This window comes from Rhyacophila brunnea, unplaced genomic scaffold (assembly GCF_057557595.1).
Source record: "Rhyacophila brunnea isolate RB1 unplaced genomic scaffold, BYU_Rbru_1.0 scaffold_1, whole genome shotgun sequence".
Taxonomy (NCBI): domain Eukaryota; kingdom Metazoa; phylum Arthropoda; class Insecta; order Trichoptera; family Rhyacophilidae; genus Rhyacophila; species Rhyacophila brunnea.
The window spans coordinates 12,410,338-12,554,516 of record NW_028232751.1 but is presented as its reverse complement, the minus strand read 5'-3'; the positions used below and the strand labels follow the sequence as shown (position 1 = coordinate 12,554,516).

Genomic DNA, 144,179 nt, shown 5'->3' with positions numbered 1-144,179 from the left:
AAGAAGTTGTTTATTGTAATAAAGTGCTGAGCCACCACCGGCGCTGGTAGGTACTTACTGACTTTACAAAGCTTGGATTTTTTACATGCAATTTCAACCATATGCGTGGATAATTTTTCAATGTTGTCGGAGAAAACACCAATTAGACACTTAACTAGTGTCATACACGTAATCCGATCCAGGCGGCGTCGGTCTAGTTAACTTCCCGATCGGATTTTATTGCTTAGGGTAGAAAATGTTGTTTTTAAACGATCGCCACATTAACAATTTTGTTCGGTATAACCGAGAAGTAGCTCGTTATAAAAGTGTTTAAATGTATGGAGAAAATCATAAACTATAATATCAACGAATTTTTCCTCATTACATCCGAGATCTCGCTATTTCCGTGATTGTAATAACCAAGTTTGACTATAAATCTAAAATTATGTATGGCTTAATGGCATAATTTTCGATGATTTATTTATAAATGATTTTTTTTTTACTATTATCTACTTTGACTTGACTATCAAACACTATCTGAAATTTGTAGCCTTAGTTCAATGAAAACAATTACGTAGGTATGACTGACAAAATTTTATGTGCACTATTTATGTTGGATCTTATCAGGCTACCTCCACCATTTGCTACTGTAATATTATGTCAATTTATAAGTATTATTATAAGAGTATGCATTCAAGTAAAAAAAAAACTATGTCAGGTCATGTGTTATATATTTCTGTCAAAATCGACTTTCGAGAGCAGAAGTCGACAACCGAACGTGACAACTCTCTGGAGAGATAATATTTTAAAGAGGCGGTCATTCATTGAATTCATCCTATTTGCAGCACTTCCTATACAACAAACATCTCAAAGGCATCAATAATGTACGTGTTTCTTTTTTATATCAACACCATAAAGCTAGATAGAGAAGATCAGAAACTTGATCAGCCACTGCTTTTAATTGTTTATTCAAGCCTGTCAAGAGATACTTATTATGTTATCAATATCCTTTTCAATCTTCCGTAGTTGTAAAATATTTGAAAAATATATAAATAAAATCATTAACCATAGCCCTTGATATTTCATATTTATAATAGAAAATTCGCAACTTAGAACAATAGTTTCGATCGAGTAATACTTGGAATCACAGCTTTCACTTTCGAATCATGCGAATTATTTCTAATAACAACGTTTTATCTTAAGCAGGCGCGGCTCTACCTTAAGGGTTCGTAGGGACCATCCCCACACGTCCGATATTTTTATAATTGTCATAATATACTTACTTAATTACATGATTAAATGAACCATTTAATTTATTTTATCTATCTAAACACGACTCAATTTTATAGATATATTTATTATTATTATACAAATAAATAAAACAATGATTGTAAAGTATGTATGACCGGGCTCAACCCGTTACCGCGGTACAAATCTCGTTCTGCAAAGGATGTGAATGCATTAGCGTTAGTACACGCATACTGGAGAAAGAATGAAATAACCCTTAGGCTAGTAAAACGCTCGCTGTATGTCGTTGTTCAAAACTGACAATGTATTGATCATTTACATTAAGTGTCAAAACATTTTAAATTATTTTTTGAAGTGCAATATAATCTTTCAATTAATCATTTACACTTATTATTTTATAGTTATGTTTAAATGAGTTAACTCATTTAGTGCTAACACTGTGATTGGCGCGTTTGGAGTCGTTGGCCATTAGATATAATTAACGTGTTATTTAAATGTGGTAATTAAAAGGTTAGCAGTGATTGTATTAATATAATGTTCTCTCGAAAGTCATGAAGAGATTAATTAATACTTTATAATTTGGATGTAGATATTTTATATTTAATTAAAAAAATAAAAATGTCCTAACTTAAAATATTCGGTTGAACATGTTATGTCATTTTTAAGCGATGATATATCCAATAATTCCTTTTTTATGGTGAGATTATCTACATGGAATTATAATGGCATATACCTACATATTTACTTCAAAGTCTACAGATTGAGACTCAGCTGCGAAATGTATCAAAATTCTTAATTTTCGACTTGCCCACTTAAGCAGTTAAACAAATCGTTTGAATTACTTCAGTGTTATTTGAAAAGTATTTCGCGCGCAATCTCCGCTGTGTCAATACGGCGCGAAACAACAATAACGCGCGAAAATTTTTGCGGCGGATTAACGCTCCCGCGGTTTCGAAACTTAAACAATTTCTTTTTGCACGCAGCCAGCCGTCAAACTTTGCGGAAAATGCGAGGCTTTTCTCTGCCCGCCTTTCCTCTCCCGCCTCCGCTTAACCCGTCTATTGCCCGAGCGGAAAATCTTTCCTGCGCGGGATCTATCTGCACCCTTTCATCTTTTCAGCCACTCAAATTTCATAAGGCAGGAACTTAGCGTCGGAAAGCAGTGCGACAATGCCACATGACAACGAGCGACGCGGTGAACTTATAATCTATAGAAACAAACTCCAAACATCTATGTCTGAACATGAGACGTAAACTGGTGACAACAATAAAATAGTATTCACTTGTATTATATCTCAATACTCTCTCGATCAGTGGCGAAGACTTCATACTAGGCGATTATTTAAAGCCAACCTTCTTAAGAAAAATAATTTTTATTTTCATATTGACGTATTTATATAATCACAAATAATAATATATTCAATATGCCCAAAGACATCTATCGTATAATTGTCATAATTTTAGGATCTTTTCCTATATTTCAATAAGCACCATCTATGGCATCTCTCGGAAGTTTAAAAAAATAAAACACACCCCGTTTCGCTTCACATATTGTATAGGATTATTTTGGCGTGAATCGTCGGGTTTTTCAATATGAAGTTTTTTTCTCATAATTTCAAAATGTCTGGCGTCCCGCATACAAATCTACAAGTTGTTTCGTTAGCGCTTACATCGCTAGAGCACATTTATTCAAAACAATTAATAAGAAGATAATTTAAAAATAATTTCTATGGGATTCAATCACATAAATGTGTATTGATTGTTGTTAAAAATATAAAATAATTTATCTCGTGATTTTTATTTATCTATTAGTTCCCTCATTAGACAATTTATATATCTGATATTGTACCCACCTAAGTCTGTGTTTTAAATATAGAAGTATTTTAAAATGTCTAGTTTGACGGGTTAAATTATAAATGGTTATGGAACATAATATATACACAAAACGGCTATTTTCAAAGATGATAGGTAATATATTTTGAGCGTATGTTACGTTTATAAATGTTCAGGAAAATGCATAAGTAATTCAAACCAATTGCTTATTTTTATAAACTAATTATTACAAACCAATTAAGCTTTTGAAATTTCATCGATTTAGCGTACCTATTCATCAGTAATATTGGGTTATCTTCTTAATTTCCGTAAATATATCTGATAAGCATGGTTACATCTCTTTCGAAAAGTCACCCTTCGCCACTGCTTTCGATTATTGTGCGGCTGATTTCGACATAATTGATTCGGCATAATTCGTTAGTTTCGTCACACTATATTATTTCGCATGAAAACTACATTTTACTGGTAGATTAACGTGCGGTGTGTCTCGTCGCGAATTTCCGGCAGTATTTGTAGTGATTTTTCCGTCGATATTCGAGAGTCGTTATTTTTTAGGCGACACATCAACGGCATTCACTCTATGATGAGTTCACTATAAGAGTTTCACTTTAATTATAAGAGATTTTTAAAACATTAATATTATGAAGGAACCAGAGCGAGAGAAAATAGATAGGTACATGTTGAACTAAAAGTAACTATTGCTCACTGAATTAATAGATTAAGCGAACTCCAGACTCAGAACATAAAATGTATTGTTTTCCATCTGCCTCGTGTAATAAACATCCAAGGTCAATTTTATCATAACATATTATTAAAAGTTCGTAAATGTTCAGATGGGAAGATTGGGAAACAATTTTTATACAACTTTTGAACAGTTTGTGTTTGAATACAATGTTCAATATGTTGAATAAACCAGTGTCGAATTAATATAATATATGATTGTAGTATTTTTATTTGTATTTTAATTTTTAAATTCTAAAATGAGAAAGTGCAGATCGATATCATCATCATGGACCCCGCAAGGAGGGGGGGTGGGCAACCGGACTCCAGCCTGGGGGCGAAAATAGTAGGACAACTAGATAAGGGAGGTTAAATACACATTAGAAATTTTCTCTAGTAGTAAAAAAAGTCGCAGGCGGCGCAATTTTACTTTAAGTGTATTAAGTAACATTTTAAAATATGTGATTGTGGGATACAATTTTTACTTATTTTTTGTCAATGCCAGGGCTCGGAATGGATCGGAGCGCACCGGAGCGCCGTCCGGTTCATAAAATCGCCAAAATTATCGCTCTGTCTCGTGGAAATATTAATTTGACCATCTGAACTAGATATGCTATATAACAAAAAATTGAACATACTTATTTTTATAAAATACACCTACAAGTTAAACGACTTTGTAAATATGTTCATAAAATTTGTGCTGCTGTTCGATACTCAAGAACTAATTATTTCTAACCTGACTAACCTTAATTAACTCTAACCTAATAAACTCTAACCGTAATTTATTTAAGTGGATGTATTGAAAATTACACATTGAATACCATTAATTTTACCTCCAACACCATTTGGAAAACGCTAGTATAGAGTATCACACTGTCTTTAACCTTTGCGATAGGTAGGGGAGCCCGCCAAAGATCTTGTCCTGGGGGCCCGCTTCAGGATATTGGAGCTATAATCATCATTAACAAAAAGGTTAATATATTCGAAATAACGTGATACCGACCTTCATATGGAAACCTTATTGGTTTAGAGTAGCTGTCCGTCTCAAAATTTTAACAAAATATATTGTTACTGTAGCGGCCAATGACTTTGGACCTCGTCAGCGTTATTTCGACAGTGTAAAAATTAGCAAGTCATTTAAACTATTGCACAATCGTCGCATCTAACGTCAGCATATTCTACACGCGTGATATTCTTCGATGGGGTCGAAACGCTCGAAGTGCAGTGCTGCGGAGCCCAGCAGATTTCCCAATTGCAAGCTTCATCAGCAATGACTCGCAATTTACCGAATATGCATGTACATATTGATAAATAGTAGGTCAGTTAGTCAGTCTAAATCTTAGTGTCAATTTTAATCTCAGTCCGATCAATAATCTTCGTGTCAGTCGCTCCGCACAGCATTCCACCGAGCCTCGGACCTCGGAACAGTATCATAACTTTTCCCTGCCATTTTACCATTGTACTTATTTACTAGTCAACGATAAATTCGCTCCTGTATTCATTCGTGGTGAATATTTCCAATTATTCTATAACTATTGATCCAACGTTGATAGTACATCCAACAAACGTTGAATTTCAGAGAGATTTTTCTGTACCTGGACTTTACTGGGTTATGTTGCTATAAAATAGTGTTTGAAATAAATTGTAATTATTATATTTATTGATTGTACTTCTTTGTTTCTATAATAGGTACCTAATATATTTTAACGAAAACTGGTATTGATATATTCATTCAGTATTGCAATCCCTACCTACGAGTATAATATTATAACAATAATTTACCGAACATTTTGATGGTATAATAAAATCTCTTATCTACCTAAGATGATATTTTTATTTACAACGTTTTTCTTAGCTCGTATTCTTATTTTTCCGGTGGTTCTTTGTCCGATACAAATCTTGCAATCAATGTTTAACTAACTTCCCGACTAGCTAGATATTTGAAACTTTTAGAATGTATCAGAACATGATGCCAATGCATTTTTAATACTTTTAGCCATCTTTAAGAAGAATTGAATTCATTTTCAGTTAATTCTGTTTTGTATGAAAAGTTATTTCGACACCATTATTGGTTGCTAGGGGTCTGGGTCCTAGCAGCTAAATTATTAATATATAAGTGCATTACACAATATGACATGTCAAAATGACATTTCAGTATTATTTCTATCAAGTACATTTTTTTTTGATCGTTTAAGCTAGTCAAGTCAAGTTTATATGATTCAACAGAAAATTTAAAAACGTTGTATATAAAAAGTTCGTTTTATCTTGTAGTTATTCTTTCTTTTTTTCGACAAATTTAAGCTACTAACCTCCTCATTGTCGGGGGCATTGACAAGCAAAAAAGCGTTGAAAAATTGTCGTCTTAACATTTTTCAAGCAAATACTTGATACCAGCATAAGAGGAGTAGCAAAAGTTCTGGTTTGCATAAACAGACCACATTATTGTTATCCTAAATAGTGGGATTTGATAAGGGAAAAAATCCATGTCCGTCATATTATTGAGAAAAGTTGAATGTGGTATTTAGTGCAGTCATGATGTTACAAATGCACTTACCACTATGATTCTGGCCACGGCTTGGCCCAATGCCGACTATATACACATTACGATGGTATTGCTAGTTATTGATTATCTTCGAATGCAATGCGGAAGGAAATCTGTTAGCAATTAATCGTTCAAATTATTACCGTTTATTTCAAAATGCAACAATCATCATTTATTTACAAGCAGTAAAGTTTACCATATCGTATTAACTAGCACTACCATCGAGGTTTACAGTTTCGTATCACGGCCTAATTATACCAGCATATTCCTCGAAATATCATGTTTATTTTTTAATCGCACGGAATAAAACAAAAAATATGTAGGTACGAAAAAAACAATCACACTGACCCATTGCAGATTGTACATAGTAAGGCCGTTTCACACGAGACACCGGTGTCCAGACACAGGACGTGTCTCGAGGGACCGCATTTACATATAAATTAATGGGCGCGTTCACGCGTGTGTCGCGGTCATTTATATGTATATGCAGTGTCCAGAGATACCGGTTACCAGACACCAGTGTTTCCTGTTAAAAGGTCCTAAGGTCTTCAGTCTAAGGTTTTAACCTATTAATAATTGCTATGTAAACTTATGTCGTTATGATTTCCGAACACATTTAAGTCGTGAGTGATATTGTTGATCGTTGCGTGCATGATTCCATGGTAAATGATAAACATTTCTGGCCGCAATGACCTGTTCGTTGTCGTGGTCGCACTAATACTATATTATTTTAAATAAGTTTTGATAGATTTAAGCAAGTTATTAATAAATATTAACTTCAATATTGAAGGTTTGAACAAACCAACAGCATTTATTAGGCGATTCATATCATAAGTTATTATTTTTAATTGTACTAATTTGATTAGTGATAATAAAAAATCTAGTGTGGTTATGAACAATTTCATTATTTCATTTTAGTTTTATTCAAAAAAGTTTCAGGAACTATGCTCTATAGAAATACGTATGACACCCTTTCTTCAAAACTTTTTATCAACACGGTTGGCTAAACTATATCACCGTGAACTTTTGTATACAATGTAAACACAGGCTAAAGTGGAAGAGATCAACATACATACTACAAGAATATTTTAACTGTGTATTGATGATATTTTTGAGCTATATATAAGTATATAATATATATCTTAACTTTCTCAGCTCCGTTCAATTCATTTTACAATTACACTCATAATTGACTATCAACTGATATCGAACATACATTAAGTTGAACAACAAAAATCTACACATGTGAGCATGGCATTACGTGTTTAAAAATGTGTACGTGTACACTTGGCTGTATCTCAATAATTATTCATCGTAAGATGCTGTATCGGAAATAGATGGTACTTACGAAATGTGTAATAAAAATCATCAGAATACAAGGGAAATACTGAAGAAATTAGGTAAGTAAGTTATTGTAAATACAATCATAATTAGGGCCCGGATTTGTATGCAACAAAAAACATGGCTATATGCATGCACGTATGCACTTAAAATCAATAAAATATGCACTAAAAATTGACATTTTTTTGGGGGAAAAAATTGTAAATACCCACTTTACCCAATATTACTGACAAAAAATCGAATAACTAGTTAATAATTTTTCAACATAATACGATATCAGAACAAAAAACACAAACAAAGAATATAAAGTTAATCAATTACAATTTTCAAAATAGTTTTTTCACAAGTACCTACAAATAATTGAATAATAAATGCAATGTAAGCCAAACATAACTTAAAAAACAAAAACGACACACTTAACCATTCCTAAATACTATTTTCTGTTTTTTGCTAGAAAAAAAACACATTATTTTTTTCAATATTATGCTCTGGCATTAAATTTTTCCGCATAGGTATCTGTCAGTATTTGGTTATATGCGGAAAACTACCTCTCAACGTCCACTTGAGCAAACTTTAAATAATAGTGCCCGTGTTGACTTCACTTTTTCCACTGATAAATCCACAGCTCGGAGATGGCATTAAAAATGCAAGTGCATCTAAACTATCTTTCTTCCTAACTTAGTTATATTTCGATAAAATAATTTAAAAAAAAAACTAAAATTATACATTCAAAAGCTCTAAAATATGCATTTATTTATGAAATATGCACTAATGTCTCAAATATGCTCTAACGTCTCAAATATGCATTTATATGCACAATAAATTTTTATTTTTGGATTCTGCGTCTTTCAAAACAGATTTCTGTGCAACTCTCATAGCTGTGCATACACCCTAACAAAACATGCACTAGCATATAAATCCGGGCCCTAATCATAATCTATAATTTAAACATATAAAATTCTGCTATGTGCTCATCAGTATAAGTCGTACCGTACAGTGTTATTATCAGATATTTGATACATCATTACTCTGAGTTTGATTCTAATATCAAATAAAACGTTCTTATTAATTCTAACAAAATTTGAACATTACTGTCTGCATTGCTCCATGAACAAAGCGTGTTTTTTCTCACGGAGAAATGTGCTTCGGCGAAATGTAATACATATAATTTACATGTAACCATGGCATTAGTGACACGCGTGTCATAGATTCACCGTCCCTGCCATAGATATTCTTCTATTTATGACGAATTCATGTGACAAAGAGATGTTATTGTAAAAAAATACACTAAAACATACGTGTTTTATGTAAAGGTAATACATTAGTGAAATGGCATTCATAGTCATTTGTATATTAACTCGAGTTTGTGAAAAATTGTCCGCACGCGTTTCCTTTGCAGCTGTTATTCGAAAAGCCACCGAGAGATGGCAGTGCGCGCTTCCGTTCACTTATTCAGATTGGATTGTCGCTTTTTTATTCGAATATTTTTGTTGTACGACACTTTATTATCGCGACACTATTTGTTATATTCGCTTGGGGATAGGGGGTGGAAGTGCGCGTGTCGAGGCAAGTGTACAAGATAAGATGATACGAGAATGTATGGGAGATATTCAAGAATGTGCGTCGGGAATAACATGAATCGTTGGAATGATGTTGAAATGGGACGAACTTTACACACGTTTATTACTATAGGGTCAACTATATGAGCACACCAGGCATATCCAACGCGTCGATTGCGGGATGGATTTTGGTCAATCACATAATAGGCCCACAGAAATGGAGCTGTAGGGGTTATTATCCTACCATTTGCACGACTCAATTTATAATTACAAGTAACTTGTAACATAATATCGTAAGACAGCAAAACAAGCGATTTGTGTGAATAAATCAAAAAGCTAATTTAGCAAAATAATTATATTAAATAATTATTTATAATTTACAAAACACATGATACGCACAAAATTGTTTATATGAAAATCAATCTTGCTAATTATTAAAACTGCTTAATTGACAATTTACAAACAAGCCATGCATTGCAAAATAAACCTAGTAAGCAAGATATCACAATATGCAAATAGTGACAACAGCATTTTCTATTGTATCGAATCTGTATAAAACACTCAATTACATGACATCAATATGTCAGTCAGTTATCAAAGATTTAACCGTAAGGTTATCGTTCCACTCCGCCCGATCGACTTAGCAATTTCTCATAACGCATAAACTGCTTTCATTCTGCTAAATTATAATCGGTAAATTTATCTGTAATAATTAAATTGATATTAATTTGGAAGGAGATAATAAAACCAGGGTTCATTTCATTCACGCATCACTCTTCTTATTATTGGAGTCAAACAAACCTACCCTGCCTGTTCCTTATTCCATCTCACTTCCGATAGAGCCGAGAAAATGAAAAAAACATGTAGGTACATTCAGTAAGTTGTTATATAGAGATTTTGAAGAATAAGCATTGAATCTTCCAATAATTTTAATTCCCTTAGCCAGCTTACTGCGTCATATAGTCGTTTTCAAATTAACCACGTAGAATTCCGCGTGTCACTCAATTCGTATTGCATCAGTTACGGCTTTCCGCAGGAGTGAGAGAAACAGTAGATGTGAACTCTGCACTTTAAACAGAGACGTAGAGTCTGTATTCTATAAACTGGCGTACACGTCACACGGAAAGCATTGTGCCATCGCGTTCAACTGTTGCGAGTTTTCAATGGGAGGGAACGAGATGGATGCTGAAGCGGGGGGTAAACCGGCACGCCAGCTTATTATAGAAGACAGACTCTAGTCTCCATTTACTTGTGAGCTCTTTGTATAATAGTTTGAAGATGACCGCAATGGGTACTTATACAAAAGAGTACCAAAACGTGTCATTTTCACGTTTAATGAGAAATTGAGTAGGTATCAAGGAAATTCTTTGTGATTGTGAAAGACAACCTATTGTATAATTTTTAAGTTGAAGAATGATAATTTTATGTTGTAGATCACTGCCAGTTTTGATTCTGAGTAGTAGATCACAGCCTACCTAACTAAGTTGTGCATGCCTGGAGTACACTGTCATATAGACCTGTGATTCCCAATGTGAGCTTTAAGACTCATGGGAGGCGCTGAAGGCAAGGCATGGTAAGGAGGCATTATAAGACTGCAAGGGACACTGACTTTACTCAAAACTACCGAAAAGTGGGAAAATATATCTATTACCTTCACCTGTATAAATCATTATACCTATTTCGGAATCATCAGGAGTTGTGAGATTTTATTTTTTCATCAGCATTTGTAAACGGTCGTCATTCGAGTAAAGGAACAAACATCGATTTTGAGTGATTATTTCGGTCAAATGTAATTTTTACGTAAGCATACTTATATATAAATACATTTTGACAAAAAAACCTTTTTTACTTAATGCAGATATTAAAAAAGTTTCGAGACCGTGTTACACATTCTTCCAGTAATAATATTTCATCTGAAAAAATAACCATATCAAAATAATATTAAAAACATTTAAGGGCGATTCCACAATGTTTTAGTGGGACTTAATAGTCATAAAAAATATCCTTTATAATTGGTGCATTGGAATATGGTGACTATAAATTCATAGTGATAATACTGATAATCAACGGCGTTTTTCTTTGACACAAATGTAAATGCAACAAATTCGTCATAAAATTTAGAATGGTGTCTCCAAACAGTCATATTTCTTTTAAATTATATCTATAGACAAAATCTATACATATACGTATTTATTATATTGATGTTTTTAACAAACGCTCAACTATCATTCAAAAATGTTAAAATCAATTACGTTCTGTGAGAGTAGGTAGATCATGCGTTGCTAAGAGATAAAAAAGTAAAGCAGAAATTGTTATTATCAACATTATTCGACAGTAGATATAGTGGATATGAAATTATTACTTTTTTTATCATAGGGTGGCTCAGTCAGTGAGTCAGGCCTTTACGTTGCTAAATGCGCCACTGGTTATAATTTAATAATGTAGTTACATATTACGTGAGGCATAATGTGATTTTTGAGAGCATTTAATATAATCGACAACATAAACCAGAATACACTCCGACAGTCGTACAAGCAGTTAACTTTCAACATAAAAGATAATTAACTTTATAAAGGATACAAAACATCGTATAAACAATATATTTTTTTAATATATTATGTAGAGACTATCGCACAATATTCCTCAATGGTAAAGAACACCAAAAAATTAAATTAGTTTTATGTAAACTTTTTTACTTTATCAGCATATTGGGGATCACTGATCTAAAACATCAAAATGTGATAAATCAGATAATTTGTTACAAAAAAACATAAAGTTATTTTAGAATTTAGGTTCTGCCTTTACACTACATCATACTACGTGTTAAATTTAGTGTAGAAATAAATTTAATAATTATTGATATTTGACTTGATAACGATTTTTGAGTATTTTTTCTAACGAAGTGTCTGCCAATATGTATGCCGTCAGAGTTTCCAGATGTGCCGTGAAAAAAGAAGTCTATGAATCATTAAACATTTCCTCAAACAAATAATAAATTGTATCAGAAGTACAAGACAATAGAAAACCTCTCATCGAAAAGAATTATTTTCTAATTATTTCCTATAATTTGATTATAAAAATATATAAAACTAGGTCAGTAATCCTTTCGCAAGATAAGACGGTACACACTTTAGTGAAAGAAAATTTAATAGACTTGAAAAACGATCTTATTCAAAAAGCCTCATTTTCTGAGCTAGAGTCTCAGTATTTTGGATTTCAGTTTGGAGTCAATATCCCCGATTATAGATCTACCAGTATAAGTTGTCCGCTGATTGAGGTTGCCATATGCTAACATTTTACATATTATCATTTAATATTTTTAATATTGTAATGGCCTTAGTTCTAAATTCGAACACCTGACGATTAATGACGGTTTATCTATAGGTACGATGGCGAGTTATGTGTTTGTTTATCTAATTGAGAGTCGCATTTTGATACAAACCTTTATAAAAATTATTTACTTACATCGTTCTCATTAATAAAATCATTACCTTCAAAACGATTACATTTTTTTTTTTCATATTTATTAAGTATATTATTTTAATATCTCGAGGGCTCTCTACCAGTGTGCCGTAATGTAAAAAAGTTTGGCAGACACCGCTGAGTCTAACGTGAGCACATGGGCACACACACACACGTGCAAATTTGAATTCCAATTTTGAATTTTGAATGTGAACGATTATTTAGTCAAATGAAGTAAGTATATTAAAACGCAATCATGAAACAGAAAGAATATCATTTAGAATGTTTATTACAAATAATGTACTACATACTATCTTGGCGAAATGTTGACTTAAATATTGGGTAGACAGGAAGGAAAAACGAGAAAAAAATGTTCTACTGGTATTGTTAATAGCCAGATAATTGATTTAAATGCATAGTATATTTACTTTTCGTCTTATTTATATGGTAAACAAAGTCATTAATAATGTATACTAAATTTAATGAGCATACATAATTTGAAAATCCCTTTAGATATAATATTATACCGACCAGAAAAAATCTCTTTTGAAAAAAATACGACGCCCGATGGGACATCCAAAAAATAACGCAATTAAATAAGCATTTCATACAAAAAAAAAACTTCTAGTCAATTACGTCGTAATTTGATAGGACGCCCGTAGCTTAATTGGTACAACATAATAGCGTGATCAAATACAGATTCAAGTCCCACATCTTACTTTTTCAAAAAATATTTTTTCCAGTAGATAAATCTGAGGTATTTCCAAATTATGTTCAATATGAAATGTTACATTCTCGAATCTTGTGAACTATTCGTTAAATAAAAGAAATAATATACTTTTTTTTCTTTACCGTGTCCGATCCTAAGAAGATCTTTACATAATGGAGATTTGTATTACTTTTTTGTTTTTACGAGAAATGAATATTAGCCACTTGCTCAACCTATTAGGTCAATATTCTAACTCCAAACACACATTGAAAACAATATGTGTATTTACAGACCTAGAATTCGAACTTGGGACTCACGACATTACAAAAGCAGACAAGTCGCTTGGCCATCGCTGGATAATGATATATAAATATACCACGGTGGCCGCGCGGCTTAAGCGTTGGACTATCACGCCGTGGATCTCAGGTTCGAATCCTGGGTCTGGCAAGTACACATATTGTTTTTCAATTTGTGTGTGAGTCAGGGTATGGACCTAATAGGTTGAGCAAGTGGCTAACATCCATTTCTCGTAAAAAACAAAATCTGTTAATACAAACCTCTACTCTGTGGAGGCCCATGTGATCCTATTAGGATCGGACATGGTCGGGAAAAAAAAATATATAGGTATTACCGATTAATGATTTTTTTCCAAGTGTACATACCTACTTAAAATATAAATTTCAATTATTATTGCTATTTGAGTTTCGAATAAAAATAAATTTGACAGTAACGGTGTTTCAAAGAACAGTGTACCTAAATACAAAATAGTAAAAAAAAATGCTGTCAAATTATGATATTCGTCATCAGCTGGAGTCGATCTGCTGCTATATAAAGGACTCTCCCAGCTCCTTACACTATTTAGGTTTCGGTACCTAGTGATATGCTGCGACGTACATCAACTAAAGTTTGTGAGTTTGTCAACCCAACGGGTTTTAGTTCACCCCTGCGATGAATGCTCTTTGGCAGTGTTGCCAACTGTCATTCATAAAAATATGCCAGGTGGGGTAAGAAAATAAGCTAGTTAGCAGAAAAAAGGCTAGATTTTCACAAAATTAAAAAGTAACTAGCATTTTGAAAAATAGTTATAATTATGGACATTTTTTCTCGATTCCAAAGATATTGAAGAACTTATTTTTTCGCAACTAACAAATAATCCAAACAACTCAAAATTAATGGAAGTACCAAATTCGGAAATCACTAAAACATCGTATGTCACACTTATTTTATTGCTAAATTAGGTCAGCATGTTGATTTTAATGCAAATATGGTGTAATAATCCAGCAGTATATAAGGATTTTAAATCTTGTTATATTGTCGAAAATGCTAGGTTTAACGCCATATGCCAGATGCGTATTTTGCAAGCTAGATGCCTAATGCTAAATACCTAAAGATGCTAGATCGCTACGTTGGCGTAAGAAAAACGTCAAGTTGGCAACGCTGCTCTTTGGATACCACTGTATGACACTCGATTTGCCTACCAGTTCACTCAGACCATTATTATTATATCAAATTGGCGACCTTTATCGCATCGATTTATATATCAATTCTGTATCTGTAAAATCTGCATAGAAAAACTATCTGTATGAAGAAGTAGGTAAGTCTTGTGGTTAGATTAGGTAAGTCCTAAATAAGTTATTTAAGGGGGGACATGCTCAGTGTAGGTCAAAATGGAGCTTTTGTTCTATTTTCAAAGCATGATCCTGGACATACCTTAAACGTTGTAGATAATCTATTTATATTATTTTGAAGAATTATTATCCTTTATATTTATTTTAAACATTTGATGACTGCATAAAGTATTTTTATTAGATAAAATAGTATTCTTTTAAACCTCTCGCTCTAATGTTTTAGAATATAGTCATATTTCAGTACATGAATGATGTTCGTGGTGTTAAGATTTTTTACATTTATTAATTTTTAAACGCATTTATAAAACCATCAGTATAATTTATATCGACATTATTATAGTACGATAAAAAATTACATTGATAATCTCCGTGGTCCCAAATTTGACAAGAATTAGGCATTTTATTATTCAAAAAATGGGCAAGATTAACACATTTGAAGATAATTCTAAAGATACTCATTATAAGCTATGTTTTTGACCATTCAAGTGTGATAAACATCCTACGAATAATGATCGCTTTATAATAATTATTGACCTAAGAATAAGGTAGTGTTTTTTTGAAATAAGCCATTTCTTTTGGCATTCCCCAGTAGTTAAGCTACAACATACGGCCGTAGCCATAAATTGACAAACTAAAATTGAAGTAGGGAGTAAAATTATGTTAACGCGCGTGTTTGAACATGTACCTAACCGTTTAAAAAAAAATCGGTAAAACCGAAATAGCTATCGACAAACTTTTTAAAAACCTGTAGAATTTAATATTAATTATATTTTCATTTCTTGTAACAATAATAGCGTTTAAAATGGTTCCATTGACATGTTGTTTCTCGTGTAGTCACGTTCTTCTTCCCAGTTAACGCTTTCGCTGCTGAATAGATAATGAGATTTTAATTGCCCCCTTTAAAATGCACGTTAATTACATCGATCGGCCGCCTGGTCATTACGCACCGTGTGCGTCTTCCGCGTCCAAAGTATTAATATATTTTTTCCGACCATGTCCGACCCTAATATGATAGGCCCATAATATGGAGGCCCTCCACAGAGTAGAGGTTTGTGTTAACAGATTTTGTTTTATACGAGAAATGGATGTCAGCCACTTGCTCAACCTATTAGGTCCATATCCTGACTCACACATAAATTGAAAAACAATATGCTACTTGCCAGACCCAGGATTCGTACCTGAGACCCACGGCGTGATAGTCCTACGCTTAAGCCGCGCGGCCACCGTGGGTGTCGATATAATTAATACATATATATAATCGTTTGGCATACTGGACTCCAATGGAATAAAGCACCAAAAAATATTTTGCAATTTACAACAAAAATATTCATTTATTTTTTATGTTAGCGCGACTTTGTACTGGCGCTATGCCACAATAAAAATTATAATAGTTAATTTACCTATGCAAAAAAAATGGTGAATAGTTCGCATTTGTTTTTTAACTAAATTTTCATCCGCACCAGGGAACACAAAAATAAGCGATGAAGGTTGCCTTCTGGGTGAGGTTGTAAGAAGGATTAATTCTTGAGTGTGGATAAACAAGAGATAAACTTTAAACACATGTTAAAGAATGTTATTTTCAAGTTTACATAAAGTTTAAACGTAAATAAAACGAACATTCAATTTTCGTAATATTTTAAGAAATTGTATTTCTTGGGTTTTTTGCCTGATCGTCATAAACCGATTCCGGGTTCAAAACTTTGATGACCATGACAATTGGCTTTCGCATTTTTGTCTTATTAATTTGTTCAGTGATCCGCGCATACATTGAAAAAGTTATAGAGAACTTTGTGTGCAGCAATAGTAAAAAGTATTATGTAGTTATTTGTATATTGCTTGTAATTTATGTAGTGTACATAATAATTATTATATCAGTGGCGAGGAGTGGAAGTAGGCAGTTAAGATTCGACATAAATAGTGCACACTAAACATTGTCAGTCATACTTATTTGTTTTTATTGAACTTAGAATACAATAAATTTGCATATGGTGTTGCAAACCATAAAAGCTTAGGTATGCCATGGGCGATCTGGTAAAAGTAGTGCACACTTTTTCAGACATTATTATTTGTTTTCGTTGAAATAAAAATACATTAATTTTTTGATTAATTTTTAAAATTCAGTAAGCCCTACCAAACCATGATTTCTGAAAAATATTCTTTTCTATTTATGTATGGCTTAACGGCATAATTTTAGATATTTTATAGATAAACAAATATTTTTTAATTATTATCTAATATGGATTGGATTGGGCAGGGTTTAATTGAATTTTAAAAACTAACACACACACACACTATCTGCTTATTGTAGCTTAGTTCAATGAAAACAAATACGTTTGACTGATAAATTTTAGAACAAATGCACTATTTATATCGGATCTTAACAGCCTACCTCCACCTTTCACCACTAATATATTTATGTATCAGTGTATATTCATAATAATACTAGATAGCACAAGTCCCAACATACAATTGCCACGTTACTATATAAAAACAAACCGAATGATAAATCCATCCAACTCCTCTGTCTATTGGCTACTATGCAAACTTTCAAACATTTTCTATACATGAGTACTTTTATACACAGAGTGTCTCTAAAATAATCTAAAAATTATTCGAATATAAAAAAATCGTCGCTGAAAAATTGAATTGGCTTTTTGTGAACAAATTTAAATAGATCAATCCAACATATAAAATAAAATGAATCTAGTACCTACTACATAATATTATTTCAATGTAATGAATATAATACACATCGCATTTCCACGAAATAAATTAAAATCTTATTAAGATAGTGTTTGATAGATTGTAAGGAATCATTCAAACATACATGTATGCGAAAGGAAAAGGGTGATAAATTAATTTAAAATCCCTACATTTCAGGAGAGCTAAAATAAGAGCAAATTTTTTACCATCTTGTATTGGAACTCCAATATGTCGATCCTTTTTATCATGTACGCATATTATACAAGTGTTGCACATACGGACATGCAATATATTTGCACACCGTGGACAAAAACTATCTATCGACATAATAATTTAATGAATTTGACAAACTCGTATTCAACTATTTTTTCAATTTTTAACCCTATCTCTATTTTACTTACGCACACAGAAATTTGTCTCATTCCAATTCCTAACCTAACCTAACCTTATCATTTTTTCTTCTTTATTTGGCCGTATTTCCCGAATAAAGGATATTAATCTGGAAACTGGTGACAATTGATCAGGTCGAAGGTCGGAGAGAACGTGGAAAAACTTTCTAAGGTGTTCCAACCAAATCAAGAATGCCACGGATTTCCAATGAAACAGGCCCTGTGTTGTGTTGAATGCCGAGAGGGTAGAGTTATGCCAACAAGATGACTGTCGACAAGGTTTTCGTTTGACGTCCGGTTTACCGAATGTCCGTTTTTTTGTCATGCGTGACGTATTCATCCTATATAGTATATGGCCCTATAAGGTGGCCTAGTGTGATGGACTACGATGTGCGGGGTCCCACAACAAAGCGCACAGGTTGTAATTGCTTGAATTTGGATTCAGAGCAAGTCAACATTCTATTTTACCACGATTTTATTAGCTCATATTCTTGTTTGTCCACGTGTTTAAGTTTATTCCGGCTTATTCCTTACTCGAGATCTGTTACCTGCTATTCCTTACCCGTTAGGAATTTCAGTTCCCATTATTTATGAGATCCCTGATACGTAATAATTGAATTTAAATAATTCGTACGTTTATAATATTTCAAATTGATTATGTATTAAACATCCTGTCTGCAGAATACTACGAGAGACACGCACACAGACATACACTCTGGGTGCATAAGAAGAGGACGAGCGCAAATATTTAGATTGAAAATAAGGTTTTAATTCGATTATGTGCGCGGTGATGGAGGAGGCGGGGAGAGGACGCAGATTTTCCATAATGAAATGAAAGTTGTAACAGGATTTCGGAATTTTCTCAATTCCCAACTTCAAATATCTTGTAGTTTTGCGGCAGTTCAAGTTTTAAAAAGGGGAAAAGCCACGGAAAATAGTAAGAATGCTTCGCGAGTCTACCTCGGATGCCTGGCACATTTTTACTAGATACTTTTAGAGTATACACGTCAAGGATATTCAAGTAATTTTTTTTTTAATGCGATGTTTATAAAATTTAAAAAATCGGTGTATGTACTTATGTACGCGCGTTAGTTATACTTCTTTAACGTAATAAAACAAAATAAGCCGTTACCTGAGTCTATTAATATTACAGTGGATTAGGTTGATAAAAACGTACGTGATTAATCTGTGTCTTATATACCACATGATAATTGTAATTTAATTATTGTATTAAATCAAAACTCATCTTTGCCATACAGCGGTTATAATTGATTCAGAAGTGTCCATGACGAATTAATTAAAGCAAATTTTAATATATTTTTTGAATTATTTACCAACACAAAATTTATTTATTTATTGATATATAATTTTACCCATAAATAATACTTACATAAACATAGCCTCAAATCTTGATACACAATCTTTACAATGAAAAATAAATATAAACTCCAATACAAATAAAGTTTTATGAATATGAATTGAATAAAAACATTGTAAAATGTTAGTCTCCAGACATTTGTTTATAAACATATATATTTATTATGACACAATATTGGTTATATTTACAACACGTGTTATTTACTTAGTTCTATTGAACGATTAACTAAATGACACTATTCGCATGCGCATGTACCCCTGAGACCGAAATGAATATAATCATAATAATAAATTATGTGTTGCATTGGCGCGCGCAACTTGCATCACACGCTAAAAATACACTCTGATATGTTTTCCCAAATGCGCCAAAAGAAGTATAACTTCAATAATTAAATTTTTTTAAATTGAAATCTAAGCTTGCAGTTATAAAAGAACATTATATTATTATAATGTACATTCGTACAAGAGTTTCGGATTTTTTAAATTCATATATTTTATTATTGAACAAAGGCTCATCGTCAGCTGAAACACTGATGGTAAACGAGAAATAGTGAGGTCTTCTACCTACATGATGATCCAACAAAGTTAAGGATCTATACAGCTGGCGGAATGCTGGAATTAATGGACAGACATGAATATGAAATTTAATTATTCACTATCTTCAACAATGAGGGTCACGAAATATTTAAGAACAATATTCAAACTAATTCACTCTAATTGGCACACCTGTCTTAAAATAAACGTTTTATATTTAGCTTAAATGGTAGGTACATGTTTTTTAAATTCTTTAAAATTTCACCGCGAGTGAAATTCTTATCGAAAAACATGTAATTCTGTCTTTAAGCTTTTCGGCCAACTACAATGCTTAAATGTTTTTGGTCAAAACACATTAGTACAAATTACACATAACCGTTAGCAAAGCCAAGAATAGGACTTTTAGAATAGGAGTAGACGGTCACTGTCACAAGGATGGACGAAATGTTGTCGCACAAAGATATTTTTTTGAATTATTAATAACCATGTCCCTGCTTTTTCGTACAAGGTGGTTGTTAGTAATTTTGAACAATCACAAACACCCAGGCTTTGAGAAAAACACATAAATATTGTGTCCTCACCGGGAATCGAACCCAGAACTCTCGGGCGGAAGGCCAGCGCCTTACCCACTGCACCACGAAAGCCGCCTCGCACACAGATAATGACGGCGAACCCGGAAGGGCAAAGCAAAATTTGAACAACTAAATCGAAATTCATCGTCTAGGGCCGTGAAAACTAGAGCCTTACCTCCATTTATATTTTATTTTACTAAATTTTTAAATGAATTAACATAACGTCATTATAGGAACGATGTTGATAAATCAATCAGAATTTAACATTGTAGTTAGAGGAAGAATAGATTCTTATGGCATTGCGACTATGAAGAAATCACTTTGGAACAGTGTAGGTGTCATTTGGAACTTTTGGAAGTAACGACACTTAAATGAGTCACCTACACTGCCACAAGAAACTGACACCATTCTACATACTACTATCACAGTAATAAACTAATAAGACTGTCAAATAACAGAAATTTACAATACGCGTAGTATTGCAAGCCGGGGTTTTCGTCGAACCGTTATTTTTTTCGTTTCGATTCCATTTCATTCCGATTGAAGCAGAAAAATATAATATATCGGTTCGGTTCCAGTTTTCGTTCTGAGAAAAATAACGGTTTTTTCGATTTTTGATGATTAATTATTATTTGTATTTATTGTTAAAATATATTTTTTAACATAATTTAGAATATTTTATGGTACTTACTTGTATGATAGCCAGGTTCCACGCTCCGAAACCAATGGCTATGCTGCACCGCATGGCCGTAACCATTAGCTATACATTTTTAAAATAATATATTATAAATTATGATAATTCTGTCAAGATGCGTTACACGATCGTTATTGATTTATTTGTATCTTGAATTAGACACACATTTGCCCTGAATATATATATGCCCATACGACAACTGAACGACAACTAAAGTGGGGAGTGAGATCATATTAACTCTCGTGTTTGAACAAGTATCAAACGGAAAAAAAAGATTTTTTCGGTTCGATTCTGGTATTTGTTCCGATAAAAATAACGGTTTTTTCTGGTTTTCGATTCAGTTCCGGTTCGAAGCCCTGTTGCAAACTCTTTTCATGTTGATTGTTTCCTGCTTGGCGACGTTAAAAGTACATATACGTGGAAATGACTTTAGTCTAATTTAAATTTCACTTATAACCACAAACCTTCGAAAGCGGATGTAGATTTTCGTATTCTTTTAAGTAAAAAAATCTGTCTGACTTACTTCATAGTTTGATTGAACTACAAAATAATTATGTTACCAAAATGAAAAAAAATACGTAAACACGTCGTGTGTGATAAGTATGTAGTAAGTATACAATAAAATATTTAATTAAGTTGTATAGATTGTTTATTCAGTTGCTATTGGTGATGGTCGTTTGTAATATAATAATCAGAACGGTGACTGGGTATGGTAAAGTTTGCCCTTATATTTTATTTACCAACGAAAATTATAATGTCACCATAGTCCTATTGGCTTTTTCATCATTGGAAATCCACAAATACACAAGAAAAGAGTACACAGAGTAAAGAAAGCCCCTAAATAGAAACATGATCTCATTTGATATTAAAATATCCTCGTGAGAATCTTCCTTCCCTATGAATAAATAACTTCAAAAAGAAGCGATATATAAATTTTGGTTAACTCACATGAGCGGTGATTCCCTCTCTGTGATTTTTCGTGTAGTCATTTTTGATGTCAGAAATATTGCACTTTTTTTTTTAAATAACTTCCCGAAATTCGAAACGATGTCTAAAAATGCGTGTTGCCCGATTCAATTCGAAATCAGAGTGTCAAAAAATCGTGAAAAATTAATTATTCTGTGGTGCTAAAAACAGTTTTTTGTCTGTTACTAAAACGTACAAATTAGCTTTCATTATTCTGATGTTATTAACAAGTTAAAAATGTTGAAAACAATACTGATGCGCGAGTTCTGCAATCAATCTTAAGTCGATTTATAACAAAATATACGTATTTTTATGGGTGATTTTTGACAATAAATCAATATTTCCTTAATAAATTTCGATGTGCTCTATCGTCACCTTACTATTAAAACCTCATAAGTCCGATATTATGGAAAAATGAAGTTTATTTGACAAAATTAAAAAAAAAAAAAATCATATCAAAGCCTCAGTTCTCTAGACTAGTATGCGGTCCATATATCTACAAAATTCAAAAACTCGTAGGTTTCGTGGTTTCAAAAATGGAATTAAAACCTCGTATTTCACAACCAGTGTTAGCAGATTAATCGATTAGAAAGGTGTTGAAAATATTGTTTTTATTACGTTTTTTTCGTTCCCCTCAACATTCCTCTCAAACAGACTTACAAGGTTTTAATATTTAGGTGACGGTATACTAATGTCATCATTATCGATTATCTATTTACTACAACTTTAATGTTTATAATATAAAATGTTATTCAACATCATATTGCAACCACTACTCTGCTTGCTGTACATTTTTTTTCCAAGTGCACCTTTTACTATTAAATTTAATTGTCATATATTAGTGGTAACACTTTTATCCAACGTTGTGCATGTGTGACTATTATTGTTTGTATAAAAAATACGTACTTACAGTATTATTTTATACTACTTTGAAATTCCGTCATCTTCTTAGCGACCAAGGCTTTCCACGCCACTCGATCCTCCGCTTCTCTCAGAGTAAATTAAAGGTTGACCTTAGTAAGCTCCTTCACTTGGTCGCTCCAGCTTTTCCTCTGCTTCGCCTTTCATGGAGACTAACCAAAATTACCAGTCTCTCCAGGTTATCCGGTCCGCAACGAATACATAATATGTCCAAAAAACTGCAGAATGTGTCTCAAATATTTTGTAGAGAGCCGTTCCTTTATTAGAGTCTCTGAATGATCGTCTGGTTCGTCCTGTGTTCTGTCCAAGAAAAACAAAGCATTCCGCGCCAACACCACATTTCGAAGGCATCAATTGCCTGCCATTCCCTTGCCCTTAGAGTCCATGACTCGACACCGTACAAAAATATGGAGAACACTAATTTTATCTGGAAACAGTCGACGCGGTTTTTTTACTTGAGTTTTATGGCGGTCAGGCCTTTCGTGGCAATTGAAGTTCCCCGAACATTTTTTAAATTAAAACAAATTTTAATGTTTGCGGATGTATGCGTGTAAGCGGATGGAAAACGGGTACAAAAATACTGACAAGTAAGTGTGATAATGTTTGGCGGACTATTTTTAATGTTCCATCAGAAGTAGAGACATGTGGTCTCGTTGAATATCGTTTTGATTAAAGCACTCACACTTGTACGACGTTCACTGTCCAAATTACATGCCATTTTGAATAAATATTTGCGTATATAAGTGTGCTAGTGCGTTGAGTTTAATTTTTTTCAAACTGTGCATGTATACATTTATGTTGCGGTAAGGTACGTATGGACGTATGAATTTTTGTGATTACAAGATGTTGAACACATCCTCTGGGATTGCCCGCTTATGGAACTCGAACGAGCGGAGCTGTTTTCCAGGGTCCGTCCTCACACGGGCCCAATTGATCATGGAGATCTGATAGCAACCGAGGCCAACTTTGCGGCATTCGAGAAATTTGCAGCGTCGTATGGGGAGCGGGATAGTCCCGACTCTTCTGTAGACTCATCCATAAGCGCTTAACGTCAGCGGACAGCAGATCCAGTCTCCAAACAACAACAAAAAAATCTTTCTTAATTTTCTTCTTTAAGCACTACGGTGCATGGTTGCAGCATCAGTCCCGTGCGGCTCCGTCTCGGGACGGAATCACCACTTAAAATCACTTCTTTTAGACACGTTTAAAGCGGCATAGAAAGCGAAAAATATTCTTAATAAGTATAGTTCAGTGTATTTGGCTGCTTGTCTAGATACTGAACCGTATTCGAGTGATATATCACGTGGTGAGAAAGGTACAGCCACGAACGGTTCGCATTGTGCCAATGATCCCCCCATCGTCTCTCACAAGACACCCAACTACGAAAAAATCTCCTAGAAAAAATACACTAAATGGGAAAAGGATGACTTGATACCTAGACTGTATATAGGGAGACAATATCGTTAGGGGACGAACAAAACTGACATTGTGTTGTAGTGTCGATAATGAATTAATAATATCCGTGGTCTTTCGTAAATTTAAGTATAAACTAGGTTAATTCGATATATCTATATTTGCGACTTTTTATATGAAAACTCTGCCTTCATAAATCGGGTTTTTTGTTCTCCAAAGGTTTACAATTAACCTACTATTGGTAATGCCAATTGGGAGGATAATAACTGTTTTCGATCAAACCGCTTCGAATATTGATACATTCCACTTGCCATATAGGATGAGTTTAGGTGGATGTTGTTTTATACATTTTTAAAATACTTTATTATAATATTTTTGTTTACTCTTCCGATTACCCATATTTTTTTATAAATACTTTTATACATTTCATCACTTCCCATGCCATATTGTGAGAGTCTTAAATTCATAATTTGTAAAATTATATGCTAAAAAATAATGAATATGATTTTTTTGAACATGATATATTATGTAGCTATACAATTTCACTAAGTTTCACAGTTAAAATACCTAATGTGAGTATTTGCAATTGATAATTTTATATTATAATTGCAGTGTTTTCCATAGTTGACAGGTTGTACAGTTTACAGTTTTAAAGTTTTTCACTTATCATAAATTGACCTTTAAACTACGGATATTTAAATGTTTAATATATGCAGAGATGTAAATAATCCTTATTGAAATGATAATAACGTAATGGATATTGTAATGCGCGTATCCATTTTAAAAGAGCGAAATCTTTTTATACTTGCAAAAAAGAATATAAAAACAAACCAAAAAATAAACTCAATTTCTTCAACTCCACAGGGAGGTATGTTGTAATTCCTCTTTGAACATTTTCTTATGTGGATTTAGATTTTCTTACCCCAGCCGCGTGCTTTTCCATACAAATGGGAAAGTTTTATTTAAAAGTTAATGCATATTATTATTAAGAGCTTATTGACGCAGTGTCGCCATTTTCGGTATATTTTAATGTAATAATAAGGTTCAACATATTATTAAATTACACTATTATTATTTAATCTGAAGCAATTTCACCTTTCGCCAAACATAATATTATAATAATTCTGTTATAGAGAATTAATAGAACAGCATACTTCCATAATCAAATTTTTAAATTATTATTATTTGCATCAACCATTCCATAATAATATTAACTTCAATTAGATTATAATTATTATAATGAATATACTTGAAAATAATTTTTGAAAACACTTCTGAGAAAATTTATAAGAAATAATCTTTTTTGAAAAACATACGACACCCGGCAGGAATCCTACCTGCATATCTATGGATCGCGCCCACAAAAATCTTGGAGTGGTCCGTGACGTCGGTTAGTAATGAAGGTAATTAATATTTACTTTGATTTAAAATACAAAAGCCGATTGTCAACAGTAACTAAATTTAGAAAGCGCTTCAGAGAGTATTGTAAGAGCCATTATTTAAAAGTATTTTCAAAAATTATGTATGTTGAATAAAAAGAATGTTACATTATCAAATATTGTTGAATAAAAAAAATAGTTTACTTGATATAAAAAATCTTTAATTTAAACTGCTCATCCTCTTAATTCTCACTTTTTCTTGAGACAGAGATTTGAAATACAACAAAAGTCACAAAACATTGTATAACATTTTCAGCTAGGTGCATCAAACTTGTGGTAATAACATTATTTGACAAATTAAACTTTTATGTTATTGGTTATATTATGAAACATCCACCGTTCTACACATTTTCGCCAATTGCTGTTTTTCCTCAATAAACGAACGATAACTTGATTTTGTAAAACTTTAGAATACGTCTAATTTCTTGAACCCATAGAATTTTGTAAAAATAGTATAATGTACCTACATATAATTTTAGTTTTGAATTGGTACAAGATAATTCAGTTTTCGAAATGATTGATTGTTAGCCATAGATATCGAGTGGAATAAATAATAATAATAATATTCGAGTATATATTATATAGGTACATACCAATAATTATTATACTCGAATGGACGATTTGTCTACCGATTAATTTGATTTATTTCCATTGTTTCTATATATTTTTTTAAAACTTATTATATCTTGTTAAAAAAATATCTGATTTATATCAAACAAATATTTTAATAATAAACTTTTTAAAAAATATATAAAAATAGATAATTTGAAATGATTTCCTCGCGAACAAACATAATACTTTAGATAAATATTTTCACTAAATGTGAACATCACAATCCAAAGGTTATACTTATAAAATTATGTTATAATAATAAATAATGCTAAATTTTAAAACTTGTACCTGTTCTTTTTTATAGTGTATTTCTATTTGAGAGAAACAGTGCCTTGGATCTGGAGCAACATTCAACTCGATGCGTAATGTCTGGGACTTACGATTGTACTCGGTCAAAACCAAATGGCGCCGATTCGACGCTTGCATTCTGACGGTGCTGCTTTACGGTAGCGAATAATTTTCCTTACGAAGGCTCAGAGCAACCGTATACTGAGCTTCGAAAACAGATGTTTGCGACAGATACTGGGTGTGCGGTGGTATGACTTTAGGAGCAACGAGGAGATAAGAGAACGCACCAAGCAGCCTCTCATCACGCTGAGAGTGAAGAAGTGAAGTTTGATCTGGCTCGGCCAATGCCATGTCAATCAATGCAATGCTGCGAATGCCAGATGAGAACCGCAACCTGGCTTGCCTATTCTTCAAGTCGACCGGATTCCGGCGTCCGGCGTGCTGGTTTGACCTGGAACGAAGAAAGAAGACTGGCGAGCGACAGGGATTCTTGGAGGCGCCGCGTGGTGGCCATATGCTCCAATTAATGATTATAATTAATGATATGGCCAAAGAAGAAAAAAAAGACATAAAGTATAATCAAACTCCAGTACTCTTCCGCATTTTGGGATTTGTGGGTTTTGGATAAATATTTTTATTTAATTTCTGATGAGTTAGGAACTCTCTATTGGTGTTCGTACATTTATTTTGTTTTATATCCAAATACCTACATATAGTTGTAATTAATGTAAATATTTTTTACAAATAAATTACAAGCTTGTTTCTGACCTATATAAGGCCCATATTATAATATATAACATACTATAATATATATTATAAATCTTACTGAGTGATGATATTTAACAAAGTTTGTTGGCAAAAATTGGCTTTTAAACATATTTGTAATACATGAATTCTTCCAACATGGCATAATTTCTAGCTCGTATTAACGTAATGCCGGGTCCACACTGGCAACATGTCGCGCGACAACCTCGTTAAATTTTACGATAAGTATGATAATTATCGTAAAATTTCTTAAGCAATTATGATAATTATCGTATAAAAAATTTAACGAGGTTGTCGCGCGGCATGTTGCCAGTGTGGACCCGGCATAAGGCGATTGGTGTATTTAAATAGCGTGGTCAGGACACGGAAGTACTAAACTTCAAATTTCTAATACTATACTTATAATTTAGTTCTAACTGCGGCTCTATGTTAGGTTTTGATTATATTATAAGAGAGTATGATTCTATGTGAGATTGAGATTCTATTCAGTGGTGCACAACCTATTTTAAAGAAGGGCCAAATTTATCCATTTTCTAGTTTTTCACGGGCCGCAGTGAGTAAAATATAATGATTTTATATTGTAGGTACTAGATGAGACATACATTTTATTATTTTCAATTTATTCGTTCCATATCAGCTACCGTCGAATGGGGTGGATAGAGACACTTTTTTCCCTTGACGATAATGTATCTGCATACTTATTCCAAATTATATCAACACGATTAGCTTAAAACTTGTTTTTATAGTCCTTCTACATGTTTATGGACATATTTTTCAAATATCCTTTAAGGTTATTAAAGAACAGCCAATTTTGTTCGATGTCTCTATTTAACTTGAATTGGGGTGAATAGAGACGAGAGGGGGGTGAATAGAGACTTGGAAGGTGAAGAGAGACAAAATGTATAGGGAGGTAGGTAGATGTAGGTCATTTATAAACATTCATACATTTGAGATTATTAAATCGAATTATAATGTTACAAGTGCAATTTTATAAAACATAATATTTATCAATATATAAAATATATAAGCATTTGGTTTCCTTACACTAACTTTACATACATTTATGGAATTTATAAAATCAAAATATTTATTTTACAATTATTGCACTAGGTTTCTTTTTGAAAGATAATTATCAATCAATTATGAAAATATTATAAAATAGGTAGGTATCTAGTTACATAAAATTAATATTGTGAGTTTATTAGGTAGATGAGTAGGTAACTGAAAATTAAAAATGCTCAAATCTATGGAGTTTAGGTATTAAATGAAATTATTAATTTTACATGTGCACTATTTAAAAAGATATTTATCAATGAATAAAATCATTATTATTTAGTTATTAACATTAATTAGTATTATTGGAAGTTTTCCCAATATAATAGCTTGTACAGCATTCTTCAAAACCTATGGGTTGTGTTTGAGGTGTCTTTTGGTGCTTCGGGGATCTGGTTTAAAACACTTGGCATGTTTATATTGTACAGTGATCTTTCTAAAAAAAGAAAAAGAAGAAATATTATACCAAACATAGTCACTTTTCAAACTATTTAAATTTAAGTTTTCTGTATCATCACTGTCTCTATTCACCCACAGGCTGTCCTTATTCACCCCGTATTGCGTCTCTATTCACCCCTTATGGCGTCTCTATTCACCCCCTTCTCGTCTCTATTCACCCCAAAATATGTGAAAATTTCAAGTTCTGTAAAAAGAGCCCAATAATGCCGAAATTCGATGAAATACTATACAAACTTGTGTTTATAGTATAAAAAACACTTGCAGTAAATGTAAATTATTATGTTAACACAGTTATACTTACGTTTTCTGGAATAATATCAAAGTTTTTGAGCAGTCGAAAAGTAACGATTCACGGACACCGAAGTCTAACGCAGTTGTTTAAATTTTGACAGATTATAGAGTTGCTTAGGTGTTGTCATCCAAAATATGAGATTACCAGCAGTCAAAAAATATTCACATACTCATGATAAATACGTAGGATACTTATTAAAGTTGTGTTGAAATTCATACCATGTTTTTGTCTCTTTTCACCCCACAGTCTCTATTCACCCCAAACGACGGTACTCAAATCACTCTGCATTACTTACGTATGTATTTGCACGATATATCTTATGTATATATATAGGAAATTACAATATTCTCGTATTGAATTAATTTGATGATTAAGTACGTAGGTACATGTTATTTTGGGGCGCGGTTTGTGCATTACTGCTCTATATGAATTTGCGGTCGATATTCATTAGTGAAAATAACATATTTAATTTTGACGACCTCAGTTACCCACTGGTCGGGAGACTGCACCTCTGACCCTGCAATACGGGTACAATTATTCATTATTAATCATAAATAGGTGATAAATGTATTGTTGTAATGTAGATGGTGCATACTCTCTCATTTTTAGACGATAGCGATGAGAAAAATTAAGACTATATTTACACAACGGAGAGTTGCAAAAAGATCTCCCATCACTACATGAATTTATCTGGCGAATGATTTCTATGTGTGATTTTCTCACACCGCGTCAACCAGGCCATCTCAATTATCTACAGCAGACGTTTTTAACAGCATTCCCGCGGAACAATTTAGTGTGCGCCCGCACAAAATAGTGAATGACGAATACATGATATAATAAAACATAAAATTTTGAGTTTTTTAAATTAACAAATCCATTAAAAAAACAAGTTACCTATATAAAATACCGTAACTCCATATTGAGCGATTAGGGGATGAATGTTTTAATATTTACATATTTCTGCAAATACATTATTGCTGTAGTAATGGAATAATATAATATACTTAATTAAGTTTGCAAGCTTTTAAATCAAACACGATATAAATTACATAATTTGGAAACACATCAAAAACGTATGTATATAATCTTGAAAAAATATGCAATCAAACACAGAACAGACAATAAATAGAATTCCGATAGGCTATTCAATACGCTACATTTTGATGCAGGATTTTGAATTTGTGAGTGTCCTACGAAAATGAAGCACGCATTATGGACGTGCATTAAATAGTGTGTGTAATTCACTAATATTAAATGATCGTCAATGTATAAAATCGAGAAAAGTAGTCAGTATTCGACGTATGACGTATTATTGACACGTGTTTAAGTTTATCCCGGATTCTTCCTCACTCGAGTTCGGTTCCCTGCAATCAAACAAGAATCTAATTAATCTGCAACCATCGGATTCTAACCAACGTGCTTTACTTAATATGGTCGTTTACTCCCTACCTAGGGATTGCAATACCTACATGTATTTCAAAACCGGTATCCCAGTATTTTTCTATACCAAAATACCGGTTTTAAAAATAAGACAATACCGATATATTCAGTATTGACAGTGGACACAAAACGTACCTATTAATTAACATAAAAACAAGACTGTATTTCTTGTCGTGTTATGAGATGTTTGGTTTACTTATATGGCCCTTCATCGTTATTGATGTCCAGCAATGATACAATTGCTACAAAATATTCATATTTTAAAGATATTTTTACATTTATTATATTTATTGGTAGATACTTCTGTTTTTTTCAAACTATTTTACGAATTAATACCATTATTCAATAGGAAATAATGAAATACCGGTATTGGTATTTTCATTCGATATTGCAATCCCTATATATACCTAATTAAGACGAAATTTATTGATATTCAATTACCTGAAGCGCTCTACAAATCTCGCTAATATTGGCGCCAGAGTTTTGTAGTTTGCATCAGGATATCCGTTACAAGTCGTGGACAATTTATCCAGGTGTATTGAAATTTATTTATACCAGGGTAAGGCCAGTAGGTACCTACGTGGGAAATTTCCCTATTATGGCCGGACGTCAATAGTATCCCATAATATTTCACATTATATTATATTCTAATTATATTTTTATTAAATATCAAAAATCATTTGTTCTTCTTATATTTATTATTAGATATTAAGTTTCAAAAATTGGAAAAATTGGAAATACCTAGTACTATTGGCACTTTCTTCTTCGAATGGTCTTTCAATAAATGAAGGCGTCTCCCGAAAAGAGGTCTATATAAAACGTCATGTCAAAAAGTGATTTTATCGACTAAAACGAGTATTGCTCTATAAACTATAGCATTGCTCACGTTATTGGAAAGTCTTATTATTTTATCTGCCACAGTTTTTGAGATATTAGCAATACTAAAATGCTTACCGTAGAAAAGGGGTCTATATGATTATTTTATTAACCAAAATAAAAAATTGTCAATGATAAAGAGTGCTTTCATGAACATAATTAATATGAAAGATATACTCCAAAAGTCCGCATGATCGAATTAAATGTTTTTTTCCTCTCCTGAACAATTTTGTTTTTGCATACAGACCCCTTTTCGGGGTACGCCTTCATTTATTGAAAAGCCATTCGAAGAAGAAAGTACCAATAGTTCAAGGTATTTGTAAACATCAGTATCTCTACCATATCTTGCCTTTACCTATCTTCACCTATTTTTATATTATTACATACAAATATGTAGGTACTTATGTATTTAGATATTTTTGCGAGAAAATATTAATATAGAGATTTTTATATCTATATTTATTGGTTTCTGCTTTTTTATATTTTTTAAGAATACCGGTATTCAATTGGAAATACCGGTATTGGTGATTTTATGATTTCATTCGGTATTGCAATCCCTAATCACAACCACTACTATTATTATTCATCAAAAATTTTCTCCCGATCGAAAGCCAATTGAGAGCCTCTGATTTAAACAATACTATAATTCATTGAATTCACCACAACCTACTTGCGAACTGTTGTGAAATACCGATTCACCTAGATTCACAATCTGCAATTGTGTAAAAAAAATGCAACTTTTACAAACACAGATTGTTTTATAAAGTATACCCATACGTATAAGAATAAATTATTGCATTCAAAACCACGTTATCTCATTTGATAATAATTTATTAGTGCACATAGAGATGTACTTTAACCGGTTCTCAGATCCAATAGTTACGTAATATAATATATGCAAATTGGCGCGCCGGTAGTTAGCATCGGACCACTGAAAATAAATAATATTGTATATCGTCTTAATTATTAACGTTAAACCAATATTTTGAACAAACTGAATTGCTACAAAATAACTGAATAACAGTACACTCTCAGTAATCCGCCGCTCGATTATCCGACAACTACTATAATCCACCGTTATTACAACGTTTTTATTAGGTCGTATTCTTATTTTTCCGGTACAAATCTTGCAATCGATTTTTAACTAACTTCCCGACTAGCTAGACATTTGAAACTTTTAGAATATATCAGAACATGATGCCAATGTATTTTTTAATACTTGTAGCCATCTTTAAGTAGAATTGAATTCATTTTCAGTTAATTTTGTTTTGTATGAAAAGTTATTTCGGAAGAAATCCGTAATCCAATCTACTATTATTGGCTAAGGGGGTCCTAGAAACTTAATTATTAATATATTCGTGCGATACTATGGAAATCAATATGAATGTCAAAATGACATTTCAGTATTCTATATTTATTCAGTATTTCTATCAAGTACAAAAAAAAGTATTTATTAATACATAGAATTGTCAAGTTTATATGATTGATAAAAAGTTATTTTTCTTCTTTCGTTCTTCTTCGGCCATATCCGCCCCTTAGCTGGGGCATATGGAGACCACGCAGCGTCTCCAAGAATCCCTGTCGCTCGCCAGTCTTCTTGTTTCGTTCCAGGTCAAACCAGCATCCCAAAGCTCCGCCGTATACACCCTGTAGATTGTATTTAGCGGCCTTCCAGGTCGCCGGAATCCGGTCGGCTTGAAGAACAGGCAAGCCAGGTTAAAGTTCTTTTCTGGCATCCGCAGCACGTGGCCGAGCCAGGTCCAACGCCTCTTCACTTTCAGCGTGATGAGAGGCTGCTTGGTGCGTTCTCTTATCTCCTCGTTGCTCCTAAAGTCATACCACCGCACACCGAGTATTCGTCGCAAACATCTGTTTTCGAAGCTCAGTATACGGTTGCTCTGAGCCTTCGTAAGGTGTCATGATTCGCTACCGTAAAGCAGCACCGTCAGAATGCAAGCGTCAAATAGGCGGCATTTGGCTTTGACCGAGTACAATCGCGAGTCCCAGACATTTCGCATCGAGTTGAATGTTGCTCCAGCCATTCCCATTCGGATAGCAAGCTCTTTCTGCAAAATGCCATCTCCCGTGATGTGTACCCCCAGGTACTTGAAGCAGTCGACGCTCTCGATGCTTTGTCCATCGCTAATCAGATTTTCAAACCAACGCGAGAGGAGTTGTTATGCAATCTGTCGATTGTCTCTTGAATGCCCTCGATTGTCGAATAGGACAGCATCATCGGCGTATTCCAGGTCGCATAGCTTCACCGTGGGGGTAACAGGTATGCCTCGGTCGGGTGGTATTGACTTCCGTTATTTTTATCTTGTAATTATTTATTTTCTAACTCTTTCTTTAAGCACGAAGGTGCATAGCTGCTATATCAGTCTCATACAGCTTCTTATTTATATCAAATACAATTTTTTTTGATCGTTTAAGCTAGTCAAGTCAAGTTTATATGATTCAACAGAAAATTTAAAAACGTTGTATATAAAAAGTTTTTTTTATCTTGTAATTATTTTTACTATTTGAAAGCACAAAATCAAGCTCTATAATTTGCCGGTATTCGATTGTCAAATTCAGTAGTCCGCCGCGTACAAGTGTACAACGCAGATGAGACAGGCTTATTTTTTAAACTTCTCCTTCGTAAAACGTACGTTCATTGCGAAGAAAGTAATGTACTCATACTAGGGAGGAAAGTCACAATTATACCGTGCTCCAATGCAACCGGGACACACAAAATGAAGCTTTTGGTCCTAAGAAGCCAGGAAATTTAAGCCATTCAAGAATACCTGCCTCACTGAACAACTGGTTGTGTCAAGTGATTTACTGTTTGATATTAAGTTAATAAACTTAGTTTATAAATATGTATAATTTAATAAATAATTGATTTTCGTTATAAATAAAACCGTAATTTGCTAATACAAATTTCTCAAAAAAACTATTTTTTTGAAATAGGTACCTGTTTTAATTTTTACCACATGTTGTATGTATGTACTATAATCTGCCGCTTTCACTAATTGGACACTTGTCTGGTTTTTAGGGTGGCGGATTACTAAGAGAGTACTGCATAACTTTAGCTTTTTTCCGAATCTCAACATTCAGTTCCCAATCAGTTCAGTTTGTTAACGGGGGATAAATGCTCGACTGCAAACATCGGACATGTGCCAGTAAATCCAATGTGTGATGACGCAATGACTAGTGACCCCATGCGTAACTGTTGATACCTACTGTTGTTGAAAATTTGTTGTCGGATGAATATAATTAGTGTCAAAATGATATTCTTTTAAGAAATACTTGTTTTAATTTTTACCATATTTTGTATGTATGCCCTATAATCCGCCGCTTTCACTAATTGGCCGCTTGTCTGGTTTTTGGGATGGCGGATTACTGAGAATGTTTTCACGAACCTGAACGCGAGCTTTTCTGAAAGAACAGCTAAGTACATGAAAAATCGAATACGCATATAAATTCAAAGCGATAATGCAGTCACTGTTTTGGGTATTCTTGAGATTTTATATATTAATGGACTCCTTTAGTATTACAAATTTTATAAATATTTTTTCACATTCATACGTGAGCACTGGTAGCATATATTGGTTGAACATTTTACACTTCAGACGCAATGTGATGTTACTTTTGACGATACTATTCAGGCGCCGATACTATGCAGTTCTCGTCAGACTCGGACTTATGTAAGAGAAATTCAAAAATTACGAATAACACAACATGGCATGGTAAGTGAATGACGCAGAAATACAACTAAAGAAACAATGACTAAGGAGGCAGACATAATTGCAAGCAGATACAATGGCAATCGGCTCGGCGAGTGGACAACCACTGGAAAAATGCAGTCATACAGTGGTGTGCACTAAACAAACACAAGGACTCCTTAAAACCCTCCAGTGGTTATACATGGCAACTAAGAACTAGAGATCGGGAAGAGTAAAAGGAGCTAGAGAAGGTCTTCATCCAGCAGTAAATATTTCTCGGCTGATGATGATGATGATATTACTTTATTTTCTTCATTATTTTTATTGTTATTATATTGTAAATATATTATCCATACCATCTTAAATTCTATAGTAATGCAATATGTCTGTATTAATAGGTACTTCAATACTTAATAATATTATTGAAGAGACTTAAGAGAAAAATAATAAATTTATCAATTAAGTATTACCTTGCAATTGGGAAGTAATTTAAAGGTCGCTCTTTATATGAAGAAAAATATCAAAACAACTACGTATTTAAATTTCAAATAATTATTTTTTATTATAAATTGAATTTTCATTAAGTATGCTACTTACCGTCAAGTACTGTCAATTTGTGTGAATTATAATAAATAACTTGACCTCAGTATGCGTATTTTATTGTATTATACAGTATTTCCAAACCTTTTCGGTATCGTGGACCATGTAGTTTCGCGGACCCACACCCCGTAATAAAAATGTGTTATAAACAACAATTCAATATTTCACCTTTTCCCCCAAATTTTAATTAAAACAATAAACGAACGTACATATAAAAACACCATACAAGGCTTAATTACATCTGCAGCGATTGTAAAGACGTTTTTATTCATCCCTATATGCATCACTACCAAAAATGATGATACAATTATTGAGGAAAACTTTTTTTGTGCATTTAATGCTGTTAATTGTCTTTCAAAATAATTAATTGATTTGTTTTTAATGGTTGGATGCTTTGATTTCAAATGAGGAATTAATTATGGATGTATCCATGTATCATTAATTTGCCAAAACTTCACCACAAATTACACATTTGGGTTTTTGAATTTAATCGAATATATGTAACACAAGAAATACGTATTGAATAATATAATTTATGTCATATTCTCATACTTTTCATTTATAATTGTAGTCTTAATCGCAACTCTTTTTAACACACGGCTTGATTCTTCCATTATTTAACAATCTTCATTTGAGTTCTGAATTGGGATTGAAATTCTTAACGAATTTCTTTGTATATTATGAACACCGGTTGCGGAACAATGTATATAGTATCACCTGATAATAAGTTATGAATGGTTAAGAATTTTGACTATAGAAAGAGAGCTTTACCAACATTTTACAGCAGTTCCAGAACGTATTAATAAAACCGAATTGCTAACTATAATAGTGAATAATTGTAGGTAACTATTAAATAAAATTTTAATTCCATTGATCGTTCATCTAAATATTCCAAATAATGATGGATCGTTATATAAACAAACTTATCTTAGTTTCTATGTGGTCTCATGCAACTAATTTTTTTATTATATTATATCAGCTTGAGAGAAAGGGGTTTTTTCAACGTTTTTGGTAAATATCAAGTGTATTAAATGGGTTTTACTCGTATATCTATATTGCATACAGATTAAATTAGGTATCTAATTTTATGAGAAACGTCCTTGTTATATATATAAATAATATTATGATCAAGGAGTCATCTCTGGTAGTGTGTATCCGGCTGATGTTTTACGCCGACTCAAAAAGCAAAACGAAAAAACATCCCAGTTGGGCTTAAACCATTAACCTTTCGATCTGCCGTCGAATACTCTACAACTAAGCTATATCTCCACTCAGATTGAATGATGACATTGTCGTCATATATTATTTAATTTTAAGCCATGAAAAAATAACGTACCAGTTGAACTTGAATCACCAACTTTTCGATCTGCAATCGAATGCTCTACCACTGAGCTATGCCCACAGCTTCGGATTGGCGAATAGATCTCAATCATGTTATAATTCGTAGTTTCCACACTTGATTGTATTATATTTAGAGGAGTTTAATTTCAACTTCAATTTTCATCAAAATATTCAAATTTTAATTACTCGAGATAGGTACCTATTGTATATACTAAACTTTGCGATTATTGAATAATATGATATACAACTTCACTTATATCATTGCAATTGAGTACTGAGAAAATACTTCAAAAACCATTATTTATTTTCGTCGAACACGATAAGTAGTATTGCGCTGGTATATTGTTAATACTTATCTGTAATGTCATTTCTAGAGTTTATTATTAAAAACTTCCGCAAACGTAAATGTCTACTTAACTAAATAATTAAATTACTTAGTGAGGCATAATATACTATCCCTACACAATCTATATATTACGTTACATTCTAAAAATTTAAGTAAAAAATGATTAAGTATAACGTATTTAGTTTGCAATTTTTTTTATATTCCAAACATAATCTTAATCACAATAAAATTATGCAATCATGTGTGCTTATTTTATACTTTGCCAATTTTCGGGCGCCTAATACAACACACAACAAGTGGCACGTATTGTAAACACAAATCAAATTATTGTATTGAATACCGATTATATATGCAACACTAAATCACAAAAATCATTGAAATTAATAATTTCCATGCATTTAGTATATACTCACATGATTCGTAAATAAGCGTGTTGTTATTTCAATGTCTTTAAAAGAATGCTAGGGACACTGTATCGGCGATGCTTGCATTCATTCAAGTATCCCATTGATAAAGCAACCATTAATTATTTTTTAGGTACTTCAAGTGAAATAAATTATTAACAAACTTTTCTGAGGAATATTTGTTTGTTCTTCGCCCAACCTACTGGTTCCTTGTAATAAATCAAGTACCTACACATTAAAAAAAAACTACATGCATTTTTGACCAGCAGCCGCTCTATGCACTAGGCCGACATATGAGCCAATTATTTAAGATTTATATTAAATATTAATTTATAATTATATATTTCAATTATCAGAATTCAAAGACTTTCAATTTTTATCTTAAAAATTTGCTGTTAACGATTAATATAGGTACCAGCCAATTGATTATATTGTGTTGCGAGTACCTAGTCATAATTTATGAAATGAGTCAGTTAAATTTGACTATGACTCTATGCCACGATTGCATTTTACATCTGGTTATCATTGATTAGGTCATTTGAGTCACGAAGAACTAAATTTCGAACTATGGCAATACTGCCGAATGATAAATAATCTCACTTTTTTGACAGAATAGGCAAATAATGAGAGACGATTTGCTGTCGTTCATTTTTTTAATAGAATTAATAATGAAAATGACGATTATTTTAAAACTACTTATTTTTTTTTTTAACATTCGTAGACATATGAGGCGCCCAGTGTCAAAGTGGGCCAAAGGGACCTCGATGCTTTTTACAGGAATGGCGAAATCTGTAGTTATACTTTTGACAATGTATATTTAAGTATTATATTTTTCTTAATAAATTCTAACCTTTAATTTCTTTTATTTTGTTAACTGTCAATTCATGGTGGAACTGCATTGTATTGTTGTTTAATTTAATAAAAGACATTTTTTTTGGAGTACTTATTCCACTTTTAATCAATAATCCAATTGATTAAAAGTGGAATAAGTACTACAAAAAAAAATGCGTTTTATTAAATTAAACAACAAAACTCTAACCTTCCCTGAATATTTATAAATAGTAAATTTAAGTGTAACTTTATCAACAAAGCTCAATTTGACATCTAAAATATGCCCCGGCCACTTTTTATACTGACTATTCTAGTTCTATACCAGTTTGGCCATTTTTTGTATTAAGTGGTGATCTTTCAGGTTTTGCAGACGAAAGATGTGTTATGGCGGCCATATTGACTTTGGCCGTTTTTGATATTCATTTACATTTTAAAAGTCGATTTAGCATAGGAAATATGTAAGAATGGTAGATATTGATATAAAATAAACAGTCGAATAAAATTATTGTTGAATACCAAAAAGTATGACAGAACAATTGCCTATGCTTTAGGCGAAATACTATTTGGTACTATCCATTTACAATCATTTGATTTTGTTAAACCATGAAATACATATTTTATTTTTAATGTAGAAGGTGCATTAGCAGGAATATTTAAAAGGAATATTATAATATGCGCGGTTTAAGCGTCAGCCTATAGTGTCGTGGGTCTCAGCTTCGAATCATGGGTCTGGCAAGTACACATATTGTTTTTCAATTTGTGCATGACTCAGAGTATGGACCTAATTGGTTGAGAAAGTGGCTGTCATCCATTTCTCTTAAAAACAAAATCTGTTAATACAAAACCTCCAATCTGTGGAGGCCCATATGATCTTATAAAAAAATGCAATTATAATGTCATAATTAAATTAAATAAGATTGTAATTGAATAATTAATATGCGGACACAACATGGATTAATTTTATTATAAATCAGCATCATCAACCTGGATCAATCCACTGTTGGATAAAAACGTCTTCAAGATAAATCCATTTCTCTGTGGTATGTACAGTGTACTTAACTAAATCCATCGGCTTCTAAATCTACTGTTCGGATGTTTTTTGTATATCTTGGGTTACGCTGCCTGGATGGTTTAATTTGTCCAGAAGCTATGCATCCTATCCAAAGAACACAAAAATATTGGTTAGTTAGTGGGTTGCCTTCTGGGTGAGACTGTAACAAGGCTTAATTCTCAAGTGTGGATAAATATAGAATAAACGTGTAAAAGAATGTTATTTTCAATAGTTCATAATGTATCGAAATATAAACGAAAAGCGCATTCAATATCGATAATATTTGAAGAAAATCTGTGTTTCTTAGCCATAGCCTTATGCAGTGGCGAAGGGTGGAGGTAGACTGTTAAGATCCGCCATAAACAGTGCACATTAAATTTTTTCAGACATACATATTTGTTTTCTTTGAAATAAGACTACAATTTACAGATAGTGTTGGTCAGTTTTTTAAATTCAATTAAACCCTGAGAAACCAAGCCATAATAGATAATAGTCAAAAAATACATGTCTATCCATTAAATATATAAAAATATGCAATTAAATCATACATAACTTTGAATATTTTATAAATAGAATAATAGTTTTTATTTATTATAGTTTGGTTTAGCCAGGTTTTAATGAATTAAAAAAATTAACCAACAATATGTGTAATATGTATTTTTAATCCAACGAAAAAAATAACTATGAATGAAAAAGTGTGCACAATTTTGTCATATTGCCCAAATTAGACCAAAACTATTATGGTTTCGTTTAGGCAGGGTTTAATTGATTTTTAAAAATTAACTAACACCATCTGTAAATTGTAGTCTTAGTTCAATAAAAACAAATACATATGAGTAAAAAAGTTTATTGTGCACTATTTATAGCGAATCTTAACAGCCTACCTCCACCCCTCGCCACTGCCTTATAGTCATAATGTAATAAATCGTATGGAGTTTTCAAAACTTGATCCAAAGCGGTTTTCGTATTAATCTGTTCTGTGATCATGTCTATTTAGATTTAAGATTTTTAATAAATATTACATTGCATACTCACGTTTTATTCTTTTCAATTTATTTTTATTTTTTATATATTATATTTTTACTTAAAAAAGTGGATATAACAAAAATTTGAGGCTTGTTTCCAAAGGTGCAAGTTAGTTAGGTTAGGTTTTCATTCTTGAATTCGTGAATTTTGTCAAAATCGGCTATGACGTCTGGCTTCCCCATAACCTACTTGTCCGAAAATAATATACAGATTTAATATTATGAAAGGAAGGGCCTTTTATGGTCATTTTATTGGTGTAGGTTTGTAGATAAAACCCAACGCTGGACACCTTATTTTGTCTTGTTGACAGCACAATTTCTCATATACTAATGTTTTATTTTCTCAAAATTTCATTATGGATTATTGAGTTCGCCGATGGTGTGGAAGGGCGTGCAGGCGATGTTGTAATACTGCCTAATCCCCTCTGGAGCAGCACCGCAATCTAGTAGCTTCAATCTGTCGTTCGTTCACTTGACGGGCTTACCAGCTACCCAATAACCTCTTATCTGTATGGAAACGTTTTCATCCGGCCACATTCCTGCTCAAGTCAATTCTAAATACTAACACCATCACCGACGTAACAAAACCCTAAGCCCACATCGAATCATCGACGTATTATTTATTATATGGAAAAATAAAATAACATCAAAATTTTAGTCAGCTCTGAAGATTCGTCTGACAAAATTGTCACATTTTTTTATTCTTTCATAATAAACAGATAAATACAGATTAAAGCAATGGAAAAATTAACTTATTGTAAATTATCTACATTGTAATAAGGGTCAATTTTCAAACTGTATTTATATGGTGTTTTTTTTCGCTAATGCGTCTCTATCAATAATTGTATTTATCTGGAGTTTTGATAGAGACGCATTAGCGAAAAAAAATACCATATAAATACAGTTTGAAAATTGACCCTTATTACAATGTAGATAATTTGTCGTCGCGCTTGAAAATCCGCTATGTAATAAAACACAACTTTTCAGGAGAAGGAAAAAACTGATTTACTCAACAATGCCTCACGTTTTTTACAAAGAAAATTAACTGAAAATTAGATAATTACTTCGGATTCAGTATAAATGATATTTTATAATACAATATTTAACACTTTAGTCGTAATAAATTTTTTTTGTGGGTAAAAGGCACATAGCTTGTTTTATTTGGGTCTTTAAATCCGTTTTGTGGTTGAGGCAGCACATAGCGGATTTAAATTAACGCGTATCTTAGACATAGCGGATTTTGCCCCGGGTAAAAAATGATAATTGCATAATTTAATGAAATTAATTCTATGCGTAAAACATCTTTAACCAAGCCAATAGTCTGTATCGAACAAACCTTTATCTTCCCAGCCAAAATTTGACATATAAATAAGTAATAATTATCGAGTGAAGGGGAAATAAAAATATCGAGAGTAAGATGGATAAATAATTAAACAATTTTATTATAGCACATCAAGAAAAATACATTAGATTATAATAAACAGTTGTATAACCTACCTACTGACCGGGCTTTTAAAATTAACACTATTCTTTAAGTAAACACAAATGATCGTGCAATGTAATGTAATTTTGCGCTTTTTATTGTTTAAATAGTATTTGTTGACAAACGGAAATAATCCGCTATGTGCACTAGCGCTGGTAGTATAAGGCTCATTCTGAAGTAAATGTCAGTGCTAACTCCGTCATGTGTCATTAACAGGCGCAATTAATAGTAACCTTTTTTTACTTTAAAATGCGATATGTGACCGGAATATTCATAGCGTATTTTGCAAGCCATTTTTAAGTGAAAATACATAGCTTATTTTGCATTTTTCTAAACTAGCGTTGATATTAGAAAACGGGTTTTACAGGCCCGTCCGTCGTGTCTCATTCTATCACATATCGTAAAAATGTAAAAACGCCAAAAAATGTTTGTCGGATTTTGCAGGCGCAACGACAAGTCATATTGTAGATATGTAGGTACTTAAAATTGAACTCTACATAGATTGCAACAAAAGCGATCGGTACAATTCGGCTATGGGGAAGCCAGGCAGGAACCGGGCTAATTGACATAGCCGATTTTGGAAAAAATCATGAATTCAAGAATGAAAACCTAGCCTAACCTAAACTAACCCAACCTAACAAATAATCCAGTATATCGGCTATTTTCAAAATGCGTTTTCCGGTGGCTTCCCCATAACCGTACAAGCGATCATTACAGAATTTCTCAAATATCTATGACCTTTTCTAGAAAAATACCTATTTTTTTTTGCAGATATAATATGGTATGATGTATCCTGTATATCAATGCATTAATCAACACTCTACATATTTCCCAAATTGTGATAAGTGAACTCCTGGTAGTATGCAGAATATTCGAAAAGGTTACATATTTTTTTGTTAGTGTTAGTGTTTCCAACCGTAAGGCTAAGGCCACATAGGCATGTGCCTTGCTTGGTGGCTACGTGCTATGTGACATATACTAGCGAACGGACGCACACTTTACTATATCAATGGCCACACTGCACGCTTCGCGCCACGCTACGTGATTATTAGTCACCTAGTGAGTCTCCCGGCGAACAAACGTGTTGGTTATTTTTATTGTGTCTATTGTGTATTTAATTTTGCAAGATGGCGGATGTTTCTTCAGTATGACAAACGTCAAACACCGTATATTTTGAGGGTATGAATAATGACGCTTGGGATGAATTAACATTATGCATCCAACAAGTTCGAATTTGAGACTTTTCTTAAAAATAAATTCTCTGTGAGAAGTAGCTTTCTAGTTAGTTTTGAGAGTGACATTGTTGTTGACTTGAGCGCTCCCAAACGTCAAATGAATTTGTACTTAAGCACGTAGCGTGCAATGTGGCAGTAGTGTTTTTAGTAGATAGACAAGCATAGCACCAAGCTCAGCACTAGCGAAGCACCTACATAATGTGCCCTAATATAAAGAATATTATTCAGCCACTGCCTTATTCATCAGTTGAGATTTTTTACATCAATGACGATCCAATCACCTTCTTATCGGCCTAGTGTTTAGTTACTCCTTTTTTAGGGTATTCGCTGCCTATAATGCTACCAGTTATTCCAAACTGTGAACTCAATAATGGGGTACAAAAAATACTTGATTTATTAAGAAATATACTTACATAAAATTATACCCTGACATATCCATTTTTATGGGGATGGAGGAAAGCAACAAAATATCTGTGAATGCTTGTGCATGAATTAAATGTGAAGATCACTTTTGAATTAAATGATTATGTAAGAAAAATGTTTACTTACCTATATTTTAGTAGTCAATTTTACACAAGTTTACTTGGTCGACATTTTTTGATAATACAATTAATTTTAAACTTTTTAGGTGTGTCTGTTTTTATTTTTAACGTCAAGTAATTATTACACCTGAAATTAATAAAGTTACACAATGGTTCAAGATGCTTTATTAGTGCAAGCGCACGCTATGATGGATGTTGTCTTTTATTATATTTCAATTAATAGCACGGGTCTCCAGTGGCGTGCGTTCGCCGCCTTGAGAAAAACGTGACGTTATGAAACCCAACAACTTTATTAGCCTTGGATTGGGGGGATTATTTATAATCAGCAACCCGCTTCTTCCGAAAACAAACCGTTTCTTGGCGAATGGAAAAAGTACATACATATTGTAGATTAGTAAGATTCAAGGAATTTAGAGTGGAGACAATATAACAGGTAGGATGCAGCAGACACAGGGGGGCCCGGAAAATCAAAGTAACATAATGTTGACAAGGTGTGATAAATAACAATAAAATATTAGTACAGGAATAAAAACTATGAGTATTTATTGTATGTAAATACATATATATGAAGCGCCTAGTTTCAAAAGCCCCTAAAACGGTTTTTGAATTTTTTTGGTTTAGATAAGTATTTATATGGATATTTTTGTTACCTATATGCTGGCCAAAGATTGAACTTGAAAAAATGCCAAAAACGGACAATAAGTATGATGAAAAATTAGGGAAAATTTCAAAACATGCTAAAATGGTTGGGTGTGCTTTTCAAATACCCCTAAAATGGAAAGCCAAAATACTCTTTAGAATGTAATAAGTTAAAAAAAATATATATATAAAGTTCACAGATTTAATAGATATAATTTTTTCTCATTTTTCTCAGAACTCCCTCAAATCGTTTTAGGGGCTTTTGAAACTAGGCGCTTCATATTACAATTCAGTTAAATCACATTAGATGAAAACGTATATGCTAGACTGCTATATATATTATATATTTCGACCATGTCCGATCCTAATAGGATCATATGGGCCTCCACAGAGTAGAGGTTTGTATTAACAGATTTTGTTTTTACGAGAAATGGATGTCAGCCACTTGCTCAACCTATTAGGTCCATACCCTGACTCACACACACATTGAAAAACAATATGTGTACTTGCCAGACCCAGGATTCGAACCTGGGACCCACGGCATGATAGTCCAATCAGCAAATTTAAGAACTAAAAGTTTGCTGTCTAGAAAACAAAATATCAACCTTTTTCATTATTAAGCATTCTTGTAGATATTGGTTTGAAAGAAAAACATTTATAATGCATGTATTTAAAAACTATTTGGAATTGAACACATTAATTAGTTACCTAATGAAAAAAATCACTTACCTAATTAGTATTCGTTGAATATGCAGAGAAAATAATTGAAATAAAAAAGGTCATATCTTATATTATTTATTTTTTTGTATTGATTAATAAGTTGTATTTTTATTTAACGGTTTTTGTCCTGAACAAAAATATAAGTACCAATATTATGAGTAACCTTTTTCTTATAATACAATTAGCTTCATAACAAGTAACCGTGTAAATCACAAACAATAATTTATTATTATGAAATGAATATGAAAAATATACCCGAGACGTTTAGATTACAGTTTTCCCGATATTTGTTTAATTTATATGATAAAAAACTACACTTGATCGTTTTTATCAATAATGGATTTTGGTCGATTTTGTTATTCCGTTTTAGATTATTTATTTATATCGCGAATCGAATCTTTCGTTATCATTTTTCTATTTCTCATAAAATATCACAAATAATTTTAGAAACGATAATAGTAATTATAATACAATACTATACTCAAAATTCACAACGTGTTCAGTATTGTGTAGGTATATTTCACATCTTGATTCGTTGCTAGACTTGTCCATGAAACCAAGCAGTCAATTGATACTAGGGATTGCAATACCGGTATTTCAAAACCGGTATTCAATTATTTATCGATACCAAAATACCGGTTTCAAAAATCAAAAATACCAGTATTTTCGGTATTAAGAAAGCATATACGTTTATGTTTTTTGAAAATGAATTTAATGTTATTTTTTCATTACTACTTTTTATTGTATATTAAAATTACTGTACATATAATTTGTATGCTGCCAAAACGACTTTAACCAAGAAAAGTTAAATAATATTATTAAAACAAAATACCTTAAATAGACGTATGGAATTAACATATTTCGTAAAATAAAATATTCCGGGCAAACATTTCCAATAATTAATCTATAACTTACTATTGATCGCATGTTGGTAGTAGGTACATCCAACAAACGTTGAATTTGAGAGAGATTTTCCTGTACCTCGACGTATTTGTAAATATTTGGACTTCCAAAAATATATGAGTATCAATAAATTTTTATAAAGGTCAACATAACTACTGTAGGTAGGTACTTTAGGTTGCCATAAGTATAAATAGTGTTTTGAATAGATTTTAATATGTAGTGTTTATAGTTATAAGTTAATAGTTATTGATAGGTATTTCTTTTGTTTCTATAATATTATGTTTTGATGAATATCGGTATTAATACCGGTATTCAATAAGAAATACTGAAATACCGGTATTGATATATTCATTCGGTATTGCAATTTAATGTTGCATGTACGCTTTGGGACCACACAAGCAATGGTTTCTATTACAAATGTATACTAGTATAGTGGTGTCAGAAGCATTGACGTAAACCGTATCCCTGTTTCGTATTATGTAAGTAATCTTAAGATAAGAAAACCACCGTCAAACCGCTATCGTTACCACGCTCCATTTTAGCAAAGTGATTTTCTTTTAAGAAAATGTTTAAAGAATATATTATATGGTTTCTTCTTTGCAAAAGCACAACTTTTTCATTCGTCAATTAAAACGTTTCCATTGGTTTATGAGACAGTGCCTTGTAACTTCAATTAGGTAATGCAATAATGTATTTTGTTTCAATTGTCGTTACTTGAAACATCATTAGTCTTTACTAACCTCCATCTGACATAAGCGCCTTGTGCTGATTGCGTCCCAGTGAAAGACTGTTGCAGACGATCCCTATGGGGAGGAGGGTTATGTGTTTTTTATCAGCGGAATATTTAATTAAATCTTATTTTGTAAAAAGTTTCTACCTTAAACAATTGAATCACTAATTATTATTAAAAGATACCTAGTTAAATCCATAAAACCATATTCTGAGATAATCAAGGAAAACTGTTTATTTTACTAAAAAAAATGTAAAAGAACGTGAAAAATGCTAATGCTCAAAAATTATGAGCTAATGCTAAAAATGAAACATACGTAATTTAAAAATACTTCTGAGAAATATATAACCAATAGAAAAAATCTTTTTTTTAATACGATACCCAGCATGATTCGAGCCTGCATCTCTCGGGATTCGCGCCCACATGAATTCACCACTATAAATACTATAGGAATCTTATCAAATTGCGACGAATTTTAACTAATGGTTCTTACGAATTCTTTTTTTAAAAGATTTTTTTTATTGGTTAGAATTGTTTTCAAAATTATGTACGTTCATTAATAAAAATCAACACCAGATAGGGCCGTTTGAAAGTACTAGACATCGGGTTTATTAATTTTCAAGCAAAAATCATAGTATAATAATAACATTACTTTTACCTACATATTATAATCTACTCGTATTAATCATTTTTGAAGTTATACTTCTTTTGGGGCGTTTGCTACAGTATGAAGTTAGCTGTATACAAACGCAAGTTTTATAGTAAAATTGTTCCATTACCTAGGCAACGAAATTATTATTGTCGGCCATTTGCAATTCCTTACGTAAACAAACGCCCTTTTTCTTGAGTGTGTAATTATCAAGATAATTAAGAGCTAGTCGAAGAATCTAGGCTATCACAAGTTTTGTTTCTGCTTTGTTACGCCAAAGATGTATAACTTCTAACATGTGTACATAGGTACACACACCGATTTCTTTACGAGAAATAGATGTTAGCCACTTTTTAAATACTCCGACTCAAAAATACATTGAATGAATCCCTAGACCTACAATATTATAAGTCGACGCGGTAGTCGCTCAGCCTTCGTAGAAATTCATAATAATATAATATATTTGTTTTTTTTTTAAGGTGGCAGGAGAGGGTAGGTTTAACAAAATCTAGCAGGTGCTATTGATTGACATTCTCGTTCTCCCCGCTTACGCCTCACTCTTGCAGTTTTCGGGTAGGTACATACTTTACACCCAGACACTCCGGACTTTGAGTATAACCGATGAACACCTGGCCTCCAGTTATAACGATAACCTATGAGTTATTGATACTGCTACATCCACACGTAATTATCAAAGCGCGTGGCCGAACGGTTATAATTATTTGAATTAGAATTTTCTCGTTTCTGGGGGGGTCCGAAAACACCCCCCTGTGTGCGTGCCTGATAGAACATGGGGAATAAATATGTAACCCGTTATAATATTATTTGTGAGTTTTAGGCGTAAAATCCACTTAACGCAGCGAGTGGGGCGCTCGCGCAAAATTTCACAAGTGGCGCGTGAATCATCGAAAATACAACGTAATCAAACGTAGACAGTATATACATAGTACACTGGTTTTGACAAAGCGCTGTGCCCACCTGCCCCATAATTCAAAGCACATAGGTGAGGCGCACGCGTTGTTTGGCTTCTCAGCGAGACGAATTAACGAAAATACTACATTATTCAAATATGTCAAAGCTGCGACAAGGGGCGCGCTTTTTTTTATTTATCCGCTTCTGGACGCGTTGTCGATAGACGGGCGCCTTGCCATTATTTTAATAACAATAAAGTCATTGTTTGGTTGCTTGGTGTGCGATATATTGCTAGTAGAATTATGTCATCATGAATATGAATTACATGCCGCTGAGAAATAAAATAATATGTGTATTGCTTTGTTATGAGAGGCGTTGATAATAATAATTATGTTGTGCTTCTCGCGCTCCTTATTACATAGGTGAAGGGTAATGCGCGGGTGGAAGAAGTGTCATTTCGGTTGTATTCACGCTTCACGGGCCTACTACCTAGTGAGCGCCCCGATCCGCCGCGTTTGGTGGGCTTTGTCCCTTAAACGAAATGATCAAGGAATGTTAGACCGATATACACGACGACATACAAAAAAAATCATTGAGTTCTTTTAATAACATAAGAGATACGGTTACTTCTGCCCCTGCGTGGCTTGTAGAAAAAGATAACAATTAATCGGCAACTAGCTTTTGAACGTCTAGGCGCGTACGAACTTAATACGCCACCATTTTTGTGCCAAAGTGCGCGTACCTACCAGTCGATATAATTTTTATTTTAAATAATAATTAACCCAAACGAAAGTCACTGCATAAAGTGAATAAATTATGTTTCACCCCTATCAACAAAGCGCCAATACATCTTAACAATTGTAAGATAAACTTTCACCTATGTTTTTGTTACTTCCATAAGAATCTACGTCCTACATCTTGTGTGAAAAGTATAATTACATAATATCCAATTGCTTCGAATCCGTGGTTTCAATTTAAATGAACACAAACTTTCTGACATGAACCCCTCCATATCCTATGTAAGTGTCATACTACTCAATCGTGTTTTCGCTAAACGTTTGTTCATAATATTATGTACGTAGGTACCTAGTTAAATAATGTATTTTTTTTAATATCATCGCGGCGAACGCGTTTCCCAAAAAAACTCTCACTGATTCACTGAGTCACTGATTAATGATGATGATTATGATTACGATGAATCATATTCGTATTAAAGTTCTTATAATCTGTCATTCCGTAAAAGATCGAGTTGTGATAAAAACAATTAACTTTTTACTGATTGCGAATTTATGCATTTTTTTAATTGGTTAGAGAGTTTATTAATACACTTAAAATGACTAGCATATTTTAATTAAGAACGTAAAACTTACCTATTAAAATTCATTTAAATAAATTAAAGTTTTGGCTATACAGGGAGAGACAATGTCTGTTTATTTGTCTGTTTGAAACGTACCTATTATGCATTTTTGTGGAAATTGAATTAAGTAAGCTTTTTCCGCGCGGTAAAGTAAACCCAAGGCCATCTTTAGTTAGGCTACGGCACTAATTTGAGATTTTCGATAGTAGTGATAGTTATTGCTTAACTTAGAATGCAGTACGATAACATATTCACAGTAAATGAAGATTTTTGATTGTATATTTCATTTATATTAATTAACGCACTACCATTAAAATAATAAAGAAATAATCATCATTTTCCATAAAAAGTTTGCCATATTGCATTCAAAGTATTAGCAATAATTAATACTTACTTAAACCGAAATTCACAGTTGCCTGAACATAGTAGACATTTGGAGAAAACCCTGCAGAAGTTTATTACAAAAACTGTCTGTAAAAAAATATGAACGACTCTATAATGTAATCATAATTATGATGAAATCGGCCACATAACGATCTGACAGGATCAGGAAGAAAATCATAGAAAAATTCACACATAAAAAAACCTTTAAGCATAATATCAATTAAGATATTATGATCAAAGTTTATACTCTCTCAGATAATAAATAGCATTTCATTTTGAACATTATTTTTACTCACGTGTTAATAATTAATTATTATAATATCGGAGAGTTAATAACGGATGTTATGTGTCTATACATAAATATGTATACTTGAATAAAAGTCATCTGTTATTATATAGATTAGAGAACATACACATAAAGCACAAATAAATTAGCATTATGCTTGACTTTAGAGGGCATGTCATACTTTGAAATTGCAATTACCCATAACATGATTTCGAGACTTACCAACTTTTGGCAGTAACCTACAAATAATATATTATACTAGTAGGTGTGTAATATTATTATGTGTTTAGTGAGAACTAATTATATCTGAAAATTTGCAGGTATTACGCCATACCTATCTGTAGTTTGGTTTTATATTAGGCATAAAACTTTGCGACGCAATATTTTATGTTGATTATTGAGTTTCGCCGATTCGATTATAGTGAAATCAGTCAAACAATGATATATAGAGTATCGTGAAAGAAAATGTGTAAATATACCTACAAAGAATAAAAAAGATGGACGAAAGCGTGTCCGGGAATGGGTAACAAAAAAAGTTTCATATTATTTTATGTGTGTATGGCACACACAAAATATAAGTAAAATTCACTCGGAGTAGTTTAATGTTATGTAGATTGCTAAGTCCGATAAGTAGGTACCTACATATTATGTGTGTCCACAGTGTGGTGGTTGTATTAAGGTGACGCATCAGTGAAACGCCAAATAATTTTCAACTGTACGCGCGACGAAATTTTGTACTCGCATCGCATTCATTGAGTGAACGTGGAGTCAGACATACGTCACTTTGCTGCGTGATGGCGACGGGCCAATTAATTCTAAAATCGTGTAAAGATAACTAAAAACGTTACCCATTTACTTTAAAAAGAAAACATGTTAATGAATATATTATTATTGTTACTAATAGAATAATAAACAGAACATAAAATGGACGTATGTTGGATTTATATGAGAAATAATATTTCGTTTGACAGGCGTCTTTTGCATCCGCGACCCGCAATCCGCACATCGCCTAGCAACGATCTTTTTAGACCGTGCCTCAACTAATGCATGGCCTTAACATAGTTTTTAACGAATTCAAATTTATTCAAATTTATTTATTCAAATTCAAATTAATTTATCTTTTACATACCGTGAACATTACAAATTAAAAATTTAAGACGTTCAAAACATGACATTTAAAAACAAAGAAACACTGTAAAGAAGAAATAAATATATGCAGTATCACAAAAACAGTATGAAAAGTAAAGTAAAAGGTACAAAATTATAAAAAAAATATTGAATGAAAAAAATATAAATTATAAAGCATGGAAGCACACCAAGTGGACCTATTTTAAGAATTTATAAAACAACGTCCACCTATACTCATCCTCGCGTAGATGGAATAAAATATCAACATCCGAAGCGATTGGGTTGAGTTTTTGCCCACCAAATGGCATCACCAATGGCAGGTTAGTTCTGCTCCTCGGGAGAACAAACAACTGATGCTCCCGATTTCTAAGATAGTTATCAGGGATACACAAGTCGATACTACCAAGAGTACCAAGAATGGCAGAGTTCTCATTTACACCACGTATAAGTCGAAAAAAATACGTGGCCTTAAGCCTTCTAGCATTTAAACTACAGTTTATAAACATGCAAAAGAGAAAGTCAGTTGGATAAAGCCACAGATAGTATCCATATAACCTCAAATAAAGGAGTCTCAAAAAATTCTTTTGAACTCGCTCCACCATAAGGTCATATTTCAACTGGATGATAGCCACTTACTCAGCTTATTAGGTCCAAACACATGTGATTTTTGTTACCAGACCCGGGATTCAAACCCGGGATCCACGACGTTATAGACCGACACGTTAGTCGCTTGGTCAATGTGGACGTTGTGACCCACCTAAGATATAAAAAAAAAAAAAAAAAAAAACAATTTTTTAGTAAGTACCGTATAACTAAAGCATGAATTGATCAAGTCAAGTAATTCAAGTGATGTATTTTTCATCGATCCAGCGGCCTTTAGGTCTTACCTTGCGGACGTTTTGTACTTCTCTGATACCACTGGATGACTAGATTTTTCCAGCGATTGTCTCTTCTTCGAGCTCAGAGTCCAGCCCATCTCCATTTAAGGCTTTTAATAAACTCTATTACATCGCAAACCCTTGTCTGCTTCCTTATCCACTCATTCCTCTTCTTGTCCTTTCGCGTTATGCCCAGCATGCACCTCTCCATACCACGTTGTGCTACTCTAAGTTTCTGGATCTCTCTTTTACTTAGGGTCCATGTTTCACACGCATATGTGGAGGCCGCTGGATCGATGAAATGATAAAGTTCTGCGGAGGTACGTGGCAGCGCAATGCACAGGACCGAGAGAAGTGGAAGCAGCTTGAAGAGGCCTTCATTCAGCAGTGGATAGATTCAGGCTGATGATGATGATGATGTATTTTTACTTTTCTTGTAACGTCATTTATCGGAGGACAATAACCATTAAAGCGATGCGGAAGAGCTGCACTCATACCAATCATGGACATTCATAAATCACACAATTCAGTGCAAAGACAAGAAAACCCTGCCACATTTTATTTTCAAATTCAAATTTATTTATTTTACATACAATGTAACAATACAAATAAGAAAAATAAAAGTACATGGAAGCACACGGAGTGAAATAGCTTGATAGACCCTATCTTAAAAACCTATAAAACAACGTCCACCTAAATTCACTCTCACGTAAGCGGAATATATCGATATCCGAAGCGATCTGTTTAAACTCCCAACTGGCATTAGGTACCAATGGCAGGATAGTTCTGCACCTTGGCAGAACAAACAACGGATACCCCCGATTTCTAATATAATTATCAGGGACACACAAGCCAATACTACCAAGAATGGCAGAATTTCCATTTAGTCGGAAAAAAATCTGTAGCTAAATAAAGATCCTTCCAAACTGAAAGCTACAGAATGTGAGCATAGCTAAGATAAAGTCAGTCGGATAGAACCACGGAAAATATCCATACAGCCGAAATTAAAAGAGTCTCAAAAATTACTATACATAACATCACCATGATTAACATAACACCAAGCAATCATAATGTGGAAGAAATACTCCAATTTTCTAATTTTAACGCATTATGTCATGCAGTTCGCCGTATCACACTTCGCCGTGAAATGTTGTATCGGGAATATATGATCGTATAAAAGACTGTCCAACCTTGGGTCGTATAGTACTGACATTAAATGTATGTCTAACTAATACACGGTTCTTGTCAGGTTACAGGAAGCCAGCGGCAAACAAATTTAGAAAATAACCGATGTACTGGATTATTTAGGTTAGGTTAGGTTTTCATTCTTGAATTCATGAATTTTGCCAAAATCGGATATGAAAATTGTCGTGGTTCCTGCCTGGCTTCCTGTGAACCGACTTGTAGGTACCTGAAATACGTAATAAAAACTACCAAAATACAAAGGAAAGATAGTAGAAAATAGGTATGTAATTAAAATAGAAATTCAGAACAACTCGTATTTTTTTCATATCTTTCCTATAAGAAAGCTCACGGCGAACTGACTGTGTTACGGTGAAATGTAATACGTACAATTTACATGTAACCTTCTTAGTATAGGTACGTTAATCCAGCCATATCTAGTAGAAACTCGCCGTGGCATTTGTTGGTTCAGTGCCCGTTCTTCCATATCATAGAAAATTGTGCAATCAACTGAGTAAGACAATTTAATTGATTTCATCGAGAAATATTTATTTATCTAATCCACATATGAAACAAACGGAAATTGGTAGTTAATGTAAATGCTCTGCCGACAAAATCATTTAACATAAAATACGAAGCTTTCAATTTGAGACAATTTATATTAATACTATAAAAAGTATTTTAAATAATTAATATGTAAATAGCTAAAAACATACAAGGTTAAAAATATGAAGGTTAGATTACAAAAATAACTAAACAATTTTACATGAGAGCAAAATAACTTGGAATGTTTTCCTTGTGAATTATGATTTTTTTTCTTTTTCTATACAATATGTGCTTATTTTACAATGAGAAATAATAATCATTCGAACTTTTGAAGTACCTATCAGAAAAATATGTACTAGACAGATGTCATTTGACATAATTATTATAGTGTATTTGTAGAAACTGTTTTGTCAAATGATTTTTTTTGCAGGATTAAAAAAATTTTAACACGTTTTAACTCATGTTATGTGCTGTTTTTGAACTTATTGTTTCACAACTAACAAATAACATTATACACAACTAAAATTAATACAAGTATGTAATTGGGACATCACTTAAATATAGTAATATAAATAACATTTATTTTATTGCTAAGTTAGGTCAGCTTGTTGATTGCAACCTTAAAACTGTTTGCGGTGTCTAAAAATACTAAATTTAACGCAATATGCCAGATCTGTATTTTTAAAGCTATATGCCTGTTCAAAAATACTAGATCTGGCAATAAAAACGATAAGTTGGCAACGGTGGCTATGAAGGTTTTTGATGAAACAAGTAAGGTGTGCTAGAACGCCGATTTCTAGAAGTACTTTCCACACAAAGTTCCATCTTACCTAATTAATAAAGCATAGCATCATAATAAAAATAATTATAAATAACTACATATTTTCACTTTATTCATATTAGCTCGAGAATCTATACAAAAATGATTAATTAATAGTTGTTTTTAAACGACATGCACAAAACGTGAACATAAAAATTTCGTAATAACTTTTGTATCATCAAAGACTTTGTAACGTATTAATCTCACAAAGGACATCACTCGGAGGTAATATTTTTCTCATCAAATAAATGTACCCACCTACTGGGCATGTAACCACTTTGCCAGTTCTCCAAGCTTAGCATATTATAATATCTACGCTATATTGTATTGTATGAAAGTACTCAACAAAAGCGTTCCTGTCATACTTCTGGATGCCGTATAAAATCAAACGAAGAGTATTGCTTCTCTTTGAGTTTATTAAATTTATTACGAAAACAATATTGATTACTTAGCTAAGAGATTTTTAGTTTCGTATCCTCTGTGTATACTATGTCTTACCGGGATGCACGAGTGTTGCTTTACTTTCAAACATAAGTTTTAATATTGTTTATTAATATTAGACGTGGTAGAATCAGACTGATACATCATCATCGTTGTCATCATCGGATAGAGTCGACCAACGGGTAAGTAGTAGACTAGTAAAAAAATCGGTGTGTGTACTAATGTACGCGCGTTACAAGTTATACTTCTTTGGTGTAACAAAACAAAATAGGCCGTTACCCGAGTCTAATAAAATATTACAGTGGATTAGGTTGATGAAAACGTACGCGATTCATCTGTGTCTCATATAGCACATGATAATTGTAATTTAATTATTGTATTGTAACAAAACTCATATTTGCCATACAGCAGTTATAATCGATTCAGAAGTGCCCATGATGAATTATTAAAAAATCAAATTTTAATATATTTTTTGAATTGAATGATATATAATTTTACTCATAAATAATACTTATATAAATATAGCCTCAAATGTTGATACACAATCTTTACAATGAAAAATAAATATAAACTCCAATATAAATAAAGTTTTATGAATATAAATTAACAGTGTAGAATGTTAGTCTCCAGAAATTTGTTAATAAACATATATACTTATTTATTATGACACAATATTGTTTATGTTTACAACATGTGCTATTTACTTAGTTATATTGAAAGACTAACTAAATGACACTATGCGCATGCGCATGTACCCTTGAGACCGAAATGAATATAATCATAATAATAAATTATGTGGTACATCGGCGCGCGCAACTTCGTCACATGCTAAAAATATACTCTGATCTGTTTACCCAAACGCGCCAAAAGAAGTATAACTTCAAAATGTGGCTCTTATAGTAGACGCGGTACGGATACTCTACTTAGCTTTATCCGACTAACTTTCTCTCAAGGCCGACTATATTCAGGGCGTGGCACTCAACTGCGATTATCTATGGTAGTGCCAGTTATTGACCATCTTCGAATGCAGTATGGTAACCTGTTTGCAAATATGTTACAAATTAATATTAATGTCGTTTAATACATTCTACATACCTACTCGATATGTTAGTATTGCACTGTAAGAACTTGTCCAGATGACACGTGTCTCGCCGCGATATGCCGTGAGTGCAAGTGGACAGCTCAATGTGAACACTTGTACCTCTGCCGCGCGCGCGAATTTTTCGCGCGAGTGAAATCGCGCCATCTGGACAAGGCCTAATTATCTGTTAGAAGCATATCTTAGGACATTTGTTTTGTTTCACAACCCAATTAAAATAAACGATTCCTTATAGTGTATCCTTATTCCTTTATTGTCAGTTTATTTTTCAAATTCAGAATTTGTGTTTACGTGTATATTTTCTTTCGCCTTCCCCCATTTAATACTTAATATATCTATCTCGTTCTCTTCTGCGCATTTACATTTTTGTTTTATCGCATGCGTTATAAATTAATGAAGACAAATAGTAAGGTATTATTTTTAGTATTTTCAATGTGTTAGTAATTGTATATATCATTGTTTTATATTATATGTTTCATGAGTCATGGTCATGAGTGACATGATGACTCATGACATTCTGTCAACGTCTTGAACTTAAACGTTGTAATGATTAGTCAGATAATAAAAAACCTTTTCATGTCACAGTACGTTACTCTAATGCTCAAATTACATTGGCAAATTACGTCTGACCCGATCGTCTGCCACGATTGACAAAAACTATTATCTATTGTTTTCCGGAATCGTGAACGATCGTGAACAAACTAAAACTAATCCTATTTCCGTCTGCCACGATTCACGAAGATTCAAGCGAAGATTTCCGAGAACGTACGAAAATATCCGACGCTATCGCCCGCTTGCGAGGTTAGGTTTGACAGCTGAGTTTTGACGTAAGATTGCGAGGGAAAACTGTTCAGCGTAGCCACCAATCTAACGAAGAAATAGTTTTCGGTCAACCTATATTTTTAATAATAGCAACACTATGTGTATTTTAAACCAATCGAAAACAAGGACTGACGCGATCGAATCATTTCGTCTAATTGCTTATAGTGTAAAGACGTTGGTCACGACGTTGGATCTGCGCATCTGCCAATGTAATTAAGCCTTAATTATTGGATTTCTCTTGGTCCATGCTTCGCATTTCCAATATATTATATAGGTAGGTGTTGAATTTGCCTAATGAAAACTAATATATCTGCACTAAATTGGGTACGTGCAACTCAAGTATGTCACATCAATATACAAAATGATTAAATTACCATTTGATCAAGTGTGTTAACAGTAATGACTTCTAGCGAAGCGCTATCATCCATTTAGACCCATGGTCGACCGCACAATTGCCCTCCAGTATATCGGTCCGGTGCATTCGCTCTCCGGTTATTCCAGTCACAGCCGCTATGCCTCCCTCGTGATATTACAAAACTGGCAATGAAATATGATTTACTCATTATTGAATAAATTACATTTAAAAGTATTTAGATTAATCAATGTGAAGGTATTTATGTATGTATCTAATGTATGTATGTGTGATATTCCACAGTAGAGTTCCCCAAATGGTATTCCGCGGAACCCCAGAATTTCGCGAGATAAAAATAACGGTATTCCTTGTATTTTTAGCATTTTTTTTTTTTTAATAAATTCACTTCAGTTATTGAGTTCTCGGCACTCGTCATTAATATTATGGAGTACTTACTGATCGCGACCCCCTTTTGTAGTACCTAGCTAAGTAACATGATACCCTTCGCCATATTAGATAATAATTAGCCATGTGATGTTAACACTAAAAACAATTATAAAATAAAATTCAATACATGCCTTACGATTTAATTATATTAATCATCATATCACATGAAATTGTATCGCATAGCCGCATATAATAGAAGCCATCAAAGTAAAAAATATGACTTGTGTACCTTTTTTCGATATTATAAAAAAAGTGTTCTACTCAAAGAGATTAGACTGTGGAGAGTGATCATATCGTCATTTTCGTACAAACACGTACGAAGCAATACGAAACAGAAAAAAAGTCTGTTCTCTTTGGTTCTACGTTATTTACTCGGTTTTTTTATTACGAGTAAAATGTAAAATATATTTTTTAAATTGAATATTAAAAATATTATATTAATTTCACTCTTTAAAAAATGCAGAAAACAGTGTTTAATGGTATGCCCAAGGTCCACCCCAGACATTATTTTTTAATTAACTCTACAATACGATGTGGAACATAGACTTACAGAATAGATTTTTTTGCAAGAAATACAATATGTTAACCAATTGCTCAACCTATTAGGCCGATTTTCTGGATTCAAACATGCATCGAAGACACGAGAATATAACTCGTACCACCCACTTCTAATACGGACCGACTGTTTATAATAATTAATATAAATATTGACAGTAAAAGTATTTTTTCTCAGATAGCGACAAAAATGTTGATATGCAGTGGCTCGCTTATTTAAAAAAAAAAAGATTTGTAGATCAGCACCCTTTTTGGTTGTAGCGATATGTATTGTAAAATAACATAGCATCAATCTATTATTATCATAACACCAAACGAAAACAATTCAGCTACGGTATTTTATTTCAGCAGAGACGTAGAGGGTATTTATTTTTATTTCTTATAGTTTCTGATTACTAATTATTATCTATCCATACTGTAAAGCATTGACATACATGTAAAGGTTTCATTGTGTTTGTGTGGCGTTCTATATTGACAGTAACTGCATTGCCATTTTCGTTTTCAAGAGAATACCGTCTGGAGGTGTATCCTCTATACCATAAATCACACTAAACTATTAATTTATGTAGATATAAAGATGTTTCAAGAATATAATGAGGGTGTTCATTACTCCAAATTGGACAATTGTGCTTATTTACGAAGCCATTTAACTAAAAATGAGCTTCATCGCTAAAGAGGATTTTTTATGAATAATTAATGCATCTGTTTCAAATTTCTTTAAAGCCCAAATTTTAAAATTTGTTATACATTGTGCAACTGTATATTTTTCCATGATAGTTTGTCAAACAATACTGAACACATTATTTAATTTTGGAGGGAATCAGAAAAAGAATATGGCTGCTATAACGTTTTGAAAATCAATAGTTCTAATTTGATAACCCTTCATATTATTATAGGGATAACAGTACTGAATGAAAATACCAATCCCGGTATTTCGTTATTTCTCATTTAATACCTGTATTAATACCGGTATTCGTGAAATATATGGGGGGGAAACAGAAATATCACGTACCAATAAATATAGATATAAATATTTTACAGCAAAATATACATTTTATATATAAATATACATATATAAAATGTACAGCTTATGTTAACTTTTTAAATATGTAAACGTAAGATATGGTAGAGATGCTGATATTTACAAATACCTAGGCGCTTAATTATTGGCACTTTATTCATGATTATACAAACGAACAGTATTTAACCGGGATTTCAAATACACCTACTTAAAATATACCTGATAACTTATTTACTTACTTACTTATTACTAAAAAATATTTAGATAAATTTAAAAATACGGAAGCAGGTACCATCTTTAATGCAAATCTGCACGTGAATGGTCACCAAGGAAGTCGAACGGCAACGAAAGTAAACCAGACATCGCCTAACTCGACAAAAAATACAGTCTTGTTAAATTTGTTATGTTAATTACTACATTTTGTTTCCACTTTCCGATATACCGAATATATCGGTATTGTCTGATTTTTAAAACCGGTATTTCCATATCTAAAAATACTGGGATATCGGTTTTAAAATACCGGTATTGCAATCCCTGCCTTCACATACACATAACAATATTATATGGTTTTGAAGTATCAATATTATTTTTAAAGTCGTATAAATTTTAAAACATAAAAAGGTTTTTTGAACCAGATCTTTCCAATTAGTATCATGGACTATAATTAATATAATCTCTTGTTGTGAACATTCTTAATTCTTTTTTTTTAAATAAATTAATAATTTTCACATTAAATTCAATTATTCAACATTAGTGACGTTTAATTCAACTTACATATTGCATTTGTGAATTGAAAATAAAATAGTACCGATTAAATAATAATTACCATACAGTGTGGATAACCAAATTATTTTAATAATTAATTTCTTGACCCTTGTCAGTAATTATAATATGTTAGTTTCTTAACTAAACTACTTGCTATTATGTTAGTACCTAGTTATTGACCTTTTAATCGGGTAACTCAAGTTTAATCCTTGATTAAAGTGGGTTATTTTTGATGTGATTGGTTAGTCTGTTGAGTTGAGTGTGTATGTTGATATCTATGTTAAGTATGTAAAGTGTTGTTACCAATTGAGAATCGCCATGAATAACTACAAATAAAACATATCGCGACCCGAGAACTACAAGGTTCTAAGTGTCGATTTTTGGCCAAACTAAAGTAATAATGAGGCAGTCTTCCAAGTCACATTATCTACATACTATATCAATATGAGGTCAATATTTCTTATATTTTTCCATTAAACCCCAATACTACCGAGTTCTATGTGCACTTTACAAATTATCTGTAGTACTACAGAGTTCTATCATAATCTACAAAGATCCGTCGTTCTACAAAGTTCTATGTGTTTTGACATTTCGTGTTTGTGAATACATTTAAAGTTGTTGAAATATTTTTAATTGCAATATGAAGAGTAAAATCTTGTTGTTTTATATTTTAAATTTATTATTAAGACTTCATGCAGTGTATTTAACTATAAACCACGAGTATTTACATAAACTACTATAGTTTCGATATACATAACCTCAAAAAAATGTTTCGTGATATCAACAGAAAATTGTGAACTCACTAATAGATGAATTATTATAATATGAAACGTTAGTAAGATTTAATTACATTATCGTTATTTTTTTAATTTCGTTACAACCGACGATACAGTTACATATTCACAAACTGTTAATTACAATACCTACATAATTGATTATTTTAAAAATTTAAATGTCGAACGAACATTGTACATGTTATTCTTTCACCTTTTGTTAATAATAATGTCTAAAGAGAGTATTTTAAGGCAATTTCATTCATTTATTTAATGTTTTAGGTTTAAAAGTCTTCCTGGAAGTGAAGAAATGGTTATGTTGTAATTTAAAATCCATATTCCTGAGAATTCCCACACTATAAAGATTGAGTATATTAATTTATACAATATCATTATGGATCTGAAAGCTGTGCCTCTTGCTGGCTTGAAGTTTATTCTAAAACTGAGGCGAATAATTTAGTAGAAGAATTTTTACACATCATTCCCTCAGCCATTAGTAACAACAATCTTGTATACCTACACAATAAGTACAATAAATGTATCTGATGTAGATGAAGACAACAAACCAGTTGAAATTGAAAAATAAACATTGGGTTTGTTGCATCAACAATAGTTTGTATTTTTAAATAATATTTTCATCATAATTTTCATTTTAAAATGGTATAAAACAAAAATTACAAAAAAATATTTAAGTTTTTCCGAATTTCCTATTTTCCCAACAATTTCCATACATTTTCTCCGGCAAAAAATATTATATTAGATATTTTTCAAGAATTTTATTTATTTTAATATGAAAAGTGAAACTGTGTGTCCTAAATCACCCGGATTTCCATACAAATTTCAGTTAGAACCTTGTAGTAAAGGCGATTTGTTTGAGTTTCAGGTGGACAAAGTTCTAACTGAATTAATGATATATAAAATTAACCATTAAAAACTGGTTTTAACGTTGTTTTATTGATAGTAACAACACTGCAGTACCATCATTGATATATTCAATCAAAAAAATAATTAAAAACATTCACAATTAACAAAATACAAGCGTTCAAAACTTTAACAGCCCATAACTTTTTTGCTGCAGTTGTCCACTTAGAACCCTGTAGTTCTCGGGTCGCGATATAACTAAAAATATAAAAGTGTTTGTAAATTTTAATAACACTTCGTTCCATCAATAATTTAACGATATAAAAAGCCAATTTGTAATTACTTAAATAAATACATATTATAAAACTCTTATTACGACTGATTCTATCGTTATTACAACATGTTAATGTAGAGCAATATTTTCATGATCGCATGTCTAGAAACGAATATTTACAACTCGTACAATAATGCACACGCTGTCCCTGAACTTGCCACCATACAATAGATAACTAACTATAACGGTTTGACGATTTCTATTCCCGCGTTTTCCAAGGCATCCCATTATAATCTATTACTTGAATGGCTGCGCTTTATCATACAATATATGACCATTTTTTATGCAAAGTGTATACTGAAATCTACATCATCATCATCATTGTCATCGATACCTAAATGAAAGTGAATCTTGGCTGCCTCCAAAAAATGTCAGCTTTCCTTTCTGTCTTCCGAATACCCTTCATCGCCATAGCCTTGAGGGTGCTATATCTCTTTCTACAGAGTCCAGCCATCTCACTCTAGGTCCCGCGACTCTCCTTTTCCTGTCTGGTATTGTACATCCTTGCCACATCCAAGATGCACCACCATTTTACGAAATGATGTTTTTTCTATCTATCTATCTATGCCACTAATAGCAAGCTACTATTTGCATTGTATTCATTAAAAATGTATACTATTAAGTGTTCTAGATATTATACCGATTAAATCATACTACAAAAAGTTCTGGAATTCCATTAAGCTTACATTAAACTTCAAAATCTTTGTTAGGGATTCGGGATTTTTTAATGGCGTCCAAAATAAATAAAATTTAGATTTAATATATGATTGACTTTTATTGTGTCGTAATAATATTGAAAGAAAAAATGAAAAATTATAAAGTACGGCCGATTTTGATCTGTAAATTTGTTAATAATAGACCACGTTTCCTAATAAAAAATAATCTTCGAATATTTTTAAATTTACGCTAAATATACAATTTGTCAACACACTAATTCAATAAATATTCGTGATCAATGAGAAGGTTTTTTATGTGCTATTTTCAATACCAAAAGCTCCCTTATACGAAAGCTTATCCAAGATTCTTTTTAATTCTCTACAGAGTACTACACAAAATTCCCAAAAAAAAACATTTGAAGTTCATAGAATAATCTGTTTGTCTATACCAGGGATGGCGAACCTTTTTGAGAAGTGGGTCAAATTTTTTTCATTATTTTTTTTAGTACTAGCTCGTGAGTCACTAAGTCACATATTTCAAAATATACCATAGACCAGGATCTTTGGCCGGCTCCCTATAGTGGAATTCCAGGGTTAAGAGTATTCCGTGTATTTTAGCAATTATAAATAAATCCAGTTGGTTTATTGAGTGGTTGGCACTCAGCATATTATGAAGCACTGATCACGACCTCCTTTTGTTGTAGCCAAGTAACATGCAACCCTTCGCCATATTGGATAAATAGCTGTTTTGTAAGACAACACACTTAAAATAATTATAAAGTAAATTTCTACACGTGCATTATCGTTTAATTATATTACATCGAAGTACACCACACAGTCACACCTTTTGAAATGTTTAATAATCATTAGAGAAAAATTGTGTTGTGTTTTTCTCATTTAACTGATCGACCCGCCACTTCGGGCCCCTTCAAAGCCCGGGCCCCCAGGCTAGAGCCCTGTCAGCCTTTCCCTTGTGAGGGCCATGCTAGCATGACCTGGGAAAATGAAAAAAGTGAGTGACTTTAATTATAAATTATTCAATCTGCAAATATTGCCAAGATACACCCGGTTATTCATCAAACAATTCAATTACGCGTACATTAAGATTTTGAAACATTTTTTTTTAATTCCAGAAATAAATTATTTATAAAATAAATACTATAAATAAAATATTGTAGAATTAACAAAAAAAATCTTTGTACCATTTTAATGGAATTCTACCACGTATACGCCAATCTAATTAAAAATTAATATATTCGACCATGGCTGCATGTTGTACCTATATGTGTATACGAAATATAAATCATAAAAATATTCATTATTATTTAGACTCTAAAAATAAAAAAGTAAAAATACAAAGAGGTACTTTAATAACAAGCAAAATATATTTTTTTTTTTTAGTACCTACATAAACAAAATAATAATAAACGTAAAATAAAATTCATTCATAATAAAATATAAATAAAAGTTATATTTTAAAAAATATTCATTATCATCAATGAGAAGGGTGAAATTGTTTATGTTGAGACAGAACATCATAATTTGGTTCCCTGGTTGCTAATTTTAATCTGAGATGCGGTTCCACATCCAAAAGCCTGTTCTTTTTTTTGACTTGATGTCTACAAATGTTGAAAAAGCAACATCACATATTATATATGAAGTTGGTAAAGGCAAGATGTATTTCAGGACTTTCTCTGTTAAAACTGGATACACATGTTGCATTTGCAACCAGAATGATGTTAAAGTACACTCCTTATATTTATTTTTTAAGAATCCGTCTGAAGCTAATTCCAACAATTGCTCTTGTTCCGCATGCGATAAACCTTCTAGCATGGATGTTGTATTGATATCGTATTAATGCTTGTTGCACCAGGCGCAGCCAAAGACCGGTGCAGTGCGTACCCCCACCAAACTCTTCTCACGTACCGCACTTTGGGAAACACTGATTTAGAGTAATAAACACGTAACATCTTAAACATTCATTTTCTCGTTTGACGACAGGGTGCTGGCGTGATATCCGAACCACAATAACATAAAATCACATTGTAAACGGCACTACAAAGGTTCCGGTAGAGCTTCAATCCATACCAGCTTGGTTAATGGTAGATATAAGTAATATCATCAGCCGGGGTCGATTCACTGCTGGATAATGACTTCCTCTAGCTACATCAAATCTTTTAAATCCCAAGTTTTTTTGTGGCACGAAATTCACCAAACGTTATGATTTCGATTAAAAATCCCTCCAAACCCACTCGCCTCGTATCACACCTGATCTTAAGCAAGCTATCACAAGGCCCTATTTTTGTATGTTAAGCATCATGAAGTTGTTTATGGCTAGGAATTTCTAAGGAACAGCTATCCAAGACTGAGGTCACCACGCAGTCAAGCGTGTGTTAAGTGGTTTACATGTCTAACTTAAGAGTACCTTCACATGGGAGAAAAGACCACGTAGAACAGACAAAAATCCTATAACTATCCAGGGCCAGTCGTATCACAACCCCAACGCCTTGGACATCGGGCCACTTACGGCGGTTACGTAGTCGAGAGAATATTATTTCTACCCACGTTTCTGTTGTCCTCTACCTTCTTCTGCATTATGAGTTGGATTAAATCATACTTCTCGTTGCGGAAAATATGACCGAATTATGCAGCTTCCCCATGCTTTGTAATAACTATATGTTATTTTGTCTTATTGGCTCGTCTTAAAACCTTTTTGTTAGTAATATGGTCTACCCAGAATGTCTTCATAGTAAGTGCTTCGATACATCCACATCTCGAAAGTCTTCAGTCTTCATATTGTCTTGTAGAAAGAAAAAAACGATAAAACAGGCCGCTGGTATGGTCATCATATCGAAAGAAAAGTACCTATCTAAGTATATTTATAATAAACAAGCGTTTATAGCTGCAATCTTTAAATGCGCCAATGCACGTCCTTCTTAATGTTACATTTTTTCTATGACTACCAATTAAACCGCAACGTATATTATGAGATGTCAGTTTTTTTAAATATCGAACAAAGGGATTTTTTAGTTTCCAATTATCCCGCATCGTTTGACGTTTCGACGCGCGCTTTTTATTAAAGATGTCTACCGCATATGCCCGCGCGCAAACCGGCGCGCATCGCACTTCGCATTGTTTCGTTTACCGGCACACCACATCGCTTTCCTTTTGATAAATAATTATTATTTCTACTTCGAAACTTTCATTTCACGCTCTGACATGTCAATGAGTGAAAGGAAGTGTGTAATTTTATAATTTCCAGCGAACGTACAGCGTACAACTTTGCGTTTAATAATATTACATCTCACACATCCATGAACATTCTGGATGCTCGTTGTATGACTGTAATAACAATTTTAATAAGAATTAAGTTTAGTATGTTACAGACAAAATTTCATATTGCGACATTCTATTTTGGCATTGACATTGAATTATAAAAAATAATAGCCTTTGTAAGCTTGAAAAGTTCCCTTGGCGTTCGTGTATTTTTTACTATTCCATATTACAAAAAATAAAATAATAAATTTGTAATATTTTTATTCAACACTGCTGAATATATATACTTATAAGGTTTAAGAATGTTTGATTTATTACAGAAAAACACAATTTTGAAAAGCCTCAGAAACGTATCTACATATTAGAATTTTCTAGAAATTAGAGTTTCATCTAGAATTATTTCTAATAAGTATGTATGTTTCTGAGGTTCCTGAAATAATTACAGTTCTGTTACATAGTACTATTTTCAATGTTTTATAGGTTCTGCTTGGTTAGATTACATTGTTTTACTCTAAGACAATCGTTCAATCATTGGCATAGACAATCTTTTTTGGATTCTTTTGTCAATTTTGCCGGTAGGTTTTTGGACTGTTTGCTCGTTACATTGCGCCATAAAACGGACCACGAGAAAAGTATTCATCACATCATCCATTATTATTTCATTAAAAATTGTAGATGGGTAGGTACTATCGAATACAAAATGATATATTTTTTACATATATTTTTTTAGAATTATTAATAACCATGTGCATGTTTTTTCGTACAAGGTGGTTGCTAGTAATTTTAGAGAATCACAAACACCCAGGCTTCGAGAAAATCACATAAATATTGTGACCTCACCGGATCGAACCCAGAACTCTCGGGTGGAAGGCCAGCGCCTTATGCACTACACCACGAGAGCCGCCTACATTTTTTTGTATCGAAGAAAAACTTCATACAATAATTTTGTTATTCCATTACCAAGGTTACTGGTTCAATAAATTCAAATTTTGATAATGTGTGTGAAACTTCAAATGTTCATATCCAGTGAATTAAATCACACAAACACCTCAAAATATAAGTTAATCATCGTAATAATATTATATTGACTTTAATGCTAAGTTCGAACAAAAAAAAAGTGTAATCGTTATTTCGATGTTTCAATAACAGCCTCGAATATGAACCTTCTTTTGACGGAATTTCATATTTACATTTATTTGCGTTAAAGAAAAAGTATGTAAGTGAAATTTATTGTGATTGTGAAAGTGATTAATTTCTTCGATCGAAAATCAGAGGATTTGGCTAAAAGTGCGAACAAACATTTTCAGTATAAAAGTGATAAAACTGTTATGAACAGTACCCATAAAGTCTTCAAAAAGAAAAAGACTTCAAAAGACTCAAAGGTGTTATATTCAACAGTCTGGTTAAGTGAAATCAAATTTATAATTAACATATCGTGTATGAAGATGCAGTGATAATTGCAATTCACATGTAAACATAGACAAAGTGTGAGAAAATGTAATGATTAATAGATAATCCACATATTATAAAAACAGACAGAATGACGGAATGATTGAAAATTCACATGCAAACAAAATGACAAAAGATCTGGTGATTGATAATCCAAATATTGTTATTTTAATGTGTTTTATTCTCTTTATTAAAATGCGTTATTATGAAAATGTGGGGATGTGGCACAAAAAATACTGAACTATTCAAAAAGATCCGCTTCTCGAAAAAGTAACTAAATATTATACAGGTATTTTGTTTTAAAAAAATATAATCACCTACTTACATGAACACAATTATAATAATATAATTTGTCTACTTATCTCTTACAATAATATACAACTTTGCTATATTACATTCAGCTAAATTTATCTATAAACCACGTGTATTTTTAAATTTTATCTACAATAAATAAGGCTATCATCAGTTCATTGATATCAATATTGCACTGAACGTATTATGTATTTAATAGGTTACCAAAATATTGATAAATATTTCCTTATCAATAAATCACTGTTATTGATGATGTTTTTAATATATAACTACAATATGTTTTGAGTTTTGACATATTATTATCATCATAATATTCTATCCAAGGTTGGTTACCAAATTGCAGTACATCTCTATATCCTAGGGTAATTATTGAATGAGATCACCAAGTCTTGAAGGATGTGGAAAGCCAAGAAAACATATTAATCTGCATTCGCATTCGCATCCGCTACCCTATTTCTTTTCCTGAAGAATTTTCGAGATGTCACTGTATCGGCGCACGATGAGGATTTCTTGGACTGGTGACATAACCAATGAGGAAATTTTAAAACGTGTTAATAGTCGAAGATAATTTATAATATATACCATCACATGCAGAAAATTGACACACTAATATCTACCTATTAAGAAACGAAAATAATCATGTTCGCTCCTTAACGTAGAAGGACATCAGTGCTATATAAAACATATTATGGTGCATATACATATTAATTTAACTTATAACGAGGAATATTTTTGATTGTTCGTTGATGATTTGAAAATATTCTTAAAACTTGTCACCATCTCCAGGTCCAGTGTGATATCGATAAGATTTATGAGATTGGGACAGGCGTAACGAACTGAACTTCAATACTGATAAAAGAACACTATTAATGGCATCCAGCTACCAAATAAGAAGAACACGTCATGATAATAACTTTTACTGATAATTTAAATTTTAAAATACAATTATTTCAATCTATATATACGCAGGTATCTAAAACATTAAATGAAATATAAATATTTTTAATGCCAAGATAAATTTACAAATAAAAAATATTATTTTTTTGTAATTTTGCAGCATCGAAGCATGAATGTTAAATAGATTATTCAAACTCTATCCAAATATCAAATAACAGTAAAATTATTTCAGTACATAAATTTTAAACAAAAAACAATCGTTAAAAAAATGATAAGTTAACTTGTCATATTGTTCTACGTCTCTACCTATTTGAATAAAAAATATAATTCCTCTTTACGTTTAGTAAAAATCGCGTTCATTTCCAAATTATTTCTAAAAATATAACAAGATATCTGTCATATTATTGTTGTTAAGTATATCTAATCTAATGTGTCTAATAAAAAAAATTTCAATGATATATTTTTCAGATAACTATGTTTTATCGTCAAAATATTCGAACATAATCTACTTTAAACAATATCAGCGTAAGTTATGGTTCTTGCAGTTAATAGATTTTCATTGTATGTCAACGATAGGCAGGTATTTATCACCATTATATCCTGTAAGCCTTATACATTCTTGTTTTTTCAGGAGACAGTAAAACCCGCATAAATTATATTTTAAATAGAATTCTAAATTTAAAAAAATATGATTTACAATTTTTTCCGTTATAAGGAGACTGTTTATAATGTTTTTGTAGATTGTGTGCAAGAATCTTGTACAGAGCTTTACTACAAACATAATCAATGATTTTTTTTTATCAAAATGGATATACTTAGAGATAATATTTAACAATTTATTTAAAAAAAATACTATGTTAATTTTCGTTAATATTTGTGAAATCATTAATTGAATCCTATTTTAGAGAAAAAACCAAAGTGACACGTCAATGAAAAAAAACTTCTGACGTGTCCCTAAAACTATTCTCGTGTAATAATAATCATGTAACAGATGCCTACAACTGGAAAATATCCAATAGCAGATATCCAACTATTTTTTAGTCGGTTAGGTGGTTTTGTTTGATCATTGTGTGTTTATCTCTATTCCTCCATGTTACCAAATATTTTGACAGTCAAAAACTGAAACATTTTCATGTAAACGTTTTCTCCGGTCATGTGACCAGTCAATTCACCAATCGTGTGTCGACCTGTGGCCTACCCAGTGACAGAAAACAGATGCTGTCTCCCTCTGGGCGGGCGTCTGATACAGTTCAAAACTTTTCTTCTGATATACACACAACACTCGTTCTGATAAAGTAATCCATGTTGAGATGTTGGCTACAATGTCACATTTGACGACACGTTACTTAAATCATTGTATTTTTTTCGACAATTATTCTAGATTTTTACCGACGATTGATATCATTAAATATATGCAAGAGGTAAAATAAGGTAAGGCCACATTGACAACTTTACAGGAGAGGAAAATTAGTGATGTTTCCATATTAAACATCTGATTAGTGATAAGATTTAAATCTCTACATTTTTTTCTACAATACATTTTTAGTTTTGTGTTTTTTATATATTTAACATATTTTTTTAGTTTTTGTTAATACACAATTTTTTTTACAACCAAAGATATTAGTTATTTTGAGCTACTTGTATGTTTATCATGTTATAGATAGAGACTATAGAGCAGTGGTGCACAACATATTTTAAAGAAGGGTAAATTTATCCATTTTCAAATTTTTCACAGGTCGCAGTGGGTAAAAGCGTTGAAAAATAATAAAACATTATACTAGATGAGATATGCATTTTATTATTTACATATTAGCTACTCCAATCAATTACAATACTGCGTTACGTACACACGTGTTCGCACGATAGAACATAGTATATGAAATTAGAATTTTGTCGTATACAAAATAAAAAATTACGTAGGTAACTACTTGTTATTTTGGGCCGCAATAAATGCCATTCGGGCCGTCGTGGTATGTTCATCACTGCTATAGAGAAAGAAAGAGGATTTTTAAATACCTAATTCATTTTCACCAATTTGGATTTACCGTATTTACTCGGATAAATAATTATTGATGTATTATCTTATTTCTTACATTTTTGCATTATATTAATACCTACCATTAAGTAGGTATTAACATTTTGTAATTAATTGAAAGATCGATATTATTACTAATATACTAGTATTTAATATTATTTTTCGTCAATCAATAATTGCTTGTAATTAACAATAAATGCTTTGAAAAAATGTCTGTATATCAAAAAGACATTGAATTCATTTACTGTGAACTCATCCTAGTGTCGGTTATGTATTATAATAGTTTTGATTCGCTTAAACTTTTCCTTATAAGAATACTATTAATATTTTATACAAAATACGTCAAAAATACTGAACGTTTGATTACGTAGTCAAAACAAAAATAACCCAGTAATTTAGTTTTTTTTTCAGAAAAATTATAATATTTACAATATTTTTAGTCTACACATGAAAAAGGGGCAAGAATGATTAAAAAAGCAATATTTTTATGGATTTTTGGAGACTTCATTTTTATATGATGTTTATTGATTTTTATTTAGGTTGCGTTATTATTTATTTTATGCAATTACCTATATAAACATTTGAAAAATCAGTCAATGATAATATATTTGATAATACTGCAATATTATTAAGGTTATTATATTTTTTACATTTTCCTTAAAATAGATGCATTTATATGAATATATCATATTATGTCTTTTTACCATATGATCTACATGCAATGGTCAGAATAGTTGAGCCATTGCAAATTCACATAATTTTTATAACGAGAGGCTATATACGCTACAATGTATCATGGACTGGTATTTTCTGTTTCATTTGCTCGGATGCAAAACTCTGCCATCTCTATCGCCGGTAACGTGACAGCAAGCGTGGCACATGAAACTACGTGAAGTTGTTGGCGATAGTCGATTTCCGACGTAACGAATACCTGTGTCTCCCTCGCTCCCTCTAAAGATATCTTCCAAAGTAGGTGATAGCCGACAAAATACCTGTTCGAGTCATCGGTGTACGTACAGATGTTGGACTACATTAACGGAAAACTTGGAGCAAGTTGCAGTCAGTTTTTGGTAAAGCGTTGACGGGTTAGGAAGTTCCTGACAGTAGGGCATAATAACAGGAGTTTCTTCCGAACCGGGTTTTTGAATAACACGATTTTTTTTTAGAAACTTTTCAATATGGTCGGCATGTCCACTCGCATCTTACTTGCCGTAGGGCTCTTCGCGTGCATCACATTGGCTGCGACTGACAGTTCGTCATCGAAAAACTCGGCCGGGTCATCAGATGGGTTGAAAGTCGACGTGGTTACCGTACCGGAAGGATGCGCGCTCAAATCAAAGCAGGGAGACATGCTGACGATGCATTACGTGGGGACCCTAAATGATGGCACCAAATTCGACTCAAGGTAAGAGCTCCCAGCAATTAATCGCAAACCTCCTCCAGCGAACCATGCACCACAATAAGAAAATATCATATCTTCAATATATCATGCTGCGACTATCTAAGAAACTTTAGTAAGAGCAATCAATTTAATTAAACAATCAAGAATTTATTAATTTATTGCCTACCCAATCAAATAAATATTCAATAGTTAAAGCTTCCGTAAAATTCTATAAAACTTATAACGTAAAATATGTAATAAAAAACTTTAAGATGAATCTAACCAGAATCCAATAAGTTGCATTAGGATTGAACCTTGTGATAGACGAGGAAAAACTTTTTTGCGACACGTTACATTAGTCATTTACAATATTGCTATGAAACAATGTCTGTAATCGAATTTTAATTTATACAGGTGTATATATTTATTGAACAAACATGTTGTGCTCATAATTTAACGCAACTATTTCACAAATATCGAACAGTTTTTAAATTAAGAATGTTACACAATTTTTTTAATATTCGAAGTAATAATGTAATGACGATATTGGACATATAAATAAATTATAGAAGTATTATATTCTAAATTTAAAAACTTCTAAATGAAATTTAATTTCCATATGTAGATAATTTGTTTCATCTTAATGTTGCAATTACTAGTCGACGATACCATCTGTCAGTATTTGCAGTACACATCATGTGCACATAATAATTATGCGTCGTTAAAATTTCCAATCGTGTCGCGTAGGTACAGTGTATAAGTTTCTAGGAGCACGTATCTTATCGTTGTGTGTTTCATTTTATAGCAGAGAATGAGATAGATCCGACATTATTCGCTCGATATCGAGAGAGTAAGAAGTCGCAGCGACTCTCGTTCGCCAAACGAAGATCCCGTTATCGCTACCATATTATTATTATCAGTTGAGTTCGCGCCGACTTACGTGGAATATTTTCCAATATGTTTATCGTACGCTCGAAGGATTTAAATATTAATGCGAATCTCGTTTTCGTCGTTTTGAAAGGACCTACATACTTCACCAGTCGCGCCACTGTGCAATGTTTGGTGAAAAGCGCACACAGAATTTTAACACTGCGTGAAACAAAATATAACTTTCACATTCAATTTGCAAAAAAAAAAACTATTACTCTGACATATTATTGATTTATTATCATCTTTCACATAATATTTCACAGTCATTCTGAGATGGTCGTAAAATTAATGAAGTAACCTCATTATAATTATCCACACTTCAACGATATGCTTAATATAAAATGAATGATTTCTATAAATAATCATGTAAGTATAATTTATAAGTAGGTAGGTACTTGATCATAAACAAAATATTTTTTTCTTAATTATATGCCATATAAAACCACCCAATTAGCAGAACCTACATATAATCATTATCTGGTGTCGATCCACTGCCGGATGAACGCCTCCAATAGCTTCTATCATCCTTTTCAGTCCACCGTTTTTTCGCTGCTACTTACATCCACCGATTTCGATGAGTTTGTAGGCTTGTTCAGTGTCGATTGGATATGACTTTGTCCAGCAGTTTTCCACTCCCCGAGCGACTTTCCGCCACATTTCTATTTCATCATGACCTCTACCCACACAACAGATTAATAAAATATAGATGCGAGACTATCGCCATGGACCAAGGTTTTGAAGCTAGTTTCGGTTTATTAGTTAATGAAATGCATAGCCCACCGAGTGCACAAAAAAATCTGAAATTTCACAAAAGACACCTGAGTTCTGGATTGTTATAAAATAGTCGCGATGACAGAACGAATTAATAAGATAGAGGTAGTACTTTAGTACATATGGTCAAACCAAAAACCCAAGAAACATAAAGCGCATAATACCAATATTTAATGCATGTTTCGTTTACTTGACAAACTTTAATGCATGTTACTATACAGATGTAACTATTTAAAAAATAGCATATTCTTTAAATTTATCCCATATTTATCAATACTCGACAAATATACCTCTATACATCCTCACCCAGAAGGCGACCCACTACCTTATTTGTATATTCCTTGTACCTAGCAAATAGCATATTTTTGTCTGCTCTTTATACATAGCTTAATTTTGTCCAACAATACAAACGCATAAATATAACACTTCATAATACTGAAAATATAAATCTAATTGTTTAGAGTTTTAACAATGTCAAACTGTATGTACTTATATCTAAACCGGTCACCAAAACTGATTCATATGGATAAGTACAGATCTCACTCTCGACAATATGAACTTAAATAACTCCTATCTAGTATTATATTCAGTAAATAATATTAACATTAAAAAAAACATTAATCACTCACCTACTTAATTATTGTCGCAATTTTTATTAAGCCTCGGCTTACTTTCTGTATTAAAAATTCCACAGAAAAGCAGTATAGATATAATCATAAAAATACTTTGATGAAGGGAAACTTTCAAGACATGCCTAGGTGTATCCTAAAATCACATTATCTTCAGAATGTGAGATAACACCTATGTTTTTTTCTTTGAATAACATTTACAAATCAAATTTTTATATAAACGGCACACAATTTTTACAAGAAAACACAAACGGTAAGGTGATTTGGCGTTTCTTTAGCATCGCGTTTCAAATACGAAGTGCCTTGTGATTAAATTTAATGAAAATGATGAAAACTCTTTAGTTAAAATAACTATTCACTAGAAAATTGTTTAAGAACGTCTTTAATTAAAATTAATAGATTATAAATACAAACATGATTTAATTAAATTCTATTCTGAGCAACGTTTGCTCTCAGCTAAACGGATCCTAATTTGACATACTTAGATCGGCGTTTGTATTCATACACCTAAGTTCAGAGAATGGCCTATGCAACGAGCCTGAAACGTCGAAGAAATGAGGAGGAAGAACATCTATTACGATAAAAACCGTAAATTTTTTTAATCATAATACATGTAATTGCATTATTAGGTAGACTATTGGTTAAGTATTAAACTATGAGAAGAAAAAACATTTTTACTTTTTATATTACGTACAAAAATATTGTACCAACATCAGTTTGTCTAAATTATGACTAGGTACTAGCGGCAACTGTACTCGTCAGATCGAAATGATTTTTGATAATAATGATAAATAATACTTATAAAAACACTGACCCAACAGTTTTTTCCCACCTTTATTCAACCACTTCGTCTAGCCTGCTCATTATTATTAATATACGAATATTAGCAACACTGTAATGGTTATTATATTAAATTTCACCAATTAAATAGACATCATTTCACGACAGTTATTTCAGTTGTCACAACATTATCAACGCAAATGTTTAGTTATAGTTGTATTGCTATAAAGAGTAGTAAAATATATATATATATTAATATAATTATCATTATTATGTTATACAATAGAATTTTACTAAGTAAATTGTATATATATAATTTACTAATGTTACGTATAACGATTTGTAGTCAAGACATCATAACATTATTACATAAAATATCACGCTGCCTCAGTACAATGGTACACTATTTGACAAATACCTGTTAGTAGTAGAAAATGGCTGTGTTGGTAGAAGTGAGTAATTAGATTTTTATATAAATATCCTAAAAAATGAACATTTTATTTAAAATTATAAAGAACCACCTTAAATTCCCTCCTATATTATTTAAATTAAATCAATTTATTTAATAAAGTGTAGTATTCCACTAAAATAATTATACTTCTTTGATTTTCATGTTGATATCATACAAATAAATTTCTACAAAAATAGTGCAGCCTTGCCCAGAAACTTCAATCTTAATTGATTCTCCATATTTTGTAATTCATAAATCAAAACTGACATTTTGTCAAATACTGTATCCTTGAACTGAATTAGCGTACTATGTAGTTACTAGGTAGGTGGTTTTTTATTTTGTCTAATATACCTAACAACTACTCTATATTTTGTTTAATGAAATTTTACAGTTCAATATGGAGTCAATCTAGATATTCTAGTATATAATTAATTAATTAATTAATGATTAATCTAAGCAAGGGTTGTTCGAGTGCACGAAACATTGATTCGTTATTGGCTTGCTTTGTACTAAATTATGAATTCAAGATGTTCCTGTATCGAATAGCCTCATTAACTCAATACCTTAAAATTTTGAATTATTTCCGAATCTAAATGTTAATATATTGTGTAGCTACATTTTATTCATTAGTTCTATAATCCAATGTGGGTATTGACGGTATCACAACGAGGTTTCTTAACAGCCTTAGCCTATAGTCAACCTATAACATCCATTAACTGAATTTAAGTACACATCATCGCAACCGGGATTATTACCCGAGACCCACGGTTTCATAATCGAACACGATTACTACTCATCCATCATAGGGACGGTCTTTACCTACTTACTGATATTTTATTTCTAGTACTTAATATAAAAAACAATATATTTATATACAAGAGATTTACACACCCAACTAGATACATTTTTAAGCATTAATTCTTTTCGAAATACACATTTTTTTGATTCAATGTACCCATTTTTTTATTTAATTACCAATCTATGATTTATTATTATTCCACAAAAAATCGTAAGTTTTCCCATAAAAATACCTAAAAACAATGCATTACCCACGTCGTTAAATCCTGTTTCCCTCATTAAACTCATAAATAAATTCTCATAAGAATAATATTGCCTATATTAAAAAAAAAAGTATCACAAAAAATATAATGCCTTGAAGTTAGGTGATTGACATAAGCACTATTGAAACAACGCATCCAGATGATTTTGAGCCAGCAAAGGAGTATTATAATTAATGCATTTTCTGACGTTAGATTTGGTATGGTAGATACAAGGCTAGTCCGAGGTTACCGAATAACCCGTCAAGTATGTATTTATTGTGACGAGAAAGCCAAACTCTTTTTGATGTGCGTTAGACACTTGCCTTTAATGACTATTATATTACCAAAACAAGTTATTGTAAAACCACTTGGCCGCAAATGACGAATACAAACTTTCGAGTATGACCGCGATTTGAAGAGGTAGCCATCTTGATAAATTATTCATAATAAAAGCATTATCGCTACGTGAAAAATCAATACAAACACGTTTTATATAAATTGGCATTTCTGATAACGAGTGCTCAGGGAGATACTTCAATTTCAGCGGGCCGCAAAGTGCAACAAACAACAAAAAATGTTATTTTTACACGGATATAAATTATCTAAAAAAAAAAAAAAAAAAACAACTTCGTCACATATTTTTTTAATTAAATTACATAATGTACATAAATATAACAAGATGACATGGTGGCGTTCAATTGTAATAAAAACAAATTAAATACTACATAATATAGTGTGATTATGTATATTAGTTCCAAAGATTCGATAATAAGTTATTTTATAGCGTTTATTTTGACTTGTTAAAATAATTTAAATATGGAAGTTTTCTAAAGATAATAACATTAATAACATAATGCATATATTATGTAGGGCTGTCATATCTAAAGAATAAGTAACGATACCCGGTATAAGTATCGAATTATTTTGACGACACTGCACCTGCGAGACAATTAAATAACGCAAATAATTTGGTTTATTTTTCGTTCATCCAATCATAAAAAAAGCATTATACTGTCAATATAGATGATTCAGTATAAATCATTAGACAAAATAGTAATACGACTAATTTGTCATACCTATTCAACTAATTTTTGAATTTTTAACCCTATCTCTCTTTTACTTTCGCACATACAATTTTGTCTCCTTCTAATTCCTAACCTAGCCTAACCTAATCTTTTTTTCTTCTTTATTTGGCCACATTGCCCGAATAAAGGATGATAATCTGGAAAAATAATGATACTTGATCAGGTCGAAGGTCGGAGAGAACGTGGAAAAACTTTCTCAAGATGTTCCAACCAAATCAAGAATGCCATGGAAATATTAATTTTCGAATTTTAAGTAAATATTAGAATAACAATAAAGTCACTAAAATTTGGACGTGGAATATGTTTTAATTATTTTTTTATTTATAAATTTCTTAGTTATCAATATACTTACTATTTTTTAATGAGTTAGACAACGAAAAATTAGCCATAATTTTCATTTTCTGAAATTAGATAAATAATATGTTGATTTATATCTTTATCATTAGATAGGTAAGAGGTATATGTTACGTTATCACTCATTTATGTGAGAATATTGTATAAAACTGTTTACTTTTCAATTGTTTATTTTTCAATCGTTAATCGGATAAGAAAACCTTGAAATGCCTACATGCGTTTATTTGATTAACTCAACATACTTAACTATTATTCTAATCAATTAGTATTAAAAATTCTCATGAAAATATTTCACTTCAATTCGACTGCCTAGATATTTTCATAATATAATCAAAGCATTCCGATATTTTTTTTAGTACTTATTACAATAATTGATAGTAATTTCAGAATAATTGTATTATAGTTTAATTGACAACCTATAAACAAATATTTGTTGCATTGTTTATAAATATAATATGATTTGACATTTTTCTTTGATAACATACCCATGATTATTTATTAATTAGTTCATCTTGTTCATTGCATATTTTCAAACCATTTTAAGCTTGTGACACTAATGCAAAACGTTTTTATTTCTCAGAGCGGATTTAATAAATTGATGAATAATACGAGTCTAATATTTTGCAACAAATCAATCTATAATGCAAATAACCAACAATTTATTTATCAATCATTAGCTTATGTAAACATGTTCAGTATAATTTTCATAAACTTAGGCATTTCCTCATAGGACGAGGTTTTTTTCAACGAATTTGCTTCATATTTATCACATAATATATGCGACTCAATTATAAATCTTGAGCCATATACAATATTGTATTAAATGTAAAATATTTTGAAATTCCAATTCTAATTGCGTCAAATTTAACACAGCTATAATATTGTAATAAATAAAAAATACTTTTCTTGAAACAACGTAACTTTAAAAAAATTAATTAAATAAAAAAAAATACTCAAATTATTGGTTTTGACGTTAGGCCTTTTGTCCTTTGAATCCCCTATATTATAAAACAAAGATTATTATAACCAACATGTCAACCACTTGTTGTGACGTAGGGTGGGGTGGTATGCTGTTAACGTCCGCCATAAATAGTGCACACTAAACTTTGTCAGTCATTCGTATTTGTTTTCATTGAAATAAGACTACAATTTACAATTAATGTTGTTGCTTAGTATTTAAAATTCTATCTATAATATCTATAAAACATCTAAAATTATGCAATTTAATCATACATAACTTTAGACATTTTATAGATAGAATAATATTTATAACGAATAAAATAATATGAATGAAAAATTGTGCACAATTTTGTTGTGTCGCCCAAAGTATACCGAAACTAGTATGGTTTGGTTAAGCAGGTTTTATTTGAATTTTAACAACTCACCAACACCTTTATCTATACATTGTAGACTTAGTTAAATAAAAAACAAATACGTATGACTAACTAAATTTAAAGTGCACTATTAATGGCGGATCTTAAGAGCCTACCTCAGCTCCAGTTCGCTACTGATCACTTGAATACATAATACCTGCATTATTCATGTAAAAAAAACATAGATACGAAAATCAAAAGAGGTATCCAGGTGTAATAAACCACATAGCCGCATTCGCACAATATTTACTCGCGAGTCATGTGTGATTCTGAGCTGAATTTTAAAAATTTATATTAAGACGCCAATTTGAAAAAAGGCATCTGACATATTGTATTAAATATTTATGAGATGATGTGGTTATTGTCTGAATGTATACCGCGGAACACGAGCAGGAAACGCGTTTAAGGCGACGGCATATAAAGTGTGTCATATATTATTTTCCCGAAATCTGAAAAAAGCTATACTACAAATATCGAGAATGTTAAGCCATCGAGCATAAGTTACATTGTTCTTAAAATGAGATATATTACATTACAATAATATATTATGTTCGAATTTTATTCCATCGTCCAAAAATTTTAAGTAGCAAAAGTTATTCCGTAACGAAATTACATTATTTTTTTGTATAACGTTAATGTGAAATATATTAAGGGGGGACATGCTCGTCGAAGGTCAAAATTGAGTTTTTATTGTATTTTCAAACCATGATCCTGGACACTCCTTAAACGTTGTAGATAATCTATTTATATAATTTTGAAGCCTTATTATCCTTTATAGTTATTTTAAACATTTGATGACTGCATGAAGTATTTTTGTTACATAAAATAGTATTCTTTTAAACCTCTCGCTCTAATGTTTTAGAATATAGTCATATTTCGGTACATAACTGTGCAGTGGTGTTAAAATTTTTTACATTTATTAATTTTTAAACGCATTTATAAAACCATTAGTATAATTTATTACGAGATAATTTTTGTAAAATATTCACGATAAAAATTATTTTGATAATCTCTGTGATCCCAAATTTGACAAGAATTAGGCATTTTATTATTCAAAAAATCGGCAAGATTAACACATTTGAAGATGATTCTAAAGATATTTATTATAAGCTATATTTTTGACCATTCAAGTGTGATAAAAATCTTATGAATAATGATTGCTTTATAATAATTATTGACCTAAGAATAAGGTAGTGTTTTTTTGAAATACGCCATTTCTTTTGTCATTCCCTAGTGGTTAAGCTACAACATACGGCCATAGCCATAAAATGACAAACTGTAATTAAAGTAGGGAGTAAAATTATGTTAACGCGCGTGTTTGAACATGTACCTAACCGATTTTTTTTTAATTTTTTTTTAAACGGTACATGTTCAAACACGCGCGTTAATATCATTTTACTCCCTACTTCAATTATAGTTTGTCAATTTATGGCTACGGCCGTATGTTGTAGCTTAACCACTGGGGAATGACAAAAGAAATGGCGTATTTCAAAAAAACACTACCTTATTCTTAGGTCAATAATTATTATAAAGCAATCATTATTCATAAGATGTTTATCACACGTGAATGTTCAAAGACATAGCTTATAATAAATATCTTTAGAATCATCTTCAAATGTGTTAATCTTGCCGATTTTTTGAATAATAAAATGCCTAATTCTTGTCAAATTTGGGATCACAGAGATTATCAATATAATTTTTTATCGTGAATATTTTACAAAAATTATCTCGTAATAAATTATGCTAATGGTTTTATAAATGCGTTTAAAAATTAATAAATGTAAAAAATCCTAACACCACTGCACAGTTATGTACCGAAATATGACTATATTCTAAAACATTAGAGCGAGAGGTTTAAAAGAATACTATTTTATGTAACAAAAATACTTCATGCAGTCATCAAATGTTTAAAATAACTATAAAGGATAATAAGGCTTCAAAATTATATAAATATATTATCTACAACGTTTAAGGAGTGTCCAGGATCATGGTTTGAAAATACAATAAAAACTCAATTTTGACCTTCGACGAGCATGTCCCCCCTTAAGGGGAATCCTTATGCCAACAGAGAACCTAGCGGAAAAATACGAAGCTTGGAATTTGAGATTTTTTTTTTGAAAATTTACAATTTCAATAGTATTAATTAATAATTATGTATCTGAAAACATTAAAAAGATTTTTCAATAGTCAAAGATAAACTTATAATTGTAAAAAAATGTAAAAAATGTGAATCTGTTGCAGGGGCACATCTTATTATTACATTATATTGTATGGTCATATTTATTATTAAAAATTAGTTGATTAAGTTTTCAATTTTTTAGCGTTTAGATTTTTGACTAATTCATCGTTTTAAAATTTTTTATATTTATTTTAATAACACCGATTTTTATAAAAATATAAATGTGTATAACTTGAAATCCTTTTTATTTATATCAAATCAAGCTTGATATTTAATAATTAATGGAGTGAGGACACAGCAGATCCAAGTGTATGCATAAACAGGTTAAGTAAAATTCAAATATGTGATTAACATTGTGTATAATATAATAATATTATAATAACCTGTTTTAAAACGACACATCGTTTGTCTTCAATCAAGATAAAATACTGACATTTCTTGATTCTTGTGGCAAAATTAATTCAAAATATATGAAAATAAAACAGACGAAACGGTTACTAAAACCAATGATTAAATTAGCTGCAAAATTGTCCGCCTAGTTAATTTCCTTACCTTGGTGGTAAACATCACAACTAGTGCTTGATATATTTACTAATTTGCCACTGAGATATTAAAAAAAGGCTTTGTTTAGTCCTACAAGGCCAAATAAGATTCGAATAAGTGCATTCAAAACAGTCAAATAAGTCAATTGAAAACGTCAATCAGAGATATTTTGATTTGATTTACAAAGGTAACTTCTCTATATTAATAACAAATTTAACCGTATAAAAATCGTATAGAATTTCTGTAAACTATAATAATATGTATAGAGTTTGTTATTTCATATTCTTTATAATAATTGTTACATGTTATCAATAATACATTACTTACTATCTTGTCAGTTAAAGGTGTAATATAATTTTACAATAGCTTCTTCTTGAAATTAATTAATGCACTACACATGTAGGTATATTGCATAAGTTGAAAATTACGTAGGTCAGATAATGTCATACAGCTATCGTTATTTATACATAGTCAGTGACCTTTTTATCTAAAAGATAACTAAAATATGAAAGTAAAAAGCAAGTTGTCTTCAAAATATTTATTATAGGAAATGGAAATAATTATTATATTAAAATCATACAAATATTTGATTTCCCTTCATTATAAAATCCTCACTCTTCCATATTGATAGTACCCACTTCATCATAAACATCATTCAATTCATATTCGTAATATAACTAAAATAAAATTTTCACTATTTTTATTGGATACTACTCTCATACAACTTCGTGGAAAAAATTGTCATACTAGCAAGTGGGTATTAATTTTCATGTTTACGCCGACTTCGTCAATATGTATGCGGTATGTGGTATTTCGTTATGCTTTCAATATTGCAGTTACCAGATTTGATAGAACCATTAATATCGATGCATTTGTTATGAACGATTATAATGTTTTCTCGTGAATTACTTTTATAATTATTATATAGCGGGGTTGCTGCGAAAATTTTTCAATAGATGGGTACCTATATGAGCTGATTTACAATTTTTAAACAAATCGTTTTCAGGTATCTATAAGAAGCTTTTAATACTAATATATAACTTTACTGATACCTGCCCGGTGGGAATGGGACGACTGGACTCCGGAAAATTGGACGCCGCACTGTCGTAGACACGTATACAGAACGTAGACGAGGTATTTTAATCAGTTGTTATCTACTACTTAGTAGTTTTAATTCATTTTACTCTTAACATAATGTATTCTTTATTGCGAATTGAGAATTACCATGCCTAAGGCTTTTTATAAAATAAAAAAAACTCTTTTTTCGTTGGAACTTAAACATATGCACGATTAAATCATTATTTACGTCTGCATATTTACATTCTCACCAACTATTAAATCATAATATAACCATTTAAACATAAATAATAATATTACATATTTTTTAAGTACCCAACGTCTATTTATTTTCGAATTCCGTGGCGTCCAGTTGTCCCGGTGCCAAATCGTCCTAGACCCTGCCCGGCGTACTGTTCTTTTCAGTTACAAATCACTTGTATTCGCAAATGAAATGCAAAGACTTACTTTCATTCACTACGTCAGTATTTTTTACATATAAATATGTTAGTTTAACCGTGAAGAATTGGGATGTTCCTCATGCTGTGTACCGGGGTAACATATCCAATTACTACCGACGTCGCAGGCGTCTTAGTTGATATGATTTACGGGCTCCCGTAATACGGTATTGTCATAGTGCACATACGAGCCTATAAATGACGCAATTTACCCTGTCAACGGCACCCTACAAGAAAACATGCTTTCCTTATTTTATTGGAATATTTATTCCACAAACATAGCTGGTGCAGAATAGCATATGAGAAAATAATAAACATACTACTTTAATAAAAATAGGGCTCTATATATCGTGGTGTTGCTGCCAAAAGTTGGTAAGTCGATAATTTAGGTATTTAGAGTTAACGACGGATTATGTGTCTATATATTATATGAATAAATATTTTAGGAGAAAAATCAAGGTTATCCGATACAATATAAACCATTACATAAAGCACAAAGATATTAGCATAATACCTGATATTAGAGGGCATGTCAAACTTTCAAGCTACAATGACTCCATTAAGTATAATATGATTTCGAGATTTTTGGCAATAATCCCACGATGTATAATACACGTTATAAAACCCCTTTATAAACTATATAGGTAGCTTTCGGAGTTCTCTTAAAACATTGTTAACTTCATATGAAATCTAAAAAAATTTAATACGAAAATTTATTGTGCATACAAATACAAAAAAAGGTCACTTTTCAAGATACTATTCAGTCGCACAAGTGTACTACATTCAAGTTGGGTTTGCGAGCAATTTCGTCATATATACCACCGTAAATTGACATTTTTTGTCCAAAATACGTAATTGATTTGAGTGCAATTTATGAGAATCGCTTTTGGTTCAACAAAGCAGTTTATCACTACTTTTACCTTCGAAACATTTATCTTTTAACCTGCTTTGTGGCTTTCATTTGCAAGCTCCTGTATCCATTTCTGAAGGAGACCCTGATGATCTGAAAAATTATCGAGCAATCAATCTAATTTTGCTCAAAGATTTCACCCACTAATATATTCTTTTATGGATGCGTTTCAATCTGGTTAAAATTATGTTCAAACAAATTTAACTGCACTTTGATTATCTGGGTCAGATGAATAAAATACGTATTAACTTTGCTTGACTTTTTGCAGTAAATACTTTTCATGTATAACTTTATTCAGCGGATTGTTTGTTTACAGACATGTCTCAATGTATAGTGAGAATCTGCAGTACTGGGTAGATCGCTCTGTCGCAATCAGATGAGTCGAAGAAAGACGAACCGGTTCGGCATCAGCAAACCAATTGCCATAAATATAAATCATTCAGTAGACATCACATTTCGTCATCACGCTAAGATCTCACTTAAAAATGCATTCCCAGATGTCTGTGCTTAACAAACTAGCTTAGGTTCTTACATTAATAATACTACTAGTAGAGCTAGTTGGTATTCCTATTCCTGTACCATATCTAGTTAGAAGTCAATGATGTTTTTAACAACTGTTTGATTTACTGTAATAATAAGTAGAATTGTCACTGGCGCCTAATATTTTAAATCCCAATCATTTTGATAGTTGGCCAATAAAGTGTACGACTTAACACGCCACTGATGTTGCTTGGTCAAAATGTTGATATCTCAAGTCAGGTGTGCCTAACCGGTCTATCGCGAACATTGACTTATTAATGGATAAGCCTTTGTTACAAAATCTCAACATTAAAGTGAACACGTCCGATTTGAGATATAACTCGGATACGTCAGCAGAATAGGACAACAAGACTGTAAAGACGTGAACGCGCTGCTTGACAATGTAGATAGAATTCCATTTTCATCCGCATACAATTATGCAATGTATTTTTTTTAATGACAATATTTGATTTTGTCGGATTTTTCGTAATTATTGATAATTTCTTTGATTTTTCTACTTAAAGACGTAAGGAATCTTTCCTGGATCGAATAAAGACTAGGGCCCGGATTTATATGCTAGTGCATGTTTTGTTAGGGTGTATGCACAGCTATGATAGTTGGACAGAAATCCATTTTGAAACACACAGAATCCAAAAATAAAATTTTATTGTGCATATAAATGCATATTTGAGACGTAGAGCATATTTCGGAGATTAGTGCATATTTCCTAAATTAATGCATATTTTAGGGCTTTTGCATTTATATTTTTAGTTTCTTTAACTTATTATTATCGAAATATAACTTAACTAGGTAGGTTTTTTTCATTTAATAACTATCCATAATAATCTTCTATTGTAATCGACTGTTTAAAGGAAAGAGGACATAACCCACACAAATCAAATTTTACAGGAGGCACAAAAACGTTTTTGTTATAGTATTCGGTCAAAGTGCATGAAACTAATTATTTTTGTATTTTTTGTTCGCAATATGATATTAATTATTAAGTTAATTAAAGAAAAACCAACAAAAAGGATGGTTAAGTTTTTGTCCCGCTTCACTTCCTTTTTAAAGAAAAAAATACATTTTAAATTTAGATGACAATTCGTGATATTCAGCAACATCATTTGGACACGGCGTGTATTTAGTGGTGTTATTATCCAATAAAACCGATTTAAAAAAAACTGAGGGTTAACTCCTTTTTAATTTATACAGTCGGTATGCTATTAATATAATATGGCGCATTGGTCAATAACTGTAATGCCATAATAATCTCTTCTAATAAATAAATAAATAAATGACATATTGTCTTCAATTCTGAATATAATATACCTACATATTGTTTAATAGATTTTGTCCATATGTGGACTGTTATATGTTTTCAAAACCAAAAAGGTTAGATAACCAGGCATGCATAAAGTTTTAAGTCTCGATAATAGTCTTAAACTTAACCATATTGTTATTAAGTGGTCAAAATGGCTTTTAAGTGCTCTGTGCGAGATGTTATAATCGTATTATGTATGGTCCTGACTCCTGACGTGGAGTTCACCCTAAGTTGTTCTGCTAACATCTTTAATTTTATAAATGAACACCAGTGAGTGGTCGAAAATTTAAACTAACTTTAGATTTTCCTCGGGTATCAAGTATTTACGTAATACTAAGTTGTGTAATTGGATCATTTACAATTTCATATCCTGGGAAACTTTCCGAAACTTGCTAGTAGGTACGACAAATGCAATACGATATTAAGATTGGGTATTATGTTTTATAAACATAAACATAGGTACTAATTTTCCGGATAGTTTAATTTTATATGACAAAATTATTATTGTACTCGTATTTCACTACCTACCACATTTACACAGGTAAAAAAGAGTAATTGGTTGGTCGTTCGGTGAGATCAACCCGATTGTGTTTATATTAGAGCTTTTTATATCTGCGGAGAGATCATAAATATTATTTATATTAACAGTATAACGTTTCAAAATAAGCACAATGAAAAATTGTAAAGTGTTAGTTTAACCTATTTTTGCACGAATTTTTTCACCAACATATTATTCATATTACGAACCTACGTTTAAAAAAATCTTCAAAAAAATATATGGTTCCAATAATCTAGGTACCCGGTACCCAGCACATATATATTAATTAATTTTTATCTGTAAGAAGAAGCTATCATTCTAATATATTTTAGAGGTAAAATCGGTATGAGCGATAAAGATAATACAAATAATTACAAGATAAAAAGAACTTTTTATATACAATGTTTTTATATTTTCTGTTGAATCATAATATAAACTTCACCTGACTAGCTTAAACGATAAAAAAAATGTACTTGACATGTCATATTGATTTCCATAGTAACGCACGTATATATTAATAATTTAGTTGCTAGGTCCCCAGACCCCTAGCAACCAATAATGGTGTCGAAATAACTTTTCATACAAAACAGAATTAACTGAAAATGAATTCAATCCTACTTAAAGATGGCCAAAAGTATTAAAAAATCCATTGGCATCGTGTTCTAATATATTCTAATAATTTCAAATGTCTAGGTAGTCGAGAAGTTAGTTAAAAATCGATTGCAAGATATGTACCGGACAAAGAACCATCGGACAAATAAGAATACGAGCTAAGAAAAACGTTCTTAAATAAAATATCATATTCAATTTCGTTTTCATGACTAGGTATACATGGTGATTTTTGAACATGTATTAGATACTTGGAAAGCCTCGCACGGTCATACTTTACTATGCAAAGTCCATCATTGAACAGCATACAAAATAATATAATGATTTTAAACCAAGGCGACACTTTCTTTTTACCTTTAAAAATCGTTCCTCTCACAATAAATACGTGGGACCCGCATGAAAAAACACCCACGTATATATTATTATGCACTCGTGATTAAAATATCTTGAGTGGTATAAAATGTATGTACAAATATAATATCTGTAACCGGACTGCATGTACATAAATCTATACATGGATTTCATTTCAAATTCATACGTAGTCGATCATTTTAAAAACATCACCGATATCTAGCTGAATAGGGTAAAACGTGGGCATACAAGAAAAACTAGTCAGTGAACTACTTTGTTATAATTATAATAGACAATTAGTTATAACCTTGATTTCTACAGTCACGGTCATAAATATGTGTTCATTAACTGCACAATAAGATTTTCATTATTCTATAATATTAACCACGATTTTGCAATAATTGTCCTGTTTTTTTTTAATAACCAGTAAGAATCGGTGTGGGTTTTATGGTTCTAGGACAATTTACCCCTGGAAATTAACACCTCGTCAATATATCCCCGGGATTACACCTTATTCAATATCAAAAAATAATACAAATATAAACTAGTTTAATATTTTCTTCTTGACAGTTCAGTTCAGACAGCAATTTTATTTAACAATATAAATATTTTAAATTGAAATTGATAAAATATAAAGCTTAACAAAACATGAATACTCGTTTAAAATTCACATTTTAAAGATAGTGAGAGGGTAAAAATATTGAAATAGTATGTATTAATATTTAAAATGTTACTGAAACTTGTGCACATTTAGGAATAAAGAGAGAGATAAATAAATTCAGTTTTAATGCATTATATACTTATTAATAATTAATTTTTAAATGTTTATTTTGTCTAATATGTTTTATATATTGTTGTGTCAAGAAACATTGTATTTAAAGATTTTTTATTTTTTTACGCAGAGTGATGTTGTCCGGCGGATTTTTGTCCAGGGGGTATTTTTATTCTGTTACACCTATATATATATATATAAGTGTATCTAAACTAGTAATATCGGAAAAAAATTTACCAAGCATAAAATATTGAGAATCACTACACTGTAGATACATACACTGACTAGAAACCGATAGACCCTCGATAGTCGATACAATATATACCAGTGCTTTTTCATCAGTCTGATGATGGCTCTCAGAATTGATATACAATTTTGCCTTATAAAATGAATAGTCTCAACACAAAAAATTGTTCGTTTTCTATGGTTATACAATAATAAATCAATACTGCTTACCATAAATAATGAAAAGCATTTTGGCGAAACCGATCCGGATCTTTATTAATGTAATTGTACAAATATGAAGATTTTTTATCTCGGAATTATTTATATCATAATCAGCTTATTTAAAAAGATCTACTAATTCAGAGATATTGTATTATATAGTACCTATATATATTGCATTTTGTGTCATGTTCCCTCTACACTAAATAAAATGATAAATTATCCAGTTTTAGTATATCAAGGGGGGGGGGGGTTGTTTGATTGCTTAAAAAACACCACACATGTATCTTAATATAAGATTACAACCTTCTTGTTCACATTTGGTTCTAAATTGAGCGAAGCCTGCTTAGGTTTTAAAAATGGCAATACATTTTATATGAGCAAGTATTCAATATATCAGAATGTTTCCACGAGAACATCGTAAAAGATTTACACATAAATATAAAAATATATACAAATAAAAATCTCCAATACATACTTGAATGAAAAACATCGAACTTATTAGTAAAACAGTAATAAAAATATTTCTTAACCCTTAATAAATATGTTTTATTTATGTTATAAGCTAATATGCTTGGGGAAAATATTTTTCTATGTTTACTCTTACGATCTTTCTCTGGGAATACTCAATATGCACCAATGAAGTCGTATGAAATAATTTATGTGTCCTGATTCCTGAACAATTTACCGTTACAAAAACTAAAAATTTTGTAAAAACAAAACCAATTCAAAATAATGTATTCTTTGGCGAATGTATTTTTTATGTATTCAAAATAGACAAACGTAACTTTTTAATGGCAGGTCAATGAACGATGAATTTATTCCCATAAAGCTTTGAATCATATCTACGCACTTACGACTGTCTGATGAAAGTCAGTATCTCCATCAGAATAATTAATCATGCTTTTGACTATAAGAATTGTTTCTTTATTCATTATACGCACTATAAACAGGTTACAATTTTTATATAAAAATAACTGTTTTCAATAATAATAATATCGCTGTATATCTTGAAGAAATAATAGTATAAAAAAATCAATTTTCACTCATGAGCGAAGTACACTATAGAGATTCCGACAATATGTCTAATCTGCAATTTGAATCATGCATTCACAGCTAATTGTAGGATTATAATATTAGTTACCCGCACCGTATTTAATTATGAAGAAATTAACGCCCCGAACCCTGTGCATCTTTTATCTGGATGAAACTCATGTAATTTTGTCAATTCAAGATCTAAACATAATATTTTGGTGCAGGCAGTCTATCAACAACTTTACCGTTACCGTAAATTATTTATATATAAAGGTTTTCACAATTTTCAAACAATATTGTATGAAAGTTAAATTAGTCTAATAAAATCCATATTTTTAATGATGATTCAGTACCAATGAAAGCTATGTTGATACTAATCAGTAACAAGGCGAGAAAACATGTGTATTATAAAGTGGTTAATCCAAACGGATGTACGGGATATTTTGACAAAAATTACGTATGCTTGAGGTTTGGTTATATAGAATATAATCTTTAAGATAATAGCATAGTAAGAGTTCTTCCAATTAAGAGTAACCAATTAAAGTATTATTACAAATTACTTTTCTATGAAGTACCACTTATGCTATTTTGGCTTAGAAATCTTTCATATATAATATACATATTTTTATATATAAAGTCCTACCATTATCATCTATTTATTATAAACTGCAGAAAAAATACAAAATAAACATATTAGTTAAATATTTTATTTGTTTGACAGAAACATTAAAGTTCAATTATCTCTATAAACAAAATATTTATATTAACACAAGCAACCATTCATGGCGATATACTGACATTGATAGTATTATATAGATCGATCAGGACACGAAATCGACCAGATCGCACAGGAGCGCCGTTCCGGTTCATAAGATTCCCATAACTATCGCTCTTTCTCACGGGAAAAAATAAATTGACTGTCAGAGCTAAATAAACCATGTAACGAAAAATCTAGCACACTTATTTTTATAAAATACACATAAAATCAGAAAATAAGGTTAATATTTTCGTAAAATTATCGAGCGCTCCGGTTCGTAAAATTTTCCATTTCAAGCGCTAATTATATAACATTGAAACAGAAATTTGTGATTTGCTGCAAATTGTATTTAAATAATCGCTGCATAATCGAATTATCATATTTATCAGGTAAAATAAAAATATACTATACGTGATAGAACAACTAGATACACAACCTGACAGATATCCTATGATTTTTTGTGTCCACGTATCGATTCTGATTGTGGTTAGGAAAGCTTTTCCGTGTCAGCCGTCACCTCGTATGGATTGCGCTATTTTGGGATTCGAAGCGAACTGTGTGAAATATTTAGGCAAAATTGCGATGCCTGGTGCGGTCTCGATGGCGCGACCTGGTGCGACTTGGTGCTATCTGGTGCGACCGGCTACAGCATCAGGGAATGTGAGTATTATGCTACACGATGGCTATCTGCAATCTACATACCATCTATATAACTCCATAGGTAACTTCACATTGAACATTGTACTTCCGCTGTTGAGTTCATGGATACGATTTGAAATATTCTGATAGTTATTTTTATTTTAACGCTTGATGGCGATTCCTCGACGATTTTAGTGTGGACGGACTGGTAGCTAGCAAAATATAATATTATGTAGGTACGTTGGGGCTTCGAAATATTGCAGCCATATAATTATGTAACAAGTTACATTAATTATATTACGATGCAAATGTTCTGTTTCCGGTTCAAATATAATATGGTTCGTGTTGACAACGATTAATATACGCAATTTTCAGCGATAATTCAAACAATATCTGTAATTTCAATAATTTATGAAATTAACTGACTGAGAGAATGTAGTACACGTCCGTCTTTCCACTAATGGTTGATCCCAGATATACAAAGTCGTCCACTCTTCCTATGCTTCGCATTCGAGGAAGAAGAAGATAGGCATAGTATCCTCGCATAAATCTAACACATTTAATAGTAATTTCTGATTATCCCCCTACTTAAGTTTGATTGATAGATATGTATAATACAGTGTTTTCTTTTATATGAGTTGTTAAATACAGTTTTTATCACTATACCTAATTATATAATAATTTTAATTATTTGTAGAATGCAATGTATAAGTGCCACCCAATTAAATAAGTTAAATTCAATTATATTATTTTGTGACGTTTTAAAAATCAGCAAAATAAGTTTTTAGTAAATATTAAATTAAATAAATTTCGCCATATAACATTATTTGCTCCACCCCTCTCAGAATACCTGTTGGTTCGAAACTGGTCGAAGAATGTCGACCCGAAATGCCCGTCAAGTGTTGCCAGTTATAAGAGAGAGTAGGTGTTTGATTAAATTATGACTAAATTACATTAACAGTCTCGACGACTCGCAGATTCCCATCGTCATCCGTCATAAATAATTATTACACACTACGATTCAGATACCAATCGGACCGTGTCGACGCTCGTTGTAATTGGCTTTAAATGCACGTTTGTGTTGACAGTTTATTGACACCACGAAACTAAAATTAAATGAACAAGATACTATACTAGTACAACATATGTTCATATAACAGTTGCGTGCGGTGACTTTTGTTCGTAGGGATGCTAATGAAAAAAACATATTTTACTGTTTTCTACTTAATATCTGATAAAGTAGTATTGTGTGGTATTGCGAAATAATAATTCTGTGGTATTCTTAAAATATAATATGTATATTGTGATATTATTAATATTACATAACACTTACCAAAGAACTATAGTAAAGTCAAATTTTCTGCACAATTGCACAATAGATACACGATACATTATTATATACTTAATACTTTATTGATTATTTCTGGTGATGCTCCTCATCTACATTGTCTATGGATCGCACGCCACTGATGTATAAATATCATTAATGAGGCTTATTTGTGATTTCTAAAGCCTTGCTCACACCAAGTTCGAGACCATTATGGTTTTTCGCGTACAAGCTAATCACATCATCTATCTATTGTGGTAGTTCATAGTGGAGCCATTTTTATTATTGGGCCTCAAAATCAGTTTGTGTCTAAGGCCCATGGCCCCCACATCATGAAGCGGGCTCCCAGGCTAGAATCTTTGGCGGGCCCCCCTGCCTATCGCTAAGCATAAAGGCAGTGTGACCCTTTAAGCGTTTTCCAAATGGTGTACGCGGTAAAATTAATGTGTATATTTAGTGTTTTTTTTTTGTATATATACCATCCATTTGAATTACGGAGTTGTCGAGTATTAATACACAATTAAAAATTGTATTGTACAGCCATAATTTGAAATAATAATATTATTAGAAGGAAAATAGCACCGCAGGAGATTTTTTTTACTATTTGTGATGTGATGACATATGCGTGTGAAACATGGGCCCTAAGTAAAAGAGAGATCCAGAAACTTAGAGTAGCACAACGTGGTATGGAGAGGTGCATGCTGGGCATAACGCGAAAGGACAAAAAGAGGAATGAGTGGATAAGGAAGCAGACAAGGGTTTGCGATGTAATAAAGTTTATTAAAAGCCTTAAATGGAGATGGGCTGGACACATAGCTCGAAGAAGAGACAATCGTTGGACAAATCTAGTCATCCAGTGGTATCCAAGAAGTACAAAACGTCCACAAGGTAGACCTAGAGGCCGCTGGATCGATGAAATGATAAAGTTCTGCGGAAGTACGTGGCAACGCAATGCACAGGACCGAGAGAAGTGGAAGCAACTTGAAGAGGCCTTCATCCAGCAGTGGATAGATTCAGGCTGATGATGATGATGATGTGTGTTTATCTCACTTGTCTGGTCGACTGACTTCGCCGGGCCCCTCCTGAGCCCGGGCCCCCAGGCTAGAGCCCCGTCAGCTCCCCCCTTGTGGGGGCCATGCTAAGGCCTCCAAGTATATTACCACGTCACTGTATGCGCATTGTTGTATATTGTATAATATAGTTTTGGCAACTTAACTGACAATCATCGTACCTGACTGTAATCCGGTAGTAGTCAATCTAAACAAAGTATTGTCACTAAGCCCAGTGCCAAAATACTACATACGCATACCTGTGTGCAATTAGTTACATTACTATAGATCAGGAGTCGGCAAATAGGTGATAGCAAAGCATTTTGCAACCAATCACCTATATATTATAGTAAACACCTAAACTAATTAAATACCCACGACGATAAGGTGTAGTTACTAGTTCCATTAGTCCTAAAAATACAATTCCTATGCAAATTATAAACTATAATCACTATTATATACTAATGTAAGTAAAAAGTATGTTTAATGCAATTTCAGCATATCGTCAGGATAAGTAGGTATATTACTCTCATAGTTATGTGTAAATATAGCATAAAATGTGTGGGTTTAAAGAGATATCCAAGTAAATTATTAAATTCGGGATTATCTAGTTAATGTCAAATTTTGTTACGGTTAACCTAATAATATTTAAACAAATTTAATTAAGGAAGATTAAATTTATATCATTTTGAGTCAATAATGAATTAAAGATAAACGACAGTGTTAAAAATGCGCATTTATTCGAGCATATGCATGATGTTAGCCGTTCTGGAAATAGTTGTTGCTGCTTCTACACAATCACTCCACGGAAAAATTCTATGCTTGTTACCTGCTTTGATGCATAAGACATATTTCCGTTCGGTTGTTCGATACATTTTTCAAAGATTACTACACTACGGATTTTTGGAGATAAGCTGTTAACGGCTCACATGCCCAACGTAAGTGAAAATGGAGTTTTATGGTATTTTCAGAGCATATCCCGGGACATTCGATAAACGTTGTAGATAATCTATGTATATAATTTCGAAGCCTTATTGTCTTTATATTTATTTTAAACATTTGATGACTCATGATCTTATACATCTCATCATGATCTTACTCACTACTTCATTTATCGTTTGTCAATTTATGGCTACGGCCGTATGTTGTAGCTTAACCACTGAGAAATGCCAATAGAAATGGCGTATTTCAAAAAAAGTCTACCCTTTTCTTAGGTCAATAATAATTATAAAACAATCATTATCCGTAGGATGTTTATCACATTTGAATGGTCAAAGACATTGCTTATAATCAGTATCCTGAGAATTATCTTCAAATTTGTTAATCATGCCCATTTTTTTATTAATAAAATGCCTAATTCTTGTGAAATTTGGGATCACAGAGATTATAAAATATAATTTTTTATCGTAAATATTTCACTTTATAATGTTAATATTAATTTTACTGATGAGTTTATAAATGGGTTTAAAAAATAATAAATCTAAAAAATCTTAACACCACTGCACATAGATGTACTGAAATATGACTATATTCTAAAATATTAGATCGAGAGTTTTAAAAGAATACTATTTTATGTAATAAAAATACTTTATGCAGTCATCAAATGTTTAAAATGAATAATAATAATAAATCTCCATTTTGACTTATGCTGGGCATGTGGGCCCTCAAGTATTTGAGTGTGATAGATTTTTTAAATCCTTCTATGTAGCTAAAAATATTTAAAATTTTGCCAACCTGCCATATAAATAATAATCTGAAAATTTGCTATCCGGATATTAATTCAAGGGTGTGGTTCACTATTTTAATTTTTAGCGAATAACAGATAAGTACGCGTAGGACCTCTTTTTCGCGACATTAAATTCAAAGACTCTGTTTTGAATAAGTCATTTTCCTCAGTTTTTTTTTAAAACAACACCAAAATAATACAATATACTGTCTATTGTCGACTGGCATACAGTTCTGTTTTAGAATTCCTATACAGCTATGAGTCCTTATCAGGTGGTCCAGATATTTACTATATCCGCATACTAAAAAATAGTTAACATCAATGATATAATAAATATATTTTTATTTGAATGTGGCAGAGAACGCGTGAGTTGTAAAAAACGTGTACTTCTGTATACAGGTGTTTTAATTGCCACCAAATCGTATGAATGCGTTCCGATTAGCATTTATTCTCAAGCAGTAGTACGCCTTCCCTACAATTCTTGTTATTATGTACAAAAAAATTAAAAAACAAATTTTTCATTCAAGTTTAAGTAAAAAGAACACAAACACGGTTATAAGTATTATAACATTACATAAATTTCATAGTCAATAATTTTATTATTATTGTTTAAAAATTAAAAAAATAAATGTATCAATAACTTAATTAGGTGTACAGTCTTGAATGCATTTATGAAAAGGTTGACAACTGCTGTCTATTGGAACATGTGCCAACGTAAAATGTTCCAAATTTGAATTTTAAAAAAAACTCTAAATATTTAAAGCGGAAGGGCGTAAGTGATAATTTGCAAGTTTATATGAGAGCAATTATAATTAGGTATAAGAATCTTATTAGTCTCGACATATAGATAATATGTGTAACTAAAAAAACGTTATACCGCGTATACGCGTCCATAGATTTACTGTGCACAGTAAGACAATGTATGAGGAAACATGTATTATCATGTAGTTGGCAAGATTGCTTGCATGAATCGATCAAGTTTGGAAGATTCCGAATTCAACGCGCAAGTTAGATAATTTTCGATCTTCGCCTGCGCAGTAGAGCGCTAGGGGCGAACATGCCGGTAAAAAAACGAACTACTCATTTTGAGGTGAACCGATTTTCAATACGACGTATCGCGCCTCGCTTACTCTTAGGCATAAAGCCCATTGACGTAGCGAGTGGGGCGCTCGCGCAAAAATTCTACAAGTGGCGCGTAAATCGTCGAAAATACAACGTAATCAAATACGCCAGCGCACATTGGATTTGACGACGCCTTGTGCCCGCGTGCCGCATGAGTCACCGTTTTTCGCTTCTCAGCGATACGATTTAACGAAAATACAATGGAGTCCATTCATTGAACACAACAAGCAAAATCACGCTCCTCTAAGCGTCGTCGATAAGACGGGCGAGAAGCCATTATTAAGAACAGTGTACGCTTTGTTTAGTTATTGCGTGTCCGATATTTAATTACAAGCCCCGAGAAATAATATAATATTTTTATTGCTTTGTTATGAGAGACGCTGTAATAATAATTATTTTGTGCTTCTTGGGCCCCTTATTATATAGGTGAAGGGTAATGCGCGGCAAGAGGCGTGTGATTATGGTTATGAATATACGCTTCTTACGCCGACTGCGCCCGCTCGTCCGTCTTGATGGGCTTTATGCCTTAAAGAATGAGATTGGAGAGACAGTCAGCACTTTTACGTGTAAACAGTTATTGTCACGATAGTTTAAAATAAGCACTATTGCCGACAGTAATTCCATGCACGTGTACAGGCGCTATTATAATTTCGTCACGGAATAACCATTGCTGACTCACTTTTGGGACACTGAATAAATGTCATTCTAAACAATATAACCCCATAAATAAATCATTATCAGCAAAAAGTTCTTTACAAGGTTTGGTTTAGTAAACTTGAAATATATTATTATACCTATATACCCCCAGTTTTTAGTGTGGGGTGACTCGGCAAAGTTTCTGGATAACGTTCGTAGGGTTGTCCGCCCGAAACTAAACATGGCCATTTCAGCATGTAGAAATATATATATTTAGAATAAAATCCTGAAAAGTTTTTAAAATGATAAGATAGGAATTATGCGCGTTGTCTGTCTCTTGTCGAGTTTATACATTCTCCTGCGACTTCTATGAAACAATAAAGAATGGGGTCGTAATGCTTCTTTTGTTTTACTGAAAACGTGTCTCTTTTTTCCAAATATAATTATTTCACAATCGTGAACGGTTTTTCCGCTTTTCGCTGTCATTTCATTCAAGTTATTTTTTTACATTTTAATCGTAACAATAAAACATGAATATATTCTCTGCACCACTACCACTACTAGGATAACTAATTTTCATACAAACTCTTATATAGTAATATTTAATGTTTGTTTGTTACATACAAAAATAGCTTCTGTTACATCATACGTGTGCTTGATTTTTATTAGTAAACCACATATTATTATGGTACATATTATGTGAGAAGATTCAACTTCTTTGTTTCATTCATTCACTCGTATCGTGGCAGAGTATCAGTGACAGAATCGAGATATTCAAACAAAAATATGAGTCTCCGATTCACGTAAGCAATAAATATTTTTGTGCAGCGCGACGGAAGGGAATGACCATGAGATTACCAAAAAATCATGTATAATTAATTCTAAATACCTCTATTTTGAATTATTATTACGATTCTTAAAATCAACTTTATAATTTGATACTCGTAAATATTCATTTTACATTTTGTAATTTGGATACGTATTAATTTAGATAAATTTGAAGACGCTATTAATCTATAATTATATCAATGTATCAAATAAACATATTAAATACACTTTTAATTTGACTATCTACCATTAATAATAATTGTGCTAACGCATTTAAAACGAGGCTGTAAAGTCTACTTACAATACTTAGCACATAGTTACCCAGCGATGTACAGAGAAAAATAACTATCTACTTATTATTTTTGTTACAATATTGCTTCATTACTTATATCAAATAATCTATATATTATTTTACAACGTTTTTCTTAGCTCGTATTCTTATTTTTCTGGTGGTTCTTTGCCCGGTACAAATATTGTAATCGATTTTTAACTAACTTCCCGACTAGCTAGACATTTGAAATTTTATAATATATCAGAACACGACGCTAATGCATTCTTTTAATACTTTTAGCCATCTTTAAGTAGAATTGAATTCATTTTCAGTTAATTCTGTTTTGTATGAAAAGTTATTTCGACAACATTATTGGTTGCCGGGGTCCTAGCAACTAAATTATTAATATATACGTGCGTTACTATGGAAATCAATATGACATGTAAAGATGACAATTCAGTATTATTTCTATCAAGTACAAATTTTTTTAATCGTTTACGCTAGTCAAGTCAAGTTTATATGATTTAACAGAAAATTTAAAAACGTGGTACATAAAAATTTCTTTTTATCTTGTAATTATTTATTATTATCCTTCTACGTTAATTTATGTATTCGTGTTGGGTTATTTTAATTATCTGGCTGATATAATTAAATCTACATTTTTAATAAAAAAAATAGTTTACCAAATAAGTAATAAAATAAAATATTCAAATAACTGTTACAACATTTTTTATTACTCAATATCTTAATATAAAAATAGTGTTAATCGCTATCTATATTGACTTTCTTAAACTTTCTACATTTATTGAATGTATGTAACTGTACTAATGAATTTAGAATTTTGTTATTATCGACAAAAAAAAATACAAATCTCCATCTCTATTCAGTTGGTATTGTCGAAAAAAGTTGAAAACCCAACAAACATTAACATTTCGATTTTCTAACACACGCAATGGCTGCAATTATTTAATATGCTTTGTGATTACTTATTCAAATGCAATGGTTTTACACAAATTTTATAAGATCTTCCAACTAAATAATAATTCCGAAGTGTAGAATCGTGATGAATTGTCTTTTATACGACCTAAAAATTGGTAAATAAACGTCATAGCAGTAGTTTGAAGTTATCTGCAAATAAACCTGCAATGCTGTCACTTGTAGCTAACTTAATCAGTGGACCAGTGGTCGTTATTTTGCCTCAAATTTATACTTTAGACTAAATCTTTCGTATTGTCATGTTATCGATCATATTCAAGCCTTAGTTAGCACCCTCAATCATCCTCTACCATAAATAAAAAAGTTTGAAAGAAAATCTGCAAACACGATTAACTGAAAATTAATAAACAGCACTCGCAACAAATTAATACTTGTATGATGAGGACCGATGTCATATCAACTGATAGAGCATGTCGTAATAAATAACATACGTAAATTTCAATGACAAATGATTTTCTTTTTATTGATAACTTAAATTATTCAGAATGTAATATATTACATACAGCTAGTTGCCAAGTGCTTTTTATCAGGCAAAGAATTGTCAACAAAAATAAATTATTTTCACTACTATTGCGTAGTTAATAATATACCTACTTTGGTCATTGTCAGATGGTCAATCAAATAGTTTCATAATACAGTTGTTACGCCTGAAAATCTAGCTATGTCAATTTTGCAGAGTCTACAAAGTTATCAAAACAGCTAATTTAAATGAGGCACTGCATTTTTACAACGTTTTTCGTAGGTCGTATTTTTATTTGTCCGGTACAAATCTTGCAATCGATTTTTAACTAACTTCCCGACTAGCTAAACATTTGAAACTTTTAGAATATATCAGAACACGATGCCGATGCATTTTTTTAATACTTTTAGCCATCTTTAAGTAGAATTGAATTCATTTTTAGTTAATTCTGTTTTGTATGAAAAGTTATTTCGATACCATTATTGGTTGCCGGGGTCCTAGCAACTAAATTATTAAATAATATATACGTGCGTTACTATGAAAATCAATATGAAATGACATTTCATTATTCAGTATTTCTATCAAGTACAAATTTTTTTAATCGTTTAAGCTAGTCAAGTCAAGTTTATATGATTCAACAGAAAATATTAAAATGTTGTATGTAAAAAGTTCTTTTTATCTTGTAATTATTAGTAATTTTCGTTGCATTCAGTAGTAAATTATTTCATCTTAATATTTAACGCACATTTTAATTTCTATTTCGTATGCACATAGAAAATTTTAAAATATGCTAAACATATATAAATTAACAGTTTATAATACCTAATCAATTATTGAGTATACTTTTATGTAAATATAATTGGTAGGTATTTAAATCAAATTAAATTGCAAAATAGACTAAGGGTTGGGACACATCAGCCGCTAAACGAGGTCGATACCGAAACATTTACGAAAACATTTCGCGGCTGACATATTATATCAATTCCAAAAAATATTGACTAGAATTCGAGAAATTATACAATATTAGTTTCTATTGCATACATAGCATTCAATATACATCGATTTAATTGTTAATTATATAATTTAAAAATGTATATTACAATATCAAATTCCAAGCTGATCATTAATACCTACCTCTACAAAATAAATATTGACAAATTGTTTTTTGTTTTTACGAAAGACAGACCAGGCCTACTTACTCAACATATTAGGTATCCATGACCAGGATTTAAACACATATAAATAATAGTATGCGAATACGCCAGACCTGGTATTCGAGCATGATACCCCGCGACTCTGTAAGCCAACACGTGTTCACATTTGATTATACGAACCGTATATTTTTTTTCTTTTTTATATTATCCACTATAGGATTTGTGGCTCATTATTACATAAAAAGAGTACGAATAAAATAATAACGTTACTAAATATATTATATTATATGCATCTTTTTTTTGTGTGGAAAGTAATTCACCCCTGTTAAAAATCGTTGAACTCGACCTAAAGACGCTGATAAGTGATAACAGTGATAACGTCTCGAAAACTGATGATATTTTAATATACCCACATAAGTATTACGTACGCATTACCGTGCGTTGATTAAAATTTAATAACTGGCAACATTATCGATGACATTTAACATTACTAATAATTATTATCGTAATATTGACCGTCAAACTTAGTCCTATGAGATAAATAATACAGTACAATTAGATACGTACGCATCTACATTATTTTGTATTTTACACCATGTCCTGAAAAGTGCGCGTCTATGCAGTACAACAGTACACAGTGTAAAAAAATAATGAGATGGATGACATGTGCGGGCCAAGCGGGACAAGCCGATACGATTTGAGTAACTATTCTAAACATGGTTTATGCTAATTCTGCTAATCACCACTGCCTACTTGTTATACATAGAATTTACACACTTTATTTTGGCTTTGGTATGCTATTAGTATATTATATTTAAATACAACATAATGAAATCCGACCGGATCTATTGGCAAATAGCTTACGTGGTGCGAGGTTGATTGATTTACCTTAAAGTGTAGGTATCAAGAATATGTAGGATTGTGTTGGAGACTTTAATGTTACTTTTCGAAAACTAAGTAAACGGATGAGTAAGCCCACCTGTGTTTTATTTACACTGGGTACGTGGGGCAGAAGACTTTCTCCCCCCCCCCCCCCCGAATACAATATTTAATTACTTTGACTGGCGCTACAGACCATTCAGGTCCATAGCCGACTACCTCTGGAAATCGCTATCCCGAGCTCTCTCTTTTCAGTCGGTCACACTCTGCGTCTACACAGAATTAATGGGAATTGAAATACATGATGGGTGTGGAGTAACAGGCCACCGGTCTTGAGTGTGGAAGATTTTGGGATAAACTTAAACACGTGTCAACAATACGTCATTTAAACGTCAACCCCTTTAGCCCTTTTTGTAAACACATCTGAAGTCTGAACAGCCTTTATTATATTATAGACATTGAAGGATTTATCATTAAAATAATATAAATATTTTGTCAGCACCGCAGGCGAATTTTTTTCCCACGAATCAGTTCTTACAACTTTAAAAACTACATACCTACATGCAATATTATCTCAATAACATGAAACGGAACGCAATTTTCAAAGAAGCCTCGAGCCGGAACGGCATTTTTTAGAATTTCACGAACAGGAACGGCGCTCCGGTGCGTTCCGGTCTATTTCGAGCCCTGTGTTCAATACTAATACGCCGACAAATGAATGACTCCGAATGCTTTTCAAACTGTTTTCAAACAAAAAATGTGATTGCAGCAAATATATGTGAATTTAGCTAAATGCCTACCTAAGGCCTACTCTATTAAAGGTATTAAAACCAATACTATTATTCGTATTGCACAATAATTTGTCATTCATACTATCTAATAATAATAATGCTCGAACTTTCATCTGGCAATCCACTGAGCGTGTTGACCGAGCCAACGGGGAAAGTTCGCAGCAATTCGTTAGGCCTGCCAACAACCGGTTCCGTATTCCTTCTATAGTCTCCCGGCTCGTGTGAACCATTGGTTGTCAAGCGATACTCGAGTACAATTATTCAACCATAATTGGCGATAAAACGCATCCTTAATTTTCGATGAAAAGTAAAAAAAGAACCATTGCACTCTTTAATAAATACTTTTTTATTCAACGAATAATTCACGAAAATTAAGAATGCAACATTCTTTATCGAACATACATAATTTGAAAACACTTTCGCCCCAATGTGCTCTAACCTCTAAAAAAAGCATATCCCATCTAATTGTAAGTAATGAAATTAACTACATAGTGGTTCTTATAATTCGTATTATTTCATTCACTAGAAATATGTGATTGACTAAACCCTATTGATCAAATATTCCATCTAAATTTATAGGGTTTATTTACTCTCTTCGTGATATATTTTTTTTGTGGCATTAATAATCACGGAACGACGAACCAATTTAAACATTTTTTTATTATATTCTGTGACGTTATAATATCGTCAGAAAAACCCCAAATCACTTGAAAAATCTGTCTTTTCAACAAAATCTCCAGGTGCATACTAACATCATTATATAGAGTTTATCAAGGCCTTAGAGATTAATAGTATAATAATTCCTTCTTGCAACAATAGATAACAATAATAATTATTAAACTCTGATACGATGAAGAAAAGGGAAAAAGCAAAAGACCTACAGCTGGTGAATAGCTCAAAGTGACGAGGGACCCAGAATAGAGATGGACAATAGTTAAATAGACAAAGTTTAGCCATTGAATAAATATAAATTCTCATACGCAAAAATATCACCACACTGTGTGCTGCTAGGACATCATTTACAAACGACTGGGTAGGGAAGCTGGCATTTAAATGGTCGAATTGTGTTCTCTTTCTTATGTGATACAATCTTACAAACTTTCAATATTTTTGGTTCACAATTTGTAAGAAAAGTACTATTTTTGAAGAATAATTTCGCACCAATCACATTCCGGGCAATGTGCTTCACCAATTAAGTAAGTGATGTAATAATAATCACGACCAAATTTCAGAAAAATATGCAACTGTAATATGCAACATTTTTAATTCCTTAATATTAGCAACCATCTTTTGTAATTTTGAATCAAGGTAATAGATTCTAACCTCTATTCCTAGATCTAAATAAAAAATAATACTTTCTTTAATCTTGTATATTATTCTTAATTAACTTCACAATTAGATTTCAAAAAAAACTTTCTACAATGTACGAATAAATTATAAATTTTACAACATCATTATTTTGTTAAATTAGTTTATTTAAATCGGTCTATAACAATGATTTTTTTATTTTTTGCAATTTTGTAACATTGTTTAAACATAAATAAACATTGTTTAAATAACTAATTATGTAGATGTAATCATTAATATGGAAATTGAGAATTTTGAATCAAAATAAATTTATTATTAATCATGGTTTATACCTTTATACGCTCATGCATAATTAATATATCGTCACCTCAATACTACAACTAGATAACTTGATTTTCACTGATTTTGAGATAGCTATTGGATGTCATTCTACATTCCCTTCACTACAAAATGATAAAACTAGGTAAGTCAAAAATTAATGGGTACTGTATTAATTTTGTGTTTGAAAATATTAGATAATTTTAAAATCATAAATGCATTAAAAAAATAAAATCATATAGTATCTACAATATTTTTCATACAATACAATTTAACATTATGTAATTGTTACTAATTAGACAAGCACAATTTTTCATTTTTATTTTAAATAATCATTATAGCCTAGATTTATATAAATCAAGTAAAGTTTAAATTTCATTTTCCAACAATGACCAAATCAGAGTTATCTAGTTTTATTATATATTGAGGAGACGATATATTTTTGTTTAACTTCAGTTAAGCAGATATTTATAAATTTATAAGTAAAACATATTCCACGACGTACACAACTCAAAACCTTTAGAGGATTCACATACCGATATTTCAAAATAAACAACGATTTGAGTGTATTGAAAACCGCTAGTTAAGGAAAACTTTCGAGTAAACAATAACCTTTTTGTGTTGTATCCCCCAGTTAAGCACGTCTCGCCTGTGGTACAAATTCCACCCAATGAAAGTAGAGTCCGGTATCGCCTGGTGAAGTGCAATACAATAATATAATGATAATATTATGTAGATCGTATGTGAAAGTTTACCGGTCAAGATGGTTGAGGCGCTTTCCGGATGAGTATCAGAAATGTTGCGGTTTTGCACTGGAATCACTTTCCACTGCGATTGATTTATATATTATATATATATATATATATATATATATATATATATATATATTATATATAATATTGTTATTATTTTCCGTTGTCAATTCGCCACAACTGAACGAGAAGCTTCCTTTTTGTTTAAGATACGGTATCGAATTTTGGTGTCATTTATAAGACATTTTCATTTTCTTTTGTTCAAATTGATTGCGTTTATAAATGTATTTTCTTCATAAAAAATTAACCGCAGAATGTTGATATAATATTATTATTCTTATATTTTTATTTATTAAATACCATTGACTTCTATACTACAATTATCATCATCATTATCAATGGGGGTCGATCCACTGCTAGATGAAGTCCTTCCCCTAAATCCATGCTTCTCGGTCCCAATATGCATAAGTACATCCATCGAACTTTATGAGTTTGTCTATCCAGCGGGTTTTAGGACGTCCATGTGGATGTTTAGTGCCCCCTGGATACCACTGTATAACGGCATTTATCCAGAGATTGTCCATGTTTTGCCATTTTCTTAGCGACCTCTATCACATCGCGTACTCTTATCTGCTTCCTCAACCATTAGTTAATGCTGTGATCTTTACGCGTTATTTCCAACATTTACCTTTCTATGCCGCGCTGCGCTACTATCCATACTCCATATTCCATACGATAATAATATATATCGTCACCGTTCAGGCAAAAGTCACCAACCCTGAAAATGGCAGTTTTGAGTTGAGTATGTCACCCGAAGCGTAAAATTATGTTCTTTAAGATGCAAAACTCACCACGGTACATTAGTTAGTAAAATTTTGCTTTAATCCGAATTATTTGTTTTTCACTAAATGGCTTTCGATAAAATCTTAACAAGCAAAAGTCATTATAGGTGAATAGAAATTATTGACTGTATAAAAAAAATCCTTCGTTATAAATATACAAGCAAAAGTCACTATACTATGCATGGTGAGTTTTACTGATCCTTCTTTTGGCTAACATTGTTCAGATTATTAACAAGCAAAAGTCACCAAACCATAATTGAGCTACCTTGCCTCCTTCAAAACCTTCCAGATGTTTTAATTAGCATCAAAAAGTAAAATTACCTTAAAGAAATTATTAAGAAGACATGAGAAAATAATTTAATGTAGATAAAACCTTAAAAACATTAAAATCTGATTTTTCCTGCATTTTCAAACTTTCAAATTGCGATATCTCAAAACTATGTTTTTAGGGTTGGTGACTTTTGCCTGAACGGTGACGATATATTCTATTTGACCCTACAACGAGCCGTGGAATCCAATGACAGTAGTGTAGTAAAACATTAGTGTAGTTAGTAATATATATGAAACAATGACAAACTCACAGGCTTTGAGAAAATCACATAAATATACTGTAACCCCACCGGGATGAGGCTGGACTTATACCACAACATCCTATCACATAAAGAATTTCAATACGTTGATTGTTATAGATTTTCAATTTAAACCTCAGAGTAATAATATAAAGAGAGTGTGTCTTGTTCAACTATATGAAGCCGTGTTTCTTGCGTATAACGCACAGTAAAACCTCAATTTTATTATTATTAACTTAACTATATAACGTTATACCATCATGTTGCTTCTCAGTATGGCTAGCAAATTAAAGCACAAGATAGTTAACCATAATATCTCTAATAAATAATTACCACTAACTTTATATTTAACACAAAAATAATAAATTTCAGCAATACGTGATCGCAGTTTTTGAATAAATCGATTCATTAAAACCAATACTTACCGGCGACGTGTACAAAAAATATTTAATCTGAATTACGGTTGACCTTAGAATTTCCGTAGAATGCTCCTTCACTCTGACTTATGGAAATTCGAAATTAAACTTGATATTTTATAATGACCCTGTGAGATATTATCGTCACTATTCTGGCAGAAGACACTAATTCGAAAAAATTACATATTGAGTTAGTTATACCAAAATGTTCCTTATTTCAAACTTTAGCATCTGGAAACCTTCTTAATAAATAAACAGTCTTTATTTTAAAGTCATCCTTTTTACGATTGCTTAATAAACTCACATGATAGACCATTTCAAACATTTTAACAACTTCAAAGTCAAATTACTCAAAACTAGTATTCTCCAGTTAGTGTGTTCTGCCAGAACAGAGACGTTATGATAAGTTACCTCCTTAACTATTTTTCGGCAATATCGAACTTGATATACACTGGTTGTGAGGCGCAGATTATACGCTGTGCTATTTAACAACGAGAATAGGTACTCTAGCAAGTAAGTGCTTTCTATAAATCCGGATTGAAAATTGTTGTTTATAATTCCGTTATGTGTTCATGACATGAAAGTTGTCAGTTTCGGACGGTCTTGGCCGTTTTTCAGGGCCGTTGTAGTTAGCAGCACGGTGCTCCGAAACCGCCAATATTATTATCGTTCGTGGGCTGTATGGCGCACGCGGACAATCTGTAGTTAATCGCGTAACTTCGTGCCCATCCTATTGTTGTCGCACAGTTTCAAATCTGTTCAGACTAATCGGAGTGACGTTAATAACTGAGACACGAGGGCGCCCATACAATACTTCCACAACAAAATAAAGCTCTACTTACAAACATGGCCTGTTTGTTGTACAACAGATTCCGGACGTAAACATAACCAAAAATATCTATAAAGTACCATCCACTAGTCGTAAAATTATCAGTTGTCAATATAAAATGCACGCTACAACATTTTTTTTTTTAAGTTATACTTCTTTTGGCGCGTTTGGGAAATCAGATCAGAGTGTATTTTTGGCGTGTGACATGTAACACATAATTTATTTTTTCACACGAAAAAAAACGCACTCGATTGAATTATAACCACTTATTATTCGGTTATCACCCGAACGCACTACCTTTACGCAACGGTATGGTACTGAATCGTGACGATTATACAGTATAATATTATCGCTTAGAATTGTTCCGTTGCCTAGGCAGCGAGTTTATTATTGTCGGCCATTTGCAATTCCTTGCGTAAACAAACGATTAAACGTCAGAGTGACAGTTGGTACTTTAAAAATAAGAACAACGAGAAACCATTATACAATTTAGTAATATAAGTTAAAGTGTATAGAAATAAACCAACGGCGTTCCAATAAGCGGTCCTTTTCTTGAGTGTGTAATTTAACAAAATAATTAAGAGCTAGTCAAAGAATCTAGTTTATCACAAGTTTTGTTTTTGGTTTGTTACGCCAAAGAAGTACCTATACCTTCTAACGCGCGTACATAAGTACACACACCGATTTTTTTAATGTACTTAATTTAAGGTTTTAAATTTTAATGCGGTTTGTATTAACAGATTTTGTTTTTTACGAGAAATGGATGTCAGCCACTTGCTCAACCTATTAGGTCCATACCCTGACTCACACACAAATTGAAAAACAATATGTGTACTTGCCAGACCCAGGTTTCGAACCTGGGACCCACGACGTGATAGCCCAACGCTTAAGCCGCGCGGCCATAATAGTAGGTATAAAAAAAGAAACGATTCTCGCTTTTTTCTTCAATATTTCGTCTCTCGTAATTGGATAACTAATTAATAAAAAATTTTTAGTTATTATTTACTATGTATCTGTCAATGAACCAGCTTGAATTTATTGGTGGTTTCTCCAACAAAACTGTCTCCTCGAAACTTTGCGTTAATTGCGTTTTTTCTGTAACATTCATGACATTAGTTATTTACTGACTTCAACATGTCATGCTACATCATGGATACAGTGTGGCAAGTAAAAGAACGCCCTACGCCTATTGACATGCCAGACCTATACTGCGCATATCGTTGCAACGTGGCTGCATGCTGAGGAAGGGTCTCTTACCACAACGGAATACGTTTGGCTATGCCATACGGGCGCAGAGTTTCGCACTCTCGCCGGTATCCGATGTGAAGCGCTCTTTCGCGATTGTATCCGTCACCAAGAATAATTGACGCACCTTGTAAGTAAATGAAAAAAGCCCCAAAACTGACTGTACGGACCTTCACAAAAAGATATTTTAACAGACGTTTTACGAGTATTGGTTATATAGCAATCGCCCAACTTATGCTACGTGTATGTATCTAAACACACATTGATTTAAAAAAAAAAAAAAAAAAAAAAAAACACGTGTGAATTTGACCCACCCACAATATTATCAAAAATGTTAGAATGTTTTAAAACTCTTCATTGTTTTAGTTATTTTTAAAATATGCATAAATAAATGTGGGTTCGTCACGCGGTTATGCTGGTTTTGGTTAGATATAAAATAGGTACACTTTCTAAATTTAGTAGGTAAAGCAAATTTTATTTTATTATTAATGCATTTTTTTACTTTCATAAAAATAACTCTTATTTTTCATAAGCGGTTGATGTATATAACATATAAATTCCTCAAACCAATAAACTATCTACTTACAGTTTTATTTGTAACATAATAAATTATATTTTTGTAAATTGTCAAAAATTTAGATCTTGAATAGAAGTTTCTGCTTAAAGTTCTTTACGTGAAATAGATGTTGGCCACTTGTTCAACAAGGTTCAAACATACATGGATAAACAATTCGTAATCCGCTAGCTACAATGAACAGGGCTGACATTTTAAAGCGTTTTTATTCAGTACAAAGGTGCTTAAAATAATATGTACCCAACGTCTAATGTAGGTACCTACCAAAAGCAGAGTCTTAATAATAAGTATAATACTTGTAGCGTCTTTCAAATTATCGATCGTTTTGGGTATACCGAAAAGGCGAGACAACAACACCCAAAAGCGTATAATGAAATGAGACAAAAATTAGTTCGACAGTTCATGCGCGATACTTGTTCGTCATGGTCTTGTTACTTTTTTTTTTTTACATATTGTGGACATTACAAATTATAATTTTAAGACGTTCACAATATGACATTTAGAAATAAAGAAATATTATTAAAACAGTATTAGGTACATAAAAAAGGGATAGATCAGTATTAAGTTATTCAGCAGTAGAAATGTGTAAATACAAAAAATATAAAGTATATAGGTACAAGGAAGTACACCGGATGAGTTGACCCTATTTTAAGAATTTATAAACTCATCCTCACGTAGATGGAATATATCAACATCCGAAGCGATTTGGTTGAACAGAGTTATTGCCCTCCCAATTGGCATCACCAATGGCAGGTTAGTTCTGCTCCTATAACTTTTGTTGATGATTATCCAACGAAATAACCCTCAATAAGGATAAATAGCTAACAATATTATGGTATGTTAACAGCAATTCTAGTGAAGTGTAACCGAATACATTCGCCGTACTATGAACTACTACAAAGAGAGTAGTTATTAGTAATTACATATTATAGGTTATTTATCACTCGGCAGTGTTGCCGTATTTCAAATAATTCCAGTGTTGCAAAAACGTGTCAAATATAATATTTTCATTGGATTTTAAGACGAAAATTTAATAATAATATTAAAAACATTCGGAGGAGTGGAGCACTACAGATTTTCGGTGCTCCGGCTCCGCTCCTGCTCCGAGTAAAAACCCAATGCTCCACTGCTCCGTGCTCCTGCTCCGATCTCCGCTCCAACGCTCTGATTCTAAGGCATAGATATATTTCAATAAATTGTAACTTACTTTATTATGTCTAGTGTGGATTCAGTCTTGAACTAAAATAAATTAATAAACAATAAATGTACAAATTCAAGTTACCTTCACCATAGAGAAAAAATGTTATTTTGAATGCCATTATTTAAATCTACATAAATGGAATATCGTTATTTTTAAACAAATTCTACATATTATTGTATTTTTAATTCATACAAATTACCGCTTTAACAAAAAAAATCAATCGGCTTAAATGCTTTATGGCGTTTAAGAATCGTTTTCATTGCTTCGGTAAATTTTCTGTAGTACAAATTCTTTCGTATAACTTCTCAGACACTATAGTTTACCACTATGATTAGTTTCTTCCTCATAACAATGCCAACTGTAAAATCTATTTTACACACGACGTGTTACTCCCCTGACATTATTCGTAGCGATCACAATTGAAACAATCTATGTAAATGATTGATCTGTATTCAACACAGTATCGTGGACCTTTGAGTCCTTGCCTTGGCTATTGGCATGATCTCTTGGGACACCTCCAAGCATGCACATATTGAATTCGCCCTTGACAAGTGCATCATTGTCTATTACATCATTGTAGGAAGTAATAATCGCTTCGTTAAATATAATTCTTATAATAATGATACATTTTATGTAAATATTAAAAAGAAGCAGACTATCAAATTATCACATGCCAGTAGGTGTTAGAATTGAAGATATTAAAGTCCATGGTGTTTATTACTTTCTGCTCTTCTCTTATATTTATGGGTTTATCAAAATAGCTATAAACTAAGCCAAATCAAGTTAACACACTTTGTATGTATCCATATCCATGTTTACTAATCCAGAAGAACGTAAGGGACATTTTGGCAAAAACTAGTTGTTTCTTTGAATGTCAAATTTCAGCGTCCCAAATGTGCATCAGCAAGAGTTTTCCCATGATGAAGTTACAACTATTTCTTTGTCGGATTGTTAGTGAAAATAAACAATGAAACTCACCCATTAGATATAAACCAGTGCCAATTTGGCCCCACTATTACAGGATACAGGAAATAGTGAAAATCGAATTATTTGAAATTACTTAATAATATATCTAGGTAGGTACATATTATTTTATACAGAGTCGAATATATTTTTTAAGAATTATTATTTTATTTATAAAATCTTTTTATTTAAATTTATTAAAATAATACTAGGTGCTTAAGAGAGTAAAAATATATAATGACCCTCAATATGCTAAATATATTGAAGAATATTATTAAATTTAGCTCCAGTTTTAGTATATCTTACTTTTATCGTTTAGTTAAATCAGGGATTAGATTTGCTAAAATTAGACGTCGCTGGGTATCATCAACCGATATATGACTCTTTCATTAATTTCCACAATAGTGATGTTGATATCAAACGTGATGCCGAGAGCGGCTGTAGGTGGTTATCACTAGAGGTGGGAAAACTGGTAAAAAGTATATTTACTACCAGTATAAAAAAATACTTGTTCCAAAATACTTACCAGTATTTGTAATACTATAATATAAAGCGTTTCGCGTGCGTATGCGACATAAGTCTCATACTAAACTGAAACTAAATCTTAACTCCATTCTAGTAACTATTTGAAATATCGGCTTCAATAGAATCGCTAAAAATACACTGAGCTGGGCTTTTCGAAATGTCCATTTATTATAAAATTTTAAATACATTTTAAATTTATGAGTTGGTTTTATCTTATGTTAGTTCTTGTTAACATAAAATGAATAACAATGATTTTTTTATTGTAAACTGCGTCACTTCAGTCACCTCACCATATTTCCGATGGAATAATATGCTGCTACAGAAAATTTATGACCATTTATGCATGAGATGATGTCATTCGCATGCATAGACTAATAAATTAAATATAATTGTATTCAAGTGCTATCTTGCTCGTGTGCATTTAATGTCAATAGTGTTGGAAGTCTACTAACTAGCCGGCGACTCGCGATGATATCATCACAAGTTTTTTGTTAAAGTTTATTCGGCCACACGTACTGAGTATGTGTAATTCATCCTATACTTGAGTACACAAACTGGTGACAGCAGTTCCAACTCACCCCTAGTTATCACCCGCTCGTCACATCTTGCCTGGCTTGTCTGGCGGTGACACAAAATTGTAAACGTAAACTTTGTGAATTTATTTATCATACTTCGAATGCAATATGATAAACTTACTGTAAGTATAAAATCATAATTGTCGCATATTGAAATAGATTATAACAATTTTAACGAAACATGCAATCTAAAATCTTCATTAAATGCAAACAGGTTAACGTATTGCATTAGAATATAATCAATAATTAGCACTACAATATATGGCAATTCAGTGACACAGCATGAATATAGTCGGCCATGCCCTGATCCCATACATGTTTACAAAGGCATCAAAATATATCATAGTTGTGATTAGGGATTGCAATACCGGTATTCCATTATTTTTCAACACCGAAATACCGGTATTTATATTCGGTATTGAAAGTGGAAACAAAATGTATTAACTAACATGAAAGGTTTAAGAGGATTGTAATATTTTGATGGGTTACGTCGTTCGTTTGTATAATCATTAGTAACCTCAGCCCTAGTGGCGAATATTTCATGATGGAATAATAATAAAAATGTACTTGTCTGAAATCGCTAAATGTAAAAAATTCAAAAAATATTAGGTGGAGCACTAGTGGGGCGCATACATATTATCTAAGAATACTTCATAATATAAATTTGTTGAAAGATCATTCGAAGAAGAAAGTACCAATAGTTCAACTACTAGGTTTGTGTAAACTTCTTTATCTCTACTGTATTTTACCTTTACATATTTTTAAAGGTTTAAATATATGTACATATTTAGATATGTTTGCTATAAAATTTTAATATTTTAAAGAAATTTTTTATATTTATATTTATTGGTAGATACTTCTGTTTTTTTTCATTTATTCCACGAATACCGGTATTCAATAGGAAATATCGGTATTGGTATTTTCATTCGGCATTGCAATCCCTAATAAAATTGTGATGACACTTTTTTTCTTCGAGTTTGTGTTTATTCAAAGACAGCAAAGTCTTCAGTTTGGCACCATTTGGCTAATCAGTGTCTCCGATTCAGTCCGCATCGACTAGTGACTAGTGCAACGTTGCCCGCGATATGTAAAGATAAAATCAATGCAGTATGCCCGAGCTGTTTAAAATTCAAGCGATGCATTGGCAGGCTACACACGATCCGGATCGACGCATTATTTATTCCGGATTCGGTCTTCAACTCTTCGACGCTCGCCATGTTTAGCTGTGTTCAATACACACTCCACTGAAGTCTCCTTGTGCCTAATGTACAGTATAATATTTTATGAATTTCTCTCCTTTCTAATACGCATGATAATGAGTATCTATATAACTGACTACCACTTAGATTTAGATCTACGTTAAATAAAATATACTTGTTTTAAGTATTCCTAGTTCGAAATTACCTATATTTATTTTTTTCTCAGATAAGTATACGTAAAAATTTCAATAACAGATACCATTTAATAGTACAGTACAGAACGTCTTATACAGTGGCAATAATAAAAATTATCTTTTTATTTTTTATAATATAATATAACAGACTAGTTTAAATCACGACACGTGTTTCACTTTAACAATAAAATTTTAATAAAACTAAAAACGTGACGCATGACAAACAATTTTCTACACAGTAAAAATATGTGTATTGAATTAAATAATAATTATTGATCTTATTTAAACTTCTTCGATCAAAATTAAGCAAATTTTATATTGTAACTTCATTCCATACAACACATATTTTATTAATGACAAGTCCCAGTGATAAAGATAATATTACCTAAGTATACAAATATTAGTTTTTTTTTTGAGGAGGTTGTATTTTTATGTCAAACTCTGCTGCACATGTTCACATTCATAATAATAATAATATATTAGTAGGTACATGTGACTAAAAACTTATTTAAGTAGGTATATATAAATTACCTTCTTCCAATGCCTTACACTATTAAACATTATATTATTAATTTTCCCATGAATATAATTAAACATGGTAATGGTCGGTTTAAATTAGAAAATTTTAATAACAGGTCTGTACCTACGTAAATATTAACCAAAAAATATTACATTTATGTAATTAACATTCACAATGGCAATTTTAGTTTTTTGCATAAAGTTTCTCTTTATTATACTTATACGTGATTATAGTTTCATTGTTTTTAAAAGTAGTATCTAACTACAACAAATTTTTATGACTTTTATAAAATCCGTAATAAATTGCTATAGGTAATTTCATAATGTATTGTTTTTGCTTGTTATGTTTTATTGTTTTTGTGTGTATTTTGCAAGCGAATAATTATTAATATCATTTAATTATAAAAAATGCTTAATGACTATATTTCGTATATTAGCGTACCTTTTTCCTTATAAATTGTGTAATATATTTTTTTTATATCAATCTTATTTAATTGGCATCAGCGCGATTTTGTTTATAATTTTATTTGCTATTTTCTAATATTATTAAATAGTTTTATTCTGGATTAATGTATTATGATTTCTATAATTATTGTAAAATAACATGTAGGAACCTTTTACCAAAATAATTAGATACTAGGTACTTACATGAAATATGTTGTTCACGATTATTTTTAACTGCGAATTCATTTGACCATCTCTCAACCTGTGATCTATCTATAATGTTCCTTCAATGTAAATAACGTCAATAAAATAAAATATGTCCTGTTTGCTTATAATATAAATGTACAGAATCTTATTGACTTCTTGGATCGGGAATAAAATAAAAAGTGCAATTTCATGAGTTATGTGCGTTTGCCTTTCACACCCCAGCCGTAGATATAGACTCTCATAAATATATGTGTACTTATTGTCACAAATTAGATTAAAAACAATTATTTATTATATTTTTCTGTTGTTGTCAGGTAAGAACTCTCAATCAGCGGTGGATGCAATACATTCAAACCCTACATAGTCGGGAAACCACATACTCGTAGTTGCAGTGGGTCAGTATGTTTTCCACAATAATTATTGCATTGCCTTAGTATATATATAAAATTTTCATATGAAGATAATTACAATTTTCTTTTCTATATATTTTTTGCAACTTATCAATTTCTTATTCTTTAAAATGTCGTGGGCAAAATAATAAAATAATCATTATTTGACAGTTTAAAACCATTAGCACACCAGCAGCAACACGCGGTTGATATTGATAAGTAAAACACAGCCGTATATTCAATACCTAACAAATAATAGTTGTATGAAATTATCTGTGTCGTGTTTCGACCTCATTTTGCGGTTAGTCTTTCTCGCCCCTTACCTTTTTGATATTGGCATTTATTTTGATGTATACTTTATTTTAAGATATGGCTTATAATAATCACTCATCTTGCAACTCAGTTCGTTAATTTTTGCGCCAATTCTTTTGAAAATTTTGGCATTTTTTTTTCATTTATCCATTAGTTAATCAGCTGGCGTAATTTCGATTCCCTTGTTTAGGTGCGCTATGGTGGAACCATTTTAATATTGCGTATAAATAAATGTAGGTACATACGTAGATATTATAGTGTGGTACAAATTGAATGGTACATATTTAATAGAACTATGGTTGATTTTAATTGTTTCCTTAACTACTAAAATAATTAGAAAATAATAGGTATATTAAATTATAGATGTGTACTTACGCGTAATAGAAACTGCAAAATATATTTTACTTACAATATAGTGTATTTCTTTTTGAATTTTAAATAAATGTTTGATCAACCGTGTACTATTTATAGTATTTTTATTTGTATTTTTTTTTAAATATTCACGTAAATAATCAACACTTTGTTTTTGAAATTCCAGTCCACAATAATTATTATGTTTCGTTTCACTTTTGATATTGTACATACAGCGGAAACCTATAATATAACATATATACCGGATAAATACATGCACACAAATCGTCATAACTTTACAAAATCTGGAAGCAGTGACGTCCCGCGGGGGCAAGCATGTACGTACGCGACATACTAGCGTCACCTTTTGAGAGAAAATCGAGGAAAGAATATAAATATCACAATTTTCCTCTTGAGGAATTATACAACATAATTATTTAAAATACCCGAAAGGCAATCACAAAAAATCTATAGTATCTACCTATCTCACACTTGCTAGCGTAGGTACATTATAATAAAATGTTAAAATATTCCACTAGATATTACAGCTATAAAACTTACTTTATAGTCTAAACTCTAAACCTTCCAATGCACCAACGTGCACCGAAGCATACGTCAAATAGATCGGGGAAAGGATAAGTGAATTTTGCAGTGGAAACAGCGATCAAATTTCGAACGGCTACGCCATGCATGTGCTCGAGTAAATGCGCGTTTTCATGCTGTCGATGAGGTTATAAATTTTCCTTAACAAATTCATTTTTCCTTAATGGTGAAAATATATTAATTAAGTGAGCCTACATAATGCCGAATTTAGTATCTAACTGCAATTATATCGTAATTGCATCTAAATTCATTACATTTCAAGATAGCCAAAAGAAATTTGATTTTTAGACCATTTTGTATTGGAACTCCGATGTTTCTGTGTTTCGGTGTGTTTAGTAATTCAGAAGCATTAAATCGACTGAATTTTTTTTTCATTTATGCATATAATATTATGTATTAGGTATTGTCCATTTGGAATATTTAACTCATTTTTTGATTTTTAGACATATTATCACCTTTTGCTTTAATAAGTGTTATTAATAAATGATCGACTTAAGAGACATATTCATAATTAATACAATGTTACGCAACGTGTTAATTATAAGCAAAACGTTGGAGCCCACCCATTTTTGAGTTGCTTCGCTCAGGGACCTAATATTTGCTCCAGCTCCGCTCCATGGTCTTCTCTGCTCCTGGTAAAAAGTTTTAAGTACTTATGTAGTTTTAAAATAGTCGTCATTTTCATTATTAATTCTATTAAACAAAATTTCTTACAGCAAATGGTCTCTCATTATTTGCTTCTTCAGTCAAAAAAGTGAGGTTATTTATCACTCGGCAGTGTTGCCATATTTCAAATAATTACAGTGTTGCAAAGTGTCAAAATATATCTACTATTTTCATTAGATTTAAGGATGAAAATTTCATAATAAAAAAAACAACCGGAGCAGTGGAGCTCTACAAATTGTTGGTGCTCCGGCTCCGCTCCTGCTCCAGGTAAAATCTAATTGCTCCGAGCTCCGCTCCAACGCTCTGATTATAACAAATTTGAAACTTTAGTGTATCGGGTATATATTATATCTTATTTCAGTTGTCGTAAGCGAATTGCGTCGATTATACCAAAACAATATCTTAGTAAAATTGCATTCATTCCTTCCTTTCCAGTCAACTGTATATAATATTAAATAATCTGTAATCAGTAATCACAATACACGATGTTTGCATATGACTATGAAAGCACTAGATAATTGAATTTTTTTTTATCACAACCAATTTAACGACAGTAAAAATGTTTTGTAATCGAAAAATTAAAACTTACATAACTATTATAACGTATATTAAACCACTGCAAGTTTGTATTTACGAAGGTATATATATATATATTATTTTAAATTCCCTAGTTTATGGTGTATACATAACATAAACTTTCAATGATTTCAAGGATGGGTACTCTGTTGAAGCGAAAGTATCTATGTCGGATATTATAATCTGTGAAAACGTATTATTTTACTCGTATTTATCTATCTATATGAAAACAATAAAAACCTTATTTATTGAACGCTGTAATAAAATCCTATGCATGGCCTCTGCTCACATTAAAAGAAACGCCAAAAATTAAACATCCTTCGATTGTTTTTATATAAGTTGTGATTGAATTATTGAAATAAAACTGTTTTAATGCACAGTCGTAGTGTAAATTCCTTCAATATAAACCTAACCAGTTGTTAGTGAGTGAGAAGATAGCGTGTTTTTCGTTGTTTTGATTTGTAATTCATGTCGCTTCGATTTCTTTCATTTGTAACTTCAGTTTCTTTATATCCACGTTTCACTTCTAACAAGTTTGATGCCCACACAACGCAAACATTCTTTTTTAATATAAGTATTAACTTGAAAAGACATAGCGGCGTAACTAAAAATATTCAATACCCAACAAAAAAAAATACCCAAGCTACCCCTAACCATACTTCTAAAGTCTAAACACATAGTTGATTTAGATAGAACAGGTACTTAATTCACAATATTACCGTTTATTTTAAGTACGATTAGCTTAAAAGTAGTTAACTTTCGATACACATAAAATATCCGTACGCATGTCTTTACTGCGCTGAAGTCATAATATTATTCTTCTAACGCAAATGCAAGCGTTCACATACATATTGCCACATGCAGATAAAAAATGTACTGTCCACATAGTAAAAAGTGAGTTTATTATAATTTTGCTTTCTTGTATTTGACCTATTCTGCTAACGTGTGCATTTGAGTAATGAAATGTTATATTCTATATATATATATATAGTGAGAAAGGCGAACATATTGATAATAATATAATTTCACTCTTGTTTTTGAACAAGTCGTAAGTGAAGGCTCGTGTTTATTGTCGCAATTTTCTGTATGTAGTTCGAAAAAACAAGTAATTGTTAGTCGTATTCACTGGGAATAAAACACAAATATATTATGAGGACTAAATTTTCAAAAAACGAAAAGTCCACATATAGTTGAAATCTAAAAAATATAATATACTTACATATTATTCGATGCGAATTTTATGTTTATTACAATATTATTTTAAAACAATAATGTAATATCAATAACTTTCAAAACGCGCCAAAAGCAAACATTTTTTAACTTAATGATTTACAAAAATCAATTATTTAATATTATGATATGATATATCCCATTTTATTTTTCTTATATAAAGAGTTTATTCTGTAATAAAGAAAGGGTGGGTGGTTGTAGTTTAAAAATACATTATAATGGCAAAAACTAACATTTTTTACTTAGAAAAACGTCGTTTACCACAAGTATACGGTTTTTGAAAATATAATTCATTTCGACCATGTCCGATTCTAATAGGATCATATGGGCCTCCACAGAGTTGAGGTTTGTATTAACAGATTTTGTTTTTTACGAGAAATGGATGTCTGCCACTTGCTCAACCTATTAGGTCCATACCCTGACTCACATACAAATTGTAAAACAATATGTGTACTTGCCAGACCCAGGATTCGAACCTGGGACTCACGGCGTTATAGTCCAACGCTTAAGCCGCGCGACCACCGTGGGCGAAATATATTGAAAATACAAGCTTCGTTTTAATTAATATGTCTGCGCGTCGTGGCGTTGAATTTGATCGAAAAAATGGTTGTGACTTTGTTGTGACATATTGTGCCCCGGATTTATATATACATGCACATGTTTGATATGGCGTGGCGCGATACACTTGGAAGGCTTGCAATATGACAAAGACTGATGGAGATGGTGTTTCCATAGATGGATGATGCTAGCTGAGACCGCATACTTCCACTAAGAAAGACAAGCCATGTAGAGCCACTTAGGTGGACGCAAGGAGGGATTAGAAAGAGAAAGCCATTACTCGTCTCCGATGAGCAATTTGGTCACTTGTGTATCGGCCGGCAAAACGAAACGAAAGGTAATTTCATTTTTTAATTAATTTCGTACGCAACCAACTGACGGTTCGAGTGCCGCACGCTACTAGAATTTACGAATAAAAATAGTACCTATCCGCTTTCACGTGTGAGTCATATGGATATATCATTATGTATACCAGTGCTTTATATTTGCAATTATCTCTTATTTAGGTTTTTCGTATTGACTTATATAATATATTTAACTAAATCTAAATTGAGTTGATTATTTTTGCAGTTATACTTCTTTAGACGCGTTTCGAAAATCAGATCAGAGTGTATTTTTGGCGTGTGACATGTAACACATAATTTATTTTTTCACACGAAAAAAACCGCACTCGATTGGATTCGAACCACAATTGTTCGGTTATCAACCGAACACACTGCCTTTACGCCACGTCAGTATGATAATGCAATCGTGACGATTATACAGTATAATATTATATAGTTTAGAATTGTTCCGTTCCCTAGAAAACGAATTTATTATTGATGGCCAAAGTAAAATAAAAACAACGAGAAATAATTAAATAATTTATTTAGTGATATAAGTTAAATTGTCTAGAAATAAATCAGCGGTACTCCAATAAGCGGCCCTCCTTTATTCTAGTTTTTATTGATATGGGGCTATTAAAACGTCAATTCTATCTTATATCATACTTTATTATTTGACAGATCTGAAACATGACGTCTCGCGCAATGATGTAATCATAGCCGACCATAGTGACCATGGAATAGGGAGTAGGTATAGATTATTTTGCTTGGTGAAAAATATTCTTTCGCGTTGTGAATTGTACCTACTCATTTTTATATGTGATTAGCTGTCAAAACTAAGCTTAATATTTTAGGTACGTTACTTTTGTTTGGTATTACCATAGAGGTATTAAATTTAAAGAGGCGCAAGGAATCAGCTTTTTCATACAGCTGAATGAAGCAGGCCAACAATAGCCGATAACTTACGAAAAATAGCGACGCGATAAAAAAAAATCAGGGCATCACAGAGGATTTACTTTGGTCATTATAACGTACCCATATGATATAATGTTAACGTTCAAATTTTGCCACAAATTGATTACCAGCCCGCCCCACCATACTTTTTCGCCATACTAGCCGGCTTCACCATACTTTCAAATAACCTGCCGCCCCTAGGGTATTACATATTTAGTTTATGTGAAAACTATTTTCTAACTATTTGAATATTTTTGGTTGATGTGAATTTTTACTAACGCGGTGTGCTATTATTTTATTTTGTAACGCCAAAGAAGTATAACTTCTAACGCGCGTACATAAGTAGGTACACACACTGATTTTTTTTTTTGAAACACCATTAAAAATAACTATAAAATAAAATAGCAGTTAATCAATCCTCCCAATCAAATATTTTCGTTGTTTTCCTATCTTGGAGATAACTTTTTGATGTCCAGGCCGATACTTCAGATACTTGAATGAGCTACCCCAAGTCACAAAATGAAAAATAACCTTTTTGAAGTAAATACTTTGTTCTCCTTCCCGTTGTAAACCACGATTGATGAAAATTACGATTTTAAATGTTGATGTAAACCTTACACCACCGCGATTTTAATATTCTTGTTGTAAGAAATCGTGTGACGTTGAGTAGGTAGATGTTCGATTTTTACTACATGTACCTAGCTTATCCTTCACTCTGTCTGGGAACACCGGTTGAGAGGCTCTGATTGATGTAACCATTCATAAGTGCGAAGCTGGAGCCGCCCCGAGCGTAGTTCTGGTAGGGGCGCAGAAATACAGTTTCATTGAACGTGCAAGAAAAAGAAGTGAACGGAAAATTTCACCCTTAAATTAACAAATTATGGGAAAACGAACCTTCTTATGATTATGGTAGAAAAAAATTGAATTTAAAAAATGTGTTATGTACCTAATACCTACCAAAATATATTACATACGTTGTCGATTATATTTTGTCGATTGTCTAGCTTTCGTCTTATTACAACGTTTTTCTTAGCTCGTATTCTTATTTGTCCGGTATAAATCTTGGACTCGATTTTTAACTAACTTCCCGACTAGCTAGACATTTGAAACTTTTAGAATATATCAGAACACGATGCCAATGCATTTTTTAAATACTTTTAACCGTCTAGTATACTTAATTGAATTCATTTTTAGTTAATTCTGTTTTGTATGAAAAGTTATTTCGACACCATTATTGGTTACTAAGAGGATGGTCCTAGCAACAAAATTATTAATATGTACGTGCGTTACTATGGAAATCAATATGAATGTCAAAATGAAATTTCAGTATTATTTCTATCAAGTACAATTTTTTTTTTTTTTGATCGTTTAAACTAGTCAAGTCAAGTTTATATGATTCAACAGAAAATTTAAAAACGTTGTATACAAAAAGTTCTTTTTATCTTGTAATTATTTTTTATATGCAATCTGGAAAATTTACTATATTTCCTTCATATTAAAATATTATGAAGAGTTCCATGATTTTTATACAAACAAAAAAAATCTGGTAAGTAAATTTTTTGCAGTTTTAGAGGATCGTATATTTTTGAATAATATGCTTTTATTAGTATAATAGTATTAGTATAATAAAATAATATATTATAACCAATAGAAAAAATCTTTTTGAAGAAAGTAAGACACCCCACCTCGCAGGAATCGAATCTGCACCACTCGGGTTTCACGCCCACTCACATAAACCACTATGCAAAAGGTACCATACTAAATTACGACAAATTTTAACTAATGGCTCTTATAATACTCTCTGAAGCGCTTTGTTTTCAAAATTATCTATGTTCAATAATTCGAATGTTACATTAGTAAATCTTGTGAATTATTCGTTGAATAAAAAAGTAATTAATTAAAAACATCATTAAATTTATTAATTTAACTGACATTTATATGCTATAATTCCATTACGGTGGTTGTGAAACCATTTTTTTTTATTAATTTGTTCCATACTCAGAATGATCAAAACATGATTAACACTAAAAGTTCTCAACAGTGAACGATTCGTAAATCATATTACAAGATAAAAAGAACTTCTTATATACAACGTTTTTAAAATTTCTCTTGAATTATTATGCTCAATATGCTCAAACTTGTACTTGGTATGAAATAAATAAAAAAACAAACAAACAAACAATAATATAGAATACTGAAATGTCATTTTGACATTTCATTTTGATTTCCATAGTAACGCACGTATATATTAATAATTTAGTTGCTATTACCACCCCCTTAGCAACCAATAATAGTACTTTTTACGGATTTTTCTGAAATAACTTTCCATACAAAACAGAATTAACTGAAAATGAATTCAATTCTGCTTAAAGATGGCTAAAGGTATTAAAATAATGCATTGGCATCGTGTTATGATAATAATATATTCTAAAAGTTTCAAATGTCTAGCTAGTCGAGAAGTTAGTTAAAAATCGATTGCAATATTTATACTGGACATACAACCACCGGAAAAACAAGAATACGAGTTAATAAAAACGTTGTAAAATTGGGCGTATCTATTTCCTTTGCCCCTTCCACACAACAGAGACGTATATTTCATTGTATTATTATTTGCTAGTATTAGACTAAACAGATTTACCTCTACGTACTTAAAATATATAATAAAACAGTTTATAAAAGAGAATATTATTAAATAGGTCGGCATTTACATTATTTTAGTGAGGCATTCATTATGTTATCCAAATTATTTTTTAACTCGTTTTCATCAAAACATTAAGTTAGTTGGGATGTTCAGAATGGTTTAAAAGGGAGGATAATATTTCATAATCACTTACTGAATAAACGACAAGTATGGGATTATTTGATAATAATTTAGTATGAAAATTATCTATAGTTGAGAATCCCTGCCATAGACAGGTGAAGTGGAGAGTCTCGTTTGATACACTTCAGTGTGTGTTAGACGGCAGTTTTAGGTCAGAAAAGGCCAGAGTGTATGTTATAATGTTGTTTAGTTTTAAATGCAGCTGATGTAACTTTTGTCTATCATTTTTTTTCTGATAAACATTTCCGGTTCTTCTCGGTTTACAGAAAGCCAGCGGCAAACAAATTTTCAAAATAGCCGTTATACTGGATGAGGTTAAGTTAGGTTTTCATTCAGGTTGAATTCATGAATTTTGCCAAAATCGGCTATTAAAATTAGCGCGTTTCCCGCCTAGCTTCCTGTAAACCGACTTGTACCACATTTCCTTACCTTCGTCTTCTTCCACCACTGATCAGATGGAAAGCCGGAACAGTATAAATGCCACTGTACAAAACGTTCGTTTTTTTTGCGTTGATTTAATAATCGAATCGTTATGCAAGCTTGTTGATTGTAGCGGTTAGCTATAGCTAAACTTTTAGGAAAAAAATAATAATTGAATAAGAAATTATGTGTGTAATAAAACTTGCAATCAATAACTATATAGATAAGAATATTATGTTTGATATTTTGAACATAAATACGGAAACATTTTTTAGAAAAAATCTTAAGAAAAAATATTCTCTCGACTCGAACTGCATCCACAGGGTACCGGCTAATTTGCTTTTCCCAATTTAGCCACCTGCATTAATTACGCACCTAATTGCACATATTGCACCTAATTACGATGAAATTAACTATAATTCATGTAACGGACACGCTTCTCTAATTTTCGCTACTTTTGGAGAATGAGCTTTCGTGGTTTGAGTCAAGATATCAATAATAATTATTGATCAATAATTGATTAATCAAGATCAATTGATTTATATCCTGCTTCTGGATTTTTCAAAATTTTAGTTGTAACGCACCTGCATCTTAATAATTAAATAAACTATTTTTTATTCAACGATTTACATGATTTGACAAGATATAAGAATGTAACATTTCAGATGTCAGATAGAACTCGAACCTGCATCCACCGGATTCCGGCCAATGTGCTTTACCAATTATTATCTATCATAGATATATAAACTTATGTTGGTAGTTGTACGTAAGATCTATAGTATTTTACCATAATGACCATAACAGAATCACTCTCTTGAGCAACAACTAGGCAGCCCACAGCTCCACACTTGTCAGACTTATCACCACAAATAATTACTAAAAAATGGGGGATCCATGTTTGGCTTTAAAAAATATTGCATTCTACAATATCATTAGAGTGATATCAACTTATCCAGACTTATTCTTAAAAGTCATCGAGCCAATTGAAACTATCTATAACAATCGAGCTAATTGGAACGACGACGGGCTTGTAGGGCCAGGAAGTAAATACTGACAAGGGGGGACATGCTCCGCGTAGGTCAAAATGGAGCTTTTATGGTATTTTTAAAGCATGATCCTGGACATTCCTTAAACGTTGTAGATAATTAATTTATATAATTTTGAAGCCTTATTATCCTTTATATTTATTTTAAACATTTGATGACTGCATAAAGTATTTTTATTACATAAAATAGTATTCTTTTAAACCTCTCGCTCTAATGTTTTAGAATATAGTCATATTTCAGTACGTCCATGTGCAGTGGTGTTAAGATTTTTTACATTTAAACGCATTTATAAAACCATTAGTATAATTTATGTCGACATTATTATAGTGAAATATTTACGATAAAAAATTATATTGATAATCTCTGTGATCCCAAGTTTGACAAGAATTAGGCATTTTATTATTAAAAAAATGGGCAAGATTTACACATTTGAGGATAATTCTAAAGATACCTATTATAAGCTATGCCTTTGACAATTCAAGTGTGATAAACATCCTACGAATAATGATTGCTTTATAATAATTATTGACCTAAGAATAAGGTAGTATTTTTTTTAAAAAACGCCATTTATTTTGGTATTTTCCAGTGGTTAAGCTACAATATACGACCGTAGCCATAAATTGACAAACAATAACTGAAGTAGGTAGTAAAATCATGTTGCGAAAAACACGCGCTTGAACATGTACATAACCGAAAAAAAAATTTAAACGGTAAATATAAAAATAACATCATCATCAGCCTGAATCTATCCACTGCTGGATGAAGGCCTCTTCAAGTTGCTTCCACTTCTCTCGGTCCTGTGCATTGCGTTGCCACGTACTTCCGCAGAACTTTATCATTTCATCGATCCAGCGGCCTCTAGGTCTACCTTGTGGACGTTTTGTACTTCTTGGATACCACTGGATGACTAGATTTGTCCAACGATTGTCTCTTCTTCGAGCTATGTGTCCAGCCCATCTCCATTTAAGGCTTTTAATAAACTCTATTACATCGCAAACCCTTGTCTGCTTCCTTATCCACTCATTCCTCTTTTTGTCCTTTCGCGTTATGCCCAGCATGCACCTCTCCATACCACGTTGTGCTACTCTAAGTTTCTGGATCTCTCTTTTACTTAGGGTCCATGTTTCACACGCATATGTCATCACGGGAAGCACACACTGGTTGAACACTTTGCGCTTTAGGCACAGTGGAAGGTCACTTTTGAAGACATTTTTCAGGCGGCCAAAAGCACTCCAGCCTAGCTTTACTCTGCGAACAATTTCATCAAATATACATCCATCTATAGATACTTGTTGTCCCAGATAGATGTAGCTTTTCACCTGTTCGAGCTGAGTGCCATTGATGAGGATCTCTTTTTGGCCTGCAAAGCAGTTGAACATGACTTTCGTCTTTGTTACATTTATTTTCAAACCTACTTTGTTGCTTACTTCAGCGAGTTCCTGCATTCTGCTTTGGAGGTCTTCTGAGTCTTGCGAGAAAATTACTATGTCATCGGCAAAGCGCAGATGACTCAGGTATTCTCCATTTATGGGGATCCCTTTGTCATTCCAGTCAAGTTGCCTGAATAAGTCTTCAAGGGTAGCTGTAAATAGTTTAGGTGAGATTGTATCACCTTGTCGGACTCCTTTGCTGATAGGAAATCTGCGCGATGGTTTATGGAGATTTACAGATGCTGTTGCGCTACTGTATATATTATTGAAAATATTTATATAGCGTCCAGGGATTCCTTGTTTTCTGAGTGCGTCGAGTATTGAACATTTCTTTATCGAATCAAACGCCTTCTCATAGTCTATAAAACCCATGCATAGTGGCAGTTTGTATTCCTGGTACCGCTCTATGATTTCTCTGACGACTTGGATATGGTCCATAGTGCTGTATCCTCCTCTAAATCCGGCTTGTTCTCTCGGTTGGTTCTCGTCTAGTACATTTTGCAGACGGTTTGAGAGAATTTTTGTGAACGTCTTGTAGAGAATAGGGAGTAGACTTATTGGACGATAATTTGCTAGGTCTTCTCTGTCACCTTTTTTGTGAAGAATGACAATGCTGGCATTTTTCCATACCTCTGGGACATCCTCTTTGCATATGCAGGCTGTGAACAATTGTGCAAGTACTTCATTTGCATCCTTTCCTGCTTTTTTGAGGATATCTATCGTTAAACCGTCTTCCCCGGGGGCTTTCCCACTTTTCATGTAATTTAAAGCATGGGTTACTTCCCAGGATGTAATTTCGGGAGTATGGTCTTCCGAATTTCCATTTCTCTGAAGATCTAAGTCTATAGTCGTATTGTCAGTGTCATCACTGTAGAGATCGCTGTAGAACTCTTCAACTCGGCTTAACAAGTGTTCCCAATTTCTGACGATAGAACCATCTTTTGCTTTTAGTGCTGTGATTTGACGTTTTCCTATCGACAAGCATTGCTTGTTTTTGTTTAAACTTCTGCCTGCTTTCACAATTGCTTGTATGAGGTTTACATTGAATTTACGAAGGTCTTCTCTAATCTTCCTTCGGAGGGTTTTGCAAAGTGATGAAAACTCCATATCGTTTTGCGCCTGTCTATCGCTCTTGGTTTTCCTTCTCTGCTCCATAAGATTCAATGTTGCCTTCGAAAGCTTGGTGGAAGGTGTAACTTCTGAGCTTTTTACGCCTGTTTTTTCTGCACATTGTAGAATAATATTCGTTATATCCTCCGCGTTGGATAGGGAAACGGTTTCGTTCTCATCTAAGAAAGCCGATAGTGCATTTTTGAGTTCATTTTGGAATTCAGTATTGTTCTGCATGTATACGCGAGCATTTGACTTCTTCTGCAGTTTGGATCTTTCTGATTTGACGTTCAATCTTATCTTACATCTCACCATCCGGTGATCACTGCCGGTGTTAAACTGATTGATCACCTTACAGTTTAAAAATGTATATTTTCTGTCAGCGAGGATGTAATCGATTTCGCTGGTCCTTCCTGTCGGGCTTCTCCACGTCCATTTACGTGTAGGTTTATGTTGAAAAAAGGAATTCATGATGTGAAGATTGTTGGTTTCAGCAAACTCTACAAGCATGTCCCCTCTACCATCCCTTGAGCCATGTCCGAAATGTCCGACCGCTACGTCATCTCTTTGGTATGATCCAATACGTGCATTGAAATCTCCCATTATGATGTTGAAGTGGCATTTACTTTTATTTTTCAAGGATGTTATTTCCTCGTAAAACTCTTCCACTTTTTCATCAGGATAGCTCTGTGTCGGAGCATATACTTGCAAAATCTGAATGCGGTACCTAGCATTGATTTTAAGTATCACGCTTGCGACCCTGTCAGAAATGCAGTTGAACTCGACTATGCGGTCCCTCCAGGCTTTGTTGACAACAAATCCAACACCGCTCGTGCGTCCTTCATCGGTTCCTTTGGAGTACAGCACATGTCCGCTTTGTAAAGTAATAATACTCTCACCTTTACGCCTTACTTCGCTGAGTCCGACAACATCCCAGTGGATATTCCGGAGCTCTTCTTGAAACTCTACAAGTTTGGCATCGCTGGACAATGTTCTTGCGTTATATGTAGCAATGGTCATCTGTTGGCAGCCTTTTCCGGGTCTCCGGGGATTTTTAGCACCCTCTGCCTTCCTTCGCTGATCGCTGCCGTGATCAGTATCAGGTTGGCCTCCGGAGAATGAGGGCCGGGTTCTAGAAGTTTTTGTTTTCATATGAATCCTCACACATTTGAGGATAATTCTAAAGATACCTATTATAAGCTATGCCTTTGACAATTCAAGTGTGATAAACATCATAACACATAATGATTGCTTTATAATAATTATTGACCTAAGAATAAGGTAGTATTTTTTTTTAAAAACGCCATTTATTTTGGTATTTTCCAGTGGTTAAGCTACAATATACGACCGTAGCCATAAATTGACAAACAATAACTGAAGTAGGTAGTAAAATCATGTTGCGAAAAACACGCGCTTGAACATGTACATAACCGAAAAAAAAATTTAAACGGTAAATATAAAAATAACATATTTTATATTATCTTTGTTTGTATTACAACACAAACTCAAGTCAAAGTGTTTTATAAAATCGGTGATGTCTTTTGTTACATTAAAAAAATTCATACCCATTACTTACGGGCCTTATAGCTATCATGAATTTTATTTATTTTTACAGATAGGTAGATAGAATATTTTTTCTAACGGAATAAATAAACATGTTTATATATAGACAGCCTTACTTATATAAAACATCTACAATTTAAAATATACTCTTTTACAATCTGTAACCATACCGCAGATAGATCATTAATACATAACTAAAAAGGATTTAAAGTAAGACACATTGTAATTGTCTAGAACAATCCATGTTTTTTCGGTACTGTTCGGTTATCAGGAATACAGCGGAAAACACATTTTGAAAATACCCGATATACTGGATTATTTGTTAGTTTGGGTTAGTTTAGGTAAGGTTAGGTTGGGTTAGGTTAGGTTAGGTTTGGTTAGGTTAACCTAACAAATAATCCAGTTTATCGGCTATTTTCAAAATGTGTTTTCCGCTATATTCCTGATAACCGAACAGTACCGTTTTTTTTTCATTTAATAAAATTAGTTAAACTAAGTTATAACAAATAAAATAAATTTAAAGTTAGATAAACTTTCAATGTATTCATTTTAGTGTATTAAATATTTCAGTGTATTCGTTAATGGATCCCATCTCATTATTACATATTATATTGTTATACCGTTCAAATTTAGTTTAAGTTTTAATGTATTTTATATTTATTTTAAAAAGCATAAATGTTTCCACGAAATATAAATCTGTATAAAACTCCAATAAACATTACATGCCAAGCTAGTAGATATATAAATATAAAAGTAGTAGATATAAATATGTTAGAGAACAAATTCAGGGTGCAACAAACTGAACTTTTAATTGCATATTGTTCCCTTTTAACAACGAACTGTTTTCTTGTTAATGTTTTTTGTGTGAATGAAATTGTTTTTATTTTATTTTATCTTGCAGTTCTCTGCAGTGAACAAAGTGTGGTGACAAAATAGTTATAGTGTTTATTCAAGATGTCATTGCTGCTTTATAATATTAAACATTAAATATTATGATCGATTAAAAAAGTAAAATCCACATTAAAGGGTTGACAATAATTCATTGGCGAAGGGTGGAAGGGAGGTATGCTGTTAAGATCCGATATAAATAGTGCACACTAAACTTTGTCAGGAATACGTATTGGTTTTCATTAAACTAAGACAACAATTTACAGACAGTGTTGGTTAGTTTTAAAAAATAAATTAAATCCTGCCTATACCAACCATATTTATAGTTTAGGCGTGCTATGTGCGATCCGATAGTGCCCACTTTTTCAGTCATTCTTATTTGTTTTCTTTGAATTAAGAAAACGTATTACAGATGCTGTTGATTAGTTTTTTTAAATTCATTAAGCCCTGCCTAAACCAAACCATAAGAGATACAAAATATTCTCATATATAAAATATCTAAATGTATGATTTAATGGCATAATTTTAGATATTTTATAGATAGACAACTATTTTTTGACTGTTATCTAATAATGGCATGGTTTTTAAACTAACCAATACTATCTGCATAATATATAGTAGTCCTAGTTCAATGAAAACAAATATAGATATATGACTGACAATTTTTAATGCGTAGTATTTATATCGGATCTTAACAGCCTACCTCCACCCTTCGCCAGTGGTCAATATTAAACATTAAATGTAATCGATTAAAAAGTAGAATCCACATTAAAGGGTTGCATGATGTATTTCATTCAATAAAAAAAGTTTTCTGTTTCATTTCGGGGGCTAATTTAATTAATAATTGCAAAACAGTAATCCTCAATTTTCGGACAACCTTCCTCAATCTGGAACGAAATGAAAACTTAGTTGTTTCTATAAAAGCTTTGATAGTAGATACGTATGTAGTGTGTAATAGTTCAATATAAAACGTTGCATACAAAATTGTAATCTTGGAAGCAATATTATTATTTTTATCGTGAATGTGTTTTAAATTGCAATTTTCTTTTCTGGATACCATCCATCACTTTAAGGATTTCAAACAGCTTTGCAACGACGAGTCGTGTTGGCTGTCTTGTACCACATCTCGAATAGTTTTCACCGGTAATAGTAGACGTAAAATGTACGATACACAGGTGCACACATAAGGCAGCGTAACGTCGCATCATGTCGCGTCTCGAGTATGACACCCGTACACTGTACGGTTACGGACGTCAGTACCCGCCCGCTACCTGTCGAGTAATTGCGTTATCAACCTGTGTAACGGAAACAACCAGCGAAGGCCAACCAACAATTCTCAGGCCTACTTACAAATTAGAACGCGATTTCGGTGAATATTGATAGTATACAAAATACTATCGAGTGCTTGTAGTAATCACTGAAGAAGGAGAACGGAGAACCGATCATAATGTAGTATTCTGTATGAGGTGCCCAATGTGACTGTACGAAGCGCCAGAAAAAAATACAAATTATATAGGTACAACAATACAATACAGAAACCTGTGCCGGTGCCGGTGCCGGTGCCTTAATCGGTTAATAACTTCTTCTTCGACCATATCCGCCCATTTGTTGGAACATATATATATAGACAATACGTGCCGCCTCCAACAATCTCTGTCGCTAGCCAGTCTTCTTGCATCGTTCCAGATCATATCAGCATCCCGTAGCTTCACCGTATCTGCCTAAGGGCAGCACAAATCCAGGGATGCTACTGCAAGGACGTAAAAACAATTGGTACCAAGGCCTGAACAAAAACGAACCACACGTGCGAGTGTACGATTATATCTCCGCAATATGCGTTAGAGTAAGATAGAATTTCTACGCCCGAATTAAATATTTTTTGTAAACAGTGATTTGAATGACTACGTTCATTTAAAAACTTCGAGCACGTGTTGCTGAAATTTATTGTTTTTGTGTTAAATATGAATTAACTATGTTGTGTTTAAATTTGGTAGCCGTACTGAGAAGCAACATATGGTGGTATAACGTTTCATAATTAAGTTAATAATAATAAAATTGCAAGCAAATACGCAAGAAACACGGCTTCATTTTGCCTAAGGATAGCTACTCTATTTATAGTATTACTCTGAGATGGATATTTCTTGGCATGGTCTATGAATCAAACTTAGTAATGTCAGGGCTCGAAATGGAACGGAACGGACCGGAGCGCCGTTCCGGCTCGTGAAATTTGTAAAATTATCGATCCGTCTCGTGGAAAAAAATATTTTGACCATCTGAGCTAGAAAGGCCATAGAATAGAAAATCTCACACTTATTTTTATAAAATACACACGATTTGATGACTATGTTTGATGACTATATACTAAAATTTGTCGAGCGCTCCGGTTCGTAAACTTTTCCATTTCGAGCGCTGAGTAATGTTATTATTAGTTATTAACTACTACGATTCAAATTACAAAGCCACGCTATCCGCAAAATAGATGACTCGTTGCATGAAGGCTTTATGAATAAAACCCCCCTAAAAATAAAGTAGCGTGTTCATACGAATTTAAAATTGTATGTTTCTGATGATCTATGACTGTTGTCAATAAACAAATTTCAAAATGCCCAAAAGTGAAATGAATAATTTGAAATTTTAAAGAAACCATGGCGTGGCGTTGCAGGCTTTATATTAAAATGAAAATATTGGTATTTTTCGCAAAAAAAATATAAAATTTCAATGAAATCTACAATTTTGCGGGCTATACAAACATGTGTGGAATAATTCTAATATCTTATTCGCATATTCATATGTTTTATGTACAAATAATAAACATTTTGTATTGCCAAAGCGTCCTTAATTGACATTTACAGATGGCCAAACATTATTTTGATTGTTGAACAAATAATAAATATGTTTTAAATTTAACCTTAGTCTAATTGGAGGCCATTCATCACATACCCCATGCATTATCGCAATGTCTTTAAAATAAGTAGAGACTAATCAATAATTCAACAGTTAATTCACGGTAAATGATTTCTCCCCGTTTTTTGTTACTTTTAAAATAATATTCAAAGATTGGAGTATTTACGTATTAAAATAGTTTTATTGTTCTTCCACGCAGATTATATATACTCTTGATGGTTTCATTGATCTAGCAAGACAATAATATTATGTAGTCGACGTTTTTAAAACCCAGGGATTTCACTTTTTAATAAAACTGTTTACTACTACTGGTTTTATCACCAGACTTAGTGCAATTGCCAGCCTAATTATCGGCCTGGCTCATCAAGAGATAGATCTCTTGAAACGGCGCCGAATTTATTTGATATAGCAAATCGAATGTTTGCACATGCTTAACGTTTTTTTTTAGACAACATTTTAAAATAAAAATGTCGTATTTAATCGAGTCATTGCCCCTGAATAATTTGTCTGGAGCGGATATTCTGAATCTAATATTCAACGGAATGATTTTTTTGTTTCAATTAAAATATCTATTTAATCCAGAATATATTTATATAATATTATAGATATAATATTGTGTAAATAATACTATTATCCATTTTCTTCTGCCTGTTCGACAGACACAGAACAGATTAAAGACCAAGACTTAATGAAGATCAGGTCATAAAACGCAAGAAATACAAAGCCCGCTGGGTGTGTTCGTCGATATTACCGATATTGAATGCGCGTTTCGTTTACGTAACGAACTTTTATGGCACAGACGTCAATATTGAAGGTAACCCACTTGGGTATCATTCTAACTATTAACCACTGCCATTTTTTAATTGAAACTTTTTATCAGCGGTAGCGTTAATCCTGTTGTTTTACAATGCAAAAACGGAACGAATGTCGAATACTGTCGGTAAAACTACACTTCGCTATGCATAATAATAATATTAACTGTTAATTATTGAGTTTCGCTGACTCAAGTATGCCAAAATCATCCGCACAACGATCGAAATATTATCAATCAAAAGAAAACGTGCGAATGCGACAGTATCCGAGAATGGAGAGAAATACGAAAGGACTCACTGCTGTAGTGTGTGGTCGCCATACACACACGCTTTTAGTGAGAGGCCACATAATAATTATTCACAGTGGATAGATATTCCCTTGTCGAAATATATTGAAATTGGGCGCACTGCGTCACAGCGATGAATCGGCGATGTAATTTGTTTGTCCGCAAAGGGCGCTTTGTGCTCTGGACTGGCCTGGCCGAGAGACTCAATATTATACAATCTGAATAGAGGCCCATCGCCCATCTATTGTTTTGACGTCACAATAGTATGCATGTACACACATATTACGTTTAGTTTGGCCGAGGATAGCTATGGTGACGTCACAGCAATTGCTATCTGATTCAATGCTGTGAAATAAATTACACCGTATTTATATCCACTATTTCCTTTATCTTTTTGTGCCACTTCACCGTGTCTGAATAATTATACGCATGCAGTTGCCCGTATCATATCTACTACACCGTGAGAAGTTGTATCTGAAAACGATGGCTGCAAAATCATATCTGACAGCGCTCGAAATGGAAAAGTTTACAAACCGTAGCGCTCAACAGTTTTCTGAAGATATTTACATGTTATCAAATTTTATGTGTATTTCATAAAAAAATAAGTGTGTTAGATTTTATATTAGGCCTATCTAGCTCAGACGATAATTTTACCGATTTCACGAACGGGAACGGCGCTCCGGTCCATTTCGAGCCCTGATATCTTATCTATTAGTGACGTAATAACACCGAAATACAAGGGAAAGGTAGAAGAAAATATGTAGACAGACGTGAGTAAATTAGAAATACCTACCATCAAACCGTACCTATATATTTATATAAAATTCTGGTAGATAGGTACTCGGTAAGTACCAAGTCGTATTGATACTTACGATATCTGATAATAACGCTGTCATTCACCAATCAATATCACATAAATGTCATTATTGAATCATTATTTGATTAATTAGATAGATCTGATAGTAATGTTACATTAATTGGAACATTACTATCTGCAGAACGCGGACTTCTTGATCTGAAAGCTATACGGCCATCTCTTTTTGGGACGGCAGTGCACTGTGAACTGTGATACGTAAAATGCAATGCGTACAATTTACATGTAATCCCGCTTCTCATCTTTTTACTGGGCGCCGCTGCTTTGATCTGGTTTGGATTGCTGGATTCAACCTAGCTACGCGCAAAATTACTGTCACACAAAACCATATCGAAGATTTTTATTAAAATTTATTATGTGATATAAGGAAAAACAGGGGTAGGCAACATTTTTCAGTCATTTGTACTGCATTAACTTTATCATAACATAATAATTCTGTATGCGAGTCTAAAATCATGTTGAGGCAATCAGGGAAAACAAGGAATATTAAGTTTTGAAACACTTTGTATGTGAACTTCTGTTTCTGTTTGATATTTACTAGTTCAGAGTGGTTAATTCGACTCGTCCCCTTTCTAATGTACATTATGTAGGTATTATGGTTAATTTGTATATTCAACACATTTTCAATTACTTATTTCTGCTTGTTTTTCTTTTGCATACTATTTAAAGATCTCTAGGCAAAATTATCGGCACTCATTATAACTTTTTAATAGGTAGACTGCCTTCTAAGCGTTATCTCTGACACAACCTCTTGTGGCTGCGATCGGTGATATTCCTCATCGAATGTATGACACTGCCTGTAACAATCGTTGATTTCTCCAGCTTCAATTATTTATCCCGCACATAATATTTACCTACGCGCCACGGCACCCGCGCGCGCGTCTGCGTGAGCTCCAAAAATGTTAGCAAACAGTTTGGCATGAACTGACTGAACTACACCAATGGGTGTCCTCAATGTCCCCTTTCCCAGCATATTCAGTAAAGCAATCGGCTCACACTTACCTTCCGAGTTGCCAACTTTTTCTTGCCAGGTCTAGCATTTTTGAATAGGCATCTAGCTTGCAATATTTCCATCTGGCGTTAAATCTAGCGTTTTTCGAAATCGCAAACAGCTTAAAACGTCTTGTAATAAAGTTAGAATACTACACTAGATTTGCTCTAAAATCAATATGCTGGTCATACGTACTTTCATACCAGAAAATATATATCTGTTAACATTCTGTTGATGTGCTCAGTGTGTTCAATACGCGGACTATAATGAATAATGACGTGTATGCGTCTGTGGATCTTGCGTTGCATTGCAGCCAATGACAGTCATTGATTGCAGCAGATTAAAAACAATTATTTATACACAATATTATGCATAACTAAAACACTAAATGTTAGATACAAAATGACGACTAAATTTCTTACCTGCATTAATAATTAATTGTTTTATTGACCTATTTTATTAGTGTAGAATACTATTTTTTTTTCAATCTTTCTTCTTGTAAAACGATGTTTACAATAAATTGCGACACATTTTTTTTTTGAAATGATGGTCTCTAGACACTTTTTCAATTTTAAAAAAATCTAGCATTTTATTCTGCCATCTGGCTTATTTTCTTACCCTATCTGGAATATTTTTGTGAATGACAGTTGGCAACACTGCTTACCAGGGGGGCCCGGCATGGTGGCTTGACCGGTTAAGTGACATAAAAATTCACCATTATTTGCGCTATTTGACGAGCAGTATTTTATTTTATAATTATTTTTAGTGTTTCCGACTATTAAAAATGACTATCCAATATGGCGAATGGTCGCATGTTACTTAGCTATCACAAAAGGGGGTCGCGATCAGTGCTTCATAATACGATGCCGAGTGCTAACAGCTCAATAATTCAAGTGGATTTATTTAGAAATCACTAAAAATACACGAAGTTACCCTTAAGTTTACCTCACGGAATACCATTTGGAGATCACTAATGTAGAACATTACACTATTCTTATCCTTAGCGATAGGTTGGGGGGCCCGCCAAACATTGTGGCCTGGGGGCCCGCTTTAAGATGTGGGGGCCATGCTGCTTACCATCATATTGCGGGCTCCATTTGGTAGTGGATTCCTGTCGTGAAAAAGATATAACAAGCTTAAAAAATATTTTCTTTTGTTTCCAGTTATGACCGTGATCAGCCATTCACCTTCCAGCTTGGAGTTGGACAAGTCATCAAAGGATGGGACCAAGGATTAGTTGACATGTGTGTCGGTTAGTAAACACTCTTTATCAAAATCCTCTTTGGAAGATAAGTGGTAGGTATCTATGGATTTTTTTTGCTGATAGGTATTTTGAATTAGGAATAGCACTTTTGGCTTCGAACAAGCACTTTTCCATCAAAGAAATTTTCTCTTAGACCATGGATGTTTAACCATGACTTCGCGAAAAGCTTTTTCACAGAAAATAAATATGCGTCCAGACTCGATGCTCTTTAAAATTTTGGGACATTTTATGTTATCCCCGTTGAAGTTATAGATACCATATAATGAGGTTATAGCTTCCACACTGCTGAGCCTGACATTATGTAAAAACATTATTTCTTACTGAAAACCAGATTACAAAGGATAATTTTGTACACGTTTGCCCTAATTATCGTATATTGGTCGTGGGTAGGGAATCCAATCCCGAGCCAAAATTCTGATCCCGGGATTTCGGGATTACAATTTTACAATCCCGGGATCCCGGGACTGGTCCCGGGATTGGCATTTTTTTCCATTGTTAATATATTTTTTTTATATTTACAAATAACATTGATAAAATCGGTCAAAAATAAATCTAGTATAATTTATACTATTTAAGACATTTATTGTTAATATTGTATACGTTCAATCTAGGAAATACACAAGCTTAATGGAGAAAATAATAATGTAATACAAATAATAATGTGAATTTAATATGAGAATGCTGTTTCTGATAGCAAAGACATAATGAATGGATTAGCGAGATTTAAAATAGTAAAGCAAATAATCATGGTGTACTTATGGCCTTTCCGCTTCATAAATCTAATTAGTCAGCCAAATATGAAACTGCCGTAAAACGTATGATAGCATGGTGGAATTACTTTGTTAAAAGTGCGAAGCATTGTTTTTTCTAATCTTTCTCATTTTTAATAATTTATGTGAAAAAATAAAATGAGTCGGCAACCTACACATGGGTATAAATCAAACTTCATTCAAACCTAGTTTATTTCTAATGTAGATAGTTATGTTTTTATTAAAAGTATTTTTTCTGTTATATTTTCGCTTTTATTTTATTTTCCATAAAAATTGATAAAAAAATCAATCCCGAAATCCCGGGATTATGTTTATCAATCCCGGGATTCATAGGTATCGAAAATAGCTCGGGATCCCTAGTCGTGGGGATAAACTTTTAGCTGGTAATACTTGCTATATTGATTCTTACTTCAATATAGGCATAGTATATTTTCCCAAGGGCTTACCCTTACTCTGATAGGTAGATTTTCATTTGCAAAAGTGCTTGAAGTGGTACTTCAGGTGATAAATACACTATACGCAATAGTACTAAACCTTATTTTAGGAATTATAATTATGTACGTCATTTCAAACCCATTCTAAGCCGGAATACATTATTGGCTAAATTGTTAACACTATGTAATACATTAAAAACAATTCTAAGTGAAGTTTTCAATTATTTCAGCAAACGCTGTCTCGGCTGGATTGAATATATACCTAGTCTTTACAGATATTTTGTTTTTACAGGTGAGAAACGTAAGCTGACAATTCCTGCATCTTTGGGATACGGAGAGCGCGGAGCCGGCAACGTTATTCCTGGAGGAGCAACTCTTTACTTCGATGTGGAACTCATCAATATCGGAGACTCACCACCGACCACCAATGTTTTCAAAGAAATCGACTTTGACAAGGACAATATGCTCTCAAGAGAAGAGGTGAGTTTTCAACATACCTCTATTACAGGTAATTTCATAGAGCCTTATTAGAGCATTGTGCAGTCCAGAACTTGTTCCTAAGTAGCAATTGCCTCGTATGGCGTAGTTCCATTGCTCCGAGTAGTTTGAGGCTCTACCTTGGATGTTTAGCTAGCATGAGTTGAAGCAATATAGAAAACATTTCTTGTTCTGCAAAGTATACATACTAAGTCTTGGAAATTAACACAATTCGATAACTCTATGAACTATGCCTATATACTATTATAATATAATATAGCAGGGGTGGCGAACCTATGGCTCGAGTGAAAAATTGACCAACGTGTGGCCCAAGACGAAAATATTTTCCTAAAAAAAACGAGCTTACTTTTCAGCACGTCAGACAGTCAAAAAATATTTTTTGGGTAATGTTGGCACGCGTATGCAAAAAGGTTCGCCAACCCTGTAATATAGCATATTATGCGTTGTCATAGTAATATTGGTACACATACATAGTATGTGACTTTTTAAGTAGAATGTTAAGAAAAAAAACCTTGAAATTTACTGTCCACTGAGTCACACAAAAATAAGGGAAGTGGGTTATGTTATATGTGTAAGGTACGATTCTTGAGTGTGGAGAAAAATGGGGTAAATATAACACGTGTTAAAGAATGTTATTTTCCATATTTATGTCTGTATCAAATTCATTAAAGTTTGTCACGTTAACAAAACGCGCATACAATATTGATAATATTTGTTAACATTCCGGCACCTTTGTAATATCTTGCGTTTAATAACCTAACTCATCAAGTAATTAATTAACCTAAAAGTCTCGGTCTATAGCGACTGGCTTTCGCAGTAGTGTTCACTCTTACTGCAACATGGAACTTTCAACTATGTACAGATATATCAGAACTATGTTTTATGGAATTTACTACAGAACAGTGATGAGCAAGGAGAGAACCATAATTATGCTGGATTTAAATACACATGGGTGTCTTGCCCTTCAAAACACTGGGAGAAATCCCGATAAGCAGTCGAGTCCCAAATACACAATGATTTGCTAAACATTGTTATTTTATATTTTAATCATGAATATCGATTCATCACAGACAAATGAAACTGTTTGTTATTGAGTTATGCAATTATTCATGGTATCTTTTTGTGTTGTGTTTATCACATTTTTATCGTTCTCAGAACTGTTCCTTATTCTACAATAAGATTTGTTCGTTTGCAATTTTATAATATTATGTTGGTACATATGGATAACTATTAGCCATACTTATTCACTATGAAATTTGAAAAAGCAATATTACATGTAATTTACCTAGTCTGCAGCATTTGAATACTGTAGTACCAAATTCTGTAACTATCAGATCTCTTTAGAAATTCAAAGTTGCTGTCTCATTCTGGTACAAAACGAAACTGATTCGTCTTTAGTATATATGAAAAGTTCAACGTATTTATTTCCTCTATTGTTTCAGGTGAGCGAATACCTCAAGAAACAGATGGTTGCTGCTGATGGCGGTGAAACTCAAAGTGAAGAAATCAAGAGCATGTTGGAAGACCATGACAAGTTAGTCGAAGAGATATTCCAGCATGAAGATAAAGACAAGAATGGTTTTATCAGCCACGATGAGTTCTCAGGACCAAAACACGATGAATTGTAAATAAATATATCAACACCATCATTAACTCCTAACGCAATGAGGAAGTGGAAAAAATTGGTTAGATAGAGTTGAAGTTATTGTTTAATGAGATTTTATGACGATTTACATTCGGTTACATTTGTATAAAAACTAACTCAAATTTTGTTGTGATGAAGGTATTTAATACACCGAACACATACTTTAGTCCATGTATGATTACAGCGTAAGAATGTTAATAGTTGGTAATTTAGGTACTATTACCACCCGATTCAAGTCAATATTTTCTATACATTCTAAGTCAATCAAGCTCATTATGACAGGCTTACGAAAATCTGAATTATTCTCAGAATTACCATTTGGTTGTTGTAGAAGCTAAACTTAACTTATACGTAAATGACTAATATAAAAGTTTCTAGTGTGAATAAATAACACTTTTGTACACAATTACCTACAGCCCTTTTTATAGTCCCCTTTATTTACCAGATTGTGTTATCTCGCATGGACTGATTGTCACTACGACAACAATTTAGATAGTTATTAAGAGCAGCTCCTATCATCCGATGGAATAAACAAAAATGCGCAATAACAACTTGAAAATCAATTATTAGCTACTAACAAATAATTAGCCTCCTTGAGTACCAGCATAATATTATATGTCACCTAATGCTGCAACAATTTTTTGTTTGTATTTCCACTGTTTCAAAAATACCAAAAATGCATCAACCATTTTCCAATTCCACGAGTATGTAAATGTAAATAGATACTACATTACGTATGTAGATGATAATATATTAACCTTGTGTTCAATCAGTATCTTTGATTGGTAAAATACATTCCAGTAGAATTAACTGACTTATTTATTGTCTCCTATATTATAGTGACTGAGTTGCACCACGAAACATCGCATACAGATTACCGAAATATTAGGATAATTGCAGGGCTGCGTCGTGATTTATGGTATATTTATAGGACCGTTTTTAAATTGAAATTTCTCTGAGTTGAATTTAGATTTTTTAAATGACTACAACCCTGAATAAATGTATCCGTGAGGTCAATAAGTCATATTTTTACAATTCCGATAAAATGTGACAATTTTTGTAAATAGGTCGGTACTTATTCTTATTCTGTTGAAATTTAAATATTTATTTAATTAAATCCACTGAGATTCATTTTTTCCTATAAATATTTTGCTAGCTGATCCATAACTTTACAATAATTTACTGATCGAAAAATATTACTAAAGGGTTGTATTATTCAGAAAGAATGTTCTGTGTGATTAATATATGTTTTTCGTTGAACATTTTGTTTTGTACCTATCGTTGTATAGTTGGATTTATGAAATCATTAAAGTAACTCGAATAAATCATCAAAATTTCAATGTTTTTCTTGATAATTTATTTGTTAATTCTAGTTATTTTGTATAAATTTGATAAAATAAATATTTTCTGAAAATCTCTCTTTTAATATGCTCAAAAATAATGATCCATGTATCCTATTTATATAATATACCCTGATCCAATAAATATTCATATATGTATTATACGAACTAGGGATTGCAATACCGGTATTTCAAAACCGGTATTCCAGTATTTATCAATACCAAAATACCGGTTTTAAAAATCCAAAATACCGGAATTTTCGGTATTTATCAATCAAATTAATTTATTTTACATATAATGAACATAACAAATTACAAAATTAAAGCGTTCATGACAATTTTTTAAATAAAAATACAGAGAAATGTGACTTAATAAGTAATAAAATAAGAAAAGAAATAAAATAAAGCAACAAATATAAAAGTAGATGGAAGTACACAGAGTGAACTATTGATAGTCCCTATCTTAAAAACTTATAAAACAACGTCCACCTAAATTCACCTCACGTAAGTGGAATATATCAATATCTGAAGCGATGTCATGAAACATGGTTATTGCCCTTCCAATTGGCATCTCTAATGGCAGGTTAGTTCTACACCTTAGGGAGAACAAACAACGGATGCCCTCGATTCATAAGGTAATTATCAGAGACACACAAGCCAACACCACC

At 32.1% G+C, this 144,179-nt stretch overlaps 1 protein-coding gene across 1 annotated transcript; it reads left to right on the top strand.

Moving 5' to 3' along the window:
• Positions 1-72,666: 72,666 nt before the first annotated feature.
• On the top strand, positions 72,667-143,619 carry Fkbp14 (peptidyl-prolyl cis-trans isomerase Fkb14). Its single transcript, XM_085941374.1, has 4 exons — positions 72,667-73,013; positions 138,724-138,812; positions 140,321-140,508; positions 141,969-143,619. Exons 1-4 carry the CDS (start codon positions 72,787-72,789, stop codon positions 142,152-142,154), a joined length of 690 nt encoding a protein of 229 aa, XP_085797500.1. The 5' UTR covers positions 72,667-72,786; the 3' UTR covers positions 142,155-143,619.
• Positions 143,620-144,179: the final 560 nt, after the last annotated feature.

Bases quoted from the DNA above. Each gene is read 5' to 3' on its own strand.
- Fkbp14 (XM_085941374.1), top strand. From the start codon at position 72,787: ATGGTCGGCATGTCCACTCGCATCTTACTTGCCGTAGGGCTCTTCGCG. The intron at 138,813-140,320 runs GTTAGTAAACAC...TTGTTTTTACAG, and splicing joins ATTAGTTGACATGTGTGTCG to GTGAGAAACGTAAGCTGACA. The intron at 140,509-141,968 runs GTGAGTTTTCAA...CTATTGTTTCAG, and splicing joins ATATGCTCTCAAGAGAAGAG to GTGAGCGAATACCTCAAGAA.